Raw genomic sequence first — 144,179 nt, 5'->3', positions numbered from 1 at the left:
TTAAACCTATAAAATTTGTAAAATCATCTGGGATGGGGAATTCTTTTAATTCTACCAACCTAGAGTTTTATCAAAATAAAAGGGGATTCAAACCCACTGTTCCAAAGAAAGTAACTTCTGAAAAGTCTAAGATAGATATTCCTCAACCTGTGCATGAAAGTAAACCAAGTGTTTCACCACATAAGTCATTAGACACATGTTTATGCTTTAAATGTGGTGAACCAAGTCATGTTCGAAGAAATGTAAAGCAAAGGTTGATGATATCAAGTTGTCATCAAACCGAAAGACTGAATTGAATCAGAATATGAAAGAAAAACACATTGATGAGTGTATGATAATGTATTCAAATGTTAATCCGAAGAAAGTAGTTCGGTGTAACGCCCGCTAATTCCGGTTTCAAGAATTAAAGCTTGTAGATTATGTATAATTCTCGGGATTTATTCGACGTTTCTCGGGATCCTTCTTGTCACCCCGGTACGTTATAATCACTTAACTTTCTCCCCAAGTTGCTAAACACTTCATACTGAAGGGACTAGGGTGTAATATATTTTATATCATAATATATATAAAAAAAAACCTAACCCTAATGTTATTCAGCGCCGATCGCAACCAAGACCCCCCCCCTGCTCGAATTTCTTCTGTACAGCCAAGTTTGATTCGTAAAAACTTCAATTCAAGGTCGGTTTTATGATCCCCATGTCTTTTACACCTTAATTGATCATATTAACGCGCTTATTGTGCGTTAAATTCGAGTTTTGATGATAACAGTTTGCTCATATTATACCTTTCGTATACGTTTATTGTATGGTCTGTAACGCGATGATAATCCATTGTTTTTGATCGATTATTGATTCCATGATGTTCTCCTTTGAGTCCAGTTTCCAGAAAGGTATAATACGTAATTTTTGGACGAGATTTGAATAGTTTTTATGAATTTATAAAATCAAGTGTCAAAGCTGATGCGGGATGACGGATTCTGGTCTGTCTTCCCGACGTCATAACCTTTTTTAGACAGGTCCAAATTGGTTGGTTCCACTTCTGAAAGTTAGTATTTTGAGTTAGGAACCAAACCCAATTAGAATCGTTTAATTTGGTTCGGTAATGAATTTGATAAAAATAAAACCATTTTGTTGCACACTGAAATAGCTGCACGTACCTCGCTGTGTTGGAGGAATTTTTATAATTTTTTTGTCCAATAGAAAAATATAATAAAAATATTTTTATAAACCTAAGACATTTATTAAAGTCTAGTAAATATTTAATAATTTATTTCAAAAGTTATCCTATGTAATTAAATGTATCTTCGCATGCTAAAATCTACACGTTTTACTCGTTATTGATCGATAAGTTCGTTTGAGGCTTAACCGGTGGATGTTCAATTGTGTTCTTGTCGGGGCTGTTTGAAGTGAGCTTTTGCACCACAATATTCCTAGGTATTTCCCGTATATCATACTTAAAGATCATTTTCATAGGTGTTCGTTAAGTTGATCAACTAGTTGTAGTTTGATTGTTATGTTCGGTTGTCTAGAATTGTAGTTTGGCGCGTTAACGCGAGGGTTGAACTGACTAACGACCAATTCAGATCGGGGACACTTGGTTTGATGTACGGGCTGTTCAAAATTCATTTTTATAAGTTATGGGGCTGAATTGGTTGTCGGTTACTCCAACGGGTCGGTACAACGCGCAATTGTGTTTATTGAATAGTTGGTGCGTTGTACTTGCGGGTTACCGACCCATTTGACTCGTGTGGCGTCGTGTGGACTAGTTGGCTGTGATTTTATCATAATGGGTCCACACGGGGCTGAGTTGGATGTTAACGGCCTAAACGACTCCTAAACGCGCGTGTTAGTGTCACCTAGTGCTCCCGGGGACAAATTGGGAATTTTTTATTCCCGGGAGTACCTAAGGTACGTTTTGGTGAATGTGAGACCTCGGGGGCTGTTGTGATTAAGTTTGATGAGGTCGAGGGTTTAGGTAACTCGAACCATGTTAGAACGTCTCGTAGGATAAACGAGTCATCTTGATGTCATTAGTATTGATTGAATGTAAACCGACAGGCATTTGAGTTTTGGGATTTCTTAGGGGTTCTCTAGCTCGTGGTGAATCCGCATCTTGTGTCAGGTGAGTTCTTGATTCCCCGTTTAACTCTTTTTATGTTTTGGGCTAGCATGCACACCTAAACGATTTTGCTTAATGAAATGTTTTAAAATATTTTGCATAGGCTTGCTAGTATTGGTAGGCCTTGGAATGTTATAGAATGTGTGTATGTATTTATATATATATATATTTTGGAATGGCCAATATTTGGCGAATGTTGTAGTCGTCTCGGCCCTGAATGTTATTATTGAATGTTATATATATATATATATATATATATTTATAGATATAGGAATGTACGTATAGAGATGTTCATACGTAAGGATGATTATTTATTGAATGTGATGACCTAACTGATGTAATTCCGTTTACAGTTTTAAAACTGTTGGAATGATTATTAAGACTTTTGTTACTTATTTAAAACTTGAACTCACTCAGCTTAAGCTGACTTTGTGTGCATGTTTGTGTGAGTTTTAGGTTAAGAAGAGGATGCCTTATCGCTTGGATGTGCACGAAGCTACTTGGATGGTGAAGGGCATACGGGATTTGAAGATTTTATTATTAAACATTTATTTTTAAATTTTTTTTATTTAAAGATAATTATGTTAGTTTTGGGCAAAATTCCCGGGTTTTGGGAACTTATTTTGTTATTTACGTTTTCCGGCGAATTATACTCTGTGATGCTTATTTTAATGAAAAGAATTGTTTTTTAAGTTTAATTATTTTTACGAGTGTTTTGAATGATTACCAACTGTGGGGTTCCCGGGATTCGGGGCCTTACAAGTTGGTATCAGAGCCATGGTTCAAGGGATCCGAGCATCCCCGAATGCTTGGACTCGAATTATAAGAAATGAGACCAGTATGCCCACCGCGAGTAGCTGCACGCCAAGAGGTAACTTTAAATTATTAGTCATTACTTTAAATTTAAGGTTTCTAGTATGTGATTAATTGTTAAGTGTTAGATAGAATGCTAATGTGGTTAGGGGCAGGGGGTGCTTAGAACGGGCCGGTGAAGTAAACGACTAATAACACTTGATCAACGTTATTAGCAGTTTACCTTTACCTTTCATGTTTTAAATACCACTTGTGTCTGACTATGTTAGGGTTCCGTCTTTGTAGGGATAGGATTTGGCTAACTCTCGAGCCGTTTGCGTTAAAGTTTATCTTATTCCCTAAATTCTCCTATTCGTTTCCCATCCTCTCGAATGCTTTGCGCGTAATGGTTTAGCTGAGGCGTAGCATACTGTCACTCTGGCTTCCTTGGTACTTGACCGCTTAAATTCCTCGCTCCTTCAAGAATGTATGAGCAACTGTTTAGCTAAGTAGGAGCGTGATGTTATCCCAGATACCTTTCTACATGATAAATTACCGGCGTCAGTCTTATTTGATTCGGGGCGCCAGTAGAAGTTTTGTGTCTACCGCTTTCTGTTCCTCGTTGAATAAATCACCCGAGCGCGTAGTCGATGTGTTTGAGGTTGAGGTCGCCGTAGGAAAATCTGTTTCCGTGTCTAGGGCTACCGTCGGTGATGTTCCTATCGTTCGGGATTTCTCAGATGTAATTCCAGATGATTTGTCAGATGTGCCGCCAGACTGCGAGGTCGAGTTCTAGATAGATCTTATGCCGGGCGCAAAACCCGTTACTCGAGCCCTTATTGTCTAGCACCGAATGCGATAAAAGAACTTATGGCCCAGTTGGAAGACTTGCTCGACAAGGGCTTCATTTGACCGAGCATCTCACCTTGGGGTGCCCCGGTCCTGTTCGTTAAGAAGAAGGACAGTAGCATGCGAATGTGCATTGACTACCGTGAATTGAATAAGCTCACTATTAAGAATCGGTACCCTCTCTCAAGGATCGACGACTTATTTGATCAGCTCCAAGGAGCTAGTTGGTTCTCGAATATCGACCTTAGGTCCGGGTATCATCAGTTGAAGATTCGGGAAGAAGATATTCCTAAGACTGCCTTCCGCACTCGTTATGGGCACTACGAATTCCTCGTGATGTCTTTCGGTTTGACCAACGCACCGGCTGCGTTCATGGATCTTATGAACCGGGTGTGTAGACCGATGCTTGATCGCTCTGTTATTGTATTCATCGACGACATCCTTGTGTATTCCAAAAGCGAATCCGATCACGCCGGTCATCTCTCAGAAGTTTTGGAAGCTCTGCGAAAGAACAAGTTGTATGCAAAATTTTCTAAGTGTTCCTTCTGGTTGCGTGAGGTTCAGTTCTTGGGTCATGTTATTAACCCGAGTGGCATTTTGGTTGATCCTGCAAAGGTGGAAGCCGTGAATGATTGGGAGTCTCCTAAGTCTCCATCTGAAATCCGTAGCTTTCTGGGCTTGGCGTGGTATTACCGCCACTTTATTCCTGACTTTTCGAAAATTGCTTCTTCGCTGACCAAGTTGACTAAGAAGAGTGTTAAGTTCGTTTGGGGTACTGAGCAGGAGGAGGCTTTTCTCGAGTTGAAGAACAGGTTAATGCATGCCCTGATTTTAGCTCTACCTGATGGCACCGATGATCTGGTGGTTTATTCTGATGCCTCTTATCAGGGGCTTGGGTGTGTTTTGATGCAGCGAGGTCGAGTCATCGCTTATGCCTCACGGCAGTTGAAGCCTCATGAGGCGAATTATCCTACCCACGATTTGGAGCTGGCGGCAGTGGTGTTTGCGCTCAAGTTGTGGAGACATTATTTGTACGGTGTTCCTTGCGTTATCTATACCGATCATAAGAGCTTAAAATATTTCTTTGAGCAAAAGGAACTGAATATGCGACAGCGTCGATGGTTGGAGTTGCTTAAGGACTACGATCTGGAGATTATGTACCATCCGGGTAAGGCTAACGTGGTAGCCGACGTGTTAAGCCGGAAGGAGAGACGAAAACCTATTCATGTGAAATCCTATCAGCTTATTCTTAAACTCGATATTTTGAAACAAATAGCCAACGTTCAGAATGAGGCTTTGCAGGTGGAATGGATTATGTCAGAGCGTGTTTGGGGTCAGGAGAAATTGTTGGAAGACGTTGGTGACGGGGTGAAGTATAAGGATGGTCGTTTATGGGTACCGAAGTATGGGGGATTCAGAGATAAAATTTTTGATGAGGCACACAAGTCGCGCTGTTCTATTCACCCGGGCGCGACCAAGATGTACCAAGACCTGAAGAAGAATTATTGGTGGCCTGCGATGAAGTTTGAGGTGGCTCAGTATGTGAGTAAGTGTTTGACGTGTCTACAAGTTAAGATTGAGCATCAAAAGCCGTTCGGGAAGCTTCAACCTTTAGAAATACCTGAGTGGAAGTGGGAGCATCTTACTATGGATTTTGTGACTAAATTGCCTCGTACTCCTAAGGGTAGTTATGACACCATTTGGGTAATTGTTGATAGATTGACCAAGAGCGCTCATTTCTTGCCGATCCGAGACACTTTTAATTCCGAGCAGTTGGCCGATGTGTTTATTCGTGAGATCGTTTCTAGGCACGGGGTGCCGGTATCTATTGTTTCGGATAGGGATACGCGTTTTACCTCCAGATTTTGGAAAAAGTTTCACGAGGAGATAGGTACCAAACTCTTCATCAGTACTGCCTATCACCCACAGTCGGATGGTCAATCCGAGAGGACCATTCAGACTCTTGAAAATATGTTGTGGGCCTGTGTAATCGATTTTGGTGGTAGTTGGGATCATCACTTACCGTTGGTAGAGTTCTCGTACAATAACAGTTATCACGCCACGATTGGGATGCTACCGTTTGAGATGTTCTATGGTAGGAGGTGTATGACTCCAGTTTGTTGAGGTTCCATTGGACAAAAACAGTTGGGTAGTTTTGAGGTAGTTGAGGCTACGACTGAGAAGCTCGATAAAATTAAGGCGTTTATGAAGGCCGCTCAGGATCGTCAAAAGTCCTATGCGGACAAAAGGCGAAGGCCTATTGTGTTCGAGGCTGGGGATTGGGTTATGTTAAAAGTTTCTCCCTGGAAGGGCATTATTCGTTTTCATAAAAGGGGGAAGCTCAGTCCGAGGTTTATTGGTCCGTTCCGTATTTTGGCTCGAGTTGGTGAGGTAGCTTATAGGCTGGAATTGCCCGAGGAGCTCACGGGGATTCATCCTACGTTTCACGTGTTCCATCTGAGGAAATGCTTAGCGGAAGAAACCCATGTGCCTCCTGATGATATTGAGCTCGATAGTAAGCTGAACTACGTTGAGCAACCGATTGCTATTCTTGACCGTCAAGAGAGGCGTCTGAGGTGAAGGTGCAGTGGAGACACCGTAGGGGTTCCGAGGCTACTTGAGAGTCTGAAGACGAGATGACGAAGCACTACCCGCAGTTGTTCCTGTCGCATCGGGATTCAGTGACGAATCCCATTGTAAGGGGGGTGGACTTGTAACGCCCGCCAATTCCGATTTCAAGAATTAAAGCTTGTAGAGTATGTATAATTCTCGGGATTTATTCGACGTTTTTCGGGATCCTTCTCGTCACCCTGGTACGTTATAATCACTTAACTTTCTCCCCAAGTTGCTACACACTTCATACTGGAGGGACTAGGGTGTAATATATTTTATTTCATAATATATAAAAAAAAACCTAACCCTAATGTTATTTCTTCTGTCCAGCCAAGACCCCCCCCTGCTCGAATTTCTTCTGTCCAGCCAAGTTTGATCCGTAAAAACTTCAATTCAAGTTCGGTTTTATGATTCCCCATGTCTTTTACACCTTAATTGATCATATTAACGCGCTTATTGTCGTTAAGGTCGAGTTTTGATGATAACAGTTTGCTGACAGATTCGTATACGTTTATTGTAGGGTCTGTAACGTGATGATAATCCATTGTTTTTTATCATTCTTGATTCCATGATGTTCTGCTTTGAGTCTAGTTTCCAGAAAGGTATAATACATAATTTTTGGACGAGATTTGAATGGTTTTTATGAATTTATAAAATCGAGTGTCAAAGCTGATGCGGGATGACGGATTCTGGTCTGTCTTCCCGATGTCATAACCTTTTTTCGACAGGTCCAAATTGGTTGGTTCCACTTTTGAAAGTTAGTATTTTGAGTTAAAAACCAAACCCAATTGGAATCGTTTAATTTGGTTCGTTAATTAATTTGATAAAAATAAAACCATTTTGTTGCGCACTGAAATAGCTGCACGTACCTCGCTGTGTTGGAGGAATTTTTATAATTTTTTTGTCCAATAGAAAAATATAATAAAAATATTTTTATAAACCTAAGACATTTATTAAAGTCTGGTAAACATTTAATAATTTATTTCAAAGGTTATCCTATGTAATTAAATGTATCTTCGCATGCTGAAATCTACACGTTTTACTCGTTATTGATCGATAAGTTCGTTTTAGGCTTAACCGGTGGATGTTCAATTGTGTTCTTGTCGGGGCTGTTTGAAGTGAGCTTTTGCACCACAATCTTCCTAGGTATTTCCCATATATCATACTTAACGATCATGTTCATAGGTGTTCGTTAAGTTGATCAACTAGTTGTAGTTTGATTGTTATGTTCGGTTGTCTAGAATTGTAGTTTGGCGCGTTTAACGCGAGGGTTGATGTGACTAACGACCAATTTAGATCGGGGACACTTGGTTTGATGTACGGGCTGTTCAAAATTCAATTTTATAAGTTATGGGGCTGAATTGGTTGTCGGTTACTCCAACGGGTCGGTACAACGCGCAATTGTGTTTATTGAATAGTTGGTGCGTTGTACTTGCGGGTTACCGACCCATTTGACTCGTGTGGCGTCGTGTGGACTTGTTGGCTGTGATTTTATCATAATGGGTCCACACGGGGCTGATGTGACACCCGGTAAATTCCCAATCCCTTAAACCAAGTAATCAACCTAAATATTAGGTAATTATGTTATATGCGCCTTGCGCGAGCGCGCCATATTAGAAACAGCGCGTACATTTGTTATGTGCGCCCTGCGCGAGCGCGCTATGCTAGAATCAGCGCGTGCATTTGTTATGTGCGCCCTGCGCGAGCGCGCCATTTTAGAATCAGCGCGTGCATTTGTTATGTGCGCCCTGCGCGAGCGCACCATGTTAAGAACCAGCGTGGGCATATGTTATATGCGCCATGCGCGAATGTTTTGGCTTTATGTTTTCATGTACCTTAACGTTATGTTGTCTAATGGGTTGACCATCCCGCATGATGCTAAGGCGGGTGCATCCTAAATCGTTTATGCGCGTGCGGAAGGGAACTAACCTCCCCGCATGGCGGGAACATTGAGAGCTAGTTTGTCTGAAGCTCCAAGATGGAATTGACTTCAACATAACTGATCACTATGTTGAAATACCAAGACCACCTGGAGAATCTACAAATGAAACTCAATGTCCCTAACTGCGAGAAGGTTACGTGCCTACCCGCAGCAAAAGAAATGTCCTTCACGCAGAAAGCTATGCGCACAAAGTGATACGCACAGAACACTCAGTCTATCCTCCAGACGTAAGAAGATTACTCCCGCCCAAAAGAAAACAGTAGCGTGTTTCAGAGATTTTCCACTTTTTACTGTACACTGACAAATGTACCTGAAAAAGCACACTGTAACATGAAAAGTCAACTGTCAGCCACCCTATTCTCACCAACCCCAGACCTGCATGTCCTGACCAAATCAAATCAAAATCTTTTATCCACTACTCCACTTTTAAATAAATAATAATAATTCCCATACTTTATCATCATTACACCTAGATATGAAAAGATTACAATCCCCTAAAGCAAGGGATTGTGTTCCCTTGAGTTTGACTATAAATATGTAACCTAAGTTATCACCCAAACACACTTCAAACTTCTCTCTTAAGAACTGCAAACTTGCACTAATCATCTCCCAAGCATCCGATCCTGTTACTAGACCTTCAATTCAAAGGCCAACACCAAGAAAACCCGAATCTCGATTAATCCCTTAACAAGAACCACAGGTGAGTCTCACAGCCCCTATTTTCACTATTTTTAAACTGTTTTCGGGGCGAGGGACACGTACTTAAATAATGTTTTATCATGGTATACTTACAAGCTATGCAAGCGATTATGTGTTTAAGTTATGTTTCATGATGAGCAATGCGAACGGTTATCTATGGTTTTTCGATGTTAGTGCACCAGGTTCGAGTAAGTGATCACTTTACCATTGGAACTCTAAGGGTAGGGACTGCTGGTTTGATCCGCCCACTCGTAGGGGTCGCACCTCTTACACAGACGAGTGCCTAGTATGGTCATGGGGCAGTACTATGGGTTTGAGCCCGCTCGTAGAGGTCGCTCCTCTTACGCAGACGAGCGCCTTGTTTTCCGGCACAACGTCTGCGCGTAACCCGCGGGACGGTATTATTCGCTCGTAGTGGCAGCGCCACTTACACAGACGAGCACGGTTTTTCAGATGTGTCCGCGCGTAACCCGCGGGACGGTATTACTTGTTTCGCTCGTAGTGGCAGCGCCACTTACACAGACGAGCACAATTCCCAGAAATGTTCGCGCGTAAACCGCGGAACGATTTTTATCAGATTATGTTTTCAGAACTGTTTCACTAAGCATGTGTTTCAATGATGCTATTATGTTTATGACGCGATACGATTTATCAAGTTACTAAAACTTGTGAACTCACTCAGTTTATACTGATTCAAATGTTTTACGTGTCTTTCAGGAGATAACTAGGTAGCGCATGGAGTCACACTTAGAGCACCTCACGCTGAACATCTAAAACTAGCTTTTTGGAAGATTTTAGTTCTATCCCTTTGATGCGCATGGTTGTTCCCGCCGCGCAAGGGGATATGGCGTGGAAATCTTCAACAGTTTTTATACTTGGATGTTTTATGTAATTTTTAAACAATGTAATGTATTTGTATTAAACACTTTATGCGCAATGAAAATCTTTGAATGTTTGCAATGGCCCGTGCTTAATTATCAATCCCCACTCGCGCGCGCCCGGCTGTTTCCGCCGCTCAGGGCCGGGTGTGACAGATTGGTATCAGAGCACTGGTTATAGCGAACTAGGAAAAGAAGTTTTAACCTAGACTATAACCGTTGGGGAATCGCATGAAATATTTTTTCAAAGAAAATATTTTCAAAAGAAACTATACACACACTTAGGAACACGGGTCACACAGTGTCTAGTGAATAAAGATAAAGAACATTATGTGCTTAGAGTACATTCGCTAAGTTTAATATATTTTCATTCTCTTTTAATGCGAGAATGCCTCCAACCAGAGCCAAGGGAATTACCATGACACCCGAGGAACTCGCGGAAATAATCGCGCAGGCGATTGCGACACATGAGGCCAGCAAGGCCGAATCAAGTCAGGGTCGTCAGAACGAGACCCCAGAACCCGATTCAGGAGCCTTGGACAAAGGGTGCTCCTATAAGACATTTATGGCCTGTAGGCCTTGGCCATTCAAGGGTACCGAAGGGGCCATTGGGCTCTACAACTGGATTGACAAGATGGAGACAGTTCTCTCCATTAGCAGATGTAGTGAGAACCAGAAGGTTCTTTACGCGACATGCATGTTCCAAGAAGCAGCTTCGTCTTGGTGGAAACTTCAAGTGAAGACTTTGGGGCGAGAAGTTGCTCTTCACAAGACCTGGGAAGAACTGAAGGAAATGATGATGAGAAAGTTCTGCTCTCGCGCAGAAATCCAGAGTCTGCAGCAGGAATTCTGGAACCACACCATGGTAGGAACGGATATCGACGCCTACAACAACCGGTTCAACGAGCTTTGCCAGTTGGTACCCGACATGGCAAACACGGAGGAAAAGAAGATCGAGAGGTATATTTTTGGGTTACCTCCTGTCGTTAGGGTTCCGCTCAACGCCGCAGCGCCTCCAACCTTTGATGAGGCGGTAGCGCGGGCCATCACCCTTACAAGGGATACGGTCCGTGCGGGTATGTTGACTACGCGCGGAAACGAGCAGCGAACCTCTGACTCCAAGAGGAAATGGAACTCTCACCACCGAGGGTCCGACTCCAAGCAGCCACCGTTCAAGAAGCAGGAGAGCGCAAGGGTTTACGCGATCCAAGCCGCGGAGCCATCAAGGAAAGGATACAGTGGGCCTTACCCATGGTGCAACAAATGCAAGTTTCACCACGAGGGTGAATGCGCGAGCGTCACGTGCGCCAAATGTAACAGGCCAGGGCACAAGACGGTGAATTGCCGTGCTAAAGAAGCTGGAGCCAGTGACAACTGCTACGCATGCGGAAAGCCAGGGCATTTCAGTCGGGATTGCCCGCAAAGGGGAAACCAAGCTCGCGGGAGAGCTTTTGTGATCGGCGCGGGTGAAGCTAAAGAAGAGCCGAATGTGGTAACCGGTACGTTTTTGCTTAACGGCCATTTTGCATCTGTCTTATTTGATACTGGCGCTGACCTAAGTTTTATATCTGCTGAGTTTAAAAACTCCCTAGGCTTAGCAACCAGTAGGCTAGACACGCCTTATACTATAGAACTAGCCAATGGAAGGCAGTTATGCGCGAACGAAAGAACTGAACTATGTGTTATAGTCATGGGAGGTCACGGGTTCAATATTAACTTGTTGCCAATAGACTTGGGAAGTTTTGACATCGTGGTAGGTATGGATTGGTTAGTCGAGAACCGCGCGGAAGTTATTTGCCATGAGAAGCAGGTTCGGATCCCACTGTTGAACGAAGAAACCTTGGTAATTCAAGGGGAAAGAAGGGGAGTTGCGACAAAACTGATTTCGTGCCTAAAGGCGCGCAAGTGCCTAAGGAAAGGGTGCTACGCCTTCCTGGCGCATGTCGTAGAGAAGAAAGGAGATGAGCGAAGAATTGAAAACTTACCAGTAGTGCGCGAATTTCCAGAAGTTTTTCCTGAAGATTTGCCCGGATTGCCGCAGCCGCGACAAGTAGAATTTCGTATTGATTTAGTCCCAGGAGCTGCGCCAGTAGCTCGAGCGCCTTATCGACTAGCTCCATCTGAGATGCAAGAGCTATCCAATCAGTTACAGGAACTATTGGATAAGGGTTTCATACGCCCAAGCTTTTCACCTTGGGGAGCTCCAGTACTGTTTGTTAAGAAGAAGGATGGTTCCTTCCGGATGTGTATTGACTACAGGGAGCTGAACAAGCTGACAGTCAAGAATCGGTACCCCTTACCAAGGATTGACGACTTATTTGACCAGTTGCAGGGATCCAGTTATTATTCGAAGATAGATCTACGGTCAGGATACCACCAACTTAGGGTCCACGAGGAAGATGTGCCGAAAACAGCCTTCCGAACTAGATACGGCCATTATGAGTTCTTAGTGATGCCCTTCGGGCTAACTAATGCGCCGGCTGTATTCATGGATCTGATGAACCGCGTGTGCAAACCATACTTGGACAAGTTTGTGATTGTGTTTATAGATGATATTCTGATTTACTCTCGGACCAAGGCCGAGCATGAGCAACACCTGAGTTTGATTTTGGAATTGTTGAGGAAAGAAAAGTTGTATGCGAAGTTTTCCAAGTGCGAGTTTTGGCTTAGAGAAGTTCACTTTCTCGGTCACGTTGTAAACGAGAAAGGAATACACGTTGATCCTTCCAAAGTCAAGGCCATCGAAAACTGGGAAGCGCCAAAAACCCCAACTGAGGTGAGGCAATTCCTAGGACTAGCTGGCTACTATCGACGCTTCATTGAGAACTTCTCCAAGATAGCTCTACCTCTGACCGCGCTAACTCAGAAAGACAAGAAGTTTGTTTGGGGTGAAAATCAGGAAACAGCATTTCAAATGTTGAAACAGAAGTTATGTAGTGCGCCAATTTTGTCTTTGCCCGAGGGGACGGATGACATCGTCGTTTACTGCGACGCTTCACATCAGGGACTTGGATGTGTCCTTATGCAGCGAGACAAAGTCATAGCGTATGCCTCGCGCCAACTCAAGACCAATGAAAAGAACTATACAACGCATGATCTGGAACTTGGAGCGGTTGTCTTCGCGCTAAAGATTTGGCGCCATTACCTCTATGGTACAAAGTGTATAATTTTTACGGATCACAAGAGCCTTCAACATATATTTGATCAAAAGGATTTAAACATGAGGCAACGAAGATGGGTGGAGTTGTTGAATGATTATGATTGTGAAATTAAGTACCACCCTGGAAAGGCGAATGTGGTAGCAGACGCGCTAAGTAGGAAGGAGCGAATAAAAACGCTGCGAGTCAAGGCTCTAAGGTTGACCATTCACGCAGATCTCTCTACCCGCATCCGAGACGCTCAGCAAGAAGCCTTGAAACCAGAGTTTGTTAAAAACGAATCCCTTGGGGGTATGATTAAGAGTTTGGAACTTAAAGAGAACGGCAATTTATATTTTGCAAACCGCATATGGGTCCCTCTCAAGGGAGGACTGCGCGAGCAAGTATTAAACGAAGCTCACAAGACGCGGTATTCCGTACATCCTGGCGCAGACAAGATGTACCAAGATGTTAAAGCGCTGTATTGGTGGCCCAATCTTAAAGGCGCCATCGCAACGTATGTCAGTAAATGCCTGACGTGTTCGAAGGTGAAGGCTGAATACCAGAAACCATCAGGGTTGCTTCAGCAGCCAGAAATTCCCATGTGGAAGTGGGAACAAATATCTATGGACTTCATCACCAAATTGCCAAGGACACCGGGGGGTTACGACACGATCTGGGTTATTGTGGATCGGCTAACTAAGTCAGCGCACTTCCTGCCGATCAAGGAAACCGATAAGATGGAAAAGTTAGCCCGATTGTATATTCGAGAAGTAGTTTCAAAACATGGAGTCCCAGTGTCCATCATTTCTGATAGAGATAGTCGGTTCACCTCAAGGTTTTGGAGATCGTTACAAGGAGCTCTAGGTACTCGCCTTGATATGAGTACAGCTTATCATCCTCAAACGGATGGGCAAAGCGAGCGAACAATCCAGACATTGTAAGATATGCTACGCGCGTGCGCGATCGATTTCGGAGGTAGCTGGGATACTCATCTCCCATTGGTTGAATTTTCTTACAACAACAGTTATCACACAAGCCTCAAGGCTGCGCCGTTTGAAGCTTTGTATGGGCGCAAGTGTAGATCCCCACTGTGCTGGGCTGAAGTGGGTGACAAGCAAATGACTGGTCCAGAATTGATCCAAGAAACAACAGACAAGATTTTTCAGATACGGGATCGCCTTAAGACAGCGCGCGACAGACAGAAGAGCTACGCAGATGTGCGAAGGAAACCGTTGGAGTTTCAAGTAGGGGATAGAGTACTTTTGAAAGTCTCTCCATGGAAAGGAGTCCCCCGTTTCGGCAAGCGAGGAAAGTTGAATCCGCGCTACATTGGACCATTTGAGATCCTGGAAAGGATCGGTCCGGTTGCTTATAAACTCCGTTTACCCGCCGAACTCAGTGGAGTTCATGATACGTTTCATGTGTCCAACCTCAAAAAGTGTTTATCTGACGAAACGTTGATTTTGCCGTTGGAAGAGATTCACATCGACAAACAGCTGCACTTCGTAGAAGAACCTATAGCAGTAACCGATTGGAAAGAACAAAAGTTACGCAGAAGCAGAATCAAGTTAGTAAAGGTTCAATGGAACTCGAGGCGTGGGCCTGAATTCACTTGGGAAAGAGAAGACCAGATGCGCATGAAATACCCACACCTCTTTCAGAGCATGGCTTCTGCCAGCAACGTCTCCTAAATTTCGGGACGAAATTCTCTTGACAGGGGGAGAATGTGACACCCGGTAAATTCCCAATCCCTTAAACCAAGTAATCAACCTAAATATTAGGTAATTATGTTATATGCGCCTTGCGCGAGCGCGCCATATTAGAAACAGCGCGTACATTTGTTATGTGCGCCCTGCGCGAGCGCGCTATGCTAGAATCAGCGCGTGCATTTGTTATGTGCGCCCTGCGCGAGCGCGCCATGTTAGAATCAGCGCGTGCATTTGTTATGTGCGCCCTGCGCGAGCGCACCATGTTAAGAACCAGCGTGGGCATATGTTATATGCGCCATGCGCGAATGTTTTGGCTTTATGTTTTCATGTACCTTAACGTTATGTTGTCTAATGGGTTGACCATCCCGCATGATGCTAAGGCGGGTGCATCCTAAATCGTTTATGCGCGTGCGGAAGGGAACTAACCTCCCCGCATGGCGGGAACATTGAGAGCTAGTTTGTCTGAAGCTCCAAGATGGAATTGACTTCAACATAACTGATCACTATGTTGAAATACCAAGACCACCTGGAGAATCTACAAATGAAACTCAATGTCCCTAACTGCGAGAAGGTTACGTGCCTACCCGCAGCAAAAGAAATGTCCTTCACGCAGAAAGCTATGCGCACAAAGTGATACGCACAGAACACTCAGTCTATCCTCCAGACGTAAGAAGATTACTCCCGCCCAAAAGAAAACAGTAGCGTGTTTCAGAGATTTTCCACTTTTTACTGTACACTGACAAATGTACCTGAAAAAGCACACTGTAACATGAAAAGTCAACTGTCAGCCACCCTATTCTCACCAACCCCAGACCTGCATGTCCTGACCAAATCAAATCAAAATCTTTTATCCACTACTCCACTTTTAAATAAATAATAATAATTCCCATACTTTATCATCATTACACCTAGATATGAAAAGATTACAATCCCCTAAAGCAAGGGATTGTGTTCCCTTGAGTTTGACTATAAATATGTAACCTAAGTTATCACCCAAACACACTTCAAACTTCTCTCTTAAGAACTGCAAACTTGCACTAATCATCTCCCAAGCATCCGATCCTGTTACTAGACCTTCAATTCAAAGGCCAACACCAAGAAAACCCGAATCTCGATTAATCCCTTAACAAGAACCACAGGTGAGTCTCACAGCCCCTATTTTCACTGTTTTCACTATTTTTAAACTGTTTTCGGGGCGAGGGACACGTACTTAAATAATGTTTTATCATGGTATACTTACAAGCTATGCAAGCGATTATGTGTTTAAGTTATGTTTCATGATGAGCAATGCGAACGGTTATCTATGGTTTTTCGATGTTAGTGCACCAGGTTCGAGTAAGTGATCACTTTACCATTGGAACTCTAAGGGTAGGGACTGCTGGTTTGATCCGCCCGCTCGTAGGGGTCGCACCTCTTACACAGACGAGTGCCTAGTATGGTCATGGGGCAGTACTATGGGTTTGAGCCTGCTCGTAGAGGTCGCTCCTCTTACGCAGACGAGCGCCTTGTTTTCCGGCACAACGTCTGCGCGTAACCCGCGGGACGGTATTATTCGCTCGTAGTGGCAGCGCCACTTACACAGACGAGCACGGTTTTTCAGATGTGTCCGCGCGTAACCCGCGGGACGGTATTACTTGTTTCGCTCGTAGTGGCAGCGCCACTTACACAGACGAGCACAATTCCCAGAAATGTTCGCGCGTAAACCGCGGAACGATTTTTATCAGATTATGTTTTCAGAACTGTTTCACTAAGCATGTGTTTCAATGATGCTATTATGTTTATGACGCGATACGATTTATCAAGTTACTAAAACTTGTGAACTCACTCAGTTTATACTGATTCAAATGTTTTACGTGTCTTTCAGGAGATAACTAGGTAGCGCATGGAGTCACACTTAGAGCACCTCACGCTGAACATCTAAAACTAGCTTTTTGGAAGATTTTAGTTCTATCCCTTTGATGCGCATGGTTGTTCCCGCCGCGCAAGGGGATATGGCGTGGAAATCTTCAACAGTTTTTATACTTGGATGTTTTATGTAATTTTTAAACAATGTAATGTATTTGTATTAAACACTTTATGCGCAATGAAAATCTTTGAATGTTTGCAATGGCCCGTGCTTAATTATCAATCCCCACTCGCGCGCGCCCGGCTGTTTCCGCCGCTCAGGGCCGGGTGTGACAGCTGAGTTGGATGTTAACGGCCTAAACGACTCTTAAACGCGCGTGTTAGTGTCACCTAGTGCTCCCCGGGGGCAAATTGGGAATTTTTTATTCCCGGGAGTACCTAAGGGTCGTTTTGGTGAATGTGAGACCTCGGGGGCTGTTGTGATTTATTTTGATGAGGTCGAGGGTTTAGGTAACTCGAACCATGTTAGAACATCTTGTAGGATAAACGAGTCATCTTGATGTCATTAGTATTGATTGAATGTAAACCGACAGGTGTTTGAGTTTTGGGATTTCTTAGGGATTCTTTAGCTCGTGGTGAATCCGTGTCTTGTGTCAGGTGAGTTCTTGATGCCCCGTTTAACTCTTTTTAAGTTTTGGGCTAGCATGAAGACCTAAACAATTTTGCTTGATGAAATGTTTTAATCTATTTTGCATAGGCTTGCTAGTATTGGTAGGCCTTGGAAAGTTATAGAATGTGTGTATGTATATATATATATATATATATATATATATATATATATATATATATATATATATTTTAGAATGGCCAATATTTGGCGAATGTTGTAGTCGTTTCGACTACTGAATGTTGCGTATGCCTACTTTGTGTTTGCATGCGCTGAATGTTACATGTTTGGGTTGTACGTTTTCTCAGCCCTGAATGTTATTATTGAATGTTATATATATATATATATATATATATATATATATATATATATATTTATTTATATATATAGGAATGTACGTCTAAAGATGTTCATACGTAAGGATGATTATTTATTGAATGTGATGACCTAACTTATGTAATTCCGTTTACAGTTTTAAAACCGTTGGAATGATTATTAAGACTTTTGTTACTTATTTAAAACTTGAACTCACTCAGCTTAAGCTGACTTTGTGTGCATGTTAGTGTGAGTTTCAGGTTAAGAAGAGGATGCCTTATCGCTTGGACGTGCACGAAGCTACTTGAACGGTGAAGGGCATACGGGATTTGAAGATTTTATTATTAAACACTTATTTTTAAAATTTATTTTTATTTAAAGATAATTATGTTGGTTTTGGGCAAAATTCCTGGGTTTTGGGAACTTATTTTGTTATTTACGTTTTCCGCCGAATTGTACTCTGTGATGCTTATTTTAATGAAAAGAATTGTTTTTAATTTTAATTATTTTTACGAGTGTTTTGAATGATTACCAACTATGGGGTTCCCGGGGTTCGGGGCCTTACATTCGGGTTGAATCGTTTAATGTATCAAACAAATTTGTTGACCGTGTTTAACCAATTTGTAGGAACACTGATTCGGGAATCATACGTGACGGTTAGTTAAAGAAGAAAAACAAGAAACCGGTCAACTATTCTCAAGTACCGAATTCTAGTGTTAATTTATCTTTAGCTCTGAAAATATCAAAGGGAGAGCTCAAGAATGAGGCTTGGGCTGCCTTTTTGAACTGATATCTTTACCTTGTTGTGCAGAATTCATCTAGATCCATGTTAAGTTACAAGTGGATATTGGATAGTTGATGTTCTCGGCATATCACTGGCAACCTGGATCTTCTGAATAACGTCAAAGATATTCAAGGGGGGTTATGTGGCGTTTGCTGGTAACAACAGTGGGATGATTACTAAGGAGGGAGAAGTTTCAAACGGGAAAGTGACGTTTGAAAAGATTAATTATTGTTAAAAAGTTGATCATAATCTGTTTAGCGTATCACAGATATGTGATAAGAAGTTTACCACAATTTTCACAGATACGGAATGTGTTATCCTTCAACCGGGATACACGATTCCTGAAGACATGGTTGTCATGCGATCACCTAGATCAAATGATATTTATGTACTTGACATGAGTTGTAATGTAAATGTTTCGCCCTCGGATACTTGTTTCGTATAGAAAGCAACAGAAAAGGATTCTATTCTTTGGCATCGATGCATGGGACACATTCACATACGCAAGATGAATTTCCTCATTTCAAATGAGTTGGTGGATGGTGTTTCTCTTAAGAACTTCAAGATTAATGATCATTGCGTTGCATGCAAGAAAGGGAAACAAAAAAAGAAGTCACATCCGAGCAAGTCAATTAACTCGATTGATACACCACTAGAACGACTTCATATGGATCTCTTTGGTCCAGTGAATCGTGCTAGTATCGCAGGTGATCTGTACTTCTTGGTGGTTACTGATGATTTCTCACGATACTCATGGGTTCTATTTATAGGTTCAAAAGATCATACGCCTATCTTAATTCAGAACCTTATCACGAAAATCGAATCACATTACAAACTGAAAGTGGGACAAATACGTAGTGATAATGGAACTGAGTTTAAGAATAATGTATTGGATTTCTTCTGCATTCAAAAAGGAATTCATCGGGAATTCAGTGCGCCTTATGTTCCTCAACAAAAAGGCGTATCTGAAAGAAAGAATCGTACGTTAATTGAAGCTGCGAGAACGATGCTTGCTGAATCTAAGATACCCGTTCAATTCTGGAACGAAGTTGTGAATACAGCGTGTGACACCCTGAATCACGTGCTAACTGTAAAGAGATTCAAGAAGACTAGTTACGAGCTTCTGAACAATAGTAAGCCGAACTTAAAATATTTGGAACCTTTCAGGTGTCCGTGTACTGTATTGAAGAGAGATGCTGGAAAGTTTGATGAAGAAGCTTTTGAGGGTTACTTTTTGGATACAATTCTCCTAACAAGTGGATCTTCAATATCTCTTTAGGATGTGTGGAAGAATGGTATCACGTTGATTGCCAAAGTTATACTACTCCTCCAACTGGTACGGGTCCCGATTGGATGTTCGTCTACGACGGGTTATTTAATTCATTTACGTCCATGGTTGAAGAAGTTCTTGAAGATTTTATTAGATCATATCTGGAAGAACAATGACTTCCTATTCCAAGGTCTTCTTCGGTTGGTGTAGATGACTCTCCTAATGTATCGGAAACATCAAATGAAGTTTCTGAGTCTTCCGATGATGCTGATTTTGTTGATTCATCGTCAGTTCAATTAGATGAAACTCCAGAAACAAACGGCAGTGTAAGAAGCAGACGACGGTCTCAACTTCAACACCCGAAGCAGAGTATGTGGCGGCCTCGAGTTGCTGTTACAAGTTCTCAGGATCCAGCAACATTTGAGGGATTACGGTTTGAAGTTTCCTACCATTCCTATTTTTATTGACAATTCGGCCGCTATATCTATCACCAAAAATCCGATTCACCATTCGAAAATCAAACACATTGAAATATGTTATCACTTTATACTTGATTGCTTTGAAAAGAAATTAATTTTGATTAATAAAATTCACACGGATTTTCAAAAGGCTGACCTTTATACCAAAGCGTTTGATAAAACACGTTTTCAATATTTGTTGGGTATAAATGGTTTAAAAACTTTAAAAGATATTCAAAAGCTTGGTTAAATCATTTTATTTATTGTTTTAGTTCAATTTTTGTTGATTTTAGGGGGAGAAAATATAAAATCCAAAAATATTGTGTTTTCAGTTTATACAGAGAAAATTAAAAACTCCAAAAACATTCAAATATTAAAAAAAATTCAAAAACAATGAAAAAATGCTCCTCAAAATGAGTTTAGAAGCAAAAAGAGAAAATAATAGTACATTGATCATTTGCTCCTAAGTCCAGTAAAAAGTAAGTAATAAAAGACTGTATGCTTAATTGCATTGATGTATTGGTAGGTCTTTTAACAAACAAGTATGTTCTAGTAAGTGATATAAACCTAAATGTTGATGCATGTTTTGTACGTCTCGATCTTTATCAGGGTTATTAATGTAATCGATTAAAGTATAGGGGTTATAATGTATTTATGGAAAAAGGCCATTTGCTCTTTTGTAAGTTACATTCCTTACTCCGTAAAGAATGTAACACATTCGTTTAAGTGTAAGCTCATTCGTTAACCAAGTTTAACGAATGAGATAACGAATGAGGGCCATTCGCTATCATTTAATGTAATAACGAATAAGCATGTTTATTCGTTAAAGTAATTGTAACGAATGACCTATTTGTTAAGCTTATCTTAACGAATAGGGTCATCTCCTATATATACCCCCTGTAATGTATTACTTTATAACAGTTCTGATTATTTCCATCTATCCTCTCGTTACTCTGTCCGATTGCCATCTCAATATACACACTACACCTACTAACGTAACCATAGCCTAATCGTATAACGAATCAACATGAACATCAATGTAATCACTAGATCTAGATCCATATACGCTCTCACAAGTGGTATCAGGGCCTGAGATCTGATCTTAGGTGTTAATTCGTTGATTAACCAGTTATTTCATCAAGTATTGGATTCATAATATGAAGAATTTTTCAAATTGAAGTTTAATTGATTCTAATTGAAACAAAGATTCATGATTGGACTATTCTAAGTGTATAGATTCGTTATTAAGGTATTACGTGAATGAATTATGAAGGATTGAGATTGATTTGAGATTGAATTGAGGATTAATTGAACGATTGATTGTCTGGTATGATTTTGAAATGATCTTTTAACAAAGAAATACGGATTAGTAAGTGATATAAACATAAATTGCTAAATATTCAGGGAGATTAGTTCTATAAAAGCTCTCGATAAAGATGGCAGAAATGTAATAATCCGGTCATACTCAAGCCTTCTAATCGATTTGAAAACAATTTTAACAAAAGGGTCTAGTTGGTGGTTAACGCTTCAACGATGTATGGTCTTGTGGCCTTAAATCCTGTATTGATGGGATGCTTTAAGGTTCCGGATTTCATTGGGACTTTATGCGGTTTTACATATGGTATTCATTTCGATAAATATTAAAAATGCTTGTAAAAGCGAACCCGAAGTGTAATTGCTTAAGTCTTTAAACTTGATCGCAAAAAGTACTTCTTGTACAAAACGAATTACAGACTTGATCAAACAATGCTGTGAGTCATACATTGTCCCCTTGCTCGCGTCTTATTACCATTAAGAAACGGACCACAAGGGACACAATGTCTGTAAACCGACAAATAAAATCGTGCATACTCATCCATGGGAACGGACCTTAGGGTATTGCTTGATAACTGGGGTATGTCTTGTAGTGGGGATTACGGACTATGATTGCTTAAAATAATCACTTTTCATCAAATTGGTTCTAAGGTTTAAGTCAAGTTGGGGTGATTTGGAGAAAATCAAATTACGCTTGAATCAAGACCTGAAATAATTCTTTCTGATATCTGTGCCTAATTGAACAAATTAAGAGATATCACCGAAAATTCTGAAAAATTTGTTAGAAGATTTAAGTGGACAACAATACCAATAATCGACTTAACACCTGTCATAATAAAAGCTGAAAATAAAAATGTGATGGACGGAAATTTTGATCAATATGATTTCCTGCTCGACTCACAAAAATATGTACTGCTTTGATAAGTTTAGTTGTCTACTGTTTTACGTTGTTTGTTAATTGAAAGTTTTCAAAAATACAAAAAGGTTTTAAATTTTCTTTTTCAATTCTGCATTATTTTAGATTTACCAAGCTAGCAAATAATCCAAAACAAAAAGAAAAAGTTTAACTTCCAAAAGTTTTAAGTTAATCGTGCTTAACATAATTCACAACTGGTATCGGTTGAGTGTTAACGTAAAAAAATGTTTAATTTAAACTGTATCGATCGTTGATTGGTGATCTAATGTATTCATTAAAACATAATTGGTTTTAATTTTATTTAATTCATTAAAACCCTAATTGGTTTTAATATTATTTAATTCCTTAATGAGATCTTTATCTCATTCGTTAAGGATCTTTGGTAGTTCGTTAATTGGTTTAACGAATGTAAAGCCATTCGTTATTTAGAACATAACGAATAAGTTTGTTATTCGTTATCTTGATATTCGCTTCCGTTGTGCATAACGAATGGAAGTCATTCGCGTAAACCTTTAACGAATGCAATGATTTGAAAGTATCATTTCGTGAAGATTTTAACGAATGACTCCTATATTCGTTAAAAAGTTAACGAATAAGAGGAATTAATGTAAGATTCGTTAAAATTTAACGAATGGACAACTTATTTGTCTAAAAGGATGACGAATCAGGTTCTTAATTTAACGAATGAGACCATTCGTTAGTTCAAATTTGAACGAATGACCTCGTAATTCGTGAGATAATTGAGATTTATAATCCCAAGGACAAACAAATGGACTTACATTCGCTTGTTCCTATTTCTTCATCAACCCAACAGAACTTTAGGTATACGATTAGAGTCGATATACGTTATGGTTGATATGAATGATGTGAGAGAATGAATTGGCAGAGTGACGAGAGAGAATTGATAAACAAGCTTGAAAAGGCTTACATTAATGAATAATTTACAGCATATATATAGGGGGTGACCACATTCGTTAACATAACAGTTAAGGAATGTGTCATTCGTTACATTAACCACACGAATGAACTCTTCATTCGTTAATACATTTAACATATAACGAGTAGCCCTCATTCGTTAATCTGGGTTAACGAATGAGCTTACAGATTAGACGAATGTGTTACATTCGTTACGGGGTAACGAATGTAACATTACATTAGAGCGAATGGCCCATTTAGCCATATTTACATTAAGACCCCTAAACTTTAGATTAATTATATTAATGCCCTGATAAAGACTGAGACGTACAAAACGTGTATCAACAAACTCCCCCTCGTCTCGAGCTCTTTATCATACTTTAGCGTTGAAATATCTTTGTCTTCCAATCAACGCAGCTATGAATCTTGTATGCAAAGCACACACGAACAACCCTCTGAAACTCCACTGCAAGATCATAATCCTTTACATTAGCGAATCTGATCTGATTTGTGAATAACGCGTCGTTGTCAGACATAGATAGATTGACCAGCCACATCGAATCAAATACACGTAACGTCTTCGTGCGTGAACCCTGGCCATAAACAATAACCGCTTCACCTGTACGATTATCATAATACCAATAATTAAATGAGGTGAAGAGACTCTGAGGGAATATCTTCATCGGAGCCCTCTTCATCGTCTTTGGCGGCCTCACTATTAAAATTAACTTCCTCCATCCTGTGCGTGCATCTATCTCGTCAATATATTTGTGTTTCAGCACCTGAGGCTGGAAGAATTTGAAACCAAAGCGGGTTTCATGCAATAACTGCCTGTAGAACCAGCTAGCCAATTTATCGTCTCACGGTTAACAAATGGACGATTAGCTAAGGTTCATACATCCCATCGAGGCATAGATAAAATATCATGTGGGCGTCTGAAATAATATATACCGTGCTCCCACTTAACGATATATACCTTAAGATCTGAATCGTACTGCCAGGCCACCATATCACCTTTAACGTCTTTAGCAGGATTGTACTTCTTCATCTGGTATGCAAATTCCCGAGCTTTCTCAACTTTCACATTTTCTCGGTCATGATATCTGAAAGTCTCGATCATCTTATTCATCTTCTCAACGTTATATTCAAACATACCATCAAAAGCACGTTTCCGCTTCTTCTCTGTAGTGGACACATAGCTCGATTCAGCAGCTTTTAACTTATCTTTCTCCTCCTGTAATCGACGTTCTGTCGCATTGAAATGCTCAGTTATAAAGAACGGAATACCCGAGTCATTGTTATTATCTGTGTAAAACTCCGGATATTCTTCAGCAGTAACATCTTCTATTTCCACTTCTTCAAAATCAGGTACATTCCCGTGAGGAATACCTATATTAGTACGATCTTCCATTTCCACATCCACATTCTTACCCAATTCCTCAATCTCATCATCATTTAGATCCAGAAGCAAGGCAATTTGTTCTTTCCTTAACGAATGATCAACAAATTCACCTTCTTCGATCTCATCAGCATTCACCATACTGTATACAATCCCATTCATTCCTACAAACAGAAGCATGTTAGCCGGAATAATGTCTATTGGCTTGGCTCTCGTGTAATCTTTATATGGAACAATCTGTAGATTACTAGCTTCTGACCCACCACCAACACTCGCATTAGTCTTATTAACCGCTGACGGTGTGGAACTTCTGCTCAGTTGCTGATCTACCCCACCCTCTGCACCATCCTGATCGTCTTCATTATTCTTCAACTTCTTTAATTCATCTTCTTTGCATGTTAGTTGAAGAATAATCTCCTCCTGTTTGTCTAACCTCTCCCCCTGAGCAGCAACTAGGGCTCGAAGTTCCTTATTATCACGCTGAGCCGATAGAAGATGCCTCAGCAAATTTCGCTGTGCCAGCTCATTTGCAGCTCGATCTGCTTGCATTTGAGTGTGTTGTAAATGCAGCAGATTCATCATGAAATTCATCATGAAGAATAAATTTAGCAGTGTTCCAAAATTCTTGTATTATCTTCTGATAAACAACTGTACGGGTAGAAATGGCCTTGTAAATTCTGGAACAGATGAGAAAGCTAGTCATACCCCCAAAGATAGGAGTATCTTCAAAGTTCGGCTCTAAAAACGCACATATGTTGTGGCTTTTATTCCAAGTAAGTGCCATATCTGTTTAGAACAAACATACATTAGTCAATATCTGAATATAAACAAACTATTTAACACATGACAATCACATTCATTAAAACTGGAAACGAATGGGACATTCGTTATACATGAAAAGGTTCATTCGTTATGTTTAACGAATTATCCTTAATCGTTAACCTATTCGTTACAAGTAACGAATCAAATTTAACGAATCACTCTTAACGAATCAAGCAATCCATTCGTTACTTTAACGAATCATACAGTCATTCGTTAACTGTCTTAACGAATCAAGCTACATTCGTTATAAAGATAACGAATCATGCTTCATTCGTTATAAAACTAGCGAATCAGTTTAAAGTGTCTGTTTGACTAATCTGAGAGTCAAAATACAAACAATTTTGACTATTTATAGTCAAAATCGTCATGTTCATATCAGAAACTGTTAAAATTCCAAACAATCTGTACGATTAACCATTGAGTTTGTGTTCGGAAACTAAATGCATGTAATCATCCATCAATTTACCAATACAAAAGTAATCTGATATATGAATATTATCGATTTCTTTATTCAATTAAGGTTCAATTTTTTAATGAATCAGTTTGACACTTAAACCACTGATAAATCATCGTGAAACACATATGATGATTATCGTAGCTACCTGCTGAACACAAAGATAACAACCAATTAGGCTAATATGCAAGTAATGAATTCTGATGAAATTTTGGCAGAGTTTCGTTTAGAGAAGACAATAGAATAGGAATTAGGCAAATGAACCGTCATTCGTCTAACCTTGGGATTATATCCAATACTTTTACGCGAACCAAGGTCATTCGTTCAAAATTTGAACTAACGAATGGCCTCATTCGTTGACTGTTGAATCTCATTCGTTAAAATTTTTAATGAATCTTCTCTCATTCGTTAAATTGTTAACGAATAACTAAGTCATTCGTTAATCTTTAACGAATAATACATTAACCATTCCTATTCGTTAAATGTTTAAACGAATGTCTTCCATTCGTTATGCACAACGGAATCGAATGTCTTTATAACGAATGAGAAACTCATTCGTTATGTTAAAATAACGAAAGGCTTTACATTCGTTAAACTTTTTAACGAAACACCATATTCCTTAGCGAATGAGACAAAATTCTCATTTTAAGGAATTAAATAATCAATTAAATCCAAGTTAGGTTTTAATTGCATACATTAAAATACCCGATCACCGTGGATCGGTAATACTTAACTTAAACGGATTTTTACATTAAAACATCAATTGTTACCAATTGAAAATACGTTAAGCACGATTTAACTTAAACTTTTTCCGGGGTTTAACTCTTTTTCCTTTTCTCAATGATTAATTCGCTAGCTTGGCAAATCGAAACTAAAGCAAAAAAATAAAAAGAATATAAAATCTATTTGTATATTTTGAAAATTATCAAGTAACAAAGAACTAAACACAGTAAATGAAAAGCAGTACATATTTTTTGTGAGTTGAGCAGGGAATCATATTGACTAATAACGTCCTAGACTACACTTCAATTTTGACATTATTATGCACGTAATCCAAAGAAGATTGCAGATATAATTATCCACTTTAAACTTCAGACAGATTCGTCCGTAACTTTACGATACATTTTAAGGTTCAATTAAGCACAAATCTTATGTGGAACCCACCTGTCAGACATAGTTTCATATCTCTTATACATTGAATTTCACATGTTTTTTTTTTGTTCTTTTAATTTAATTAGCTGTGACTCATAAAAAAATAACGAAAAGAAAATAAAGCAGAAAATTAAAATTTTCCCTTAAGATCGGTATTACTACACGCGGATAAGGTTCCATTTTAACAAAAATAAAAAGATAAAAAATAAGCAGAAGTTGCATAAAATCTTAACTCTCAATTTGGATAATCCCGTATTATCGCGCGGAGAAAGTCCAAGATTTTATACGAAACACCAAGAAAATAAAGCAAAATATCCAAATCTTAACCCTCAGGTCGGATAATCTTATCGCGCAGGAGAGGATCCAAGATTTGAATAAAAATAAAGAAAAAATGAAGTTGAATTTCTTTGAAAAATTAAAGATAAAACAAAGCAGAATTTTCTTCAAAAATGAATGTATGCACACGCAGCAATCTTTAAAGCTTTTTGATACTTAATACAGATATTAACTATGCATCAAGATGTAACACCACTAGATTTGGCAAGCATTTAGGTTTATATCTTTTCAGCACTTATACGATCTGTTAAGCCTATCATACACATCATACAATTGATCTTACAACACTTTTTAGTCTACTTTATTCATGTGTTAGGTCCGCTAAGTCAATGTGCTATCATTTTCCCTTTTTGCATCAAAAACTCAATTTTGAGGAGCATTTTTCAATGTTTTTGTATTTTTCAATATTTGAATGTTTTTGGAGTTTATAGAGTTTTTCTTTACAAACTAAAACACAATATTTTTGTATTTTTTTATTTTCTCCCCCTAAAAACAGTAAAAATTGAAATAACAAAACAACAAAAATTAAAAAATGATCTAATCAAGATTTTGAATTTCTGTGAAAGATTTTAAACCGTTTATACCAAGCAAGTACTGAAAACGCGTTTTGTCAAAAGCTTTAGTATAAAGGTCAGCCTTTTGAAAATCCGTATGAATTTTATCAATTGATATTAATTTCTTTTCATAGCAATCACGTATAAAGTGATAACGAATTTCAATATGTTTGTTTTTGAATGTTGAACCGGATTTTTGGTGATAGAGATTGCAGCAGAATTATCAATAAAAATAGGAGTAGTAAGAAACTTCAAACCGTAATCCCGCAAGTGTTGCTAGATCCAGAGAACCTGTGAACAGCAACTCGAGGCTGCCACATACTCCGCTTTGGCTGTTGAAGTTGAGACCGTTGTCTGCTTCTTACACTGCCAAGAAACAAGCCGGTTTCCCAAGAATTGACATCCCGCCGTTGTCGATTTGAAATTGATCTTGCAACCTCCATAGTCCGAGTCAGTAAATTCGGTGAGATCAAACTTATCGTCTTTGGGGTACCATAACCCGATGTCTGGAGTTCCCCTCAGATAATGTAAGATACGCCTTACTGCTACCAGGTGAGTCACTCAGGGACTCGATTGATACCTAGCGCATAAACAGACAGCAAACATAATGTCCGGTCGAGAAGCAGTCAAAGACATGAGTGATCCAATCATAGCTCGATATAGGGTCGGATCTACGGTATCCTCTAATTCATCCGGTGATAAATTGTGACCCACGGGAAGAGGAGTAGAGGGAATTTTGCCATCGGATATCTTGAATCGGCTCAAGACATCGTTCACATATTTTGTCTGATGGATAAAGATCCCGGCGTCAGACTGGTGAACTTGCAAACCCAGTGTCACACCCCGTTAAGCGAATTGCGGAAGCGTAAAACGGAAATGCAACAGATACAACTGGTATGAAATACATTGTTCATAAAGAAACATTACTAACTAATTTACAATATATTACATCGTTCTAACATCTTTTACAAACTAGGTGATACAATTAAACCTGTTCTTCAATCACTTTACTTCTAACTCAAATGCCCACGACATCAATCACCAATCAGACACGTAACGCACAGGAAATTACTTCTCATATCTGATTACTTGAAAAGCATGTTAAAATAGGTCAACTACGAATAGTTAGTGAGTTTCATAAGTTTAACGAAATCAGTTCTGCGTACCACACAGTCATAGTTTGTATGTACGCGCGTATGTAAAATATGTATTTACGTTTGTATAAATATGTGCAGCCATATCCTTGTGTGTGCATATGCACACATGTATATTTATAATATAAATTCGAAATTTCGGTAAAATCGTGATTGTTTGTTCGTACTACCTGTTTCCAATTTCCGTGTTTAACCAACCACTGTGGACCCCCTTCCTCCCACAACGGTTTCACATAAACTCAAACATTATATAGTGTACACGCAAATAATTAGTATATTCTACACATAGTATTTCCTACGGCTAATCACATAGCATGTATATAGACACATATACACATATAGTATTTATCACGTATCACCAAAAACTGTGGCTCCCCATCATCCCACAATACGCATAATCACATTATTTAGTTAACATTCCTGCCATAATCAAGTTAGTTCGTTTAATAAGTTGCAGCAGAACTAGGCTCATAGGCCATACTCAACTTTAGTTTAGTAAGTTGCAGCAGAACTTGGCTCATAGGCCATACTCAACTTTAGTTTATAAGTTGCAGCAGAACTTGGCTCATAGGCCATACTCAACTTTAGTTTATAAGTTGCAGCAGAACATGGATCATAGGCCATACTCAACTTTAGTTTAACTTGGCTCATAGGCCATACTCAACTTTAGTTTATAAGTTGCAGCAGAACTTGGCTCATAGGCCATACTCAACTTTAGTTTATAAGTTGCAGCAGAATTTGGCTCATAGGTCATACTCAACTTTAGTTTAGTAAGTTGCAGCAGAACTTGGCTCATAGGCCATACTCAACTTTAGTTTAGTACTATTGTGGCCCCCCTTTCCGCCCACAATAGCCCCATGGTCATTACAGACCACGTTATTTCCTCAACCTGTTGTGTTTAGCATTATATAGCATATTTGTATAAACAGGTTGTCACGTATGATTTCATTATGTTTTGGCATTCGTAGTGTTTCCATTTAATATATCAATCACGATAATAATCACCTTTCCTCAGTACGTAGTTTATCATTATGTTTGTAGGAAATTTTCATATATGAAGGTTCAGGTATTTTTCTTTATGAACCGTTTTCAGATAGATAATGCATATGAACATGCTTTTCACCAGAAAAGTTTGTAAACAGTTTGAAAAAAGGGGTCATGAAACTCACAGTTTTGTAGGCACTCAGTGCGAGGTCAGCTCGGGGTTCGTTTCCCTTGCTATCACTTAGTCCCTATAGTCCATATTATAATAATATTAATATTTTAATATTATTATAATCTCAGTACTAAACTGGGCTATATAACTAATCTGGGTATAGCTGGAACACCCAGAAAGTGGCAATAGGCTTAGGTTGTGATGTTGTTCAATGTATAATACTTAAAACCGAACTTGGCTCAGATTCCCGTTTTCCCAGCTGGGCCAAGTTGTTCGTTTACACGTTCAGAAAATAGTTATGGGGAAACAAGCTTGGGTAAATGTATTGGTTAATAAAATGATTAAGTTATAAAGAAGGATCACATACTGGGGTCCCGGATTAGCCACGGGCCCGTTTCTGTTTATTCAGTTTGATTTGAGAAGAAACGCGCACAATCCACCCGGATTGTCCAGGTTTTTCATAGAAAAGTTCGTTTTTACTTAATTAATCTGAAAATATGATTTTTGATCACTCTTGGTGTTTTGATATTCCCGCAGGTTCGTTAGTCGCGAACTTACCGGTTTTTATAAAAACTGAATTTGCTTAATCTTCAAATTAGTATAATTAATTAACCGTTAATCATCAAATTATGAAAATTTAGCTGCTTATCAATTAAAATATGTATATTTTTATAAAAATATTTCTGGAATTATTTATTGATATATTAATTTATAAAAATTCATTTTATCAGCTATATTTCGTCTGAAAATCGTTCGTTTATCCCAAACAATTTCCAAAAATTTCACCAAAATTCCTGAATACTCAAATCATGTCCCAAAACAATCTATATCAATTCCAGAATGTAAAAAGCTTGTTTAATATTCTTTTCGGCCCAAATTCGGCTATAAAAATTCGCACGAACGCATATGTACAAAACACCTTTAGACTTCTCCAAATGATCTCAAAATTAATATGTGATCAAAATACATCAAATTTGAGTTCCCAGAAAAATTTCATAATTTTTGAAGTATTTTAGATATTTTTCCCAAATAAACGTCCTAATTTGGTAATAAATTCGCCAAATATTCTCGGATGGTCAAAAAATTACTAAATTTGAACAGGGACTTATTGACATGGTCCCTGATGTCCCTGAAAAATTTCAAGTCCTAAAAATATGCACATCACAACCTTAACATAAATAGCCCGTAAGCGAGTGTTTCGGTATTACCTTAGCGGGTTTGGCTCGTTTCCGACTTTTTAATCAAGTTTTCAGGTTCTTGTGCTTCTAAGAGAGCTAGGAAAAAGTCCTATATCACAAACCAAGCAATTTTTCATCAACATAACAGCCCTTAACTTAGGGTTTCGGCTAGTGCACAAAAACGAACTTTTGAACCGTAAAAACGCCGTTTCAACCCTTTCATCCGTGTTTATGGCCAAAAAAACTATCAAAACAGGTTCCTTACCGTGTTTATGATCAAAAAATGTTTATGAACCATTTTTAGGATTTTTACACGGTTAGGAATGATTTTTAGTAACCAAGACATGTTTTTATGGTATTAAACGACTTTAAAGAAGTACAAAAGCTACTTATTTTAGCTCCTTACCTTAGGGTTTGAAGGTTTTCTGGCTGGAGCAGAACTTATGTCCAGAATTCTCATGAAAAAGATATCACAAAATATCTTAGAACTTGTTTAAATATGAAAAGGGTTTAAGGGGGGAAAAGTCTTCTTTGGCGGGCTGGGCTTGTTGGGCCCCTTTTTGGGCCCATTTGGCCCAATTTTCTCGATTTACGTGTCCGAACATGAAATGCCGAGTCTAAATTTATTTCGGGTTTGGTTTTTGGCGTGAAAAATATAACGGGTACGACAAACAGTGCGAAAACGAGTGTTTTTCGGCTATTTTTGTGTAAATTTATAAAAACATACCATACGTTTGTAAAAATCGAAAATATTTTCACGGATCGCTTAAAACATTTCAAATAAGTGTTTGGTAAGTCTTTTTCGGCTTAGCGGATGATACAATGCTTGGTTTGTAACTGTCTTTCGCGTTTAAGTCCATAGCGGGAAGTTAAACGAGCATGTTTTCGTTTAACTAGTTTGCTATCATACTAAGGCCTTAATATCAGTATGTTGGCTTATAATAGACATATATCTCGTATAGATGGCCCCTCGGGATATCTGGGTCATAACCAGACCCTTTCGGTTAATCGTTTGTTCGTTACGCAATAAGCGGTTAATCGCTTATTCGCTATATAAATACTAAGGTGTACTTGGTTTTGTCACGGATGTCACACCCAGAAAGAAACTCATTTCTCCCATCGAACTCATTTCGAATTTTGTCTGCATCATTTTCTCTAATTCTTTGCATAAACTATCGGTTGTCGAACCAAAAACAATATCATCCACGTAAATTTGGACGAGGAGCAGATCATCACCCATATTCTTGTAAAATAACGTACAATCCACAGTTCCCCTCGTGAATCCACTTTCAATCAGATGGTCAGCCAACGTGCTGTACCAGGCGCTCGGGGCCTGATGCAAACCATACAGAGCTTTGTTTAAACGGTAAACACGCTCAGGAAAGTCTGGATCCTCGAAGCCAGGAGGTTGTTTTACGTACACTTCTTCATGAATTGCTCCATTCAAGAATGCCGATTTCACATTCATTTGATAAATTTTTGAAGTTTTTGTAGGCTGCATAGGCAAGAAAGATTCGTATAGCCTCCATTCGTGCCACCGGAATCTATGCCTTCCTGTTGATTGTAACCAAGAACGACCAATCGTGCCTTATTTCGCACGATAACCCAACGATCGTCCTTCTTGCACTTAAAAACCCATTTTGTAGGAATCGCCTTTTTAACACAATCGAGTTTGTCAATTAAGTCCCATACACCCAGTCTTACAAACTGTTGCAGCTCCTCCTGCATAGCCTCAACCCATGATGGTTCCGTGAGTGCCATTGTGACACTTGTTGGTTCTATCTGTGATAGAAAGCAGGTGTATTGTGCGATACTAAGGATACCCGAAGAGTGCAAATCCGCATAAGCACAAACAATCGAATCCTCAGTAGGAGATACATTATGATCAGATTGATCATCACATATGTTAGCCAATTGGTGCCTTGTGCGAACCCCGTCGTTCACATTACCAATTATCTGATTATGTGGATGTTGCGAATGAATCTGTAAAGTAGAATTCGCAGGAACAGATACATTATCACCCAAATTGGTGATATTCTCCGCCGTAGTGTCTAAAGAGACAGATGATGAATCATCACTGATTAGGATAGGCTCGGTAGTTTCTTAAGCTTCATCTATCATTACAGATGATAAATCAACAAAATCAGTATCATCGGAGAATTCAGAAACATCGTTTGACGTTTCAGATACATTAGGAGAGTCACTTGCATCAACCGAAGAAAACCTTGAACTTGGGAGACATTGGTCCTCCAAATACGATCTAACAAGATCTTTAGGTATGTCATTAACTGTTGATGTAAATGAGTTAAATAATCGATCGTCGTCGAACATCCAATCAGGACCTGTACCAGTTGGTGGAGTCGTATAACTTTGTCAATCAACGTGATACCATTCTTCCACGCAACCAGAAGAAAGATTGAAAATCCGCTTCTTCGGAGAGTTATAACCCAAGAAATAACCCTCAAAAGCTTTCTCATCGAACTTTCCAACGTCTTTCTTCAACACGGTACATGGACACCCAAATGGTTCCAAATACTTTAAGTTCGGCTTACAATTATGTAGAAGCTCGTAACAAGTCTTCTTGAGCTTCTTTACCGTTAGTACGCGATTCAATGTGTAGCAGGCGGTATTCACAGCTTCATTCCAGAATTGAACAGGTAGCTTTGAATCAGCCAACATTGTACGTGCAGCTTCAATCAGTACACGGTTCTTTCGTTCAGACACCCCATTCTGTTGAGGAACATAAGGTGCACTGAATTCCCGATGAATTCCTTTCTGTATACAGAAGAAATCCAATACATTATTCCTGAACTCAGTTCCATTGTCACTACGAATTCATCTCACTTTCAGTTTGTAAAGTGATTCGATCTTTGTAATAAGGTTCTGAATTAGCACAGGAGTTTGATCTTTCGATCCCATAAATAATACCCACGAGTAACGAGAGAAATCATCCTTCACAATTAAACAATAAAAATCTCCAGCAATGCTAGCACGGTTCACTGGACCAAAGAGAACCATATGAAGTCGTTCCAGAGGAGTAACGATATCGTTTAGTGATTTGGTTGGGTGTGATTTCTTCTTTTGTTTCCCCTTCTTGCATACGATGCAATGATCATTAAATTTGAAGTTCTTGAGGGACACACCATTCACTAAATCATTTTTCATCAAAAAGTTTATTTTTCTTAAGTGAATATGTCCTATGCGTCTATGCCAAAGAATAGAATCTTTCTCCGTTGCTTTAGACACGAAGCAAGTAGATGAAGGCGAAACTTTGACATTCTAACTCATGACAACCAAGTCTTCTGGAATTGTGTATCCCGGTTGAAGAATAACACATGTTGGTGAATATGGTGGTGAACATCTTATCGCAAATCTGTGAAACACTCAACAGATTGTGATCCACCTTTTCACAATAATTAACCTTTTCAAACGTTTTTCTACCGTTTGAAACTTCCCCTTCTTTTGTAATCATTCCTCCTTGATTACCAGCAAACGCCACATAACCCCCTTGAATATCTTTAATGTTGTTCAGAAGGTCTAGATTGCCGATTATATGCCGAGAACATCCGCTATCCAATATCCATTTTTGACTTGATACGGACCTAGATGTACACTGCACAAACAAGTAAAATGATTAGTCCAAAGAGGCAGCCAAGCCTCAGTCTTGGGCTCTCCCTTTAACACACGTATTTGGTACTTGAGAATAAGTGGTAGTTTTCTTAGTTTTCTTCTTAAGATAACCATCACGGATTCTTTCCGAATCTATGTTTAAACAGATGGGTTGAGCACGATCAACACATGTGTTTAATACTTTAAGAGCATCAACCCGAATTACTTTCCTCGGATTGATGTTTGGATACATTATCATGGAATCACCAACTTGATTTTCCTTTGTGTTTGAAAAAGATTTAGTCTTGCAAGTTGAATAATCTTTGATATTTTTGATCTTTGCCTTGCATCGTCTTGAAACATGACCCGGTTCACCACACTTGACACACAGTCGAGAGTCTAAACTTTGTTGTGATGATATACCGGTCGGTAGTAATATCAAAGTTTTAAGATCAACAGATTTAGGTATTCCACAAGTGGCCTTCTTTGATGACTCATGTTTTAAACCCTTCTTTGTTTTGTAAAATTCAAGATTTGTCAAATTCGATGAATTTTCCACACCTGACGATTTTATGAATTTTATAGGTTTGAAAACATTTGTTTTTTGTTTTTGAATATTACTGGTTTTTGATTGAAAGAATTTCTTTTCAAGTTCAGTCATTTCAGTAGTTTCATCTTGAAATACACTTTCAATCAATTCTGGTTTAAGAAGATTCAATGGAACTTTTTTGTCTGAAAACACTTTTGAGAGACCTTTTAATTTAAATACTTTTCCAGTTGATGTTTTCAGTGGAGGATTAATGAATTGCATTAATTCCTCATCAGACACTGAAGGCTTGCCTGTGGAAGTTACATTAACATGTTCCTTTGGAATTACTTTAGGAATATCCTTAGGAACACGTGAATTGTTTGAAGAAACACTTGAGGATTTTGCACCATAAACAGCTTTTTCAAAATCATCTGGTTCACACAGAATGTGATTGTCAATTGGAATGTCCTTATTTTTAACAATCACATCTGTTTCAATTAGCTCCTCAATTGAACCGTTTATTTCATTTTTGGTAAACACCATTTTGCTTTCAATATTAACTGGTTCACTAGTCAGTTCAAATGAATCAAAATTTTCAGGTTTATCAGTAGACATATTCAAAGAATTTTCTGTCTTAGGAATGCTATTGTAATCCTGATTAAATGGAGGAGGAATTTCGACGTATCCCAAACCTGCTTTTCCGTTCTTTTTATGTGAATGATTAACCTCGATTATTTCATTCAACAAGAAAGAAGAATCTCTGAATTTACTAAGTTTATGATTTAATTCCATTTTTTCTTGTTCGAGATTGGAAATGCAAGTTCGAAGACGAAGAATCTCCTTTAAATGTTGATCCACTTCAATAATTTTACAATGGACCTTAGCTTTAAGATCATGATTATTATCTGATAATTTCTGAATTTTCAGATTTGCTTGCGCAAGCAATTTTGTCTTTTGCTTATAGCATTCCTTGATAGTAAAGTAATCATTAGTAAATGTATTGTTTTGTGTTAATGCTGTTTCAAGTTTGGCTTTTAACACAGCACACTCAGAACACTTCACCATTATTGATGCAGGATCATTTACATTAATTTGAGGTGTAGGACATACCTCATCAATCTTAGCCATGCAAGCATAAGATTCAGTTTTCTCAGGAGTTGATTCTGGTTGAGATAACAGAGATTGATCACTGTCAGTTTCCGAGTCAGATGAATCACTACTCTCCAACACATTATCGCTACTGGCATCCTCAAAATTCTCCACAGGCTCAACAATAGCAACGTTTGTCTGGTTTCCCAATAAGCGCCGAGACCAATCAACTCCATCATTTACCAATAAAGCTTGAGTAATAGGAGATTTGTCTTGATCACCAGAGCCAGCAGTGTTACTTTTATCTCCTCCAGATGAAGACTTTGTAGAAGCACGGTCAGAATTGCGTGAGCCAGAATAATCTTTCTTCGGCTTGTCACGCTCTTTGGCAAAAAATCCAAATTCACTGCAATTATAACACTTGACTTTTAACTTATCAAACCCAACCCTATTGTTCAACGTGGGAAGATCTTTTCCCGTTTGTTGCATGAATCTTTTAACCTTTCTAAAAATCATGGCCATGTTCCACTTCAAATCCATAAGCTCAAGATCATCTGTGTCGATTTGATCGTAGTCCTCATCTGTTAGATCACTCGTAGCAATCTTACATCCCACCAGTTGTTCATATGAAGTCATGAACGCACATACAAAAGCGAACTGTTGTTCAACTTCTTGTAAATTGACCTTAGGTTAGGTTGAAGTATGAGCATTTGAGTTGCCAGTTGCACCACTCGCCATGAAACATACATTATGAGGACTGTTTACGTTAGGATCCTCTTGGGATTGAGCAAAGAATGCATTAATAGGCATTGAACTTGTCGCATTATTTGCTGGTAATGCACCACCATAAAGTAACGGGTTTTGAGTTGACGACTGCCGATGTTGATTTTCTTTCAAAGTAGATTGACATTTAAGATCGAATTCCCTTTCTTCGATCTTGTTAGTGAATTCTACAGCAGTTAGTTCAGGTTTCTGAAAGAATCCATTCTCTTTAGGCACAAACAGGAACGTTGAATAGTCTGTAGGTAAAGCATTCTTCAAAGTATCAATCTTGTCCTGTTCTGTTGGCTCAAGATCAACAGAAGACATTTCAACAATCAAGTGGCTAAAACAGTTGATCATTTCTTCTACAGTTTCATTTTTCATAAGAATAAAGTTTCTGAATTGGAATTTCCCCAAAGTCTTCTTGCTTTCGAGAGTATTGCCCAAACTTCTGGTTTTCAAGGTAGTAAACAGTGAAGCACAGACTTTGATCGTACTATATTGATGAAAAATATGTTCCGGTAAAGCCATAGTGAGAGTAGAATAAGCTTTCATCTCACTTTCAAAGTCCTTCAACTCATGTGTCTCATACTCTTTAAACGGTTTCGGAGTCCAACTCGTGTTGTCATTACCAATCAGTGGTGCAGCATAAACATCATCAAGGAAACGAACACTGCTAGGATGCACAGATCCTAGATGTGCACGGAATCTTGGTTCCCAACGGGCAAAGTCCGATAGTTTCAACAGCTTGGGACATTTATTATGACTGCCTATCTCGTTATCCATCGTCAGCATTTATTGCAATAAGACATTCGCTACTGACTCATTCATGTGAACAAGTAAACCTTGTTAAATCTCTGAAGTTTATCAGTTGGTTTATGTATTGGGACATTTATTATGATTGCCTATCTCGTTATCCATCGTCAGCATTTATTGCAATAAGACATTCGCTACTGACTCATTCATGTGAACAAGTAAACCTTGTTAAATCTCTGAAGTTTATCAGTTGGTTTATGTATTGGGACATTTATTATGACTGCCTATCTCGTTATCCATCGTCAGCATTTATTGCAATAAGACATTCTGTGATGCTAATGCATAATAAGATGAATTCTAAGCAGCCATCATAAACCAACTGATAAACTTCAGAGATTTAACAAGGTTTACTTGTTCACACGAATGAGTCAGTAGCGAATGAACAAGTAACGAATGGGTTTAAATGAATCTCTTCACATTCGTTAACAGATTAACGAATGAACGAATAGGTTTTAACGAATATAATATTCGTTAAAACTAAGATACTTTAACGAATGGTATATTCGTTAAAAGTTGATTACTTTAGCGAATGTCTAAGATATTCGAATGAAAGTTAACAAATATGACTTCTCAACGAATGTTCATTCGTACACTGTTCACACGAATAGGAGGTTTTAACGTATAAGCTCATTCGTTAACAGGCTTAACGAATGAAGATCACCATAACGAATGAAGGGAATTAACGAATATGGCTTAACGAATCAGGCTTTAACGAATGAAAGTTGAACGAATAAGGTTGAACGAATAAGATAGCATGACGAATGAGTGTAACGAATCAGTCTTCATCCTAACGAATAAGACTTCATCTTAACGAATCAGTCTTCAACGATTCAAACTTCCAATTTCAACTTCAAACTCGTCCGAATCTTACTGAAACTACTTAAAAACATATTCCAAAACCATCCAACACCAAATCCGAACCTATCTAGCCATGTCCGAATTCACAAACATTCTTCAATCAAGTTCAATTTAACAAATAACCAGACTCTGATTTTGAACTTCAATTTAAATCACAAAAATCAATCAATTCATGTTCAAAATTGTTCAATTGATTACGATTAAAACTTGATTATGTATCGTAGATCAGATCCAAAGCTCTGATACCACTTGAAAGAGCTTTGAGTTAAGACTAACAGGATCTAGATCTTATGATTACAACGATACATGATGTTTAGGTATACGATTAGAGTCGATATACGTTATGGTTGATATGAATGATGTGAGAGAATGAATTGGCAGAGTGATGAGAGAGAATTGATAAACAAGCTTGAAAAGGCTTACATTAATGAATAATTTACAGCATATATATAGGGGGTGACCACATTCGTTAACATAACAGTTAAGGAATGTGTCATTCGTTACATTAACCACACGAATGAACTCTTCATTCATTAATACATTTAAAATATAACGAGTAGCCCTCATTCGTTATCTCATTCGTTAATCTGGGTTAACGAATGATCTTACAGATTAGACGAATGTGTTAAATTCGTTACGGGGTAACGAATGTAACATTACATTAGAGCGAATGGCCCATTTAGCCATATTTACAATAAGAGCCCTAAACTTTAGATTAATTACATTAATACCCTGATAAAGACTGAGACGTACAAAACGTGTATCAACAATCTTATACCTGCTCATTGTCACAATTGATTAACCAATTTCTGTTCTACAGGTATTGGCGATGACCATGATATAATTTGTATGGATTTTCATTGGATGTTTAAGGGTTTACTGGTTTAGTTGATTATTGCATATTAACCGAATAGTTAAGTTCTATTAAACTTTATAATCGAATCAATTTTAGAACAGATGATCCGTGTTTAGTGTATTAAACCGATTATCTATCATCATTGTTATGGTTAATTGTTGAAGGATATAGAATATCAAACGTTCCGAAGATATTCATCGTCGTTTTTCACTTTAATAAGTCAAAATTAAGTGTAAACTTGACTTTTGTTAGTCAAAGTGGGTAATGAAGTCAGATTCGTTACTGATATAACGAATGATGGTCCGATTCGTTAATTTGTTAACGAATGACTATATAATTCGTTGAAAGTTGTAACGAATAAGAATAACGAATCTTAGTCAATTCGTTAAAGTATTAAGAATAAAATTCGTTAGTTTAACGAATGACTTAATGTATGTGATTCGTTATTGATATAACGTTTATTATTCATTAAATCCCGTGTATATTTTATCTATTATTTTATTAGTTTTGGTCGGTTTCTTGTAAGATTTGTATACTACTAACATATTGTTATGTCCTAAGTTTCGGTTTATAATTTCGGTGAAAAGAGGGCGAAAAAGGAGCAAAAACAAGCCGAACCGGAGAACCGATGCGACAGAAAACGAACCGGACCGAACCACGAATGAACCGGACCAGCAAAGTGGACCAGCCCCCACCCCCCTTTTGGCCGGTGCGCCACGCGACGGAGGAAGAGCCCGCCGCGCGGCGCGGCGGGTGTGGTCGCGGTGCATGCTTCCAGAATCTTCCTGTTTAACCTATTTTTGGACCTCCTGTTGCCTATATAAAGACCCCTAAACTCACCATTAATCATACCTTGAAGACCATACGAATTTGGTGAGTTCCGAGGCGAGTTTCTGACAGCTTTGGAGTCGAGGAATCAACAGGCGAAGTGCTTAATATTCAAGGACGAAGACTCCGGGTTTTATCGCCTTTATTCTTCCGTTCTTATTTATTGTCGCCATGATTTCGTCTATTATTGTTTTGTTTGTTTTTGAGATGCTAGGCTAAACGTTATAGACTGCCAAGGCTTATGATGAACCTACTTTGACGTTTTGTTTTGATTTGGGATTTATTTGTGTTACGGTTTTTATGGTTTAGTAAAAGGTTTACTTATATTAAATTGATGTGTATGGATATTTAGGATTGTTTGATTAATTGTTATTATTCCATAGTTGCCTTGGTTATTGTTTGTCATTATGATAGGTTGCTATTAGGCCATCTACTTTTGTGTTTATGATTATTTTATGATTGATTTCTAATAAGATCATAGGAATAATAACTATTAATTAAATAAACCTAAGTGTGCTGCTAACCTAAATAGTTGTAAGGTGCTAGGTTATCGTTAGATCTTTATCATTTGATCTTGCTAGATTTAGTTCTTCATAAGGAGTCCGTCTAGGTTTGATTATTTGTCTATTGAATCAATTTGATATATTAATCTGCCTTTGATTTCCGCACTGTAAGGTAGGATTTCGTATAAAGGAACTAAATTATAAACAATTAGGTGACCGTAAGCGAACTTGATTTTTAATATTGGTGTGCGTTAAAACTTGTTAGAAATCCATAGGTTTCTTGAGAAGGGTCAGGGGTTGTTGGTGCATAATGCCAGTAGTTCATAGTCTAGTGTCTGTAATCGAGTCTGTAATGTTTAATTATGTTTTGTATGTTTAAGGGAAGTTACTGACAAGTTCGCTTAACAGGCGAACTTGTTAGTCAAGCGAAGTTATGGACAACTTCGCCTGAACATGCCAGGCGAAGTTGTCGTGTATTTATATACCTAGCTTACGGCTTAGTGAAGTTCCAGTTAGTTGTTTGTGTTAGTTTGTTCGAGTTGTAACGAGGGCAGTAACGTGTGTCTGTAATAGTGATATCGTATCACGTGTTTGAGTTATTATATAACGTGTGTTCGTTTCGTGTGTTCGTGTGATTCGTGTTCAATACTCGTAACGATCTACGTAGGGATTCCGCACCTGAGTTAATCGAAATATCTCGTGCGATCCATCCAGGGAACCTACAATTGGTATCAGAGCTTTTGCTCGATTGTGTGGTTCGGGATATTCACGCGGGTGTAGAAATCGTCCCGTTTCGACTATTCGCGGGACGTGTTTTCTGTGTTTTTGAGTCAATCTTACCTCCTACCATCGTAATCAAGCCTTTGCACCGTCAAAAACCTCGTAAAATCCAGATTTCAGATCTGCAAAAACGTCCGTGTTCATCAGGCGAAGTTGCCGTCAGGATACGTAGGGTTTCGGCGAAGATATAAGGTTAAGCGAAGTTATCCACAACTTCGCCTACCTTCTCAAGTTCGCCTAACTCAGCGAAGTTCTCTACAACTCCGCCTACCTCCTAAGTTCGCTTACCTTAAGCGAAGTTAATCATCTGCGAAGTTCTTCAGCGAAGTTAATCAGCGGCGAACTTAAGGATTAAGCGAAGTTATCCGTAACTTCGCCTACAGTACTTTTCAGAAAATTTTTTGATTTTTTTTCGGGTTTCTTACTTTTCGGGAAAGATGTCGTCGATTAACATCTCTGAGTTAGTGAAGATGGAGGTTGAAGCAGGGTCAGCTACTAAGGCCCCAAGATTGCTGAAGGGAACCGATTTCGTTGCATGGAAGGATCGGTTCATACAATACGTCAGGATGCTAAGATGTGGGTATGCATCCAGGATGGTTATATTCCACCAGTTATGGAGTATGAAGGTCGTGATCAAATCAAAAAATATAGCAAAATGGAAGAAGAAGAGAAAAAGATGTATGAGGCCGAGAGCAAGGCTCATGCTGCTATTACTATGGCTCTTCCACAAGAGATCCTTCATACGTTTAGAAAGTATACGTCAGCAAGAGAGCTTTGGGAAGCTCTTGAGAACAGATTTGAAGGGAATGTAGGAATCCGTGCTTCAAAGATAAAATTGCTCAAAACCCAGTTCTCAGTCTTCAAGTATTTGAAGAATGAATCTTTAGATGATATTATCACTCGATATTACCATCTGATGACTGAATTGAGCAACTATTCAATTTCCTACCGAGAAGAAGAAATAGTTGAGAAGCTTCTAGATGCTCTCCCACCAAAATGGGAGATGTACACTGTGCTGATGAGGGAAGACAAAGATTTTCCCACATATGATCTAGAAACGGCAGTCAACAAGCTCAGAACCTTTGAGCTTAACATGGTCAGAAAAGAGACACCTATGGATCAGGTTCAAGATCCAGGTATGTATGGAGCTAAAGTCAACACTAGCTCAGGATCGAAGACTGAATCTGCTGCCTACTACTCGAAGGGAGAGTCGGGCGCAAACTCATCACATGAGGGTCATGTGTCAGTCAACACAAATGGTGATGTTTGCTATGTAGCAGGTGGATCGAGTGGTTCTCAACCCCAGGTAAGCAAGAGTAGTTACTCTCCAAGTATTCCCAGCAACAACTACTCCAAGATGCCTATGAGTGTCAAGTCTGCTGAAGAGCAGTTTGGTCTCTATGCTTCTTTTATTGCTTCCTATGAGAACTACATTCAAGGGAAGACTGTTGATCCAGCTGTGTTGGATGAAGACTATGACCAGATTGATGCTGATGATCTGGAGGAAATGGATTTGCAATGGCAGATGGCTATGATCGTAAGAAGAGTGAAGCGGTTTATGAGAAAGACCGGAAGAAAGTTTGTCGGTGGAAAGCCAGGGTTTGACAAGATGAAGGTGAGATGCTACAACTGTCAGCAAAACGGCCACTTTGCAAAGGAATGCATGAATGAGCGTGTGGAACGAAGTCAGGGCAGGTCTACACAGCAAAGTGGGGGTTCTAAAGATTATAGTGCAATGATTTCCAGAGGAGATGGAGAATACAACTGGAACTTGCATTCTGAAGAAACTTTTGAGCAGGCAAATTTGGCGAAGGTTGAAACTGAAGAAAGTGAGAAGGTTACCGGAGAAGAAAAAGCTTTTATGGCAGATGTTAAAGACCAGCTCTCCGAGGTATGTTCTAAACCTACATGTTCTAAATGTGAAAACTTGTCTGAGCAATTAGCAACTATAACCGATCAGTATGTTAGGTTGGATGCTGAATTTAAAACCCTAAAAGAAGATCATCATTTTACAAAAGCAAGAGAAATTAGCTATAAAGTCAAAATAAAAGCCTGTGAAAAAGATGTTAAAAGTCTAAAAACAAAACTTGCTGAAAAAAATTGAAGTGATTGATTTAAGCTATGAAGTTTTGGAAGAAAAAACCAAACTAATTGCTGATAGAGAAAAACAGATTGCTGATCACCAGGTAAAAGTGGTGGAACTGAATAGAAAACTAGAGCAGTTCAGAAATTCCTCTGCTATTCTTGATCACCTTGTTAGTGATCAAGCTTCCTCTGCTAAGAGAGGAGGAATCGGTTATCATGAGGTTCCACCACCTTATAATCACAATTACACTTTTAACCCTAGTGTTCAGAAATCTGTTGACTTTGAGGTTGCTCAGACAGTACCAGTTAAAGTAACTTGTAAAGAACCAAATGTTAGTGGTGGCGAAACAAGTTCGCCTGTTTCAAGTGTTAAAATTTCTGATCCAAGTCCAGTCTCATCGGATTCGGATAAGTCATCCGATTCTGGTAAGGCAAAAGAGGAGGTGGTATTACCCAATGGTGGAGAGAAAGATAAGACGAATAAAAAGAGTACTCCACTAAACCCGTACGTCCCACCATATGTGAGACGAACGGGTGGTAATAAAGCCTCGACATCTAAAACACCGGTTGATAAAAAGGTTGAGCATAGGTGTTGTTTTAGGTGTAATCAATTAGGGCACCTAGTTGCAGATGGCCCTCTGAAGCAGCGATTCAGAGGTGTAAGGCCTACTAAAACTGAGAATAAGCCTAATAGTAATTATCATACTGCTAAAAATGAAAACCATTCAAAATTCAAAAATGTGACTAATTCAGGTTTTCATAGAAACAAATCTCAGTTCTACACTGCTAATAACCAAACCACAAGCTATAATTCTTTCAATTCACAAAGGTTTGGAAGGCCTTACAATCAATCTTCAAGGAGATATCCTAATAGGACTTACAGGAATTATCCAGAGACTAACTTTGGAAAGCCAAAGTTTGGGATGTATAGATCCAAGACCAATTGGTCTTGGGTCCCTAAATTCTAATCTTTTGCTTTATTGTGCAGGAACAGTTGAACAGGGCTGCCAACAATCTTTGGGTTGTGGATAGCGGCTGTTCCCGGCACATGACGGGTAACAAATACTTGTTACACGATTTGAAACCTGTTCAAGGAGGGAGAGTGAGCTTTGCAGGTGAAAGTGGAGGAAAGATTACAGGAATGGGAACGGTGTCGAACGGAAAGATGATATTGGAGAAAGTTAACTTTGTGGAAGAATTGAAGCACAATCTGCTGAGTGTGTCGCAGATCTGTGATAAGGAGTACACCGTTCATTTTACAAAGAATGAGGCGATTGTGTTGCAACCTGGTTTTCAGATACCAGAGGAGTGGATTGTGATGAAGGCTCCATGTGAAAGAAATACGTATATTATGGATATGAGGTCGACTGAAATGGCCACGGAAGAATCATGCCTTATGACAAAAGCGAGCGAATCGGAGTCCGAATTGTGGCATAGGAGAATGGGGCACATTCATCTTCGGAAGATGAACCACATTGTCAAGAATGGACTTGTGCTGGGCGTTCCCTTGAAGAGTTTCAATTTTGAAGATAAATGTATAGCGTGCAAGAAGGGAAAGCAGCACAAGAAATCCCATCTCACCAAGAAAGTCAATTCAATTGCCAGTACCCTAGAATTGCTTCACATGGATCTCTTCGGTCCCGTGAATGCAAAAAGTCTAGGAGGTACTTCTTACTGCTTGGTGATCACTGATGATTACTCACGATATTCGTGGGTATATTTCCTGAAATCAAAAGATGAAACGGCTCAGATGTTGAAGAATTTGATTACCAAAGTTGAGAACGTTATGGGTAAAAGGGTTAAGTTCATCAGGAGTGACAATGGAACGGAGTTCAAGAATTTTGAGATGGAGATCTTCTGCCTTCAGAAAGGGATCGAACACCAATACAGCGCTCCGTATACACCGCAACAGAATGGAGTGGCTGAAAGGAAGAACAGAACGTTAATTGAAGGAGCCAGAACAATGATGGCTGATTCGAAGCTTCCTGTGGTGTTTTGGGCTGAAGCTGTTGCTACAGCCTGTTATGTTCTGAATAGAGTCTTAACTGTTAAAAGACTTGGTAAAACGTGTTATGAGCTTATGTATGGGAGAAAGCCCAAGTTGAGTGGTCTTGAACCATTCGGGTCCCCTTGTTCGATTTTAAAGACAAATTCTAAATTTGGTGAAGTAGCCGATGAAGGAATCTTAGTCGGTTATGTTGTTGGGACTCCCACCAGATGTGTCTTTAATACATCGACCAGCAAGGTTGAGGTGGTGTGTAACACCGATATCACAAGTTACCAACCGCTAAAACGAAGCAACGGACCTGCTGAGTTTTTCGACTATGTTAAACTTTTTTAAGTCTTTTAACATACCGTATTTGGATATTGCTGAAGAAGAAGAGAGAGTTGCTACGAAGATGATCCTTGATGAGGAAGAAAACATATTGCAAAGACAGCTGATCGATAAATGTCAACCTTCCTCATCAAATGCTATCGATACCCCTGCTGCCTCGACTGAAGACGAATTTTTCAATCCATTTCACTCTCAGCATGAAACAACCATTGACGAGCTCTCTTCTAACTTGGAAGACAATTTGCATGTCGGTTCTGTTCCGACCACGAGAATTCATAAAGATCACCCTTTGGAGAATGTGATTGGTGATGTGTCCTCCGGTGTACAAACAAGACGTAGCTTGAATGAGCACACCTGTGTTTACACAAGCATCAAGGAGACAGGCATAATCAACGAATGCTTGTACACCTGCTTTATCAGCCAGATTGAACCGAAGAATTATCAAATGGCTCTCAAGGACAGCTCGTGGGTCGAAGCTATGCAAGAAGAGTTGGCTCAATTCAAGAAAATGGAAGTTTGGACTTTGGTTGAAAAACCGAAGCATGTGCATGCGATAGGCACAAAATGGGTGTTTAAGTGCAAGAGAGATGAGAAAGGGATTATCATAAGAAACAAGGCGAGGCTAGTCGTTAAAGGTTTTAATCAACAAGAGGGGATTGATTATAATGAAGTGTTCGCTCCTGTGGCAAGGTTGGAAGCCATTAGATTGTTTTTGGCGTTTGCTGCTTATAAGAAGATGAAGGTATTTCAGTTGGATGTGAAAAGTGCGTTTCTGAATGGGAAAGTTGATGAGGTAGTGTATGTTGAGCAACCTCCGGGTTTTCCTGACCCAGACTTTCCAGACCACGTGTACAAGTTAAGCAAGGCGTTGTATGGACTTCATCAGGCACCTCGTGCCTGGTACTCAACTTTATCAGATTACTTGCTTGAAAATGGGTTTGAAAGAGGGACGATTGATAGCACGTTGTTCTTCAAGAGAGAAGGAAGCGACTTCCTGCTGGTGCAAGTCTACGTGGATGACATTATTTTTGCTGCATCAAAAGTCTCCATGTGTCAGGAGTTTGAGTCTGTCATGAAGAAAAGGTTTGAAATGAGTGCTATGGGTGAACTAACTTTCTTTTTAGGATTGCAGGTTGATCAGAAGAAGGATGGGATGTTCATTCATCAGACCAAGTATGTCCATGATGTGCTCAAACGCTTCAAGATGGAGGACAGCACTCCATTCGACACTCCAATCTGCGTCAATCACAAATTGGGTGCTGAGTCAGACGGTGATGCAGATGTGGACCCAACTCAATATCGGGCTATTATAGGTTCTTTAATGTACTTAACTGCTTCTAGGCCTGATATAATGTTTGCTGTTTGTCTTTGTGCACGCTTTCAGGCAAACCCAAAAGAATCTCATCTGAAGGGTGTGAAGAGGATACTGAGGTATCTCAAGGGCAAGCCGAAGCTGGGGTTGTGGTACCCGAGAGGAGGAGACTTAGAGCTAGTCGCTTACACAGATTCTGATTATGGAGGGTGCAATCAGAGTCGGAAGTCAACAACTGGAGGATGTCAGTTTCTTGGTGCCAGATTGGTGTCGTGGCAATGCAAGAAGCAGACTTCAGTCGCAATTTCAACCTGTGAAGCAGAATACATGGCAGCATCCAACTGCTGCTCCCAGGTTCTTTGGATTCAACAACAGTTGCGCGACTATGGTCTGAATTTCTTATTTACTCCTATTTGCATTGATAACACAGCTGCTATCTCAGTAACTAACAATCCCGTGAAGCACAGTAAAACTAAACATATTGACATACGTCATCATTTTATACGGGATTGTGCTGAGAAGAAACTGATTGTGCTTGAAAAGGTGGATACGCTTGATAATTTCGCTGATCTTTATACTAAAACGTTTGACAAAACAAGATTTCAAAACCTTATTGAGTTGAATGGGATGATCAATCCCGAGTAACCATGCTTTTTATGTTTATTAAAAAAAAAAGGTCGCTATCGCTTAGAATTATGTCGGTTGCCTCAGTTTGAAGGACATGTCTTAGGATATGTTTGGTCCTCATTTTCTATTTGTAGAATTTGAGGATAGCCATTAACCAGATGACTGAAAGTGACCGGGGCGGTTTATGATGAGTTTTCATTCTTTCGCTTAAAATTAGTCGAACATACTTAGTTAGAAGGACACATACTAGTATGTGGTCGGTCCAGCTGATCCATTGGATCTTCGGGATAGCCGTTTACCTGAAGACTTTGTTTTGGTCGGGGCGATTAATGTTAAAATTTTTTAAAGGGAAATGAAATTATTTTTCAAGTCTACTACTTCGTAAGAAGTTCGTTTGCTATGTTTAACAGAAAATTGATCCAACTATGGAAAATGATAGATATACTGCTTTTGTGTGCTTAACTAGTGAAGTTATTAGGCTTAAAAGGCTTTAGAACAGTCATTGTATGTCATGGTAGCTTTTTATGGTGCGTAAAAATAGATGTGATACAAACTAAATCTCCTCGATTTTACGTGGAAACTCCTTACGAGTTTTGCATGTCTTCATATATATCTTTCCGAATGATAGGCAGAAAAGCGATTACCCAGTCATACACGAGCCCGTAAGTGTTCTGATTCCCGCAAAGATAGTGTGTGAAGAAACTGCAGTGATCCAGATTCGGGACTTGCAGTTGTTTACTACTCTGAAGTCTATGTAAATGTTTATCATAAAAAAAAAAAAAAAATTAGGAGTTATTGAAACATTCTATAGCTGAAAATGTCAAGACTTCTCAATCATGGAGTAAGAAAGAGAACGGGAATCACATGAAGAGTACTTACAAACTTAATCAGACACTATGGGTCGAAGTCAATTCGGGGTGACTTGGGAAAAGCCAAATACGCTTTGAGAATAGATAGGAGGCATCATAATCTCGGAGTTGTTGCCCACTTAAATTTTGTGGCATAATTGAACCTAACTCGTATCACAGAGATGATGAAAACCATTTTAAGTTATTTACCTGCCTACAACCTGTTTCTTTATGTCATAATACAGCTAAACACGGATCTATGTGACAGTCACGTAATTAGTATGATTCCTGTTCGGATCTTTTCTAAAACGTAGTAGTCCCTTGTAAAGACTGAAATTTGATCCCTTAAACTTTAATTGTTAAAAGTTTTCTTTTTATGTAGTTGTATGCTTTTATATCCGGTTACTTGGACTTGATCGTGTCATTTAATTCTTAGAGGGAAGTTTTAAAAATTAATTGAAAAATGTTCAAATTATAAGGTTTGATTTTGTAAATATAGGCGAAGTTGTTAAACAGGCGAACTTGTGAATAACTTCGCCTGTGTAACTCCGCCCCTATATAAAGAATACTTAAGGTCATTCGTTCAGTATTTTCAAACTCAGCGAACTTATCCTCCGTATTTATCGGCGAACTTATCCAGTTTTCCGGCGAACTTGTCGTTTATTCCGATTCCTTGTTCTTTTTCTCAGTTTCCGTTACGATTCAAGGTTCGTGGTGTCATTATATCGTATAATCATTGTTCTCCGATGTTAATCAGAGGTCTATTCGACCCGGTTATGGACCTCGGACCTTCGGACCGTTCAATCGGCTTTTTCATACTTGTTTTACGTGGTTCTAATCAGTTTGATCGTCTAAACAACCTAAAAATCATGTGTTTCGGATCTCTCAATCGTCAAACTAACCATGAAACATCAGATTTTTGAATTTGAATCTGCTTACTGTTGTCGATTCAGATTCAGGCGAACTTAGGGTTTGGGCGAAGTTATCCGTAACTTCGCCTGAGGCTTAACTTCGCCTGAGGCGATGTTGTGGTGAGGTGAAGTTAACATTAACTTCGCCTGGACCTTTTAACTTGTTAGTTATCAGACGAACTTAAAGATGAAGCGAAGTTGTTCCCAACTTCGCCCCAACTTAAACTTCGCCTATACAGATTTTATCACAACTTCGCTCATGGTAACAAGCGAACTTGTGCTATGCCTTAACGTTTATCTAACTTTGTTCGTTTGTTGCAGATATGGCTGCAGTAGCAGGTGCTGGAGGTGCTGGAGGAGATGACGGAGTTAATCAGAGGCAATTCTTCCCGGGTCACAATATGTTTATCACCTTAGACCCGGAAGCGAACGGAGTTGAAGATTACCGCGAGATAATCACTTTCCTCCTTCGCTCGAGGATATTCCATGCAATCACTACGACTCTGCCGATTTCCTTACCCAATATTGAGGATTTTTGGCAGACAGTGGAATACGATTGCCGCGTTGAGCCCCCGGTTATGCGAGCAACCGTCAACAATCAAGAAGTTCAGTTCTCTTCTGAACAAATACGGGTGACTTTACGTTTTGGAGAGGAGACTAGGGATGACCCTACAGAGTTTGTTGCTCCGTTCCGCGATGGAGCATTTCTAAGAATGAGCTATTCTGGTCCATTGGGCGATACACAACGGAGGAAGGGTTTCCTACTTGATCAGTGGCGCTTCCTCATGCACGTAATGATTGTCTGCATGTCTGGGAGGAAGGCGGGCACTGATGGTATGGGTGCGACCATGCAGTCAGCAATGACTGCTCTGACTTATAACAAACGTTATAGCTTTAGTCAGATGGTCTTTTACGAGATCGATAGACAGAGAAGAGCGATGGCCCGTGAGAGGTTCATCATGTATCCAAGATTCATTCAGATGATCTTGAATCATGTTGCTCCCACGTTGCCTCAACGACGTCCAATACGATACGTGGAGAGTGTGAGCAAACGTATCTTCGCTCAATGCCGAACATCCAGTGCGAGGAGCAAGCCTGAACTGCGTCCAAGGCATACTCCACTCTTTGGGTACTTGATAAACCCGGGGTATGTGCCAGCTCGTGGGGATGAGTTCAGAGACCCGGCACCACAACAGGCAGGAGCATCTCAAGCTATACCTGCTGCTCCTGTTGTGTCACTGGAGGAGGAAGTGGACCTTGATGCAGAATTCGGAGGTCAAGGATTCTTCGATATGGATCGGGTGGATCCAGAGGAGAACGTTCAGATCCCAGTTGACCGTGTCTCGACTGTGCGTGTTACTAGAGCAGCTACGACGGTGGCTGACTCAGATCTTGATGATGTTATGGATGAGGCGAGAAGGATGTTAGTGACTCAAGAGAGGACGTTTGGAAAGAGAAAGAGGACAGCTGATGATAGTGAGTCAGAAGAAGAAGAGGATATTCACAAGTTGATTAGACGTTCAAGACGGGAAAGGACAGGTGCAGGTATGGGAGCTGGAGAGACTTCAAGAGTTGTACGTTTCGCTCCGCCCGCACTGTCAGGTATGTCGATTGTTCCTACATCACTACAGGTCACAAGTTTAAGCGCCGCGGATGTTCCCGTGGTGGCTACATCATCAGCTTTCGGCATTCCATCTACTACTTTCCAGAGGACGACTCCGGAGATTGTGTCTTTACCACCTCCAACGCTTACTCCTTCGGAGGAGGTTGCACAATTTGTAGAGTCCACAGTCGTTGCAACTGCAGGGTTGTCGGTCACGATACCACCTGCGGTTACGTCCACAGCTGCTTCTGATGTCCCGGTTTCATTCGAAATCCCTGCTGAGTATACTCAAGACACATCTCACATGAGGTTTGATTTCGATGCAACCCTCTCAGACTCGGAGAGAATAGCTGCACTTGAGCGGGTCGTGGCAGAACAATCAAGGGTGAATCTTGTCCAGACCCAGGCTATTCAACGCCTAGTAGCAGAAAATCAACTACAGTCGTCCCTCCTGGTTGAACATGGGAGAATTATAGATGCTATGAAGGAGTTCTTGGCATCTCAGAGGGAGACAGGCTGTAAAGGCGACTAGTTAAGGACAAAGAAGAGAAATGATAGAGACGATGATCCCAATGCATCGAAAGGTGCAGGTGGTGAGTTGCCAAGAACTACTCAAGCTCTTGGGACTTCCACAGCTCAGGGGGAGTCTGCAGGTGCGGCTGGCAGTTCTGGTGGTGATGAAGTGGTGATGGTTGATGATGAAGAAATGGGAGATGATGTGATTGATGCTTTGAATGAATTAGATGATGATATGTTTAGTGATGATGTGTTGTTTGATGATGATGTATTGCCAGTCGAAGAGATTGAAAAGATTGGTGCTCAGATTGTGATTGAAGAAGATGTTGAAGAAGGTGAAATAGAAGAAGAGAATGTGGAACATGACATTCCAGGTGTGGAGAAAGCAGATATGGGTAATGAGACAGTAATCGATGAGACTGAATGGGAAGAGCAGCCTAGGTGGAAGGAAGGCTATGCTCAGTGGTTCGTCAAAACGAAGAAACCGGCGGTCCCTACAATGTTTAAGAAGAGTTACAATATTAAAGGCTATGCTGAAGCGAAGAAAGGGATTATTTGCTGGATCTATGATGAGCAGTTGAAGCTCTTTGTGATTAAACGGTATTACGGCGTTCAGTATTTTAAAAGAATGTTAAGGTCGTTGAATACACTGCCGGAATGTGAAGTGAAAGACTTAGCCAGATTGGGGTTAATCAATCGGAGTGACGATAATATGGCTAGATTGTTGAAGACAAGGATAGAGGTTTGAGAGCTGATGGAAAACCTTGGATGGTCATGAAGTATAAACCGATCTGGTGTTTGAAAGAAGTACCGATAAAGCTTATGCCCAAGGATGTGCTTAAAGACCTAAAGTAGTGGTTTGTGGATTGTGAGACAGCAGAGGCAGTGATGGAAGACGAGGATGAACAAGAGCTCCTAAGAGTTTACGATCCGATGCATTTGGTAAACTTATCGCAAGCTGATCTGCAGGTGCTAAATGAGAAGAAAATCTTTTATATTCCTGCTTGGAAGGACGAAGCGAGGAAGTATCAAAGAGTTGTGTCAGTTTGTGTTAGAGAAGGAGTGCATGCGTGAAGATACAAGGTTGAAGATTACAAGACAAGTGCTTAAAGATCAAGATATGAAGCTACTGCCAAGGGGGAGTCTGTTGGTGTATAATGCCAGTAGTTCATAGTCTAGTGTCTGTAATCGAGTCTGTAATGTTTAATTATGTTTTGTATGTTTAAGCGAAGTTACTGACAAGTTCGCTTAACAGGCGAACTTGTTAGTCAAGCGAAGTTATGGACAACTTCGCCTGAACATGCCAGGCGAAGTTGTCGTGTATTTATATACCTAGCTTACGGCTTAGTGAAGTTCTAGTTAGTTGTTTGTGTTAGTTTGTTCGAGTTGTAACGAGGGCAGTAACGTGTGTCTGTAATAGTGATATCTTATCACGTGTTTGAGTTATTATATAACGTGTGTTCGTTTCGTGTGTTCGTGTGATTCGTGTTCTATACTCGTAACGATCTACGCAGGGATTCCGCACCTGAGTTGATCGAGATATCTCGTGCGATCCATCCAGGGAACCTACAGGGGTCCTATTTGGTTTTTTCTTTTAAGTGTCTATTTTACGATCCCAGTCCATAACTAAATATTTTCCCGAGTCAATTCATTACCGATATTTAGGGGAGTCTAGCCTAGATAGTTTTCTCATCATCATCTTATTTTCATAACAACCTTTGTTTTCTTTTAATTTACTTGTTTTCTTAATTAGTTTTAATTATAGTATTAATTTAATATTTTAAATAAAAACCCCCTTAAACCAATATAAATAATAAGTCATGTTTTGTGGTCGAGTCTAATAAGCTAGTAAACGTAATTTAAAGAGACTCGTGGGTTCGATATCCGGACTTACTTCGCTGTACTAGAGTCGACCGGTTCACTTGCCGGTTAGTAGTATAGTTAAGTTTAAGAGTATAGAATATATTACTTACTGTCTAGATTAGTGTGTTTTTATATAACTACTTATAGCACATCAATTTTTTGGCACCGTTGCCGGAGACACTTGGCGATTGCGTTATTAGCTTTGATTAGATTTGTCTGCTACATACGTGCTCCTTGTTCTGTTTACGTTTTGTTTGAGTCGTAGGAGTCTAATTAATTTTAGTTTAATTTTAAGTCTAGTTTATTTTATTTATTACTAATTTTATTTTCGTATTTACATAGAGTCTACTCAGTTGGTCTGGTGTGCTTTGCAGGTTTATGCCACATCTTCGTTCTTAAGGACCACTTCCGTTAAAGTCAGAAGTTAGTTCACCAACCACCATAGATTCTCCACCGAAGTCATCACCACACAGTTCACCGCAGTCGAGCCCCAGAACCATTCCCAATATTCAAATGGCGGACAACCGAACCGTTTAGGACGTTCAATTTGCAAGGTGCCAATGAAGATGCCATTTTCCTCCATTTATTCCCGTTTTCACTTACTGGTTGTGCCGCCACTTGGCTCGATTCACAACCTGCTGGAGCATTCACTACATGGCAGGCGTTGCTTACCTCTTTCTTGAAGAAATATTTCCCGCCTGCCAAAGCATCTCGTCTCCGTGATCAGATTCATTCTTTCCATATGGAGCTGGACGAGCCGTACTATCAAGCTTGGGAGCGTTTTCAAGGTTTACTGGCTCGTTGTTCACAGCATAATCTTACTCCGTGGGCCCTGGTCGAGATGTTTTACAATGGGCTGACATATGAGACACAAGCTTGTTTCGACACTGCTGCTGGAGGTGACTTAATGGATAAGAAAAATGTAGTAGAGTGTAATGAGTTGTTTGAAAGTTTTGCCCAGTCCGAGTTTGCTAAAAAGCCACATAGCGGGAATTCAAATCCCGTCACTAGTACACCCTCATCCGTCCGAGGTGTGCACCAGGTTAATCTGGATACTAGTGTGGCTGCTGCCTTAGAGAGTCTAGCCAGTGAGATTAAAAACCTTAAGGCTAAGATAGATAAGTGCGAGTTGTGTAGAGGAGGGATTGGGACTTCCGGTTGTCCATTGATGAGTCAGGAGCAGGTAGAGTTCAAAGGAGGGCAGAATAGGGTTCCTAATGCATTTAATGGTAATAATAATTCAAACTGGAACAACTATAAGAATAATAATTATAACTCTAAATGGCGTTCTTCCGGTACACCCCCTAATTTTCAATCAAATTCAAATCTTAATCAGGGGCAGGATCAGTTGTTTAGTGGGGATCAAAGTAGTCATGGTGGGAGTAATGGACAGGACTTGAGTAGTGGTATTGGTAGGTTAGAGGAGATGATGAAGCTAATCCTAGTTAGAGATCAGGAAACTTAGAAAAAAATTGCCGATCATGATTTGCTTTTAAGGAATCACCAGTCCGCACTCTTAGATCTTCATAGAACCATAGGTGATATAGCCCGACGTTTAGATGAGAGACCCCCAGGTCAGTTTTCAGGTTCTACTCAGCAGAATCCGGCCGCTCAACTAAATGCCATTTCTACTCGTAGTGGTAGGGTTTTGGGTCCGGAAAGAGAGATTGAGGTAGAGGAGAGTGATAAGTTAGTGGATGAGGAGATAGTGATGGAAACTCCTGGGAGGGTGCAACCTAGGTTAGACCCAGCAAGTACTGCACCTACCAGTGAGCCCATAGCTAGAGGAAGTGAGGAAAAGAAACCGAGAGATGTTAGGCCTTCACCGCTTATAGATCATGCTCGTATCCGGTATCCAACCCGTGCTAAGAATCAGAAATTTCGTAGAGAGTACGGGAACTTCCAAGATATGTTTAGGCAGCTTAGGATTAATCTTTCATTTATCGAGGTCCTACAGCATATGCCGAAATATGCTAAGTTCTTGAAAGATATTCTTAAGAGAAAGGAAAGTCTGGAGGAGCTTTCGACAGTTCCACTAAACGGAGAGTGTTCGGCAGTTGTTCTTAATAAGGTTCCTGAAAAGTTACCCGATCCCGGTGTTTTTACTGTTCCATGGTTGTTTGGTAGGGATACCTCATGTCAAGCTTTAGCAGACCTAGGAGCTAGCATAAACTTAATGCCGTATTCATTGTTTGAGAAGCTAGGCCTAGGAGAACTTACACATACCCGCATGACCTTGTCTTTAGCTGACCGTTCGGTGAAGTACCCTAGGGGAATCATAGAAAACTTGCTTGTGAAAGTCAATAATTTGGTTTTCCCCGTAGATTTTGTGGTTTTAGATATGGAGGCCGACGAGAGAGTTCCTATTATTTTAGGACGTCCATTCTTGCGTACTGCTAGGGCACTCGTTGATGTATTTGATGTTAAGATCACTCTTAGAGCCAGTGATGATAGTGTCACTTATGTTGCTAAATCCATGAGACACCTGAGTGGTCAAGACGGTCTCATTGATCCATGTCATCCCGTTTATGCGATTGAGTTTTTTATTCCGAGCATGAATCCACGTCCTGAGCACCCCCGTTCCGTCAGAGTTTGTTTGGATGAGGAGAGAGAGGTCACGAGTTCTCGAGAGGCGAAGGAGTTTGATAGAGAGAAAGGCGGTGGAAAGTGGAAGTTTGTGGAGTTTGGAGGAGTTGGAGACAAGAGGAATATGATTGAAGATGACTTGTCGTATCATGATGCAGTTTCTTGGAGAACCATGGAGTTTGACCGTGGTCGAGGAATCTCCACTTGGGCAGCTTATTAGATCACACATGAGAGTGTCTTGAGTGAAAACTTAAGTGTAGAGTTTGTATAATTATTCCATTTTTGAGTCTTTTTGCGTCACTAACATAGATTTTTGTAGTTCTTCTTTGTTTTTGTTTTTAAATTTTGTAGGTTTTGAGCTAGAAAATTGAGCCTCATGGAAGTTTAATGCAAAATTCAAGTGTGGGGATGGAGCAGCAGGAGCCGTATACTTTTATTTATCTATTTGCTGCTATTATTTATGTTATATGTTGTTTTTGGTGGGTTGGTCCGGTTGCATACTTTGAATGCTTAATATCTATCGAGGTTGATAATATGAGTTTTAGATATTGTTTGTGTTGTTGCCGCTTCTGCTCGTGTACAAGAGAAAACGTTGATACTGGTTATGGAGCACGTTCGGAGATGGAGGACATTTATGTATGAAGACTTTGGCATCATATCGTCATTTGCATATTACCAGCTAAGTCTTTTTCATTATATATCTTGCTTATTTTTATTTTAATTTTAATTTTTGTTTATTCTAGGTTTTTAGGTTTTTTGTATTTCGATTTTATTTTTATTTTTCGTCTTTATCCTTGCATTGAGGACAATTCTAAATTTAAGTGTGGGGATAGGACACTTGAGTCGTAGTTAAATTTTATATATAAAAAAATAATTAGAACAAGTTTTGAAAAATGTCCCTTGATTTTGTTTCTTTTTGCACTTTAATGGAGATGAGTATACTTATTGGGAATTGGTTTTTCAAACTACTAATAAAATATGAGATAATATTAAGAAAATGCGTACTTAACTTGGGATGTGTCGTTAGGCCCAACTAGTATTGAAAGGTTTTCCATTGCATATTCTTAATAAACCTAATTAAATCTTAGATTTTGTGGGTTCTCATCCTAAGGGGGACAGTGAAGCTGAAATTCGATTAGGTATAGGGAGTATTACCATAAGCTGATTACCCTAAGGTGGTGAGAATTGAATGCACTTTAAAATTAGCATGCCACTCCGTTTTATGAAAATAAATAAAGAGTGGTGGCGCCTCGCAAATGTCCAATTTTATACGAGCTTTAGTCTTTAGTTATATATTTTTAGGCAAAAGATGCCTAAGTGCACAATATAAAAAAAATAATAATAATAAATAAATAAATAAAAGAAAAAGTGAGAAAAGTTATGTAACGAAAAATGCCAAAGAAGCATTCTCAAAAATAGAAAAAGAGGCCAAAGTGCACATACTAGACAAGACTAAGAGTTTACGTGTTACCAAAGGGATGGCGACTCTGAGGATACACTATTGGGGCTTGAAAGTTTCTAGTCAATAAATATTTTCTTAGGGCATATATAGTACAAGTCCAACAATATTTAGGGCATGCTCCTACGACCTCACTTGTTATCTTATGGTGATATGTTGAACCAGTTTGCTTCAACTCGATTATTTTTAATTGTTTTTACTATGCTTGAGATGGGGTAGGTGGATCTTAACTCCAAAGGTGTGAGACCCATAGGTTTTTAATTTCACATAAACTTAAATGCTTAATGTGCGTGGGGGCTTGATAGGCTGGTGGCTGGGTTTAAGTGGACAACAATATCGGCAATCGCGGTTTTTACATTTATCTGAGCTTTAAGATAACCTTATATGTTTTTAAAACCGTATTTATCCGATTATGATCCCATTGCAATGAGACTTTTCAGGGACGAAAAAAGGTTAATGTTGGGATATTTGATATAACGTTTATTATTCATTAAATCCCGTGTATATTTTATCTATTATTTTATTAGTTTTGGTCGGTTTCTCGTAAGATTTGTATACTACTAACATATTGTTATGTCCTAGGTTTCGGGATTTAATTTCGGTGAAAAGAGGGCGAAAAAGGAGCAAAAACAAGCCGAACCGGAGAACCGACGTGTCAGGAAATGAACCGTACCGAACCAGGAATGAACCGGACCAGCAAAGTGGACCAGCCCCCCCCCCCCTTTTGGCCGGTCCGCCGCGCGACGGGGGAGGAGGAACCCGACGCGCAGCGCGGCGGGTGTGGTGGCGGTGCATGCTTCCAGAATCTTCCGGTTTAACAGTCTTAACCTATTTTTGGACCCCCTTTTGCCTATATAAAGACCCCTAAACTAACCATTAATCATACCTTGAAGACCAGACGAATTTGGGAAGTTCCGAGGCGTCCGAGGCGAGTTTCTGACAGCTTTGGAGTCGAGGAATCAACAGGCGAAGTGCTTAATATTCAAGGACGAAGACTCCGGGTTTTATCGCCTTTATTCTTCCGTTCATATTTATTGTCGCCGTGATTTCGTCTATTATAGTTTTGTTTGTTTTTGAGATTCTAGGCTAAACGTTATAGACTTGATGCGTATGGATATTTAGGATTGGTGCGTATGGATATTTGAGATTCTACTTTGACGTTTTGTTTTGATTTGGGATTTATTTGCGTTACGGTTTTTATGGTTTAGTAAAAGGTTTACTTATATTAAATTGATGCGTATGGATATTTAGGATTGTTTGATTAATTGTTATTATTCCATAGTTGCCTTGGTTATTGTTTGTCATTATGATAGGTTGCTATTAGGTCATCTACTTTGTGTTTATGATTATTTTATGATTGATTTCGAATAAGATCATAGGAATAATAATTTTTAATTAAATAAACCTAAGTGTGCTGCTAACTTAAATAGCTGTAAGGTGCTAGGTTATCGATAGATCTTAATTATTTGATCTTGCTAGATTTAGTTCTTCGTAAGGAGTCCGTCTAGGTTTGACTATTTGTCTATTGAATCAATTTGATATATTAATCTGCCTTTGATTTCCGCGCTGTAAGGTAGGTATAAAGGAACTAAATTATAAACAATTAGGTGACCGTAAGTGAACTTGATTTTTAATATTGGTGTGTGTTAAAACTTATTAGAAATCCATAGGTTTCTTGAGAAGGGTCAGGGGTCCTATTTGGTTATTTTTTTTAAGTGTCTATTTTACGATCCCAGTCCATAACTATATATTTTTCCGAGTCAATTCATTACTGAAATTTAGGGGAGTCTAGCCTAGGTAGTTTTCTCATCATCATCTTATTTTCATAACAACCTTTGTTTTCTTTTAATTTACTTGTTTTCTTAAATAGTTTTAATTATAGTATTAATTTAATATTTTAAATAAAAACCCCCTTAAACAAATATAAATAATAAGTCGTGTTTTGTAGTCGAGTCTAATTAGGTAGTAAACGTAATTTAAAGAGTCTCGTGGGTTCGATATCCAGACTTACTTAGCTGTACTAGAGTCGACCGGTTCACTTGCCGGTTAGTATTTTAGTTAACTTTAAGAGTCTAGAATATACTACTAAGTGTCTAGATTAGCGTGTTTTTATATAACTACTTTTAGCACATCGGTTATTAATAACGAATATGAGATATATCATGTATAATGAATATCTCATTCGTTTAAATCTTTTTAACTAATAAGATGGACATTTGTTAAATCATCATTATAGTCCTGAACAATTTACTAATGTTTTTGTTTGTTCTAACAGTAATGGCAGACGAGAATGTTCAAAACCCTGTTCCTGAGCAAAATCCCGAGGCTAACCCTGATCAACCGCCTCAAGCTGAACATGAACAAGCTCCAGTTTTATTATCATGGAACAAGAGCCACAATATATGTGCTTATCTAGAGTCGAAGTTTGAAGACTCACCGATATTCGGGGGCATGATCAGTTTCTTGATGCGTTCCAGAATATAAAAGGCTATCTCTACTCATGCTGTCGTTTATCAGAGTATTATACATGCCTTTTGGGATACAACTAAGTTTATCGAGGCCGAGAATCAGATAGAGGTAGTGATTCAAGATAAACGAGTAGTGATTTATGTTGGGGTGATTCGAGATTCATTGGGCTTTCGTGATACCATAGATGATAGATGTGAGTTTGATTGGTGGACGCAAAGGTGGTTTTGACGAGTGTAGAGTTATGTTACAATCCGCGTTTGTTGCCTTGGTGTTAAATAAACCATTCAATTTCTCTGAATTGGTTTATTATCACTTGAAGGAAAATCTCACGAGTCGTCACAAGTTTCTTATGTATCCGAGATTTCTACAGATGATGATCAATTATCTACAGCCTGATTTGTTTAAAGATCAAGATGATGTTATGAAGCTTGAGCACATGAATGACGAGACGATGAGAGGTTTAAGATCTTACCGAGGTCAGAGTCTGGAAGAACGACCGAGGTTTAAATGTTTGATTGGTCACCTTGTGAATATTGATTATGTTGCACCACCTAATGATCGTTGGGCTCATGATGATTCCGACTCTGAACGTGATGGTGGTGAGTGATGGTGGTGATGGTGGTCCAGGACCACAAGATGAGTTAACTTATGAGCAAAAACTTAAACGTAAAGGTAAAGAACCGATGGTGGAGAAGTGTGACATTTGAGCCAAAACGAGGTAGACCTCAGCTCGTATTTACCGTTTAAGCAAATACGCACGTTTTGTCATAACAAACGAACGATTAACCGTACGGGTCAGGTTATGACCCAGATATCCCGGGGGGGCCATCTATAAGTGATATACGTTTAATATGAGCCAAAACATTAGTTATATGGCCTTAGTTCGATAGCAAACAAGTTAAACGAAAACATGCTCGTTTAACTACCTGCTATAGATTTAAACGCGAAAGATAGTCATAAACCAAGCATTGTATCATCCGTTAAGCCGAAAAGACTTACCAAACACTTGTTTGAAATGTTTTAAGCGATCCGTGAAAATATTTTCGATTTTTACAAACGTTTACTATGTTTTTATGATTTTACACAAAACTAGCCGAAAAACGAGTGATTTCACACTGTTTAACGCACCTGATAAGTTTTTCGTGCCAAAAACCGAACACGAACTAAATTTGATATGGGCTTTTCGTTTTTGGGCTGGAATACTTTTTTAAATGGGCCAAATTAGCCCATTAACAGCCCAAATGTTGGGTCGGCCGCCAATATGGAAAAAGCCCCCCCATGTTTATATTTTTTTTATATAAATAAGATATGAGATATTTTACAACAGAAACTCTGGATTATTTCCTTCTTCAGCACAGAACTTCAAAGAAACCCTAGGTATGATTTCATAAAAACTCGGTTTTGATTCGTTTATACTCGTTTAATAGCATAAAAACATGTCTTGGCTAGTAAAAATCATTGTTGACGGTGTAAAACTCTCAAAACTCATCCAAAAAGATACTTTGATGTTAATAACAGTTTCAAACCAGAAACATAAATTTTTTGGCCATAAACACGGATTAAGGGGTTGAAACGGCGTTTTTACGGTTAAATAGTTCGTTTTTGTGCCGTAGCCGAAACCCTAATTCAAGGGCTGTGATTTTGATGATATATTGTTTGGTTTGTGTTATAGGACTTGTATTTAGCGTAAGTAAGAGCTCAAGAGTTGGAAAAGTTGATTAGGAAGGCGGAAACGCACCAAAACCGCAAAGGTAATGCCGAAATACGCATATACGGGCTGTTTAGGTTACGGTTATGATGTCCATGTTGTTAAGCCTTGAAACTTTTCAGGGACATCATAGATCATGTAATTAGGCCCCTGTTCAAATTTGGTAATTTTTCGGCCATCCGAGAATATTTGGCGAATTTATTACCGAATCGGGCCGTTAAATTGGGAAAAATATCTAAAATACTTCAAAAATTATGAAATTTTTATGGGAACTCTGATTTGATGTATTTTGATCACATATGAATTTTGGGATCATTTGGAGAATTTTAAAGTTGTTTTGTTTATATGCGTTCGTGTGAATTTTTACAGCCGAATTTGGGCCGAAAAGAATATTGCACGAGCTTTTTACATTCTGGAATTGATACAGGTTGTTTTGGGACATGATTTAAGTATTCAGAAATTTTTGTGGAATTTTTGGAAATTGTTTGGGGTAAACGGACGATTTTCAGGCGAAATATAGCTGATAAAATGAATTTTTATAAATTAATAAATCAGTAAATAAATTCCAAAAATATTTTTATAAAAATATACATATTTTAATTGATAAGTGGTTAAATTTTCATAATTTAATGATTAATGGTTAATTAATTATGCTAATCTGAATATTAAACAAATTCAGTTTTTATAACAACCGGCAAGTTCGCGACTATTGAACCTGCGGGAAAATCAAAACACCAAGAGTGATTAAAAATCATATGTTTGGACTAATTAAGTGAAAATGAACTTTTCTATGAGAAACCTGGACAATCCGGGTGGATTGTGCGCGTTTCTTCTCAAATCAAACTGAACAAACGGAAACGGGCCCCGTGGCTAATCCGGGACCCCAGTATGTGATCTTTCTTTATAACTTAATCATGTTATTAACCAATACATTTACCCAAGCTTATTTTCCCATAACTGCTTTCTGAACGCGTAAACGAGCAACTTGGCCCAGCTGGGAAAACGGGAGTCTGAGCCAAGTTCGGTTTTAAGTATTAGACATTGAACAACATCACAACCTAAGCCTATTGCCACTTTATGGGCGTTCCAGCTACACCCAGATTAGTTATACAGCCCAGTTTAGTATTGAGATTATAATAATATTAAAATATTAATATTATTATAATATTGATTATAGGAACTACTGATAGCGGACTGAACAAACCACGAGTTGATACAGCACTGAATATCTACTAAACCGTGAGTCTCATGACCCCACTTTTAAACTGTTTTACGAACTTTTGGGGTGAAAAGCATGTTTGATTACATATACATACCTGAAACATGTACTGATGTGAATTATCTAAGTGCTAACACACGAAAGTCCCCACGATCACAGTGATTAACTTCGAGCCGGTGGCTTGTGAATAGTACAATTGGTTTGACAAACCCAAATGGAATCGGCCTGGTTGCCGTGTCATATAGCGCCGTTTGCACATGACCATATTTATACAAACAGGCTATGTAGTGTTAGACATAGCTACCGGGGCATGTTGTGGGCGGAAGGGGAGCCAAAGTGGTTGATTGAGCATGGGAAATGGATGCACACAGCACATACAGTCAAAGCTTCACTGTAGCTTAGCATAATTACATCATTTACATACATACATACTTATTTCATGATTACAAGCGTTAACTTGTGAATACTCATTATTGTTTTCTTGAAACTCGTGAAACTCACCAACTCTAGTAGTTGACCCGTTTTAAACTGCTTTTCAGGTGTACCTAAATCGAAGTAATTTGGTGATTTGTTACTTGCCTAAAGTGTGTGGTCGATGCTATGTGAATAGAAGCAAGGGTGTTAGTAGTAAGAACGTTTAGTTAATGAATTAGTTTTGTTTGTACCTCCTAGACTGTAAAACAATGATAGAACAAAGAAATGTAATTTATTGTAAATTAGTTTGTAATGTTTCTTTATAAACAATGTGTTGATACTAGAGGTGTCTGTTACATTCCCGTTTTACGCTTCCGCATTGTGCTAGTCGGGGTGTGACAAGAAGGGAGAAAAACCAAAGAAGCAAAGGGTGCGACGTGGTTCTAGTATTGAGATTCCTAGTCAACCTTTTGAGAGATCGACTCCACCGGTATCTATTTCTGCTCTTATCCTACTTCTCCATTGCCTTAAAGTATTCCGAGATCTCCTACTCTTGTTTTTACTCGATATCCAACTCCTATTCAGATGCCTATTTCTCCAGTGCCTCCATCTATGACTTTGATTACTACTGCAAGACCGGATCCTTAATTTGGAGATGTATTGCAGACAGTGTTGGCTCGTATGCCTACACCACAGCCAACTACTCCAGTGACTCCAGTTACACCTACTCAGTTGCCACGACCTGAGCATTCGTTTATGACATTTACTCGTCCCGATGGTCCCTTGCAACTAGTTCATCCAAATTTCTTTGGTATGTCTCCTCAAACTCAATGGTTCCACATGATGAATCTGTTGCATCTTCAACAGACACAGATGCAAGCTGACAGAGCTGCCCATGAGCTAGCACAACGGAATTTGTTACGACATATTCAGTATATTCAGCGAGAGAATAAGGAACTGAAAGCCCTTGTTGCTGCTCAAGGGGAAAGGATTGATAGAGCTGATGAGATAATTCTTCAACTCACGTGTAAGGATGATGAGTTGAAAAGAGTGAGGAATGATGAAGAAGATTCGGATGCGGGAGGTGTGGGTGATCAGCAACTGGGCGGTGGTACATCGTCGGCTGGTAATGTTGAGAGTACACCAGTAGCAGGTAATCAAGTTGGTGATACAAGTATGGGTGGTGGTAGTGAAGGAGAAGGTAATCAATTGCAGATTGTGCTGTACAAGGATTACACAAGTGCGAAACCGATTGACGTTGTACCAACATGTATGATTTTATTTGTGGGAATGGATGGTATTATTGATAGTATGGTGAACGCGGATGAGATCGAAGAAGGCGAGTTTGTGGATCATTCGTTGACTAAGGAACAAACAGCCTTGCTTCTAGATCTAAATGAAGAGGAAGTTGAGGAATTGAGTAAGAGTGTGGATGTGGATGTTGAGATTGAGGAAAGTACGAATACAGGCATTCCACGCGGGAATGTGCCTGAATTTGATGAAGTGGAAGTTGAGGATGTTACTGCTGAGGAGTACCATGAGTTTTACACTGACAACAACAACAACAATGACTCAGGTATTCTGTTTTTCACTACAGAGCATTTTGATGCAGCAGAACGTCGTTTACGAGAAGAGATCGAGAAGTGGAATAAAGCTGCGAAGACAAGTCACCTGTCTTCTAGAGAAAGAAACAGAAGCGTGCTTTGGAGGGTACGTTTGAGCATGATATGAATAAAATGAACAAGATGATCGAGGCCTTTCGATATCATGAAAAGGAGGAAGTAAAATTGGCCAAGGCTCGAGCATCGGCATACCAAATGAAGAAGTACAAGACTATCAAAGATGTTAAAGGTGATTTAGTGGCATGGCAGTTTGATTCTGATCTTAAAGTATATATCGTGAAGTGGGAACATGGTATTTATTACTTCAAGCGCCCACACGATATCTTATCTATGCCAAGGTGAGATGTTAGAACACTAGCCAACAGACCGTTCGTGAATCGATGAAAAGATCAGTGGGATGAGTGGTTCTATGCTCATTTATTGCATGAAACAAGTTATGGTTTCAAATTCTTCAAGCCGCAGGTGCCGACTCACAAGTATATAGATGAGATTGATCCGCGCACTGGCTGGAGAAAGATGATCCTACAGGTGAAGCCGCCAAAGACGATGAAGAGGGCACCGATGAGGCATTCCCTCAGAGTTTATTCATGTCGTTCAACTACTGGTATTATGATAATCAAATGAGTGAAGCGGTTATTGTATTTGGTTCCGGTTCAAACACGAAGACTATTCTTGTGATTGATCCAATGTGGCTTGTTAACTTATCTGAGTCTGACAATGATGCTTTATTTACTAGTCAGATCAGATTTGCTAAAGTAAGCGACTACGAACTTGCTATGCAGTTTCAGAAGGTTGTTCGTGTCTGTTATGCATACAAGATTCATAGTTGTGTGGACTGGAAGACAAAGATGTTCCAGCGTTGAAGAATAAAGAGCTCGAGACGAGGGGGAGTTTGTTGATACATGTTTAGTACGCTCGGTCTTTATTTTGTCTATTAATGTAATAGTTTTATTTTATAGGGGGTTTAATGTAAATAGTCACATTCGCCTTTATTGTAAGGCACATTTGTTACCCCGTAACGAATGCGTCACATTCGTATTAATGTAAGTCTCATTCGTTAACTCTGCTTAATGAATGGAACATAACGAATGAAGGCTATTCGCTATGTGTAATGTAACACGAATGAGATGTTTCATTCGTTAGTTTTTAATGTAATGAATGGCCCATTCGTTAAGGCTATCTTAACGAATGAGGTCATCCCCTATATATACCCCTATAATCTATTTCTAATGTAACAGTTCTGATCATTCCCTTTCCATTCTAGCATAATCGTATAACTAATCGACGAATAACTCGAAGTAATCGTAAGATCTAGATCCATAAGGCTCAATCAAATCTGGACATCTATCATAGATGGAAACTATGTTGCTTCTACTGTTGCAAACAATAGTGCCACAGTTGAGCTGAAAATGAAGAAAAGAGATGACAAAGCACTATCTATGCTGAAGCTAGGTCTGTTTTGGGAAATATTGACGACTGTTAATCATCATAAGACTGCAAAGGATATGTATGATGCAATTATTGATATGTTTGAAGGTAATACAGAATTGAGAGACATTAAGAAGGCTAGACTGAAGCAACAGCTGGATAGATTGAAGTTCAAAGATGGTGAAAGATTAAAACCAGTTTTGCAAAGGTTCATGGTGATTGTGAATGATATAAGAACAACTGACCTGCAAATCTCTGATTTTGAGCTAAACAAGAAGCCTCTATCATCTTTGTCTGCTGAATGGTATACAACTAGCAAATTCATCAAGGAAAAGGCCAATTTCCCCAACTTTAAGTTGGATGATGTAATAGCATTCCTTAAGGCTGCAGAACATGAAATGATCGAAAACCATTTTCAAGTGAACAATGCTCTTGTAGCTCCAATGGGAAATCTCTCAATCATGAATCAGCAGCCAATCATTGAAGAGCCATCTGAGACAAGTTCAACATGTGGTGGACAGCCAAGATTCAATGTTCAGTTGATAGAAGATGATGTAGCCTCAACAGCAAGTGGACAGTCCACATTTGTGCAGAACAATACAACTCAAGGAATTGATTACCACACATCGTTCTCTATGTTTACTGAGTCATATCATGCATTTGTGGCCAAGAACCAGATCAAAACAAGCATTGTGCAGGAAGACCTTGAGCAAATTGATGCTGATGACTTGGAAGATATGGACATCAAATGGCAGGCTGCCATTTTAGCGTGAGAAGCAAGAGGTTATACAACAGAATAGGAAGATCAAGCTTCAATGGACCAAATGAGAGAATAGGTTTTGACAAATCAACAACCTGGACATTTCGCAAGAGAATGCAACATGACCAAGCAAGCAGGAAACCAAGTAAATCAAAATCCGTTTTACGAGAATCAGAACTAAAACTTCCAGCATCAGAGAAATCAGATCACCAATCAAAACCCCTATCAAAACCAAAATAGACACCTGCAACAACCCTTTCAGCCTTAAAGGAACAACCAACTGCATATTCAAAACAATCAGAACAGAGTCAATCAAAATGTTGGGAATCAAGTTAGAGACCAAGAGAATGTTGCAGTCACATGGGTACCTCAAGACGGGGAGTTTGACTGGAGTAATCATGCAGCTGAGATAGAAAAAGCAAATGCTGCTTTCATGGCCAAGGTGCAAGACGAAGCAGAATCTTCAAGTGCACAGGTACATTCTGATATTTCAATTTCTGATCTTCTTATTACAATTGATGAACTCAATCAGGAAGTTGGAAAATGGAAGACTTAATGTGGTAGAAAGGAAGCATTTCTGAATGTGTATGAAACTAGTGAAGCAACCTATGAGAATCAAATTAAGGGACTGGAAGATTTTATGCATGCATACAGAACTCAAGCAAGAATGACAGTTGAGATTGAGGGACTGAAAAAGATGTATACTGAAGAGAAACTTAAAAATGCTGAACTAAAAATTCAAATGGGATTTCCTAAAAAACCTTGTGTCTACTGGAAACATAGTGGGATTTGTGGCCAAAATGACAGATGAAGAGAAATACAAAAAGGTGCTACCACATTTTTGTGACAGTTATCTAGTAAGAGCAGACAAAGAAAAGTAGGAATGAGTATTTGAAACAATTTAAGAATGTGTTTGAAGAAAAAGCTGAATTTATAAAACAATATGAAGATGTGATTGTTGATGAAAATGGAAAGTTTGTAATGAAGTAAAATGAGAACCCAGAAGTAAAAAGGGATGAAAAGAAGGATAGTGAGAAGAAGAAATGGAGTGAATACTCTAGTGAGGAGAGTACTTGCAGCTGTGGCAATACCAAATCATCTAATGGTAAGAAGAAAAAGAAGGGATCAACCAATAAGAAAGATGAAAAGATTCCTATATTGCCAAAGATGACTCCCAAGATGAAGAAACATTATGAATAAATAAGAAAAGAACATGTAGTATTTGACATTTGTGCAAGACCACAGTAAGAAATCAAGAAAAGGAATGAAGTGCCAAAGAAATCTTCATATGATCAGTCCCATCCACCAATCTATCCAGTTTTTTATAATCATGAACTGTTTGATATTGGGGATGTGGATTATGTACCATTGAAAAGATTTACTGCTGATGTAGAAGGAAACTGTTCGAAACCACCATCTAAGTTGAAACCAATTGTGTTTGTTAAAGAGAAATATCATCTGGTACCTGATGTGAACAAGCCAATCTAAATGGACTTCAGCAACTCTTTATGTCCAAAGACATCCCTAGGCTTTGATTTCCCCAAACCACGTGACAAAATTAAAGACAAACAATTGCTTGAGGATATGGGGAGCTATGCCAAGGTATGGTGCAAGAAGTGTGATGCTTATGGTCATCGCACTGATTCTTGCTGGTTTGAAGAAGAAGAGTTTGTGTTCCCTGATGTGGTTTGTGGTTTTAACATGAAAGGATACAAGCAGATGTATCAAAGATATTTGAATGAAGAGAAGAACAGCTCAAGTGATGAAAAGAAAAGATCAGGTTTGGAAATGAGACTAAAAAAAGGTTCTGAAAATCAAGGATGATACAAAAGGATCAAGCAAACCAGTAAAGAACAAAAGGTCAAATGACAAAGGAAAATCCAAAATGAGACCTGGTGTTCTTAATGGGGATGAAAAGTTCTTGATGAAGAAAGGGTATGAACCAAGAGGGTTTCAGTGGAAGAAAAAAAAGGAGTTAAGTGAATGGAAAGACAATGTGATTGAACAAAATGAAAACCTTATCTTGTCACAAGTTGTGAAAGTTGGGTCAGACTCAGACTCAGAAGAAGAATGTGAAGTTGTCTATGAAGATCCACTTCCAGTTCCAACTCCTGATGAATCTTCACTTGAATCTGATTTGCAAACTAATGTAGTTTGTGACTCATAATCCAACTGATTCTCTTTTGTGTATATGTGCAGGAACAGTCCTTGAACAGCAATGACTTATGGTACATGGACAGTGGATGTTCCAGGCATATGACCTGTGAAAAGGGAGCTCTTGTCAATTATTAAGGTCCAGTTGCCTTTAGGAGTGATGAAAATGAAGGGAAGATTGTCAGAAGAGGCACACTCACCAATGGCAAGGTATCATTTGAGAATGTGTTGCATGTTGAAGTACTACAATACAATCTGCTCAGCATTTCTCAAGTTTGTGACAAAGGGTACAAAGTAGCTTTCAATGATGAACACTGCCTAACCTTAAAGCCTGAATTTGTGATTCCAACTAAAATAATCATGATGATGGTTCCAAGAAATGGCAACCTCTATGAACTGAGAATGAATACTGCTACATCTAGAGGTGGTTCTGCTTTGTTTCCAAAGCCACTGAAAATGAGACTAAACGGTGGCATAGGAAGATATGTCATGTCAACTTGAAAAATATGAACAATCTAGTGAAAGGTGAACATGTTGTTGGCCTTCCCACAAGAGAATTTAAGATTGAAGAAAAATGCATATCTTGCCTTAAAGGGAAACAACATAAATCCTCACATAAGAGCAAATTGATAAATACCATTGATGAGGTCTTGGAACTACTACACATGGATCTGTTTGATTCAGTGAGTGTTCCAAGTATTGGAAAGAAGAGATACTGTCTAGTGATCACAGATGATTTCTCAAGATTTACTTGGGTATACTTTATGGGCAGTAAGGATGAGACCCCCTAGTTGATTAGAACCTATGTGCTGAAAATGGAAAATCAACTTGAAAGGAAAGTGAAAGTCATTAGAAGTGACAATGGGACATAATTCAAGAATGGAATAATGGAAGAATTCTGCACTTCTAAGGGGATCTTTCAGCAATATAGTGCACCTAAACCTCCCGAGCAAAATGGTGTTGCAGAAAGAAGAAACAGAACACTAATTGAAGTTGCAAGGACCATGATTGCTGATGAAAATCTACCAATCACTTTCTGGGCAGAAGTAATCAACACTGCATGCTATGTGCAGAACAGGATTCTACTAAACAAGGCTCAAAATAAGACCCCATATGAGGTTATCTTCAAAAGAAAACTTTATGTGAAGTTCTTAAAGCCTTTTAGATGCAGATGCTCACTGCTGAATACAAAGGACTATCTAAACAAATTCCAGTCAAAATCTCTGGAATGTTTCTTTGTGGGATACTCATCTCATTCAAAGGCTTACAAAGTCTATGTGAAGGAGCACATAGTAGTCATTGAGTCTTCAGACATAATATTCAATGAAAACCACTTCAATAATGTTGAAGGTCCTAAATGGCTATTTGACTTGGAGAAGATGATCAAGTCATTCAAGATTTATAATGAAGACATGAATGACAGCATGTACAAAACAAGCTTTGAAGATAAAGGAAAACAAAAACAAGTTGATCTGGACAAGCTATGGTCATCTGTTGCTCCTGAACAGAATGGATTTAACTTTGAGAGATGCAACCAAGGCGTAGCTGAAGTGGAGATGAATGGACAAGAAGCTGCAGTTGAAGTTTCTAATGAATATGATCAAGTCATTCAAGATTTATAATGAAGACATGGATGACAGCATGTACAGAACAAGCTTTGAAGATAATGGAAAACAAAAACAAGTAGATAATTTGTTAAATGTACATTTGAATGTTAAAAGCATATACTGTGTTCAGGACACGTGATGTGAAAGTAATGTGGTCTAGTTATAGATAAAATGAATTGATTGATTAGAATATTATGTGTAAGATGGTCCAGTTATAAATACAATGGTAAGATGGTCCAGTTATGGATACAAAGAATAACATGATCCAATTATGGATACAAAAGATAATATGGTCCAGTTACGGATACAAAAGATAATGTGATCCAGTTATAGATACTATGGTAAGATGGTCCAGTTATGGATACAATGAATAGGTAGTCCAATTAGGGATACTAAGTACAATATCTATTAATTACGTGCGTATATGTAGTATGATTGCATGGCATGATAATTTTTGAATGCGTAGATATACGTTGTGTGAATGTATGGTACAGCTATGGATACTAGTAGCATGGATAAATGTTAGTTGATAGAACATAAAGAAGATAGGGAGCAAGCCCTACCAATACTTGTGTAGAATAACTATATGAATATAGATGTGAACTAATGTTATACAGAGAAGAATGGGTAAATGTTCATGCGTAGAGCCTTCAGGCCTCATGCATGCGCAACAAATTAGGATGGCAAATCCCTCTAACTTGATATGGCTTGGTTATGAGTAAGAATAGGAGGCTCTGCTGTGAGCAAGTGTGTATGAGACTAGTTATAGATTTGTTGATAGGCCAGTATAGAAACCGGTAAAGAACGAATGTCAAGTGTCGTGTTGTGTATGAATGTGTGAAGAATGCGATTTATTTATAAACCGAAATCTTATGAAAGAAAAAAACATAGAACTCACTCAGCGTGCAGCTGACTTTTAGTATGCATGCTGGTATTGCTGATGACATGGCAAGCTTGGGGTGTGTGCGAGGCTATCCATATTGAAGATTTAGCTAAAGAGAGAAGTATTTTTGTAAAGTATAAATTCCGCTGTAAACTGTGTTGGCTTCGGATATAACGAACTATGTTTATGAGTAAATCCAACACTGAATGTAGGGCACCCTGGCTCGGGGCGGGGCCTTACATGAGGACCAACTTTTAGTGATCTTAAAAGAGCAGTATCTATCAGCTTGATAAAGATTTTGAATCTCCATTTAAAATCATTGAAGTTCCTTTCTAAGGTCACGAACTTTGGAGGCTTAGTGGGTGTTCCCGTCTCATTCTCAAGTAAAAGACAACTCTTCAACAGCTTAGCATCACTGTCTATGGTACAAATCATTTTGTGGCTGCATGTATTCTTCAAAATAGGAAAATAATTACAAGTCCAAATTAATGGATCGCATGGGAATGCGACTGGAAAATTTTTTTCAAACAAATCGCATAAGAATGCAATGCGATTGGTTTCAGAATGAAACAAATAGCATGAGCATGCAATGCAATTTATTTGAAAATGCGATGCGATTAGAATTTCTGAATATGCGATGCGATTTCTGTTTTTGGATGCGATCCAATTCAAATCTTGTGCTATGCGAATGAAATTTTCTAGCAAGTTAATCTTTCTTGGAACTTGTGTTATACAACTTTTCACCAATTTTTTTTCAGTTTTAGGTAGCAAGTATAGTTCTTAACACTTCTTGAATGCTATTACAACACTTTGAACACAACTTTTCAACCTGTGAAGCATACAAGTTCACACACAAACCCGTAAACACAAGATTTTGACAAAGAACCCGAAAGCACACTTTATCTTTGCAAAACCCGTAAACACACTTGATATTTCAAGAACAAACTTTAAAACTCACAAACTATACCAAAATCATGATCCAAGAACCTTAACTAGTAGAGCCGAAAGCTCTTATACCAGTTGTAGGTCCTCTAGATGGATCTCACAACTTTATTCAGATCAATCCATGATGTTGGTTAGCGGAAACAAGTGGAGATGGTGCGCTCCAATGAGACGAACGCATGGATAGATTATCTGCATAAGACGGAGTTCGTTTGCTATGGTTTCAAGGTGCTCGACTGCTAGGGCGCAAAACCCGGCGAATTGAAAGGCTGTTTAGGATTCTGGTATCTGTGGAGGCTGGCAGCCAGCGACAGTAATTTTCCAAGGTCCGGCATGTCGATACACATTTGTGGATATGTTGATCGCATGAATCGGTGTTCGTATGGCCAAGTTATGACCATGTCAGTTTCTACTCATGCCAAAACCCTAGAATGTTAAGTTTATAGGTTCAGATCCCCCCTTATCAAAGGTATGACTCCGTGGAACGATTTATTTATTGATTGGTATGATTTTGGGTTATGGGAAAATTGTCGGGAAAGATGTTTGAGGATGTTTTTCGGTAACATTATTTATAGGTTGTTTATACTGTAAATACGCTATTGAGCCTAGGACCTAGTCGCAATACCGATACGTTAAGATCGGGATCAATCAATACGTTAAAGGAATACTTTATTGATGGAGGATGAATACATTAATGGTGAGGAGAAAATCCGGCAGCATAACTTTACAATGAATAAATATGGCACGGATGTCTAGGTAATTCTTTATGGAAGACCTATTTATAGGCAGGTCTCATTCGTAATACTGTATTAAGGAATGAGGCCTCTCATTTGTTAGAACAGTACTAATGAATGAGTCTTCCCCATAGCAAATGACCCGCCATTCGCTAAACACCCTTAGCGAATGGGTAAACCTTAACAAATAACCCTAGTCTTAAATGAAGGAGGCCTCATTCACTAAACATGCTAAGTGATGACATTCGTCTGATTTCACCATCCACATTCGTTACCCTAGAACGAATGGGTCTCATTCGTTAAATCCCATAACGAATGACTTATACGTTAAACCACATTCATTATAACCATTAACGAATGCCCACAATAGTTAAAACCCTTATTCATATGAACAGTTAGCGAATATGATCTCATTCGTTGTTCCTCATTCGCTATAAAACTGACGAATGTCACAGAAAAAATAACGAATGAGTATTGATAACGAATGAGCCTATGACGAACAAGCATGTAGCGAATGGCCCACATTCGTTGAAACTTTAATGAAAGAGCTCATTCGCTAAACTTCATTAACGAATCAGTTTAAATTAACGAATGAGCCATTAGAGCGGTTGCCGTGGCCGGAAAACCGATTTTTGCCGAAAAAAAAGCGGTTACAGTCGTCGGAAAATGCAATTCAAGCTCCATTAATGACGGATTCTTCAAATCTTCATCAAATCACCACCAGATTATACTCGAGAGCTTGGATTTTGATCAGGAACATGAATATATCATCGGATTCATCACTTATCCACTGAATCGTTCAAAATCATATCAAACTATAATTTAAACATCCATGGCAGATACGTCAATTCACCATATTTAGCCATCTAAACTGTACTGGAAGCTTCGGTTTCATCTTATAAAGTCAAATCAAGCTTCAATTTCATCAATTATCCATTGAATCATGCTCAATTTGATCAAGCATTTACTGTAAACATGAAGAACACGGATGAACGTACCACGAGCAACTTCCTGCTCTAATACCATTTGTGAATACGCTATTGAGCCTAGGATCTAGTCTCAATACCAATATGTTAAGATCGTGATCAATCAATACGTTAAAGGATTAATTATTGATGGAGGATGAATACACTAATGGCGAGGAGAAAATCCAGCTGCATAACTTTACAATGAATAAATATGGCACAAATGTCTAGGTAATTCTCTATGGAAGACCTATTTATAGGCAGGTTTCATTCGTTATACTGTATTAACGAATGAGGCCTCTCATTCTTTAGAACAGTACTAACGAATGAGTCTTCCCCATAGTGAATGCCCCCCCATTCGCTAAACACCCTTAGCGAATGGGTACACCTTAACGAATAGCCCGAGTCTTTAACGAATGAGGCCTCATTCGCTAAACATACTTAGCAAATGAGCCTTATACATTAAGTGTAAAGACTAAACTACCCCTATCCTATTCGAATAGTGTAGACACCAAATCTGTGCACTAACATATATGCGAATAGTGTAGACAACATATCGTCGGTTGTACGGATTGTGAACCTTGTGATATTCGGGAGTTAAGGCATTTAATTTTGATAGCTCCTAAGGTATGTCCTATCGTCATGCTTGAATTTCATAGTCATTATATTTGATTTTGTTGGTCAATTGCGTATAGTTTGAAATTGGGGTTTCGGTTTGTCTAGACGTGGGAATTTTGTTATTTGTGTGTTGTATAACCAAATTGATAAACTATTCGGTTCCTAAATTCTTATAATGACTTATTGTATTATTTTTTGAATTATTCTTGGTTCGGGGTTGAATTGGTTGATAATCAAGCTATTGGGTTTCTAACACGCGAATTAAACATCTTTGAATTGAACTGGTTAAGTTGTGTAGTCCATTGCTCACCGATTGTAACTGGTTGAAGGGTGAATATAAGAAAGTGGTATAAGGGCTGTTGCAAAGGAGTTGGATTGATAAAGGGCTTCGAGTCGGTTTAATCTTTTTAGAATGTTCCTTTAAGGTTTTGGTTCGGTTAAGTTTAGGGATTTTGCGATTCGCATGTTGTGTGATGAAGTTGACAACCAATTCAGTTCATGAACCCTTATGAGTGCCTATTGTATTATAGTATATTACTTTTTCATGATTCGAGGCTGAATTGGTTAACGATCACACAACTGAGTTTTTAACGCGTTAATTTGGTATCCTTGAATTGAATCAGGTGTAGTTTTGCACCCCATTGCTTCCCAATCGAATGAGTTGATGAACTATAATAGTAATGATGTAATCGGGGGCTTCTTATTAAGTAATTTGAATGAGGATGGGTATTGGAGGGGTTTAACTCTTGTTAAAACACTTATTGTAAACAAACAACCCGTTATGGTGTTCTTGAACTGTAAGTGGTTAATTAAAGTTGGAAAATGGGTCGGGTTGATATTAAATGGTTAAAGCAAGTCTTAGAGCACTTAAAATGGTTTCTAGGAACCCTTAGGCCATTAAAAGAAAAGTGGGTCGCTGGTTGTACGGGTTAGAACTGTACTAACTTCTGTTAGGAGTTGTTGGCCCATTTGACCATTTGAAGTTTCATAAGTCTAGTTAGTGGTATATTTACATATATTGTCACTAAGTTCCAGTTCTTTGATTGATTGTGTGTTTCCTGATGGTCACTTAGCTTATTGATAGACTGGATTTGAATGCAAGTGAGTTACATGATGCCCCTTTTTAGGTATTTTTATGTTTTGGGCTAGCATGCGCACCTTATTACGCTATTACCCATTTGAACTGTTTGGGTGATTTTGCATAGATTTTACTATATTTGCGTAATTTGTACTTATATATATATATAGAGAGAGAGAGAGAGAGAGATGTGTGTGTATATATATATATATATTGTCTATGCTTGAGGATTTTATTTAGTTGATGTTTGACTAAATTGAATGTGCGTGTGGCCACTGATGTGAATGTTTTGTTAAGCTGTGACCGGGTCAAACAGAGAATCAAAATTCCTTATTCCCTTTTTTTGCGAGTTAAAGTGAGGAGTCTCTTAACAGTTTAATTGTCATTGGGGCAAGAGGATATATTACTTAAGTTCTTGACTTCGTGTTTAGTGACTTAAGGTGAGGAGGCCCGCCTTACATGCTTGACTAAGGAAAAGATTATTTTTACTTACTTTTATGAAAGTTATATGTTTATTAAATTAATTGACTGCTGATAAATATTATTTATGAAAACATGAACTCATTCAGTCTAAGCTGACTTTATGTGTATGTTAGATTGATCGCACGTTAGATGGATACTTGGATGCGCTCAAGGCTACCCGGCATTTGAGGAGGGCATTTCTAGTTGAAAACCTTAGCTATTTATTTAAATAGAGTTATGGCATTTTTATATTGGCTATTAATTAAAGATTATCACATTTTTTTACTGAAAGAATTTTATGGCTCGCTGTTTATTTATATTTAATTTAAATCTTTCTGCTGCATAGATTTGAGTTTTGAATTATACAAAAGTACAATTCATTTCCAACTTAATTATTTTCAATTTAGATGCTTCTTGCGTTTTGGGAATAAAAACTTCCGCTGTTTGTATTTTGAGGTTAAATAAACGTGCCAATTATTTTTTTTTTATTTTTTTTGTAATTTTATGGTATGATATTCCAACTGTTGGATTGCCGGATTTCAGGGTCTTACATCTTGGAATCGTGAGGTCACTATCAGATTAAACTATTTAAGGGTACACTTGTAACACCCCGCCTTAAGTGGAAATGCCTGAGTGTGATGTACAGATTGTTCAAAACACATGTGACACTATTATGTGATAATAATATCATTAAATTATTCAAAATTCAAGTGCACAAGTTCAAAACAAAGAAATAGCATTTAATAAAAGAAAATTCAACAACTTGTCCAATTATTTTGAAAACCTAAGTCTAGTGTCTTCATCGAACTTCATCCTCTAATAATCATACCTGTAGCATGTATATAAAATAAAGTCAACTAACAAGTAGTTGGTGAAAATCACACAAGTTTGATATGTACGTAAAGAAAATCATGCAATTCTATGAACAAGTGTAAAAAGCAAGTAAGGTTCTTTCGAGTTGGTAACAACCAGCTTACTTAGATAATCACATGCAAAGTCCTTTCCAGTTGGTAACAACCAACGTTCTCGAATCAGGGGTCCCTTTCCACTCATAACACAATCGTCCTGAGTGCAAAGGGGGGCATATGATCATACTTATCAAAGCTACCACTTGAAATTGAAATTGAAATTGAAGCAAGTAAACACACAAGTCCATAATACGAATTGCAGTTTGAAAATGAATAACTATGTAAATGCTTTAAATAGGATATACATGCTACCCCCAAAATGTAAAAGCTTTTAAAAAGGGGTTGCGAGAAACTCACCTTGAAATTGAAGAAAACATGCAATAAAAGTCAAAAACACGATAACGAGACCAAAGCCACCGAACTTCACGAACTATAATTAAAAAAAAAACAAAATCTAACTAATTGGATTTTAAAAGTTAAATAATTTTGGTTAAAGGAATATTGTATTATTTTGATGTACTTTTGTGAGATTTTAAAGTATTTTATATTATAATATTATTTTTAAGTTTTAATGGAATTTAACGTTTTATATTATTAATATTATTTAATTTGTAACTTAACACAAATGTGAGAATTATGATACTTTAGGAACATCGAGTTTAACGGTTAAATTTTATCTCGAAATGATTTATTTTAGCGTATTATAAGTATTAACGATATAGAATTATAAAGTTAACGGAATGGAATTAATAAATAATATTAGCGGGCTTAACGAAACTTAACGAATATGAAAAAGTTGGTTTTTGGATGAAAATAGATAAATTTAATTTAGGAAAAGTTTTTTTTAGTTTAAAATAATTTTATTTAGTTTGTAATAATTTTTAATAATTTAATTTGATTTATATTAATGAAAGAAAAGGTTTAAAAAAATGAAAAAAATTAGTGTCCAGACCCGGGTTCGAACCCGGGTCTCTAGGACCATAGACAAGTGACTTAAGCACTAGACCAGGTTGTTATTTGGTTTAAGAATGAAAAATGTAATACATATATTATAAAACAAGTTCATCTTCTTCCTCATTGAAACCCTAGCTTCTAATTCATTTAATCTATTCCTTGTTTGCTTAATATATATTAGGGGTTTTGTTAATCGGGTAAAAATGATATGAACGTTTTTTGATTTCCGTCCTATTTATAGGTTAATTGCAACGTTTTTTGTAACACCCGTTAATTTCCGTTATAAATTGAAGCTTTCTAGAGTTTGTACATTTATCGGGTTTGATCCGGCATTCTTCGGGGACCTCCTTGTCATTTTCGTAAGTCTAATTATCTAACCTTTCATCCAAGTTATCACCATTTGCAAAGTTGAAGGACTAGAATGTAAATTAATTATTATAACATAAACTAAAAGAAAGAACCCTAACCCTCTCATAAATTCTGATCGGCAGCCATAGGAGGGTCTCCTCCTCGATTTTCATTCAGGTTCCAGCCATTCTCTGGCCTCCCGAGTCTAATTCAAGGTCGGTTCTATCATAATGGAACTCTTTTTCACCATTAAACCCTTAGTTGAACATGCTAGGGTTGAGTTTTCATTATAACAGTTTCTGAAAGATTCGTACTCGTTTATTGTTTGGTCTGTAACTCGATGATAAGTCATTGTTTTTGATCGATTCTTGTTTTCATGATGTTATAATTTGAGTCTAGTTTCCAGAAAGGTATAATTTGTAACTTTTGGACGAGATTTGAATGGTTTTTATGATTTTATAAAATTGTGTATCAAAGCTGATGCGGGGTGACGGATTCTGGTCTGTCTTCCCGACATCATAACTCCTTTTTGAAAGGTCTAAATTGGTTGGTTCCACTTCTGGAACTTCATATTTTGAGTTAGGATTGCAACCCAATTGGAATCGTTTAATTTGGTTTTGTAATGATTTTTAAAAAAATAAAACCATTTTTCTGCGCACTGAAATAGCTTCACGTACCTTTCTGAATTGGAGGAATTTTTATGATTTTTATGTGCACTAGAAAAATATAATAAAAATGTCCTTATAAAATAAGACATATATTAAACTCTAGTAAAAATTTCATAATTTATTTCTATGGTTTTCCTATTTAATAAAATACATCTTGCATTTTAAAATCTGCATGTTATACTCGTTATTGATCAATACGTTCGTTTTAGGCTTAACCGGTAGCTGTCAAATTATGTTCTTGTCGGGGCTGTTTAAAGTGAGGTTTTGCTCCTTCGTCTTCCTAGGTATGTCATACGTGTTATGCTTTAGTATCGTGAGCTATGAAGCTCGTTTGATTGATCAATTGTCTATAGATTGAAAAACTAGGATTTCGGTTGTCTAGTTTGTTGATTATTGCGTTTTGCGCGTTGTTTGAGGGGATTAAAAACCAATTCAGATTGTGTAGCCTCGGTGCGTTATACGGGCTATGAAAAAAACTTAATTTGTATGTTAATGGGGCTGAATTGGTTGTCGGTTCCTCAAACGGGTCGGTACAACGCGAATTCGCGTTTAATCGGTATTTTGTGTGTTGTACAAGTGAATTGCCGACCCATCAACTCATGTAGTTTCGTGTTGACTTGTTGGCTGTAATTAAACTTAATTTGGTCCACACGGGGCTGAGTTGGTTGCTAAGTGCATAAACGACTCGTTAACGCGCGTATTCGATACAATTAACAACTTTCGGGTGTAGTTTGGAAATCCTTTGTCCCCGGAATTAACTAAGGGTGGTGTTGGTAAATACATGTCGTTGGGGGCTGATGTAATTGAATTTGGTAAGGTCGAGGCTTTAGGTCAACCAAATCATGTTAGAACGCCTCGTAGAATAAACGAGTCAGTAAGGTTTAGTTATTAATCTTTGTGTGCAATCCGACAGGCTTGTGATTTGTGGATTGGCATACACACTCAATTACGTGACTCGTTGGTATTTGTGTGACTCGTGTCAGGTGAGTTCATGATGCCCTTTTTAACTCTTTTACGTTTTGGGCTGGCATACACACTCAATTACAATTTTACCTGATTTTACTCTTTAAAACAATTTGAAGGATATTGTATATAGCCTTTTTATTATTTGTGCATTTATGAAACCAGGTGTGGATTATATTCTATGCCTTACGATATTTTAGACTCGTTTGGTTATAAATTCCTTAAGGTTATATATATTGTTTATGGTCTAGACTCGAGGATGTTATTAGGCTTGGTGTTAATTGAATACGAGTAGACCTAGTTACTTTAGTTCATATTTTGGATTGACTTGTATATATTACCTTATAGCCTACGATTGTTGATATTATTTAGTTCCTTGTGACTAAGATTTATGTGAGTAGGCCTATTGATGTTTGTGTGCATGGTGATTATGGCTGGGTCAAATATATTATTCGGGTTTTTAAATCTCATGGTGGAGAGCCCCGTGTGGCGTAATCATCATTTAGGCGGGTCAAATATATTACTTGGATCCTTGACTTTGAGTCTCGTGATTCGTGATGGAGAGGCCCGTCGTTTGCTAAACTGTAATCGGGTCAAAAATATTACTCGGGTTATACTCGTGGTGGAGAGGCCCGTATCACGTGTTTAGGGTTGTAAGCCGTGACCGAGTCAAATATATTACTCGGGTTTTACTCGTGGTGGAGAGGCTCGTGTCACGTGCTTATGTCTTACCTTGTCCGGGTCAAATATATCACTCGAGTCTTGACTCGTGGTGGAGAGGCCCGTGTATGCGTGTTCGACCGATGATAAATTGTTTGGTATTTGTTTATTTAATTGCTTATTATTTCCTATAATGTTTTATATCTAGAGCTTTTGAAATGAATTATGAATGTTGTTTATGAAAACTTGAACTCACTCAGCTCTAGCTAACTTTATGTGTATGTTAGTTTGGGATTCAGGTTAAGGAGCAGATGTTACTGCTTGGACGTGCTGGATGCTACTCGGAGGGTTAAAAGCATTTCTAGATGAGAACTTTAAAATAAAACAAACATTTCACTTTATATTTGGTTTTGGGATTTTAAATACTTAACTTTTTCCACTGTTTATCGTTTGGTACTTCTTCCTGGTTTTGGGAATTTTAGACGCTTATTAATTTCCGCTGTTTATTTACTCTGAACTTGTTTTAAATAAAACGAATTGCTTTAGTTTTAAATTTTTGTGTAATTTTGGATATGATTACCAACTGTAGGATTCCCGGGATTCGGGGTCTTACAAATTGGTATCAGAATGAAAAAGAAAAACTTTAAATCCTTGAGTTTTGTTAGTTGAACAAAATGAAATACAAAAAGAACGAACGACAAACGTAAATCATCGTGACTATTATATTACTGATGAATAACAAATAAGAATTCATTGAACGACGAAAGAGTCGGTTTATCAAATACAAATTCAAATACCAATAAAAATGACGATGTCACATATAATATATATATATATATATATATATATATATATATATATATATATATATATATATATATATATATATATATATATATATAGGGGTGGGATCAAGAGAGAACTCATTTTAAAAAGAGAACTAGAGAACTCCACTAAAACCATTGATTTTACTTGATCAATAGCTAAAAAAAAAGAAGGGAAGAAAAAGAAAAATGTGGGTTTTTAATGAAGAAGGGTAAATTTGGAAGATGAACAAAAATACAATTAGTCTTTTTTTCTCAGCTTATTCACTCACCGTATGTGCCTACCAACAAACCTAGGGTTTTTTACATTCTTCCAATTGACTGTCTATTTCATCCAATCGACTACGAATTCAAGCAGAAAAATGAAGAACACCATCAGGTAAACAATCATATTAGTTAATTTTACACATTATAAAACATCATTTAGGCGTATTACACTAAAATCGTGTTCAACCGTCTCTGTTTTTTGTGTTTTCTGTTTAATCGAAGAGCATAGATATTTGTTCGTTGTATAAGCTTGTGTTAAGGAAATTAGGGTTTACTGGAATCAAGTGGCGAGTTAGAAGCAGAATTAGATGGAGATTTTGGTTCGTTTGTTAATTTTTTGGTGAGTTTTCATGTAGATCTTACTTGATGCGGTGATTTATTTGCGTTATATGATGTTTATATATTTGAAATATGGCTTTTATGATAGGTTTGATTGATTAGATTGGTGACTGAACCAATTTATGTGGATTATTGGCTTTAAATTGATAATTAGTATTTGTGTTATGGTTTTTATGATTGTTTTGGTACTCATGTGGATTTATTAACTGTATTTTGGGATGGAATCGTTAATCAGTTTCATTTCTTTTGTATATCAACTGTTATGAAAATGGCGAGGAGTATGAGTCTGGCCGCATGCAGTACGTGTGAGCAAGGAACGAATATTAGCTAATTCAGAAACGTTATTACAATCATCTATTTTGTCTAAACATGGCACGAAGTCAAGCATACATCAAAAGAAAAATAACAGGTAAGCATTTGTAATGTTTAATCTAACAAATTATGTCATCGTTTTGGTTTATTATGCACACAATTGAGCATAAATAGAGCTATCATAGTGGTTCAGGTTGCATATACGCAATACATATGTATTACATATATGCAATACATGCGTATTACATGTATGCAATACAAATATATTACATGTATATGCATTATTAATATATATGTAATACATAGGTATTACACGTATACACGGTACAAATGTATTACATATATGCAATACATATGTATTACGTATATGCATTATTGATGCATTGCATGTATGCATTACTGATGTATTAGACTTATACGCCACGTTTACACGGTTCTAGTTTATTACATATATGTAATACATATGTTTTACATATATGCATTACTGATATATTGTGTATAGAAATTTACAGTCGACTTTAATTTTAACTAGATGGTAAAGAGCATAGAGCAGAGAAGGTATCAAGAAGAAAGAAAACATGATGCTAGTAAAAATCATGAGTTACAAAAGCCAAAAGCGAGAGAATGCATATTTTAGAATACGTTGTCAAAGAAACAACGAGATGTTATTCGAAGCTTAAGATTTGGAATTGTTAGTGTCAACACAATATGAATATTTTACTACTTTAATATAGTGGTATTAACTATCGTATGAATGCATGTGTGCAATATTTTACGCGTATTAATTGTGAATGTTGTAGCACATATTTTGAATTAAACATGAATGTTATGTTCATTAAGAAGGCACTACAATAATTATACTTAGCGGTGTCGGATTGGATCATAAAGGCTTCTATTTTAAAGGTCATATTGGATTGGGCGAATCCCATGTTTGTAGTAGTGGCTATAGAGAATATGCAGTAACGAATTTAATAAGGTTCTAACTTCCAAGTCAAACGAATTGTAGAATGTGACATAAACCTAGGAAATAGTTAAGTTTTTTTACACAAGATTACAAAGATGGTTTACATAATTAAAAAACAAAAACAACTTGAATGACCACATAAGATGGTTTACATAATTAAAAAACAAAAAACAACTTGAATGACCACATGCATCACTGTTTTCAGAAAACATTTGAACCAAACTTGAACTTGCGCTTCCCTTTGCACTCCACCTCTATATCATCTTATATGAATGACACTTTCTTGCTGCAATATACAATTATGACAATAATGTTATACTTAGATGAAAAAAATGTGTAATATATATGTTTAAAATGATGGGTAATGTAATGTTGATGTCGATGCAGTATGTTACACATGTGCATTAGCTGTAAGGCCCCATTCCCGGAACCCTACTTTGGCGTTGGATTTACTCATAAGCACAGTTCTAAAATCAGAGTTAATTAAAACTTTTCGCGGAATACTTAACACTTCATTCATTACATCACAAAACATTAAATCTTTTCTTAAAAAAAGTTAACTTGTCGTAAAACATAACATAATAATTCATAACATTCTTTTCCAAGATGCCAATATTCCGATCCCTGCCACGTGCCATCCTTAAGCTAGCTCCCTCAATCTATTTACCTGCGTGCATACTAAAAGCCAGCTACGCGAGTGAGTTCTAGTTAATCATTTAACATACACTACATTCGCAATCGTACCCATACGTGTCTGAAGACACGTACTAATACTTTACTTACTATCATTTCTTTCATACGTACATACCTACAGACATTCAATCGATCTCTCATACTTTCTTTCATAATTCCCTATGGTATATCATAGGCTATTCTATCTCTACCATCCTAGAAGTTACTAGGGTCTGGTCCCTTCTGTCTCAGATATTATTATGGTCTGATCCCTTCTGTCTCAGATATTATTAGGGTCTGCTCCCTTCTTTCTTAGATATTATTAGGGTCTGGTCCCTTTGTCTCGAATAACCATACCTGTCTCGTCACTCTATCATACATTCATTTTCATACATGCATACTATACATATCTTCTAGTCAAGTTCATACATATATATATACATATTCATTCGTATAAACATTTCATAATAACATTCAATACTTAGTCATACATATATCATACACATATCATACCCTTACCACTTTAAGGTAAGTGTATTAACAACTATCACATAGGAGTATGCACACAACATAATAGATAAAGGGGCTAGAAACTCACCCGGGTCCTGTTTCTCTCTGAGTTAAGTGCAATACCTTTCCTTAGTTGTGCATGGCTAACTGTGTAACAATTATAAGTATTAATCAACTACTTCTAAGTCGTACTTGTAGATTAACGAAACCCTCAACTAACGGGGGTCCGGGGGCAGCGCCCCTGGTAGCGGGGTCTAGGGGCGGCAGCCCCTAGCAGGGTCCCCCTGGCTGGGGTTGAGAAAATGGATTTCATGAAATTTCATCAGAAAATGGATTTCATGAAATTTCGCATGGCCATTTCGCTTGGAAATTCGCATGAGAATTTCGGTTCGCATGCGATTTTGCTTCGCATGATAATTTCGCTTCGCATGGCTGTGCGATGCGAAACGTTGATTTCGCTTCGCATGGCCATTTCGCTTCGCGTGGCTGTGCGATGCAAACCGTTGATTTTGCTTAGCATGGCCATTTCGCTTCGTGTGGCTGTGCGATGCGAAACATTTGTTTCGCGTCGCATGGCCATTTCGCTTCGCATGGCTGTGCGATGCGAAATAGGGGTTTCGCATGGCTGTGTGATGCGAAATCTTTTATGCGAATGGAAATCTTCTTTTCTTCATTTTTACTATTTAAAGGCCATATTCCTCCGATACTTTTCCTTAGGACCCGATTCTACTCTTTTTATGGTTTTGGGTCGTACCAACTTTGTATACCCGTGTTTATGAGGTTCGAACATCACCTTTTTGTCATGCAACACACCCGTGAGGTTATAACTCACCAACTTTATGTTTTTCCTACATCTTACCGACCATAAAACTTAACATTTTTAAGCAAAACTCACATTTTTCTTCGGGTTGGGTTCGGAACTAAACAGTACGTAGATCTGGACGTCTTCTTGTTGTTTGAGACACTTGAACACCAAGGTCTTCCTTACTTTTATCCCAGACTTGGATTCGGGTTTGAGAGAAAATGTGTGTGTTCTTGAGTGTGTGTGTGTGGTGGAAGGAAAGAAATGGTGAAAAGGGTGGAGGGGTTGGGTTTATATAGGGGGTTATGGGCCCCACAGCCCACTCACAATTCCAAATCTAGATATTTTCCAAACATTCATCCACACAATCAACTTAACAGCACACACGTAACAATAAATTCTCTTTTATTTATAAATCTTAAAATACGGATGTTACATTAGCTGATTAGCATTTATTAGAAAACTAATAATAAACAATTAGCAGCAGCATAATAATATAGTTGTAATATGACACCATAGCTTACATGTAGTTTGTGCAATCATAAATAGGTTAATGACATACATTATATTACATATATGCAATACTTAACATTATATTGCATATGTGTATCATAAAATAAGCTTTTACCTTGTTTACCAAAATCACCAGATTGCAATAGTATACTGTTAGAATTACCATATATTGAACCAATAACACCAGATGAACTCAGTTAAGCCTTTCGATTAAACAAATTATGTTTATTCAACTAGTAGAAACTGTTTATAACGCCTAATTTTTGAATTACAAAGTTAATGTTGATTGTATAACTTTTAGACGAAGTAACACCTAATTGATTTAACAGTGAAATGACTATAAAATAGTTTAAAAGGACAAACAAATAAGGAAGGTAACGATCGAATTATAAGTACTTGAAATCAACATGTTGAATGATTTAAATAATTGATTATTAGGGTTCGAATTAACTGATTTGTCACGAACTGCTATTTGCATATATAGTTGAAATTGAATTCAAAAAAATATATTGAAATGATATATGCATTAGATGTAGGCATAATTTCATATAATTCCATTTGTGATATACTGATATAAGCATAAATATGAATATAAGCACTATAATAGCCAAAACTATTATTAATTTAACTGCATACGAATCAAATCTCCATTATTATATCGATCAAGGTGCCATTTATCATAAATGATTAGATCTAAACCTAAATTAGATCAAAAGTGATCATTCCGGTGTATAACATAACCTAATTGTGGCAATTGAACACTTGTACCAAAAATCATAAATCAGTCAAGTCAAATTCTGAATCCAAGAAAGCCTAACTTGAAATCAAATTAGGTTTTTACTCAATTGGTTTTTACTCGTTTAGGCACTCTAGTCAAACAAATTGGGTTTTTACTCAATTAGTACAAGTTTATGGCCTAGAATCGGTTGGGCACTGTGATAACCCAAATTAGGACTTGTCTAATTTCCAAAGGAAGCAATACCTAATCAATTGCATAGTAACACAATTGTAAATTAGTAAAAACCACGAAAAAGTAATAGCCCGACCATATATACATGATATTGACATGTTAAATGAATGAAATAATAGATGATTTTGGATCAGAACTAACCAGTTTGTAATGATTTACGATTTGTAGTTGTTAATTTCTCATTAATAGAGTTTTGTGTTGAGATCATTGCACAGGGGAAGTCGGCGATGAGTTCTTCGGAGATGAAGGCGACGCAGGCAAAGAGTTTTATGTTGGGAGGTAATTTATAAATATAACCCTACAATTAGGAGTTCTTTAGTTTCTTCTCTAAAAAGTAGTTCTCACTTGATCCTTCCCATATATATATATATATATATATATATAGGGTTGAGTTCAATGAATAAATCAAATTAAAGTGAGAAATTAGAGAAATCCTTTGAACCAATAAGATTTTTTCCTTTTATTTTTATAATAAAATTAATTATAGGGGCATATTAGTAATCCTAACATTATTCTTAAATATGGTAAATATTAATGTTATTAAAACAATATGATATCATTTATTTCTTAAACTTTATGTATTTAAAAATGTCCAGAAAATTCATTGATTCTTCCATCCCATTTAAAATCATTTGCGTTCAAATTTTTTAGATCACCACGTTTGTGTCACTCTCAACTCACAGATTTCATATAAACAAACAATCAAATCACTGAATCATTTACCTATAATCATTTAGTGTTTATCCTCAAGTTAGATTTGACTCCCCTGACTTTAAAATAAGCTATTTTAACATCCCAAATCAACTTGCATCCGTATTTTGCTTTTCTTTGAATAAGGGGTTCTTATTTTTTATTTGAAGATGTTCTAAAATCATTGACAATGGAATTTTATGCTATCATCATATGTTTGTTTTTAGTATAATGATTTTATATGTGGTGAATGAAGACCGTTGAATTGTACTCCTACACAGATTATATACAACATAAAATTCAAACCATACAAAATCATATACACCATCAACATTCAACAAAACATTACTTTTCATCCTTTTTTACCAAACAAAAAAAAATCCCAAAACAATCAACTAAATCTGCATTATCTTGAAAAGCATATCTATTATTTATTCTCCTTTAAACCAATAACCTTCAATATATCATCTCCTTCCATGTTTATGTTTGCAAATAAGATCTTCATCGCATATTTTTTACTTAAGCTCAATTGTTGTTAATCCTACTTCGTTGAGTCCTTTGCAAAACCGCAACCCAATTTTCTTATCGCTACTCCGTATAAGTCTCAATAGTTTGATCATACTTAGTTGAGTCTTCTGAAAAGACTACAATCACATTTTTATATACAGCTAAACATAATCTGAATTACCTACACAATTTATATCGTGAACCTACACACTCCTACACATAATACATAATACATATTACCTGTTTAGTTGAGTCTTCTCAATAGTTGTTGATCCTACATTCCTACTTAATTAAGTCTTCTGCAAAAACCTCAATCACAATTTTTTTATATACAACTAAACATTATCCCAATTACATATACAAGTTATATCTTGAACTTACACACTCCTACACAAAATACACATTACCTACACTGTTACACTATAAACTTACATATCCTATATATAATCAGGAAAGAAATGATAATATCAAGACAAATGTTACTTAAAAATACCAGTAAATTACAAAATTATATAAACCATATTACATAAAGAAAGTATGAAAATAATATGAAAATTTACCTACACAGGATAAGCTATAAATATACACAGAAAGAATTGTACCTACACTGAAAGATCGTTTAATACATTTAATACAAATTTGTGAGTTAATTACATGTATTTAACAAACAATTCAATTTCACCTAGCTTAAATGAATCACATAAGAACCAATTGTAGGCATGTACACAAACATTAAAATTAAGAAATAAAAAAGCATAGAATATCTTAAACACTACTATAAATTAATAAACATAAAAAGAAATACACTAAATTGACTAATACTACACAACCTACACTTAGAACAGGTTCCTTCTACAATCCAAGCTCACAACATCAGCAGGGATCTCGACTTTAAAATTCTGATTGCATGCATTAAACCAAAAACCTAAATCATCCTACATCATTGAAATCACAACGACAAACAATCGGAAAACCCTAACCTCTGCACGCCGCCGTCGCTTATAAGCCAAACACACAGCAGATCTTCAATAACCGATTTTGATTTTCTAGGCCATAAGTGAAGGAGAATCTTTTCGGATTTTCAAAATATTTCTTTCCCCCAACTAATACTATTTCCAGCAATACGCCGCTTGATTGTAGTGTTGGTAGATATAATCAGATCTTCGGAGGAATGACTGGCAATGGCGATGATATGGAAGATCTTCTGAATATATTGGTAAATGAAAAGTCAAGTGACGGGTTTAAATAGAAATAGGAAGTTGATAAATAACTAATCTAGATTCATATTTTAATTGTATGAACCAAAAGACTTTACTACCCTTTTCTTTAATTTAAACCTCATAAAAATCCAAAATTAATTAACAAAAGTCTAGATTTAATGTAGGCCTTTGACCAAAATATCTAATGGCCAGGATTCAGTTCTCCAATTTCTCACTTTAATTTCATTTCTTCACTGAACCGTCCCCTATATATATATAGGGGAGAGTTATCCTAAAAACAAATACTTTCCTATGAATAATAGAAATAAATCATAGCCATTGGATCATTTTAATTAATGGTTGAGATTTAAAATTACCAAAAACTGACATAGTTTCCTAGAATTACTCTTTCACCATTATAACCGACATAGTTTATAGAATTATTCTTTTACCATAGGTTTTAATGCAAAATGTCAAAATCTATTGGTTTTTACCATTCTTAGAAAGTTTTTTATTCTTATTTGAATCCTTATATATATATATATATATATATATATATATATATATATATATATATATATATATATATATATACAGGAGACGTTTAAAATGGAAACTCAATTTAGTTAAAGAAACTTTACAAACTCAACACTTGGTCCTCAAGATGTCACATCTCCTTATTTCACTTTTTGCTAGATAAGGGCATTAAGGTCTTTATGCTATTACATGTATCAACCCTTCACCTCTCTTTCTTATAAGTACTTGTTGTCAGATCTCTCTCTTTGTCTCTCTCTCTCTCAAATATTTATTAATTTTTCTTTTTGTCAAGTGTAAAACATAAGAGTTTTGAGGTACTTACATTTTGCTTTTGATTCCTTTTTGATAACCTATTTCTTTTATCTTCTCCCCTTCTAGCTTTCTACATACTTTTTTAATCCTGAGCAAAGAAATTGACGTATTTCATCAACGATTTTTTGAGTATTTTTATTGATGCTTTATTTTTTAATATTTTAGTGGTAGAATTATAATTTTTGCTACTTTGTTTATTTTACAATAGACAAACTCCATTTTATTTCGTAAGATTTTTATATTACTATACTATTATATACTATTAGATATTACCTTATTAACCATTAGTTTCTGAATATTAATTTTTAAGTTTCTTTAAAAAAATCTTCATATCATTGTAACTTTCGATTGGTACACTATTTTAGCTAAGAAACAAAATTAGATGTATAATAAAATCATGCACAGAACAAATAAAATAAAAAATGACAATATTATCAATAATTTGAGAAGAAATACTTTTATAATTAGAAAGTCTTATTAGACGTATGTAACATAGAACCATTGTTATTATTAGTTTTTAAAAAGAGTTACACATAAGCATATTTTTATATTTATAAAAATATGTAACAAATAATATTTTTAACAAGTTTACATATTTTAAATACGTAAAACTATTCTTAACTAAATATAGTTATATTTATAAACTTATTTTAAAAGTATGTAACAAATTTTTAACCAAGTTTACATATAAGTATATTTTTATATTTGTAATTTTTTTTAAATATGTAACAAGTTTTTGAAAAAATTTACATATTTTTAAATATGTGAAAGTATATAATTGTAAAAAATAATTTACACATAAACATATTTTTTATGTAAATATGTAACGTATTAATATGTAACATATTTATAAACAAGGCAACAAATTTTTGAATATGTAAAAGTATTTTTTACATTGAAAAATATATTTATATTTGTAAATTAAAAATATGTAACAAATTTCTAAATATGTATATAAGCATATTTTTATATTTGAAAGTTTTTTAAAAAATGTGCACATATTTTTAAATGTGTGGATGCAATTTTTAACTTTAAAGAATATGTTCATATTATATAAGCATATTTTTAAAACCTTTTTTCTCAAGATTATAATTTACAAATTCATGAAATCCATAAGCACATTTCACCATAATGCACCTACAAACAAATTCAACCTAAAATCGGTAAAATTACAATAACCTTAACCTAAACGCTAATCAAACCTTTATTATCCAATAAAAAAACCTAAACTGAATTCTTTAATTCCAAATTAAAAGACGTGAGAAATCTAACACATAAGCACATTGAAATAGATATTAAATTTTGATTTATTTTTAATCTTTATATGTGATAGTTCCACAGAAACATATAAACACAAATCTAACATAAAAAAACACATTTCTTATATTAAAAATATGTAAATTTAGATGGTAACTTAATAAAAATATTTTTTTTAACTTATAAAATATGTAAATTTTATAAAATATATAAATTAAAATAATTTTTCAAACTTTAAAATTGTAAATTACAACTTTACATATTTTTTCTACTAAATAATATTTGAAAATTTTACTTATGTAACGTATTGTAAATAATAGCTCTTAAAACTATTTTACAAAATAAATATGAAAGAAACTTAAGGTGTTAAAACGAAAATAAATGTAAAATTAATTCTATATGAGATGACTTTGGATTTTTGTTTAGTTTTCTCATGATTTTTTGTCTGGATTTTTTATTTCTTGATAAAGTGTATTATTTGAGAAAAAATATTATAAATAAATCTAAAATAAAACAAGTATGTATTTGACAAATGAATGTGACTTAAGTAAGCCGTAAGCCCAAGGTTCCATGTACGTTAAGAGAGAAAGAGTATGTTGTCAAATGAAAGAGAATGAAGAGAGAGTAGGGGTGTTCATCGAATCGAATAATGAATTTTCAAGTTAAATCGAATCGAATAATCAGATTAATTATTTTTTTCGCCAGTATTTGTATTCGATTAAAAGTTGAACTAATCGATTCGTATTCGTATTATATGCCCAATTCGAAATTCGATTCGAATTCGTATTTGAAACTCAAATTCGAATCGAATTCAAATAAGTTATATTTAATTCGAATAAATACGATCTAATTCAAGTTTACCTATGCCAAAAATTCGAAAACCATAATCATAATTGCAAAACAAACATATAAATTTAAAGTATCTACAATACCACATGATAATAGATTCAAATTCAAAACTAAAGTACAAATAGTCTAAAATTCAAAATATTCAAAACGAGAAATAAATAACAAACATATTAGTATGGGTTAAGAAACAATAATGTTGCCTATTGGGTTTAATTAATTTGTAATGGATATTTATATTTATGAATTTGACACAAATAAAAATAAATAATTGTATATATATACACACACACGTATATATATATGTATATATAATATATGTATGTGTAATTTGAATTCGAATTTCGAATCGAATCGAATAATAAATCATAAATTCGTATTCGATTAATATACTCGAATATGAATCGAATTCGAATCTTAATAATCGAATTCGAATCGAATTGAATTTCGAATGTTTCTAATGCGAATCAAATTCTGAACACCCCTAAAAGAGAGTGTAAATTATTGTGTCTAAAATACCCTTTTATTGTACTTATTCTTCGTTTTTTGTTTCCCTTCTCTCCTAACACTAAACTTTCAATCTTGTCCATAGCTTATCTCAATCAATGGCTAGGAAAAGGTTTTTAAAGTTTTCTCAAGTGGGGATGGTTTTTAATATAATCATATATATATATATATATATATATATATGTGTGTGTGTGTGTGTGTGTGTGTGTGTATAAGGGTGGGTTAAAATAAAAATAGATAGTTTTCTAGGAAGACTAGGAATAAATCTGTGACATTCGTGACAAAACCGAATACACCTTAGTACTTACAAATCGATTAAGCGTGTAACTGCTTATTGCGTAGCAAACAAACGAATAACCAAACGTGTCTAATTATGACCCAGATGTCTTGGGGGAGGGGGGCATCTATAAGGGGTTTGCGATTAATATAAGCCAGTATATAGATATTAAGGCCTTAGTATGATAGCAAATCAGTTAAACGAAATCATGCTCGTTTAACTACCTGCTATAAACTTAAACACTAAAGATGGTTCCAAAACAAGCATTATATCATCCGTTAAGCCGAAAAAGACTTACAAAATATTTATTTGGGATGTTTTAAGCCATCCATGAAAATATTTTTGATTTTTACAAACAAATGGTATGTTTTTCTAACTTTACACAAAAATGAGCAAGAAACGCTCGTTTTCGCGCTGTTTGTTGTACCCGATAGATTTTTCGTGCCAAGAACTAAACCCCAAATACACTTGGACTTAGTATTTCACTTTCGGGCATGCAAAACGAGACTAATGAGCCAAAATTGGGCCCAAAGGGAGCCTAAAATGTCCAGCCCGCCAAGTTGGACTTACACCCCCTCTAAGTTTTCTTTCTTTTATATAATATATACATTTTTCATTCCTTTCTCACAAATGCTGGAAACCTGTTCTGCCCTTCATCAAAAATCCAAGAAACATGAGGTAACCATGCTTAAATCAATCATCTAAACCTTGTTTAATCTTGTTTAATTACAAATAAACATAGTTTGATTACCAAAAATCATTCTTAACCATGAAAAAATCATAAAAATGGTCCAAAAACATGTTTTGATCATACACATGGTTAGGAATCATAATCTTAATCTTTTTTTGCCATAAACACGGATTAGAGGGTTTAAACGACATTTTTATGGTTCAAAAGTTCGGTTTAGAACCCTAACCGAAACCCTAACTTTCATGGCTGGTCTCTTAATGCTACATGCTTGTTCTTGTTTTTGACAATCTCATCAGGTTCAGACTACTCCTCAATAGAACCATCCATTTCACTTTTGGTAAACACAGATTTACTTGTAATGTGAATTGGTTCTTTAGTTGTTTTAATTTGTTCAACATTATCAGATTCAACTGTATGCATTTCTGGACATTGTTTCACATCGGGAATGCTACAGTAATCTCCTTTAAAAGGAGGAGGAATCTCGACGTACCCTAAACCTGCTTTCCCATTTTTCTTGTGAGAGTGGTTTACTTCAATGATCTCATTTTAAAGAAACGAGGAATCTTGAAATCTTCCAAGTTTGTTTTTCAGTTCTAAAACCTCATTTTCCAGGTTAGAAATGAAGGTTCGGAGTCGGAGAATCTCCTTGAAATGTTGCTCAACCATAATTATCTTACATTGAACCTCAGCTTTGAGATCATGATTGCTTTCAGACAGATTTTGAATTTTGAATGTAGATTGTTCCAGTAATTTGGATTTCTGTCAATAACATTCATTGATCATAAAGTGATCTTTTGTGAGAGTAGTGTTCTGATTTAAGGCTGATTCAAGTTTAGTTTTGAGTTCAGCACATTCAGTACACTCAATCACACCAGCTGGGAGTTCAGATACATTAACTTGAAGTTTAGGACATACCTCTTCTATCTTAGCCATGCAAGAATAAGATTCAACGTGATAAGGAATTGATTTATCAGATTCGATATGCACAGACGAACACTTATCAGAATCAGTTTTAGAGTCAGAAGAGTCGCTTTCTTCAGATAAATTATCACTGCTTACATCTTCAAATTTCTCAGTTGGTTCGACAACAGCCAGATTTGCTTGATTTCCCAATAAGCGTTGAGACCAGTCTACACCTTCATTTGTGACAAGAGCTTGATTGTTGGTCAACTTAGATTTATCACTTTCTGATGAACTCTTCTTACTTTGATCACTTTCTGATGCATTCTTTCCCGGGGTTCTCTCGGCATTGTGTGGCCCTGAATACTCCTTTCTTGGTTTATCACATTCTTTGGCAAAATGGCCAAAGTCCCCGCAATTATAACACTTGACCTTCAGTTTATCAAACCCAACTCACTTGTTAAGAGAAGGAAGATCTTTCCCCGTTCTTTGAATAAATGAAAGAGGATGCCATGCTGATATATACAACAATTAGGATCTCTAGATATTACAGCTTGTATCTCAAAGTGCGGAATCCACTGAGAGTGGACAAAACAAGTAAACATTAAGCATATTCTTCATTGATAACTTCAAAGATTACAAGATATGACTTTGTAGCAACTTTCTCTCTCTACTCTCTCACTCTAACATTCACCAAAAAAGTCTGCATAATAACGCATAAGTCCCCTATTTATAGGAAACAACATGAAAGACCCCAAGCCAGTATAAGTTATACGACGCATATGTTATGCTATATGTTATGCGCCGCATAACATATGCTGTCTTGTGGACTTATGTGTTAAATCCAACTACTAAACATACATTTGACAATTCTAGCCCTATACAATCATATATAATAGATCTAAGACCCTAGCAATAGACATTACGTTCTAACAGACTCCCCCTTCGATGTTGCTAGTTCTTTGATCTTCTATCTTCATTCTTTCAGCTCAAACAGTTTTTCTTTCTTAAAAGTAACCTCTTTTTCATGAACTCCTACGGTGTAGTCTTGGAAGCACTCAGGTTACAAGGAGTCATATAAGAAGGATATGATCAGATTATCCCTTGTATCTGATCCGTGATAGTTTCAATCATTATATGTTTATGAAAAACATGATATTTGAAAGTAACGACTTATGAAAGTTTGATATTTGAAAGTAACGATTTTGACTCTTAAGCATTTCCGTCAGATTCTCATCTTCATCATCTTCCTAGTCTTCCTTCATTATCCTAGTTTAACCTGTAAACATCACACCAAATAAATCCGTGTAAGAACAAAAGAAATATTAAACACTCCTTGACAAGATCCATCAAAAATTTACAATCAACTATTCAACATCATCGATTTTATTTTCAATCATCTTACATGAAGTAATTTAATACCAAGTAATGTTCAATATCATCAAGAGACTATTTTTGTTATGATTTAATGATTTCCGAACACATGTACTTATATCCAGAAATAGAAATATCTTTTTACTGTGAAACACTTTAGCCCTCGTGACTAAACTGTCACCCTTGTCTCAGCATTTATGACACATTTTGTCATTATGCAAATGGATAAGAACAATATCAAACACGACGGATATAAGATCATATACGGCGTCTATCCCAAATATATACCCTACTTATGCGGCGTATAAGTGTAAGACTTAAATGGCGCATAACTTATGCGGCGTATAAGTCTCAATACTTCTACGTTGCATAAGTATTGCCATATACAACATCTGTTTTCATGTCCAATTCACACCAATTCAATGTCACAAGTACAACTTAATGTCCTTGTACATTAGAGGAATAACTTAAATAAGGCTCAACTTTTGAAAAATTTCTATTTTAAACAAGTCCAAATCAATGACCTTGTTGAAAACAGATACACATTTTGATTTTTTTGATTTTGAATTGAAGAAACTTTAGAAGATTTGTTGATTCATGAAAACACCCAAAGATATAGTTCACCCGCCCATCAAGTGTCGAAAAGTAAATCAGAAAAGAAAATCTTTTTGGTTTTTCAAAAGAAACAAATAACAAATGTAATTCAAAAAATATTTACAAACTTGAAATCAATACAAATATCACATATTTTTGTGAGTTTGAGTAGGGAATCATATTGACCAAATTGCCATTCCATCACAGTTTTATTTTCAGCGCTTATTATGACTGGTGTTAAGTCAGTCATTGGTATTGTTGTCCACCTAAACCTTTCAAAACAAATGATTTAGGAATTTACGTGATACTATTAATTTGGTTCAATTAAGCACAAGATTTCCGGATTTATCAGCTCTAATCTTGATTCAGATATAATTTGATTTTTTATACAGTCGCCCCAACTTGACTTAAACCTTAGAATCAGAAGCTAAAAATACTTTTATTTTAAGCATATCAGCAAATAATCCCCACTACAAGACATACCCCCGTTATAAAGCAATACCCTAAGATTCCTTCCCATGGATGAGTATGCATGATTTCATCTGTCGGCTAGCAAACGTTGTGTCTCTTGTGGTCCGTTTCTTAATGGTAATAAGACGCGAGCTAGGGGACAACGTGTGTCTAATAGCGGATTTTGATCAAGTCAGTAATGAATTTAGTACATAAGTACTTGTGCGATTAAGTTTAATGACTTATAAAGCAGCATAATCTGCGGGTTTGCTTTTTAAAGCTTTGTTTAAATATTCATCGAAATGAATACCCAGATGATAAACCGTATAAAGACCCTATGGATCCTGGAACCTTAAAGCATCCCATCAATATAGGATTTAAGGCCATAAGACCATACATCGTTGAAGCGTTAACCACTTACTAATAGCTATGTTTTAACAAATTTAACCAATCATTCTGATTAAAAGGCTTGAGTATGACTAGCTATTTACATTTCTGCCATCATTATCAAGACTTTTGCTAGAAACTAACACCCCATCAATTTGGCAATTTAGTTTATATCACTTACAATCCCTTACTTGTTTGTTTTAAAGGCCTACTAAAGCACCAATACATTTAAGCACTCAGCCTTTTATGCCTACTTTTTACTAGATTTAGAACCAGATGATCAATGTACTATCATCTTCCCTTTTTTCCTCAAAAACTCATTTTCTAAGGAGCAACCTTTTTTAATGTTTTTGTCATTTTTGAATTTTTACTATTTTTGGCTTTTTATAATTTTTCAATGTTTTTGATTTTTCATGAAATTTTCTCACTCTAAAAAATCAAAAACTGTATGAGAAATTATGTACAAAAGAAAATTTGACTCTGATGTTCAGGATCATAAGGTATCCAACACACCTGTAATCTCGTTAACCCCCTTTTAAACACCGCCCAAAACTTTTAAACCATTAAGTTTTAATAAGTATTAAAATCTTGACTTATCAAAAGCTTTGGTGAAAAGATCTGCTTTTTGTTCATCGGTGTGAATTTTGTCTAAAGTAATCAACTTCTTTTCGTAGCAATCACGAATGAAGTGATACCGTATCTTAATATGCTTAGTTTTCGAGTGGTTTACCGGATTCTAAGTAATGGAAATAGCTATATTATTATCTACAAAGATAGGGGTAGTAAGAAAATTCAAACCGTAGTCCCGCATCTTTTGTTGTATCCAATGAACTTGAGAGCAGCAACTGGAAGCAGCTACATATTCAGCTTCACAAGTAGACAACGAAACCGTGGTTTGTTTCTTACATTGCCAGGTGACAAGACGCTTGCCGAAGAACTGACACCCTGCCGTTGTAGATTTGGCATTCAACTTACAGCTTCCATAGTCTGAATCGGAATATGCTTTCAACACAAACTCATCGTCTTTAGGATACCAGAGACCGACCCCCAGACATCTCTTGAGATAACGTAGAATTCTTTTAACGATAATAAGATGTGAGACCCTTGGATTCGATTGATATCGGGTGCACAAACACGTAGCATACATGATGTCTGGCCGAGAAGTAGTAAGATATCTTAATGAACCTATCATGGATCAGTATAAAGTTTGGTCAACCTTCTCCCCGTTAGGATCAGGACCGATACCATGATTCAATGGTAGAGCAGTACTGATAGCCGATGCATCAGTCATGTTGAACTTTGCCAATACGTCATTGACATACTTGGTCTGATGGATGAAGATACCATCTGACAACTGTTCTACTTGAAGTCCAAGAAAAAATTTCATCTCCCCCATTGCACTCATTTCAAATTTCTTCTTCATTACTTCTTCAAACTGCTTGCATAGAACATCGTTTGTCGACCCAAAGATGATATCATCGACATATATCTGCACAATCAGTAGATGTCCATCAACAAATTTGGTGAAGAGTGTAGAGTCGACGGTTCCTCTGATAAACCCGTTGTCCAAAAGATGTTGGGACAACGTCTCATACCAGGCTCTCGGGGCCTGATGGAGACCGTAAAGAGCTTTATCAAGTAGATACACTTTGTCTTTGTGGATCGGATCGAAAAACCCCGATGGTTGTCCCACATAGACTTCTTCACTGATTTTTCAGTTAAGAAATACAGACTTGACATCTAACTGGTAAACTTTGAAACCTTTCCAAGAAGCAAAAGCTAGAAAGATCCGAATTGGCTCTAGCCTTGCGACTGGTGCATACACTTCGTTGTATTCGATACCTTCCCTCTGGTTAAAACCCAATACAACAAGTCTTGCTTTGTTTCTAACAATGATTCCATTCTCATCTCGTTTACACTTAAACACCCATTTGGTGTTAATCTGCTTCTTATCCTCAGGCAAATCAAGCAATTTCCAGACCCCGAGCTTCTCAAATTGCAATAGTTCCTCTTGCATAGCATTGACCCAGCTTTCCTCAGTTAGGGCTTCCTTGTACATTTTAGGTTCGATCTATGAAATAAAACACTTGAATGACAATTGATTTAGTAAAGGAGACATCTTTGAGTAGAAACACTAGAGATTTTGATCGATTTGACGTCTTGTTTGAACTCCAGTATTCAAATCTCCTATGATGTTATCCTCAGGATGATAGGATAAAGTTCTTGGCACCACTTCTGTAGGAACTGACACTTCAGATTGAAGATTATTCACATTCTCTTCAGTAGAAATAGATGGAGAAATAACTTCGATAATCTCTTTACTAGATTCACTATTATCATAAAAAACAGGAGTAGTCTCTGGCATGTCATCAGATTGAACATGATCTGATACATCTCAAGGAACGGACATAGGAACTTCAGGTTTGGTACACAACCTTCTGATAACTGTTGATTATATAACATCGTCAAAGTTTCATCAGAAAAAATTTCCTCAGGGAGTTTGAAACTCTCCCACGGGTTTTCGTAATCAAACAACCTAGAATTCCCTGGTCGTTGAACAGTATGATTATATCTTTGACAATCAACATTTTGGATTTGAACAATTTTGTGGAGGCTAGGAATGTATACACGTCTCAGTGGACTAGCATACCCCACAAAGAATCCTTCCACAGCTTTGGGACCAAACATCCCACTTGGTTCAAGAACAGTGCATGTTGATCCAAACGGTTCAAGCCACTTCAAATTTGGTTTTCGACGATTAAAAAAAGTTTTGAAAAATGTTCTTTGAAATTGTTTTCTTTTGCGTTTAAATGGGAGATGAGGATACTTATCAAGAATCGTTTTTTCAAACTACAAATAATAAGGGATAATTAAAGAACACGCACTTAATTTGGGATGTGTCGGTAGGCCCAGCTGATAGTGAAAGTCTTTTGAGAATGTAATAAATATACCTATAATTAAATCATTAAGTCCTGTGGGTTCTCATTTTAAGAAAATAGAAAAACTGAAACGTCTAAGGTAATGAATAAGCACCAGTGTAGGTTAAAACCTTGTAAATATTAAAATTTGATTTCATCTACATAAGTAATGAGCATATATATATAATAAAATTGAAAAAGATCTAACAATTTAATGTGTCTCCCTCCGGGATAGTGATTTGGAGATGACATCTATGGATGAGAATCGATAAAAATAATAAATAAAAGCCAACAACCAATGTGTTTTCTTTCGAGTTGGCAGCTTGACTGATAGGCCTCTAGGTGATGATTAAAAGAACGTTCATAAGTAATGACCAACAGCTTACATGCGTCTCACTGGGCTAGCAACCGCGGTAAGAACATCCATGGTGAGGTCTATATAATGTTGAAATATGAAATAGCTCAAATAATTCAAGTATTTATTTATGAAGTTAAATTTTAATAGTTACAAGTTTTTAGGGTGCACTGGTAGAATAAATTTAGGGTTTTCTCTTTGCTTTAACATGCCTGAAACAAATTAGGTGGATTTGTGATTCTAAGAGTGAAACCCTTAGACTGAGTGTTAACTTGAACTTAATGCTTAACATGATTAGAGGCCTGGTCTGTCAGCGGTTGGGCTTAAGTGGACAACAGTATCGGCAATCACGGTTTTTTTGTTCTCTGTAATTAATTAAGATAACCCATATGTTTTTAAGACCGTATTTTCCCGATTTTGATCCCATTGCAATGAGATTTTTTCAAGGACGAAAAAAAAAAGATAAGAATGGAAATATTTGATGTGGGCTAAATTAGACATGAAAATAGTTTTCCTACACTTTTAAAATGGATTTTGGTCACTTTTTGTTAAATATTGTAACAAAGTTATTTATATAAAGATTTTTGAGCTTTAAGGAGTTAATGAGTGCAAAATTGTGTAACTAAGCAATTTATGTTTAAACTGATTAAAATTTTGTTATGATCTACATTTATATTTTAGTGTTTACATATTTCACGTGTTGTGTAGGTGAATTTGAATGACACACACTTTTACTTTCAAAGCTTAAAATCATTATAAAAAGAAAAAGTGAAAAGAAAGCAAGATATGGAAGAAACAAAACTTCTCGTGTGGAAGTAAGAAGAAGATTCTCCATTGATCTTTAGCAAAAGTTTGGGCTTACGAATGAATAGCCTACCACGTAACTTAACATAATGCAGTTTGGGCTTTAGGTTTAATTTGAAGGGGAGTCGGCTATAGATGAATATAAAAAGGAATATTATTGATTTTTTAGCAGAGGCAGAATTTTAGAGTGACGGAAGCTTTTGGACAGCAGAGTTCAACAAGAAGGCCGTCCCAGTATATTTAGAGAGGAGAGAAGAATACCTTGGTTCAACCAAATAGCGTCCAGGTTCAACACCTACTCATCCAAACATCCTTATTATTTGGTTTGAATTTATTATTTTCATCATGAATTTATTATTTGAACCTATTTACTTTCTTTTGTTATGGAGTATGGTTGTTGGCTAAACCCTTAGACCGCCTAGGCTTATGATGAACCTACTTTGATGTTTTGATTTGACTTGGGTTTTATTTACGTTATGGTTTTTATGGTTTAGTAAAAGATTTAAGTATATTGAATTGATGCATATGGATGCTTAGGATTGTTTGATGAGTTTTATTCCATAGTTCCCTTGATTATTGTTTGTCATATTATAGGTTATTATTAGATCAATTACTTTGTGTTATTGATTATTTTATGATTGATGTCATGAAAAGATCATAGTAATAATATTGTCAAATAAATCTAAGTGTGCTGCTAACCAAATATCTGTAAAGTGCTAGGTTATTAATAGATCTTTATTATTTAATCTTGCTAGATTTAGTTCTTCGTAAGGAGTCCGTCTAGGTTGATTATTTATTATTGTATATTAAATCAATTAAATATTTTGAATTGCCTTTGATTTCCACGCTGTAAGGTAGGATTTCGTATAAAGAAACTAAATCATAAATAATTAGGTGACCGTAAAGGAACTTGATTTTTAATACTGGTGTGCGTTAAAACTTGTTAGAAAGCCAAGGGTCCTGTTCGGGTTTCTTTTAAGTGTCTATTTTCTGATCCCAGTCGATAACTAAATATTTTCCCGGGTTAAGTCATAACTGAAATTTAGGGGATTCTAGCATGGGTAGTTTTCTTATCATCATCTTATTTAAATCAAACTTTTGCTTTTGTTTAAATTATTTATTTTCTTAATTAGTTTTTAATTTAGTATTAAATTAGTATTTTAAATAAAAAAAACCCCAAACAAATATAAATTAATAAGTCGTGTTTGTAGTCGAGTATAATTAGCTAATAAACGTAATTTAGAGAGTCTCGTGCGTTCGATATCCAGACTTACTTAGCTTTACTAGAGTCGATCGGTTCACTTGCCGGTTAGTAGTTTAGTCGAGTTTAGAGAGTCTAGAGTATTACTTAGTGCTTAATTTTAGTTAAATTAGTTAATAATTATTAAACTACTTCAAGCACATCATTCATCTCAGCTCGCTCGACATCAGCATTAGCACAAAACCGCTTCATAACCATCTCTCTCAGATCTTCCCACCTCATGGCCTTAATCTCCTTAGGGTTTTTCTCTGCTCCACCGTTTCCCACCAAAACATGGCCTCCTCAACAAACGACTGAGTAGCAAAAGCTAATGCTTGGTTGGGACGACACTCGCTGATTCAGATAACTTTGTCCGTAGCAGTTATCCATTGAAGACTAGCGATTGCGTCACCCGTACCAGTCAGCTTTGGTGGGTTACAACCGTTAAACATTCTGTAAGTACACCCAACATGATCCTCTTCTCTCATAACAACTCTCACAGACCTGACTTCGCTTGAGTTACCCTCCTCAGTCTCACCATCCTTCTCAGTCTTTTCCTCAATTTGATCAGTAGTTTTTGTGTTACTCTCACTCGACTTCCATGTACTCTTACTCCTACTACATGTGGACCTTTCGAGTTGCACGTCTTCATTGCATTTGCCATAGCTTGGACAATCTCAGCCTGAATAGCATGATCTAGCTGATACCCCTCGTTGACCTTACCTAGTTGCCCTTCACTAATGATGGTAGCTAGTTCTTCCGAAGGTATCGGGGCAATACGTGGTCTACCACAACGTCCCGTATGACCTCCCAATCCAATAACCTTTCTTGTGCCGGCCATTTGAATTCTATAAGAAAACACAAACGTCATCACTCTAGGAATTACTTAGTACAATACTTGAAAGGTAAAAAGTTAACGGCAGTGGCCAGTTGTAATTAAATAATCATGTTACTCCCCTTGTACTTCATTCTCCCTTCGTGATCACATTTGTGCCAAATTCTACAACTCACTTGCATTAATCATGCTTACAAACAATCACATATACTTAACTCCAGCGATCAAGCTAGCATTCACAGTAATTTATATCAGTCATCCATTTTAACTCATGAATTTTGTCATATACGTTAACACATACTTTCATTTATACTATAAACATTCACACATATACTTGTCTCTAGTGATTAAGCTAGAATTCACAACAATTTATATCAAATCATATATTCTAACCCATGAACTTAGTCATGTAATTTAACACATACTTTCTTTCATAGTATTTCATGCATTCTAACATTCACATAAGTTATTTTCTCTACTAGTCATAAGCTCGCTTGGGTGGCATACGGCTATCCATACTATCGTCCTTCCTCGGTCCCATTTTCTATTTGAGTCTAAGCATACAAGGATTCTTAAATCTCTCAAACTTTGCTTTGATATCAATTTGTAAGGCCCCGAGCCCGGGTGCCCTACATTTACTGTTGGATTTACTCATAAACATAGTTTGTTACAGCCGAAGCCTAAACAATTTGCAGCGGAATTTAAACTTCACAAAAATACTTCTATCTCTAGCTAAATCTTGATGTGTGTCTAAGGCGGGGCCTCTACCGGGGTCACTGGAAAACTCCCCCACATGAGTCATGATCGTATCAATGAAGCATAGGGAGTCATCAGTCGATTTGGGATGCTTAGGTGCCTGGCAAACGTCAAGCGTGACGTTCTCATCCCCGACTCGAAGGATCAGTTTGCCATTGCGAACGTCAATCAACGCATGTGCGGTGGCAAGAAAAGGTCTACCCAGAATGAGTGGAACATTATCATCCTCATTCATGTCAAGAATAACGAAGTCCATCGGGAAAATGAACTTACCAATGCGAATGAGCATGTTCTCAACAATCCCGCGCGGATACTTCACGGAACGATCAGCAAGCTAGATACTCATCCTTGTAGGTCTCGGTTCGCCTAAACTTAGCTTGCGATACACAGAATACGGCATGAGATTAATACTGGCACCAAGATCAGCCAGCGCATGAACCAACGTATCATCACTCAAGGTGCAGGGAATTGTGAAACTCACTGGATCGGCCCTCTTCTCTGGTAACTTCCTCTGTAAGATAGCAGAACAACTAGCACTCAAAGGGTGGGAAGCTACCTCAGCTAACTTCTCCTTATTCGAAAGAATATCCTTAAGGAACTTCGCGTGTTTAGGCTTCTGAGTGAGTGCCTCAAGGAATGGGATATTAAGGTAAAGCTGCTTCAAAAGATCAAGGAATTGGGAGTTCTGCTCCTCATCTCTATCTCTACGGACTCTCCCGGGGTATGGCAATTGAGGTTTGTAGACTCTCGGTAGCTCGCTCGGTGACTGCTGTCTCTCGGCCTGTGCTGAACTCCCTGGGCTGCTCCTCTGATGCACCTGGGCCGGCGGAGACTCCATCTGAATCTCCTCATCCACCGGCTCCTCTCCATCGACTACAGGCTCCTCGACTACTCCTCCTCTAGATCTCTGCTGAATCACAGGCTCATCTCGTGCCCCTGCACCGCTCCTCGTCGTCACAGCCTTCACGAATACTCTCGAGTTCTGCTCAGTATTACTCGGTAGCGTACCCTGTGGCCTCTCATTTAATCGATTGGCTATCTCTCCCATCTGCCGCTCGAGATTCTGAATCGACGCTGCATGATTCCTTATGAACTGCCCGTGCTCTCGAAACTTCTCCTGCGTCTCTTTGTATCGGGAATCCTCACGCGTCATAAGCTGCGACAACATCTGTGTTTGTTGCGCCATCATCTCCTCTAAAGTGGGCTTCTTCTCCCCACTGTTCGCTCCTTCTCCCGCATCCTGGAATAAACTCTGACGCTGCTTAAAACCGGACTGGCTGCCGCTCATCCAGTTGGAGTTTTGATTGCCCCTCCATCCCGAATTATAAGAATTGGAAGAATTTGGATTTCGGTTCGGATTTCCTATGAAGTCTACGGCCTCCTCCTGCAAACTGACTGGGCACTGAACGGTATCATGCCCACCTCTACAAATCTCGCACAACTTGCTCTTCATCTGCAAGTCCTTCACCATCTTCGCCAACGCCTCGACCTGTGCCGTCAGTACGGTGGTGGTGTCCACCGAATGCATGCCTCGTGAGATGGAATCGACGGTCTTACCTCCTCTGGCGGGTGGTCTCTGGTATCCACTCATAGCTAACCCGTTAAATAAAGCGATAAACTCATCAGGGTCCTTAGTCGTCAACATATTTCCTCCCGCCGCCGTGTCGTGCCTACTCTGCGTCGCATACGTCACTCCATTATAAAATTTCTCGACAACCGCCCAATCTTGCTAGCCGTGGTTCGGGCACAATGCTAATAGATTCTTAAATCGCTCCCATGTCTTGTAGAAACTCTCGGTGTCCTCCATCTGAAAAGAATGAATTTGATTACGTAGACGAGCGGCCTTAGCCGGAGGATCATACTTCTCAAGAAACTGGGTCTGCATGGCAGCCCAAGTAGCTATAGAGCCCTGTGGGAGGGACTCGAGCCACAGACTCGCTTGATCAGTAAGTGAAAACGGAAAGACGCGGAGCTTAATGGCATCTTCGGAAACGCCCGCAAGATGGAAAGTGTCGCAGATACGCACGATGCGAGTGAGATGAGAGTGCGGGTTCTCGTGAAGCAACCCGTGAAACTGAGCAGAATGAGCAATGGTATTTAGAATGTTCGACGGGATCTGCTAGTTCGTAGCAACTCCAATGGCGGGTGGTGCAATGCTGGATCTCGCGCCAGCATTGGCCAGTCAGGCCCGGTCCGCAACTGTCCTCCTCGGTGGTGGAATGTCGCTCATGATCCTATCCCTATCATCGGAGTCAACGGATGAAGAAGTGGACGAGGGTGAAACGGGACGACGTCTCACACGAAACTCTCTCTCTGGCTCAGGAAATACTTCAGTGTCGGGTGGTCCACGAGATCGAGTCCGTCGCATAAAAACTATAATTAGAAATAAGATTATCTAAACTATTCTAACAAATAAGTAAAATAAAACAAAAATAATTACAAGTAGCACAAAAGATAAGTCCTAACTCGGATTGCTCTCAAAACGCCTAAAACCGTGTCCCCGGCAACGGCGCCAAAAACTTGATGTGTGTCTAACAACCCTATAATAATGACCCTCACAACTAAGCTTTAATATTAAAACGAAAATCCTAAAACCACACACAACCGGCAAGTGTACCGATCGCAAGTAGTATAGACCTAGGAAGTCCGAGTATCGAACACATGGACACGTGAGACGCTAACGATTACTAACCCTAGACAAGACCTACCTTAGAATAATATTTAATTGATTTTTGATTTCTTTGAACTTAACTGAACTAACTCGACTGACCGACAAAAGTTAGCTAAAATAGAAAACTTAACGACAAACTAACTGTGTTAACTTACGATGGAGAAAAACGTCTACCTAGGTCTGAATCAAATTGTAGGCCTAACAAGCTAATGGATTGAATGATATCAAGACACTGGTTTCTAAAGATGACACGACTAAGGATCGCTCGGGCTCACTGGATTACCTCTCGGTCTCACTCAACAAGCCTAAACTACTCAAAATCGGCTAAAACGACCAAACCGGGAAACAATTGCTAACGTGTTCTAATGATGGTTCACTTCTCGGTCTCACCAACACTCGACCCTAATGGCAATGAATACTACACAACCAAGGATAGAGGAACAATTCAACTTAAACTAAAATAGATCAACTAGTCGTTCAAAACACCTAAACCTGACAAGAAACAAACTCGCTCTCGCGCAATCCTTATTCTAGCATGCAAAGGCAATTAGACAACCCTAACTTCTTATCACCTCTCGGTCTCAAAGAAGGTGTCTAACCGCTGTACTTAATCCAATAAATCATGCAACAAAACCCTACGGTTGTACCTACCGCAAACAAACCCTAAACACAAAGTCTAGAATCAAACAATGCACCGATCAATCAACACAAAACTAATTAACCTACACACGGGGTTTATGCAATAATTCACCAAAATTTCCAGCCCTTAAACACAACCTATTTCATGTCTAAATCAAACTTTACAGTAACAATAGTCCATCAATCAAACAATCCATAAAACTCGTCAAACACTAACAATTAACATCATCTCTAGGTAGAACTAACAAGTTTAGCCGAGCATCATTATTGGACAGCAGCTAACACTCAATAAAATCATCATAAAACTCACACCAACCATCTTAACAATCGTCCAACAATCAATTCTAATCATAAACAATTCAATCTCTTAAGTAATTGCAAAACAATTCAACAATTAAGCAAGAACCTAAAAGTGTATGAACAATGAAAAAGAGGTAAGGATATGAGATGTTCCGGGGCTGCTCTCGGCTATAAAAAACAGTGGTGAATGATCCCGAGGCTTGGTTCTTGTGTCTTCTTCCTTCCATAGCCGCCACAACCTTCAAATCCTAGCCGAAAAAAGATTTCTTCTTGGTTCCCCCTTGCTGTCGGGCCGATCGCAGCTACTGCTGTAGTTAGGTTTTTTTAATTTTTTTATGTTATAATATAATGTAAGATTTGGGCCTCCATGATGCATACGGGCCGGGCCTTGATTTGTTTCTTGAAATCCTATGCGTAAAAGGCCCTTAACATGCTCGAAAAGCTCGGTTTCTTCTTCCTTGTAACACATAACCTACAATATGAATAAACTTACGTAAAACCTATATAACACGAGTTAAAACACATAAAATATAATATATTATGTAGATAAAAGGTGCAGAAAATACGTGTGTTTTACAACACCTCACTAGACCACATTACTTTCACATCACGTGTCCTGAACACAGTATACGCTTTTAACATTCAAATGTACATTTAACAAATTATCTACGCTAATAGCATCTGTAACCGGTCCATATTATCTTTTGTATCTTTAATTGGACCATTTATCGCTTATTACACCTTTTTTCGTTACATTGTATCTATAACTAGACCACGTTGTTGTAACAGCACGTGCCCCGAACACAATATTGGCTTTTAGTCCTTTATTATGCTCGTTCCTGTGCTTTCCTTTCCATAGCACTCTATCGTTTCCATAAGTAGAGCATCTGTCTATCGCGTACGTGTCTGCATTCCACTCACGAGTATTCGTGATGTGGACAGGTATAAAGTGCTACGACCCCCCTGATGCCCACATCATGACTTACTCATGTTCTTAATGCATTCTTAACATTAGTAGTTATATAAATTTATTACTAATCTACACAATTAATTTCTCTTTTAAATCATAACGCATTCGTCTTTTATCTTCTTTCTCGAGTATGCATACAGCCCCAAAACATTTAAAGGAAAAGGGGGCTAGAATTTACCTGAAGTCGGTTTCTTTCTGAGTTAACTGTAATACCCTTCCTTAGCTATGCATGGCTAACTGTGTAATAATTATAAGTATCAAATAACTAGTTCTAACTATCTCGTACTTCTAGGTTATTGAAACCCTCAGCGAACGGGACCCGTGGGCAGTTGTAATAATTACTTAGTTACGTCTGACTCAACTCGATTCTAGTTGAGTCAGACGTAATAATTACTAACAAGACTCAAATCAATTCCATAATGAACCATTCGAGTCGAATGGGCAATTCGATTCGAATAGAGCATTCGAGTCTAATGGCAAATTCGAGTCAAATGGGCCCTTCGAGTCGAATGGAACCCATTCGGCTCGTTCGGTTCAGGCTCGGCCTAATTTCGGTCCTATTTTGCCACTTTTCACGTTTCGTTACATCCATTTTAACGTTAGAGAAAGTTTCGGGTTATAACATCTCCATTTCCTTGCTCGATACGGACCGAACATCACTTGTTCATACCGTCTAACCCAAACAACTTTCTTACTAAAAAGTTTTACACTTTTCTTGCTTAACAAGACCCGATTCATCTAAATCTTTGAATCCTACAATACTCCAACATCAAAACCTAAATCTTTTAATCTAAGACATACCTTTCTAGATCTTGGTTAGGTTTTGGGTCTTGAACCTCTTGCAAATCTAGACGGGTTTTTCTTTGTTGCTTGAATGAGAATCAACTACTAAACTTGAATGTTGAATGGAATAAAGAAGAAGAAGAAGAGGTTTGTGTATGTACAGGAGGTATGTATGTGTTCGGAGTATGAAGATGGTGAAATGAAAATGTCTATGGTTTTAGGGATTGAATACCCCAAGCCCATGGACCTTAGGTGTTGGGTCGGATTTTTGATAAGGAAGATTGAAATCTTCTCAACCTCCTCAGGAAATTAGCTAAGTATGGACTTCGAGCAAGATTGGAAGATCGAGCATGATTTACTACCTCGAGCAAGGTCTTCAGAACCACTGACGGTTAATTCTTCTAAGTTTTAAAGCTTCGAGCAAGCTACACTTCAACGAGCAAGAGTATTCTTCTATCGAGCATGGATTGCCAATCGAGCAAACAGCTTGATCATACAAGTTTTAACCAAGTGTTACGAGCACAGGATGTTCGAGCACATGAGGATAAGCATGGATGTAATAAGAAGATGTCATATGTTCAAAGCAAGGACTTCGAGCATGGTTCAGTTCCCCGAGCAAGATTTACATCCGAGCATGCTAAAGATTATTCAATAAGTCTTTTAGACAAGATTGAAGACATCAAGAAGAATGAACTTGCTTGATGGACTAGTTCGAGCAAAGCATGGATTAGTCAAGAGGAATAAAGCTTGCTGGAGGAGAATATCTTCACTGAAGATATTCTAAGTAAAGTATGCTCGAAGACACTCATCGACCATAGCTAGCATAGTGAGTCTGCTCGAGCAAGATACTTATCATGCTCAAAGACTCTTACACTTGTATTTGTTTTTGTATTTCATTATGTAATATTCAGGGATTCTAGAAGGAATGTCAGGGTCTATAAATAGGATCCTAGGTTTCCATTTAGGGATGGATAACAACGCGACAAACGGATTACGAGAAAACATTCCAAAATAATATTCTTGTGTGTTTCCTCGTACCGCCGCCGCCGTCACGAAACCCTAGACATTCCTTTTGCTGTTTCATTAAATGATGCATTTATTACAGTAAATCTTTGTCTTTGTATTTGCTCGCACTGAATATTTATTTTTGTTTTGTTTGTTATCATTTCACACCTTCGTTCCCATCCGTTGGATATCCTGATTTCGCTAGGATATCCAATAGGCCTTTGGGTTATTGAGTCTGTGTGTTATTGTCAACCTTTCTAAGGTGTGCACCTAACTCTCGGTCCTGACAAGTGGTATTAGAGCTTTGGAAGCTCGCTGAATGCCACGGGACTGAAGGTTTGTGATAAAGCTTGAAGCTTTACTCTGTTTGTCTGCATCAAAGTTCAGATCTGCTGAAATGGAAGACCAGGAAGTTTCTACGAACAAGATTCCAAGGCTTTTTGGACAAGAGAACTTTATTAAATGGAAGGTGCTCTTCGAAGCTGCTATAAACTACAATGACTCGGAACTCTGGACATCTATTACAGATGGAAACTATGTTGCGTCCACTGCTGCAAACAACAGTGCCACTGTAGAGCTGAAAATGAAGAAAAGAGATGACAAAGCACTATCTATGCTGAAGTTAGGTCTGTCTTGGGAAATATTGACAACTGTCAACCATCACAAAACTGCAAAGGATATGTATGATGCAGTTGTTGATATGTTTGAGGGCAATACAGAACTGAGATACATTAAGAAGGATAGACTGAAGCAACAGCTAGATAGATTCAAGTTCAAAGACAGTGAACAATTAAAATCAGTTTTGCAAAGGTTCATGGTGATTGTTAATTATATAAGAACAACTAACCTGCAAATCTCTGATTTTGAGCTAAATAAGAAGCTTTTGTCATCTTTATCTGGTGAATGGTATACGGCAAGCAAGTTTATCAAGGAAATGGCAAGTTTTCCTAACTTTAAGTTGGATGATGTGATCGCTTTCCTCAAAGCTGCAGAACATGAAATGATTGAGAATCACATGATTAGAGAGGATAAGCCTAGTTTTCCAGTGACAAATGCTCTTGTAGCACCAATGGTAACCTCTCTATCAAGAATCAGCAATCACCAATCATTGAAGAGCCAGCTGAAACAAGCTCGGTATGTGGAGGAAGTCAGTCAAGGTTCAATGTGCAAATGATAGAAGATGACACAACCTCATCAGCAAGTGGACTCCCTCCTTACACACCAAGCAATGCAAGCCATGAAGCAGACTATCAAGCTCTATTTTCTATGTTCACTGATCATGCATTTGTTGCCAAAAACCTGATTAACATAAGCATTGTGCAAGAAAACCTTGAGCAGATTGATGCTGATGACTTAGAAGATATGGATATTAAATGGCAAGCTGCCATGTTAGCTGTGAGAAGCAAGAGGCTGTATAACCGGACAGGAAGATCAAGTTTTTCTGGACCCAATGAACGAATTGGGTTTGACAAAGCAAAGGCAATTTGCTACAACTGTCAGCAACCTGGTCACTTTGCCAGAGAATGCAATCAACCCAAGCTAGTGGGAAACCAGGTTAATCAAAGTTAGTTCTACCAGAATCACAACCAAAACTTCCAACATCAGAGAAATCAATTAGCCAATCAAAATCCCTACCAACAACAGAACAGACCACAGTAACAACCTTTCCAAGCTCAAAGAAATAACCAACTACATATTCATAATAACCAGAACAGAGTCAATCATAATAATGTGAATCAAGTTAGAGATCAAGAGAATGTTACAATTACAAGGGTACCTCAAGATGGAGAGTTTGATTGGAGTAATCATGCCGCAGAGATTGAAAAACAAATGTAGCTTTCATGGCCAAGGTGCGGGACAAAGCAGAATCTTCAAATGCACAGGTACATTTCGATATCTCTATTTCTGATCTTCTCCAAACTATTGATGAACATAATCAAGAGGTTGGAAAGTGGAAGTCAGAATGTGGTAGAAAGGAAGCCTTTCTAAATGTGTATGAAACCAGTGAGGCAACCTATGAAAACCAGATTAAGGGATCAGAAGAAGATTGTATGCAAGCATACAGAACTCAACCAAAAATGACAGTTGAGATTGAGGGACTGATGAAGATGTATGCAGATGAGAAAATTAAGAATACTGAACTGATAATTCAAATGGATTTCCTGAAGAACCTAGTGTCTACTGGAAACATAGTTGGATTTGTAGACAAAATGACAGATGAAAAGAAGTACAAGAAGGTACCACCATTTTTTTGTGATAGTTATCCACTAAGAATAGACAAGGAAAGCAGGAATGAGTATTTGAAACAGTTTAAGAATGTGTTTGAAGATAGAACTGAGTTTGTAAAGAGGTATAAAGATGTAACTGTTGATGATAAGGGAGAGTTTGGTGTGAAGCAAAATGATAAATCAGAGGAGAAGAAGGTTGTAGAGAAAGATGAATCAAAGAAGAAATGGAGTGAATACTCTAGTGACGGAAGTACTTGCAGCTGTAGGAGTACAAAATCATCAAAAGGAAAGAAGAAAAAGAAGGGATCAAGCAAGAAGAAAGATGAAAAGATTCCACTATTGCCAAAGATGACTCCCAAGATGAGGAAGCATTATGAACAGATGAAAAGAGAGCATGTGATATTTGACATTTGTGCTAGACCTCAATCAGAAGTCAAGAAAAAGAATAATATACCTCAAAAATCTTCATATGATCAACCGCACCCACCAATTTATCCAGTTTTCTCCAATCATGAACTGTTTGATATTGGAGATGTGGATTATGTGCCAATGAGGAGATATTCAAAGGAAAAAGAAGGAAGCTCTTCAAGAACTCCACCCAAGCGGAAGAAAATTGTGTTTGTAAAAGAAAAGTATCCACAGACACTTGACATCACCAAGCCCATCATGATGGATTTCTCCAATTCCTTGTGTCCAAAAACCTCTTTAGGTTTTGACTTCCCAAAGCCAATTGACGGAATCAAAGACATGAAACTGCTTTAAGACATGGGGAGCTTTGCCAAAGTCAGGTGCAAGAAGTGTGATGCCTACGGACATCATACTGATTCTTGTTGGATTGTTGAGGACACATTTGAAATTACTGATGTGGTGAGTGGTTTTGATATGAAGAGTTATAAAGAAATGTATGAAAAATACTTGAATAGAAACAGAAGCCCATCTGATAGTGAGGATCAAAAGCTGATTCTACAAAAGAGGCTCAAGACAATTTTGAAGATTAAAGAGAATGATCAAGTGTCAAACAAGGCTGTGAAGAACAAAAGGTCAAAAGATAAGGGAAAATCCAAGATTAGACCTGGTGTTCTAAATGGTGATGAAAAGTTCTTAATGAAACAAGGTTTTGAACCAAAAGGGTTTCAGTGGAAGACTAAGAAGGAGTTAAATGAATGGAAAGACTGTGTGATTGATCAGATTGAGAATAACATTAAGTCACCAGTTGTGTAAGTTGGAACAGACTCGGACTCAGAAGAAGAATGTGAAGTAGTCTCTGAAGATCCATGACCAATTCCACTTCCAACTCCTGATGAATCTCCAAATGAATCTGATTTGCAAAGTAATACAGTTTGTGACTCAGAATCTAACTGATTCTCTTATATGTGTTTGTGCAGGAACAGTCCATGAATTGCAATGATGTATGGTATATGGAAAGTGGTTGTTCCCGACACATGACCTGTGACAAGGAAGCACTTGTCAATTATGAAAGAAAGTATGAAGGTCCAGTTGCTTTTGGGAGTGATGAAAATAGAGGGAAGATTGTTGGAAGAGGCACACTCGCCAATGGCAAAGTATCCTTTGAGAATGTATTGCATGTTGAAGGACTACAATATAATCTACTTAGCATTTCTCAAGTTTGTGACAAAGGGTACAAAGTGGCTTTCAATGATGAACACTGCCTAATCCTAAAGCCTGAATTTGTGATTCCAATTGAGATGATCATGATGATGGCTCCAAGAAATGGCAACCTCTATGAGCTTAGAATGAATACTGCTACATCCAGGGGTGGTTCATGTTTTGTTTCAAAGGCCACTGAAAATGAGATGAAATTGAGGCATAGGAAGATGTGTCGTGTCAATTTGAAGAATATGAACAAGCTAGTGTTGTTGGCCTTCCCACTAGAGAATTTAAGCTTGAAGAAAAATGCACATCTTGCCTAAAGGGAAAACAACACATATCCTCTCACAAAAACAAATTGATAAATACCATTGATGAGGTCCTGGAACTGAATCACATAGATCTTTTTGGTCTAGTGAGTGTTCCAAGTATTGGAAAGAAACGATACTGCCTAGTGATCACAGATGACTACTCAAGATTTACTTAGGTTTACTTCATGAGTAGCAAGGATGAAACACCGGAGTTGATCAAGACCCATGTGCTAAAAATGGAAAATCAACTTGAAAGGAAAGTTAAGATCATTAGAAGTGATAATAGGACAGAATTCAAGAATGGTCAAATGGAAGAATTTTGCACTCCTAAGGGGATTTTTCAATAGTACAGTGCTCTAAGAACTCCTGAGCAGAATGGTGTTGTAGAGAGAAGAAACAGGATTTTGATTGAAGCTGCAAGAACCATGATTGCTGATGCAAATCTGCCAGTCACCTCCTGGGCAGAAGCAATCAACACTGCTTGCTATATACAGAACAGGGTTCTACTAATCAAGGCTCAAAATAAGACTCCATATGAGGTTATCTTCAAAAGAAAACCTTATGTGAAGTTTTTAAAGTCTTTTGGATGCAGATGCTCATTTTGAATACAAAGGACTATCTAAATAAATTCCAGTCAAAATCACTGGAATGTTTCTTTGTGGACTACTCATCTCATTCAAAGGCTTACAGAGTCTATGTGAAGGAGCACCTGGCAGTCATTGAATCTTCTGACATGATCTTCAATAAAATCCATTTCAATAATGTTGAAGGACCCAAATGGCTTTTTGATTTGGAGAAGATGATCAAATCCTTCAAAATATACAATGTAGACATGGATGACAGCATGAACAGAACAAGTGTTGATGACAAAGGAAAACATAATCAACTTGATCTGGACAAACTGTGGTCATCTGTTACTCTTGAACCAAATGGATTTACCTTTCAAAGATGCAGTCAAGGAGCAGCTGAAGTTGAGATGAATGGACAAGAAGCTGTAGTTGAAGTTTCTAATGAAGGACCAAGTGATCTGGAGAGTGAACCTATCCAAAGTCAGCAACCAGTCCAACCTGAAATGACAAATGAATTTGAAGACAGGTTTCAATCTTTGTTTGACTCTCTCCAAATTGTATTAAATCTTCTAAAACTGCTCAAACTCAAATGGACACTAAAATTGAAGGAAGATCTGAGATTGAGGCTAATGACATGAACATGACAAATCTTGAGACAGAAGTATCAGCACAACAAATTGTGCAGAATACTTCTGTTGAATGAAATCATCCTGCAGAGAACATCATAGGAGACTTGCATGAGAGAGTGACAAGAAGTTCATCTGAAAAGTTAAACATCTGTCTATATGCTTGCTTTCTATCCCAAGTTGAACCAAAGAACATCAATCAAGCTTTAAAAGACAACAGCTGGGCAGAAGATATGCAGGAAGAGTTAGCTCAATTCAGAGACTTACATGTATGGGACTTGGTTGACAAGCCCAGAGGCAAGTATGCTATTGGAACCAAATGGGTGTTCAGAAACAAGAAGGATGAGAGAGGAATTGTAATTAAAAACAAAGCAAGACTGGTGGCTCTAGGGTGCTTACAAGAAGAAGGGGTGGACTTTGAAGAAGTATTTGCTCCAGTTTCAAGACTAGAAGCCATCAGAATCTTTCTAGCATATGCAGCATCTATGAAAATAAAAGTCTATCAGTTAGATATGAAATCTGCATTTTTGAATGGAAAGATAGATGAGGAGGTGTATGTGACTCAACCTCCCGGATTTGAAGATCCAATCCATCCTAACAAGGTGTACAAACTCAGCAAGGCTTTGTCTGGACTACATCAAGCTCCTAGAGCATGGTATGATGAGTTATCAAACCACTTGTTAGACAATGGTTTCTGCAGAGTAGCCATTGACAAGACCCTGTTCTACAAAAGATGGAACAAGGATCTGCTGTTGTTGCAAGTCTATGTAGATGACCTCATTTTTGGCTCTACCAATGAACAAACGTGCAAAGAATTTAAGCAAGTAGTGAAGTCTAATTACAAGATGAGTTCAATGGGAGAAATGAACTTCTTCCTTGGACTTCAAGTGCAGCAAAAGGCAAATGGGATCATTATCAATCAATCACAATTGTCCAAGCGATTCTTAACAAGTTCAAGTGCCAGGACTACAAGACAGTGTCTACACCAATGGACACACATGAAAAGATGGTACCTGATGAGAAGGGGGAGCCGGTGGACCAGCATGAATATAGGGCCAAGATAGGACTACTGATGTATCTTACAGCTTCTAGACCAGATATTATGTTTGCTGTGTGTGTCTGTGCAAGATTCCAAGCTAACCCCAAGGTCTCACACATGCTAGCAGTAAAAAGAATTTTCAGATATCACAAAGGGAAACCAGATTTGGGGATTTGGTATCCAAAGAACTCTTCTTTTGATTTGATGGCCTACACAGACAGTGACTATGATGGTTGCAACATGAGTAGAAAATCAACCTCAGGAGGCTGCCAGTTTTTAAGGAATAGGTTGGTGTCATGGCAATGCAAGAAGCAGACTATAGTGTCCATCTCAACTGCTGAGGCTGAATACATTGCTGCATCTGCTTGCTGTGCACAAGTTCTATGAATTCAGAATCAACTGCTGGATTATGGTCTGAATTTCTTACTTACTCTAATTTTAATTGATAATACTACTGCTATGTTCATTGTTAAGAATCCAGTCCAACATTCTAAGACTAAGCACATTGAGATTAGACATCACTTTATCAGGGATTGTAGTGAAAAAGGTCTAATAGAAATGAAACGGGGTCAATACATTTGATAATCTGGCTGATTTATTCACCAAACCGTTAGATAAAACTAGGTTTCACTTTATGTTAAAATGCCTAGGTATGATAAATGCTGATGAAATTTGATTGATGATGTATGTTTGTGTGAGGTGCTTACTGATTATCTATGTTTCTCACTATGAATGTTTGCATGATTTATTGTCTTGCTTGACTGATTATTCTGATTGCATGAATCATGTTTGTGACTGTTTCTGTATGAGTAATTATTATGAACTGAATGCTTTTGTTTACAGTGCTTAGATTTGTGCATACATGATATATTTTTGCAGTCTAAGTATTTCGAGCATGAATCTGTGCTTGATGCTGTGTATGTTGCTCCTCGAGCATAGACAGTGCTACCTGAAGATTTTCTAAGTACTTCGAGCACAGATAACATGTCTCAGTTGCTCGAGCATGGAAACATCCTTTGGAAACCTTTCCAAGTATTTCGAGCATGATTCCATGTCTAATGGTATGTTTATTTCTCTTCAAGCACAAGCAAAGCACACTTGAGAACTTTCAAGTAATTCGAGCACAAAGGAAATGTTTTGCTATACGAGCATGGACATGTCCTGGAAAGCTTTCTAAGTATTTCTAGCACAAGTCTGCTATTCGAGCACAGCATTTAATGTCATAAACTTTCATGAAGTCTCTCGAACACACACTCCAAAATGATAGATCTTAAGGTTGCTCAATAGATTTCCGAGTATGCTCGAAGGATTTCGGAGCATGCTCGACAGACTTATGTGCTTATCTGAATGATTTATGCTGTCTGAATGAATGTATTTGATATTGTTGAAGTGTGTGCTTATCAAATGTGCTTAAATGACAACACTGTTTTTAGAATCAATGTTTAAAATGAACTTTCAGAAGAAATGGTTTTGAAACTGTAAACTGTTTTCTCTAAGCAACACTGTTTTTGGTGATCTCATAAGAGACATGATAAGATTATTCAGTTATAAGCTTTATAGAAGCTTAAAGGTTTTCGGATAGAAATTGTATCCAACCTTATGGGAAATGATAGTATATTGTTTAACTTCCTAACCCATGGAATATAGGCTTAAAGGATATCTGTTCAGTAAATTGACATTTTGCTTTGAGTATCTTTTCATGAGTGTAATGACATACGTGATACAAATATCATAATCATGCTAAGTATGATATGGTGACTCATTTGAAGACCAAGGTATGTTTCCTTACACATCTCTCCTAATGATAGGCAGAAAGGCAATTATCCAATCATACACAAGCCTGTTGGTGTTTTGGTCACACAAAAATATTTACAAAGTATCTGAGCAGATATAAGAGTATAGCTATACAAAAGCTTATCAAAAAAAAAGAAAGAGAAACGAAAAATATAGAAAAAGAAAATTGCTTCAAAGTAGTATATTAAATAATAATATATCATGACTTTAGGGGCACTAAGGGAACTACAGGGGTGGGGCATCCAAATAAGTCCTAAACACCCTGAATGTAAGGCATGTAAGTCCAGATGACATGTAAGTCCAACGTTCAACCTTATACTCTGATATCTATATAGATTTTCAATCAAACTGCTCATAAAAACAAATTTTAAACAAGGCATCAGGGGGTTGAAGTCAAATTGGGGTGATTGGAGAAACCTAAATAAGCTTTGAGAAGAGATAAGGAACAATTTGAAGTCCAGAATGTAACCATTCTTCACTTAAGCTTTAATTGAACTTTAAAGTATATCACAAATGTTATGATAATCATGCTAAGTGTAATTACCTAATGTCAACCTGACTTAAATCGTAATAAGGCTTACTATGAAATGGTGTGAAAGTTTTTAAACGATCTGGTCCCATGTTGAGATCTTTCTATGAAAATGTTTTCGAAAGAATATTTAACTGAAATTTGATCTCTTATTTCACCTTAAACTAATTGCTTAGGTCAGCTCAATGTTCCGAATTGATTATCTTTTATGCAAAATTGCAATTTGAGCAAAGCATATGTGTGAAAATGTCCAGACTGATTGGCATAAGATGTGTTGATTTCACAATCTGAACTGTAAACCATTTAAGTGTTTCGAGCAAAGAAACTTTGCTTGTTTGATTACATTGCTTCGAGTATGCTATATGAACTGTAAGATTTATCTATGTATTTCGAGCATGCGTGTCATTTTCGAGCATCCTGATGAACTGAAAAATGTTGTTAAGAGTTTCAAGCATGCACCTTACTTTCGAGCACCTGCTAGGTCATGACAGTTGATGTTATGTGTTTCGAGCATGATTGCATGTTAAGTGGTTAGACCTAAGTTTTCGAGCACAAAGAACTGAATGATAGGAGACATTTAAGTGTTTCAAGCAAGGTTGTGCCCTAGACACTATAGACTGTGAGTTCAAGCTTAGGAACTAGATGAACATATTTTCTAAGTGATTCGAGCATACCAGTGTGCTAGACTCTTAAGTTTTAGTGTTCGAGTACAGACAAAGAAAGGATAAAATCTGCTAGGGCTTTCGAGCATGAAGGCACTTCGAACACATTGATGTGTAGAAATCTAAGTAGGTCGAGCAGAGGTCACAACACTGCTAAGAAGAGTGGCATCTCGAGCATATGTTTTGTCATGAAAGATTTCTAAGTAATGTCGAGCATAATGGATAGTCGAGTAGGGTTCAGCACTGAGTGTGTCTCAAGTATACATGTCTAAGTAAATTTTACTAAGTACTGTCGAGTACACTTCATGTCGAGCATAATCCTATACTCGAGTAAGTGAAGTAACTTCAATTTACCTTTTAAGACGTCGACCACAAGGGTATTCGAGCAACCCATCTTGAGTATAATGGTTCTCGAGCATATTAACCATACAAGTACATCGAGCAAGAATTAGACTATGTACTCGAGTACAGTGGGAGCCAGTTGTTATTTTGGCTGTATGCTCGAGCAAGGGAGGTACAATTAATTTGAATTAAATGACAACTGTCATGCGCTAGACAACAAAATCGTACTGTACCAACCAAGCGTTAGGTATAAAAAGGAGACTTAGAAACTTTTTCACACATTTCATTTCCCACTCTTAACCTAAATTGCAAAAACCCTCTTGCTCGTCCATCCCCAGCCTGCTCGAATACTCAATTCCTGCTCGAATATACTTTGAAATTAGCCATTAGCTCTATTTCGACTTCGGTAAGACATCGTTATTCGATTATCGTCTCCCGTCGATTTCGGAATTAGGGTTTCTAATTTACTAATGGTTTACTTGTTTTTGCAGGCACGCATATTACTATGGAACAGGTTACTGAAGATGCTACTCTTCTCTAACTATTCTCGCTTATTATTTCTGCTTCTACGTGTACTGACGATTCTTTTCTTTTTGCAGAACTAATGGCCATGAAATTTGAAAAGAGACATAATATGTGTGCCCAGTTGGAGGTTAATGACGATAACAGGGAGGTGGAACTTATGATAAACTTACTGAACAACTCCAACCTGAGGGTTGCCCTGACTGAGAGTCCCACACTTTACAGGAACCATATTTCAGACTTTTGGGGCTCGGCTACATATGTGGATGACGTTAACGGGTAGAGGATTGAGGCCTCTGTCCTAAATCATGATATTGAAATTACAGAAGTGTCAATAAGAGCAGCATTGAACCCGAATGATAATTTTGAAGCTCAACCATCTTACTCAACTCCGAGACTATTGACAGTCTTTCAGGAAACTATGGGTTACCAAGGGGGTGTTAAGGAAGGACAGTTTCAAAAGGGCAGCTTCCTACTAATCTACAGATTCCTAATCCATCATGTCATTCAGTCCTTATCACCTAGGAGAGGGACTTGGACACTTTTGAGCAAGGAGCTTGCTACCTTGACAGCCGCTATTCTCTATCAACAACCATTTAATGTATCAAGACTCATCTTTAATGGTTTGGTATCAAATGCTGAGAAAGATGTGAATCAAAGGTTCTTGATGTATCCAAGGTTCCTGCAGATTTTGATAAATTGGTCATTGCCGGACCTTCAACATACAGGAGAAGTTTTGAGATTACAAGACCCAAATATTTGTCAACGAATGAAGGATGCAAAAAGTAAATTTATTGACAATGCTGATTGGGATATTCTCTCATGGCTACTTGTTCCAGCCTTAGGGGCTATTGATGTACCACTCACTCCGGGTAATAGTGATGATGAAGATAATGGAAGTGAAAATGATGACAATGATGGTGATGATGATCAAGGTGATGGAGGTGATGGTGCTGGTGATGACCCTGTGAATGTACAAATCGCTCGTGAAGAAGAGGTGGTAGAGCATTTAGGTGGCAATGCTTAGGTGAATGAACCAGTGTTTGACCCGGTTGGCAATGAGATGTCTGTATTTACTGGTGCAGGATCTGATATTCAAACTCAAAATCAAGAGAGAAATCAAGGACCAGAGGTTGAGGTGACTAATCCAGTTGATGAACCGGTTGAGGGTCCTAGCAACATAGCAACAGAACACATTGATGATGATGATGTTATAGCTGGTATAGTTTCAAGTGTGACTGACACTATAAACAAGATCACTCCTCCTGATTCATCAAACCCTGCAGTAGCCAATATGGACACTAAGTCAGTTGATTATGAACCTGTCAATGATGACTTACCTTCATCCCCCGACACCACTGATCCGATACACTCATAACCTGAACAAGATCAAGACACACATATTCCAACACTACCTACATCCCCATTACATGAACCAATCATTTCCTCACCACTTGTCTCCCCACAAGCCCAAACTGCTTAAGGTACAAGTATACTCATACCACCAACCTCACCTCTACATGTAACCATATCAACTGAACCCATTCAACCTACCCAACCCATCCTACAAGATCCTGAAGCTTATAAACTACCTTCACCTGAAACCTCTTCCCCGGAACCATTCTCTGAACCTGAACCCAAACCTACTCAAGAAACACCACCGTCCAGCCCAAATGTCTATAACTTGATTTATGAGAATGCTGCCCTGGAATTGGAAAACATCATGTTAAAATAGAAAATGCTTTCCTGGAAATCCGAAACAAGGCTCTCGAAAATTCATTGCAAGAGGCATTATTGAGAATTCAAACCCTAGAGGGGCACTATGAGTTTGAGAAGACCTTAGATACACCAAAACAGGGGGAGAATCTAGAAGAAGATGAAGGCCTAAAACTGATTGTAAACTTATATGCCAGTTCAGATGAGGAAAATGATGATGAAATTGCTGGAACATCTAATGTACCTGAAATGATAAATCCAGAAGTCACTGAAGGAGATGTTCAAGTTGAGGGGGATTCAGGTGAGAAAGAGACTGAACTTGAAGAAGAAACCCCTGAACAGATTGCTTAAAGAAAATTAAAAGGCAAAGGGGTGGCTCTGACTGAGGATGATCTCCAACCAATAGCAACTCATAAAGAAAAATCTGGAGATGTAATACTACTGAAGGACAATGTGATTGATCCGGATATGGCTGAAGTAGAATCGGTCAAAACAGCCATAAGACTCATTAATGAAGATTTGAATTCACTGAATCAAGAAAGACAGAGGGTGATAGTAGAGGAAGATGAAGAGGAAATTGACCAGGAAGTACTTGAAGCACTGATGGATATGAAGAAGAAGAAGGAGGCAGAAGAAAGATTAAGAAAGGAAGCAGATGATGCTATTAGGGCTACACTAGAGGCATTAAAAGCAACACAAACTGATGAAAAAACTCCAAGTGCACAAAGAAATGATGAACATGAGCCCATACTATCTGAGACAGTGATAACTGAACTTGAAACTGAAGAACCTGACATAGAAACACCAAAGGAACAGGAGCTTGGTTTGGGCCTGGTAAATCAAAAAGAAGAAGAGGATGAAACAATTGAAATTTCTGCAATTCAATGGTAAAGCTAGTCATAATGAAAGATCTTATAGACATCCTGAACAAACCAGAAGGGCATCATCCTGAGATAGTAGAAGCTGCTAGAAAGGCATAGAAAGACTTTATCAACTTAACCAGAAATTCAGAACCAAGAGTAGAAGAGCTAGTGGAAACAACTGAGCCTGCCATTAATGAAGTTACTGAAGAGAATGATGATATTCCTATGAAAGAACCAGTGGTTGAAGAGATCATTAATGAAGAACCTGTGAAACAAACAGATGAACCTATAATTACAGAAACTGATGGCAATGAAGTGCAAAAGACCGAGAATGAAGAACCGATTATCACTCAGCCTACAGAACCTGAAACTGAAACAGGAAACTCCCTAAAACAAAAATAAACAGCTGAACTTGTTACACCCAAGCCCAAAAGACAAAAATCAGTAAAGGTGAAAGTGTACAAGAGAAGGGTGGCAAAATCTGTGGATGTGTGTAACATCCAACTTTTGTTAAATAGTAAATAACAGAAAGTTTTATGATTATCTATGTGTCGTTAAATTAGTCGTGTGATAAGTGTGGATTGTGAATGAGATTTGGACTTGGGAATGGGTTATGGGCCATAGGGCCCATGAAACCCCTATAAATACCCAACCACTTCCCCATTTTCTTTCTTTTCCTTTCCAAGTATAAACACACAAACACACTAGAACACACACTTTCTCTCTAGCACCCACATCCGAATCCAAGCAAAAGAAAGGAAGAACCTCATGTGTGAACGTCATCAACATCAAGAATCACATCCAGATCCTCGATTTGTTTTAGATCTGGACCGAACCCGAGAGCATAAGGTGAGTTGGTTAAAAAGGTTAAGTCTTGAGGTCGGTTTCGACATGCAACTTGTTATACTAGTAGATCGGGTCGTAGGAAGTTAGAAAAAACGTAAACTTGGTGAGTTATAACCTCACGGGGGTGTTATAGAACAAAAGGGTGATGTTTGGACTAAGTAAAACACGGGTATACAAAGTTGGTACAACCCAAAACCCATAAAAAGGTTCAAATGGGTTTTAAGGAAGGGTCTCAGGATAAGATGGCTGTAAAATGACAAAATAAGGTAATCGGGTCTTAATTGCATGAAAAAAAAGCTTCACGTCACATGCCATGCGAAATCCAAGAATTTTACATCGCACGCCATGCGAAGCTAAATGGCCATGCGAAGTGAAATAGTCATGCGAAGCGAAATGGCCATGCGAAGCGAAATGGTCATGCGAAGCGAAATGGCCATGCAAATCGAAATGGTCATCCAAAGAGAAATGACCATGCAAAGCACAATGGCCATGCAAAGCGAAATGGTCATGCGAAGAGAAATTCCATGCGATTCATTTCTGATGCATTTTTGATAAAGGACTGTTAATGAAAATAAAATTTTTTCGAGCTGACCTGGCAGCTCAACACCAGCCAGGGGCTCTGCCCTTTCGACCCTGCTAGGGGCTGCCGCCCCTAAACCCCGCTACCATGGTCGCTGCCCCCAGACCCCCGTCAGTTGAGGGTTTCATTAACTTAGATGTAGGAAGTAGTAATAATGGATAATTGACACGCTTAATGTATTGTACAGTTAGCCGTGCACAACTAAGGAAGGACATTACCATTAACGGCGATAGAAACCGACTCCAGGTGAGTTTTAGCCCCCCTTTATCTGTTATGTTTTCGGGGCTGTGTGCATACTCCCATGTGGTAGGTAATACACTTACTGGATTGGTAAGTGTATGATACGTGTATGATTGTGAATTGAATGCATTATTACATAATGAATGTATGAACGAGTATGTATATACTCATAACTAAAAGATATGTAAAAGATGCACGTACGATAAATGTATGGTTATTCGAGGCAAAAGGGACCAGACCCCATAATATCTGAGATGATAGGGACCAGACCCTCACAATATCTGAGATGATAGGGTCCAGACCCTCATAATATCTAAGATGTTAGGGACCAGACCCATATGAGAGAAGTAATAACAGGTAAGGTATGAATACGTATCTTCGGACACGTATGAGTAAGATTATGAATGTAATGTATGTTAATCGATTATCTAGAACTCACTCTGCGTAGCTGACTTTTAGTATGCATGCAGGCAAATACATTGAGGCAGCTGGCTTGAGGAGGGACACATGGCATTAGCTAAAGAGACTGGCATCTATGAAGAAGTGTCATAACTATTTTATATTAATGTTTATCAAAAGACAACTTGTATGTTAAGATTTGATTTGATGTTTTGTAATGTAACGCATGAAGTTTAATTATTCCGCGAAAGTTTTAATTTACTCTGATTTTAGAACTGTGTTTATAAGTAAATCCAACACCGAAGTAGGGTTACCGGGAACGGGGCCTTACAAGTTGGTATCAGAGCATAAGTTTGAGAGAGATAAGCACCTTATACGCTTAGACTCGAACAGAAAATGGGACTTAAAGGAGAGAAGAAAGAGGATGCCGGTCCAAGAATGCCATGTGTCTCCCAAGAAAACTTAGAAAGTCATCATATTATGTAAGTTGATCATGATCTTGTGTATAGTAAAGAATGAGTAAGAAAGCTAACTTAATAACTAGATATAGAATTGCTTGTTTATGTGTGAAGATGTGAAACGTGTGCTCAACCAACTATTATATGTAGAAACTAGCACAAGTGGACTCACAAAGGGAAGTGTGTAGGACACAGAGAGTACTGTGATCAGCTAATCACAACTGGCCACTGTTATTACCTGTTAGCCTTACTATTGCGGTAGTAAACAATTCCTGAAGTGATAACGTTTGTGTTTTCTAATAGAGTACAAATGGCTGGTGTTAAGAAGACTTCTGGACAAGGAAGTCGCACGAGTTGCCGTGGTAGACCACGTGTTACCCAAGTACCCCCCGAGGAACCAACCCACGAGTCTTAGGAAGAGAGAAGCATGACAGTGCGGGATGAAGGGCAGCAGCTCGAACCTGCTATCCAAGCTGCCATCACTCAGGCAGTAGCTGCTGCGCTGCAAAATCACCAACAAGAAAAGTCAACCGCAAGCCGTACCGGAACTGGTGAGGAGATGGGGGAAGGTAGTAAGAAGGATGAAGAAACTAAAGTAGAGGAATCAAGTGAAGATCGGTCTGCGAAGGTCAATGCTGGTAAGAGGGGCCGAGGTGGGTGCAGCTACAAGTTGTTCAAAGGTTGCGACCCACCAAAGTTTTCTGGTACAGGGGATGCAATTGCTACTCTCTAATGGATAACCGCAATGGACAGGGTTATCCAAATTAGCGAGTGCCGCTCCAACCAAGCAGTGGGTTTTGCTACCCAGTCATTTGGGGAAGAACCTATGTTTTGGTGGGAGACAGTAGAGTAAAGGAAGACTGCTGCTGAGATCAAAGCTTTGAAGTGGGAAGATTTGAAGGAGATGGTTATGAAGAAGTTTTGTGCAGATGCTGAAGTTGAGAGGGCGGAGATGAAGTTCCTGAATTTGAAGGCGAGGAAAATGACCACCACGAGTACACCACTAAGTTCAATCGTACGTCAAAACTTGTCCCTGACATGGTAAACACTGAGGTAAAAAGGGTCAAGTGCTACCTGAGGGGACTACCACAAAATATCCGTACCTTTATCCAGGCTAGTAAACCTGCTACTTTTGATTCTGCTGTCGAACTTGCAGAAATGGTTTATGATGACCTGGCTGCGAATGTGGTGGTGGAAGAGCAGAGAGAGAAGAAGTGGGTTACTCCTGCTAACTGACCTGGTACTCAAATGTGGAATCCCAGGGATAAGAAGCAGAAAGTGTGGGAGAAAAAGCTGTGCAAGACTTGTGGAAAAATGCACGGTGGTGAGTGGGGTAAGGGTAGTGATGTATGTAACAAGTGTGAGAAGAACCACGGAGGGGAATGTAGGCAAGGGTCGAATGCCTGTTATAAATGTGGAAAAGTGGGTCATTACGCTAATGAATGTAACGCGAAACCTGCCTGTTAAAAATGTGGAAAGACGGGTCATATGGCAAGGGAGTGCACGGAAGGTGAAGTAGGGGGAAGCGGTAAGAAGGATGCTGAACAGGCTGGGCCAAGGACCAGAGCCTACATGTTGACACAAGAACAAGCCAAACAAATCCCAGATGTCGTGACAGGTACATTTCTAGTAAACAGTATTTCCACTTCCGTATTGTTTGACTCAAGTGCAACCAGGAGTTTTGGAGCTACCCAGTTTTGTAAGACAGCTAAGATGAAATGTTGTCGTGTGCCTGAAACTTTTATGGTAGAAACCGCTAATGAGACCTCAGTTAAAATTATGAGATTGGTTAAGAACTGTAAGATAGAAATGGAAGGACACGAATTCCCTGCTACCCTGTATGTTCTAACCCTAGGGGGACTCAATGTAGTATTGGGGATGGATTGGCTGTCTGAATTCGAAGCACAGATAGTGTGCAGGAGTAGGTTGGTAAGACTGAAGTCTTTAGATGGTGGTACCATAACTGTTTATGGTGATAGAGAAAGTACAGAGCTTAACGTCATTTTGATGATAAAAGCCGAAGGATTGTTAAGGCGAGGGTGCAGTGCCTACCTGGCGTATGTTGTCAAAGCTACGGCCGAGACGAAGGAAGTGAAAGACGTTCATATAGTGTGTGACTACCCAGAAGTATTCCCTGAGGACCTTCCGGGGTTACCACCGGAACGAGAGGTAGAATTCCAGATAGAATTGATACCAGGAGCACAGCTCGTTGCGAAAGCACCTTACCGTTTTGCGCCGTCTGAGATGAAGAAATTGATGTCCCAACTGCAAGAACTCCTCAACAAAGGTTTTATAAGGCCGAGTGTCTCCCCGTGGGGTGCACCGGTGTTGTTCGTTAAAAAGAAAGATGGAAGCATGAGAATGTGTATTGACTACAGGGAATTGAATAAGCTTACTGTGAAGAATAGATATCCGTTTCAATGGATCGATGATTTGTTTGATCAGTTACTTCTCGCGAATAGATCTCAGATCAGGTTATCATCAGCTGAAGGTGAAAACGGCAGACATCCCTAAGACAGTTTTTCGGACGCGGTATGGAAACTACGAGTTCCTCGTGATGTCGTTTGGCCTCACTAATGCTCCTGCAGCATTCATGGATATGATGAATAGGGTATGTCGGCCAATGTTGGATAAGTCGGTTATCGTTTTCATAGACGATATCTTAATTTATTCAAAGAGCGAGTCTGACCACGCCGAGCATCTGAGAGGGGTATTTGAAGTGTTGAAAAAGGAGAAGTTGTATGCAAAGTTCTCGAAATGTGCATTTTGGTTACGAGAGGTATAGTTTCTAGGTCACATAATCAATCCCGAGGGGATTACTGTGGACCCAGCTAAGGTTGAAGCGACAAAGAATTGGAAAACCCCACGAAACCCAACTGAAATACGCAGTTTCTTAGGGTTAGCTGGCTATTATAGGACATTCATTCCGGGCTTCTCTAAGATTGCCGCACCATTGACAGGTATGACCAGAAAGACTGTGGTGTTCGATTGGGGTAGGTTCAAGGAAGAGGCGTATGAAGAATTGAAGAAAAGACTCACTCAGGCTCCAATCCTTGTTCTACCCGATGGATAAGAAGATTTGGTAGTTTGCACTGATGCTTCATATCAGGGTTAGGTTGCGTGTTGATGCAACGAGGAAAGGTCATAGCTTATGCGACTAGGCAATTGAAAGTTCACGGATGTACATACCAGATGCATGGCCTAGAGTTGGCAGCTGTGGTGCATGCTCTCAAGATTTGGAAGCACTACTTGTATGGTACCAAGTGTACTATATATAGATCATAAGAGTTTAAAATACTTCTTCGAGTAGAAAGAGCTGAACATGAGGCAGAGAAGGTGGTTAGAACTGATAAAGGATTATGACTGTGATATCAAGTATTACCCGGAAAGGCTAATGTGGTTGCTAACGCCTTGAGCCTGAAGAACGCAGAAGTTATCGCGACAATGAAGTCTTATAAGCTGATAATCAACTCAGATTTCTTTGAAGATATCAGCAAGGTCCAGTCAGAAGTGTTGGTAGATGAAGGGTTGATGAAGAAAGAAAGGTTTCTGGGGCAGCAGAACGAGTTGATAGACAATATTCATGGCGTAAAGACCAGATTCGATCGGGTGTGGAATTCTCGTCATGGGAATCTTAGAGATCGGGTCCTAGACGAGGCCCATAAGTCTCGGTACTCGATTCATCCAGGATCTACCAAGATGTATCAAGGCTTGAAGAAGGACTGCCGGTGGCCGGGTATGAAGAATGAAGTAGTAGATTACATCAGTAAGTGTTTAACCTGCTTACAAGTTAAGGCCGAACACCAGAAACCGTATGGAAAGATGCAGCCGTTGGAGATACCGGAATGGAAATGTGAACACTAAGCTACCGCGTACAGCTAGAAATCATGATACCATATGGGTGATTGTGGACCGTTTGACAAAGAGTGCTCACTTTCTGCCCATACGAGAGGCTATCTCGTCAGAAACGTTGGCAAACGTGTCCGTCAAGGAAGTGGCTACAAAGCATGGGGTGCCGTTATCGATTGTGTCAGACAGGGATACTCGCTTTAGTTCAAGATTCTGGAAGAAGTTCCACAAAGCCATGGGAACAAGACTGAACATCAGCACGGCATATCATCCTCAAACAGATGGGCAGTCTGAAAGGACTATCCAAACCCTTGAGGATATGCTACGTGCTTGTGTGTTAGACTTTGGAGGAAGTTGGGATGATCATTTGCACTTGGCAGAATTCTCTTACAACAACAGTTATCATTCAAGTATTGGCATGCCTCCTTTTGAGATGTTATATGGAAGACGTTGTAGAACTCCCGTATGTTGGGGGGGAAATTGGTCAGAAAGAAATTGGAAGTTTGGAAGTGGTGCAAGAAACCTCTTCGAAGTTTGATCAGATCAACGCCAGAATGAAAGCTGCTCAGGATCTTCAGAAGTCATATGCGGATAAGCGGAGACGGCCCATTGAGTTTGATGATGGAGACCACATGATGCTTAAAATCTCGCCTTGGAAGAGAATTATACGTTTTAGAAAGAGCGGAAAGTTGAGTCCAAGGTACATAGGACCGTTTAAGATCGTGGCCCGTGTGGGTGAAGTGGCTTACAAGCTTGATCTACCTAAATAATTGGAAGGAATCCACTCTACCTTCCATGTTTCCCATCTAAGGAAATGTCCAGCTGATGATACATCTCACGTGCCTATTCTAGACATTGAGGTAGACAAGCAGCTGAATTATGTTGAACAGCCTATTGAGATAGTCGACCACAAGGAAAAGTAGCTTCGACGCAAGGTTATTCCCCTAGTGAAGGTGATATGGAAGCATCGTAAAGGATCAGACGCTACTTGGGAAGTCGAAGAAGAGATGCGCAAGTTTTACCCTGATTTGTTTAAGTAATAGTTAGGTTTCGGGGACGAAACCTCTTTTAAGGAAGGTAGACCTGTAACATCCAACTTTTGTTAAATAGTAAATAACAGAAAGTTTTATGATTATCTGTGTGTCGTTAAATTAGTCGTGTGATAAGTGTGGATTGTGAATGAGATTTGGGCTTGGGAATGGGTTATGGGCCATAGGGCCCATGAAACCCCAATAAATGCCCAACCACTTCCCCGTTTTCTTTCTTTTCCTTTCCAAGTAAACACACACACACAATAGAACACACACTTTCTCTCTAGCACCCACATCCGAATCCAAGCAAAAGGAAGGAAGAACCTCGTGTTTGAACGTCATCAACACCAAGAATCACGTCCAGATCCACGAGTTGTTTCAGATCTGGACCGAACCCGAGAGCATAAGGTGAGTTGGTTAAAAAGGTTAAGTCTTGAGGTCGGATTCGACATGCAACTTGTTATACTAGTAGATCGGGTTGCAGGAAGTTAGAAAAAACATAAACTTGGTGAGCTATAACCTCATGGGTGTGTTATAGAACAAAAAGGTGATGTTTGGACTAAGTAAAACACGAGTATACAAAGTTGGAACAACCCGAAACCCATAAAAAGGGTTCCGACGGGTTTTAAGGAAGGGTCTCGGGATAAGATGACTCTAAAATGACAAAATAAGGTAATCGGGTCTTAATTGCATGAAAAAAAGAGCTTCGCGTCGCATGCCATGCGAAATCCAAGAATTTCGCATCGCAAGCCATGCGAAGCGAAATGGCCATGCGAAGCGAAACGGTCATACGAAGCAAGCGAAATGGTCATGCGAAGCGAAATTCCATGTGAATTTCCATGAGAAATTCCACGCGATTCATTTTCTGATTGCGTTTTTTATAAAGGACTATTAATAAAAATAAAATTCTTCTGAGCTGACCTGGCAGCTCAACCCCAGCCAGGGGCTCTGCCCCTTGGACCCTGCTAGGGGCTCCTGCTCGGGGCTGCCGCCCCTAGACCCCGTTACCAGGGGTGCTGCCCCCTGACCCCCGTTAGTTGAGGGTTTCATTAACTTAGATATAGGAAGTAGTAGTAATGGATAATTGACACGCGTAATGTATTTTACAGTTAGCCGTGCACAACTAAGGAAGGGCATTACTACTAACGACGAGAGGAACCGACTCCAAGTGAGTTCTAGCCCCCCTTTATCTGTTATGTTTTCGGGGCTGTGTGCGTACTCCCATGTGGTAGGTAATACACTTACTGGATTGGTAAGTGTATGATACGTGTATGATTGTGAATTGAATGCATTATTACATAATGAATGTATGAACGAGTATGTATATATTTATAACTAGAAGATATGTAAAACATGCGCGTACGATAAATGTATGGTTATTTGAGACAGAATGGACCAGACCCTCATAATATCTGAGATGATAGGGACCAGACCCTCACAATATCAGAGATGATAGGGGCCAGACCCTCATAATATCTGAGATGTTAGAGACCAGACCCATATAATATTTGTGATGTTAGGGACCAGACCCTTATAATATCTGTGATGTTTAAGATATAATAGCTTATGGTATACCATAGTTTTTTATGAAAGAAAGTATGTAAGTACGTATGCGTGTATCTAAAGTATGTATGAGAGAAGTAATAACAGGTAAGGTATGAATACGTATCTTCGGACACGTACGAGTAAGAATATGAATGTAATGTATGTTAACTGATTATCTAGAACTCACTCAGCGTAGCTGACTTTTAGTATGCACGCAAGCAAATAGATTGAGGCAGCTGGCATGAGGAGGGACACATGGCATGAGCTAAAGAGACTGGCATCTATGAAGAAGTGTCATGACTATTTTATGTTAATGTTTATCAAAAGACAACTTGTATGTTAAGATATGATTTAATGTTTTGTAATGTAATGCATGAAGTTTAATTATTCCACGAAAGTTTTAATTATCTCTGATTTTAGAACTGTGTTTATGAGTAACTCCAACACCAAAGTAGGGTTACAGGGAACGGGGCCTTACAATGTGGAAGGAGATTAATCAGTAAATGTTGAAGAACCAATGATCGCAGCACTTCACAACATTGATGAACCTGTTAACATTGATGATGAAGAAGAAGGAAGTATGAGAGATGATGAGAAAGAGATTGAAGACAAAGCTAATCTGCTAAGCCTGGGATATGATCAGAAGTATATGGATAGAATGACAAAAGAAAGCATCAGAGATGAGGCAGAAGGATGGAGAAGCCGAAAAACATAAAGAGAATTTATGTTGAAGGCTAGCCACAGACCAACATACCTGAACCTTCAATCTTTTAGAAATTTTGATCAACTATACAAGAAGGCCTTGGTGGTTGATGTGGCAAACTATGTTGAAAGCATGAGCAAGAAGAAAGAAAAGGAAAAGGCAGAAGCTGAGAAACTCAAAAAGAAGAGACAAGAATAAGAGGCTAGAGATGAAACTGCCTATGAAGTTCTGAGGGCCAAACACAAAGACATTAAATTTCTTCAATTGCACGGCTACAAATACAACCAACTGGTCAATTTATCTTTTGAAGACTTGAAAAGAAAAATACAAATGGTAAAGGACTCCTATAAAGACAAGAAATCCTCTAAGGAAATTATCAGAGAGAAGGAGTTGAGACTAAAAATGGAGAAGGAGAGAGAGGAAGCAAGAAAGAAAGAAGAGGAAGTTAAAAAGTGGTTTGAAGACCCATAAAGGGTACAAACATTGAAGGGGATTGTAATGGAGAAATGAATGACAGAAGAACAATTTCAAAACATGCCTCATGAACAATTGATTGATATATACAATAGAGAGAAAAAATTGTATTTGGAAACCCAAAGAAGATTGCAAGAGGCCAAGCAGAGAGCAGAGGAAGAAGTCAGAGCAGAGATGATGAGTGCTCTTCATAAAAAGAGGGCAAAAATGTCAAGGTTGCTGGTACAAACAGATGAGACCATAAGACAATGGTATGAAGAAGCTGGGCTACATCAGTCAAAGAAGAATGCACAAGAAAGCTCTAGCAGAACCCCAAGGTCTGAGATTGTGAGGCCAGAGCCAACAAGACATTTAAATCTGCCCACACATCTCACCTTCGATAAGAGATCAAAGACCTTAAGCATTGTCACTGAAGATAAAGAAGAAACTCTTATCATCTTCAGATATGATTTGAGAAATTTCTCTAAAGAGTAATTGAAAAAGATGTCTACATTGGAACTACATGACAATCAGAATAGAAGCCAACTGGCTGGTCAACAAAGAAATGATCTCTCCAGATTTATTAAAGAACAATTAGAAAAGGGATTCCCATTCCTGAAGAAGAGGAGAAGCGAGATACGCAGCCAGGCTGATAAGGAGAAAAGAGACAAAACAATAAAAGAAGTGCATACTTTAGAACTATCCCTCTTTGAAACCAAGAAAAGAAAAACTCAAGCTATCAGCTCACACGGTAAAAGAAAGACTTCAAAGGAGTGCTTAGCAATGAGGCAGGAGATGCTGGAGCCCAACTCTGTTGTACAACAAAATGGAAGGATAGCCCATCTCACATATAACAAAAACAATGGATCAGTATCCCTCAGAAACGCCTCTGGTGGAACTATAGCTGTGGTTATGTATGATGATGATCTTCAACTCATATATATCCAAGACCTTCAAGACATAATGGATGTAGAGTTCCCAATAAATTCAGAAGATGGAATTGAGCTGGATATGTTCAAGCAGAGGGCTGCCTTTGTCAGACTGAATAAAGAAAAAGCTTTAACAAGGAGCCGAATGAGGAGATAGCAGAATGAAGCTAAAAGATTATCTTTTTTATTTCTGCTTATCTTTATTTTTGTTTTTGTATTTTGATATGTAAAATATGATATGTAATGCCCAAGAGGCAGAATTCCTATTTATGTAATGAAATGACAGGTTCTTAAATGATTTATCTTTGATAACTGATACACGTGTAACTCTATGCAGAAGTGTTTTGGTGCATCTGAGCTTGTTCCAATCTAAGGGGAGATTGTTGGGTCGAATTTTTGATAAGGAAGATTGGAATCTTCTCAACCTCCTCAGGAAATTAGCTAAGTATGGACTTCGAGCAAGCTTGGACGATCGAGCATGATTTACTACCTCGAGCAAGGTCTTCAGAACCACTGACGGTTAATTCTTTTAAGTGTTAAAGCCTCAAGCAAGCTACACTTCAACAAGCAAGAGTATTCTTCTATCGAGCATGGTTTGCCAATCGAACAAACAGCTTGATCATACAAGTTTTTTAACCAAGTGTTACGAGCACAGGATGTTCGAGCACATGGGGACAAGCATGGATGCAATAAGAAGATGTAATGTGTTCAAAGCAAGGACTTCAAGCATGGTTCAGTTCCCCGAGCAAGATTTACATCCGAGCATGCTAAAGATTGTTCAATAAGTCTTTTAGAGAAGACTGAAGACATCAAGAAGAATGAGCTTGCTCAATGGACTAGTTCGAGCAAAGCATGGATTAGTCAAGAGGAATGAAGCTTGATGGAGGAAAATATTTTCACTGAAGATATTCTAAGTAAAGTATGCTCGAAGACACTCATCGAGCATACCTAGCATAATGAGTCTGCTCGAGCAAGATACTTATCGTGCTCGAAGACTCTTACACTTGTATTTGTTTTTGTATTTCATTATGTGATATTCAGGGATTCTAGAAGGAATGTCAGGGTCTATAAATAGGGTCCTAGATTTCCATTTAGGGATTGATAAAAACGCGACAAACGGATTACGAGAAAACATTCCAAAAGACCTGTGTGTTTCCTCATACGGCCGCCGCCGTCACAAAACCCTAGACATTCCATTTATTGTTTCATTGAATGATGCATTTATAATGAAAAGAAAAGAAAAGGAAAGTTTAAAAGAGGTCTGTCTTAGAATTTTTAACTTCTAATTTATTTCTTCCTTTATTTTGATTCAAGCCTTGGACTTTCTATGTTTGTAGTCATACAAGATCTGATTGTTAAGGCCCTGAATCTTCTGCTTTATTTTATTTTCTTTCTTTTGTTCAAGCTTGGACTTTCTCTGTTTGTAGTCATACAAGACCTGATTGTTAAGGCCCTGAACTTCTAGTTTATTTTAATATTTCTAGATAGAGTCAAGTGTACAAAATAAAGTGTCCAAAGTGTCAATAAACGTACTGTGATCAAATAAGAAAGGTTTAAGTAAAGTTGAGGTGACATGTGAAAGCAAATTAAGTCTAAGGTATGATGGAGTCTGTAATTTGGTCAGATTAATTAGATTAAATGGGAACCACACAAGAATTGTGCCTAATACATACCTTAACATATCACGCTAATATCAAAATACTTGTTAAGTTTAAAGTGGACAAATTATATCTACAATCGACTTTGGTTTCTTGGCATAATAATGTGCAAATAGAAGTGTGATCTAGAATGTTAACAGATAATGTGATTTCATGTCGTGATCTTTCTCACTAAAATAATTAGTAAACTTTTAAGTAAATATTTTTATATATAATATTAATTTTATCTTTACTCCTATCTTTTATTTTTTATTCACTTTTTTTTTATTTTATGTTTCAACTTCAAAATATTATGTATATATTTTCGTAATTTTAAAATATATGAATATTCCAAAAAGATTTTAAGTTTTTATTTTGTTCGTATATATTTTATTAAACCTTGTTTTATCAAAATCATGTATTTTGTTGTCAAGGTCGTTCATGCGAAGTTTTTTGAAACCTAGGACTTAAACAATCACTTACAAGTTGAGGGACTGAAATTGAGAGGGTCTGTGAACGAATTCTTCTTTGACCCTCGAGAGGGTCTGTGAAAGAATCTTATTCGTTCTAAGTTTTGGGCAATTGTACATGGACAGGTAGATTAAGATCAATTCTGCTTGGATGCAGAAACTAAACTTGCAGATGCTAAAGTGCTTAAAAAAACCGAGAACGTGAAAGTTGGTGGTTGAATAAAAAAATGAACTAATTGTGTCTAAAGACAAGGAAAGAAACCAGTCAACGCAAGAAAGTCAACAAAAGAAAATTAGATGTCGAGCCTTCCACATCTGATGTTTCTAAAATTTGTTGTTGTCGATCCTTCCCAGAAAACAATATTAAAATTCAAGTCTACAAAATTGGAAAATAAAGAATTTTTCAAGATCCAATCTCATTCAAGTTATTAGATCAAGATAAGTACTAAATTTCAAGAAATAAAAACGTAGCAAAGAACTTGACGAAGGTTCCTTTACATACTCAATCCTAGAAGGAGATTGTAGGGCCAATATTCTATATTATTATTAGGATTGTGCATGCCTTTCTAGTTTGCTTTTAGTCTTGTTATTAGGATTGTGTGTGTAAACTTTGGAGAAATAGGGACCCTATAAAATGGTCACTTTACCCATTTCTCCAAACAACTTAGAAAACTACACTCTTGGAAATAAAAGTTCTTTCCTATCTTAATCTTTTCTCTCTTTTATATAAACAAAACTAAGATCCGAGTGTTATTGGTAATTTCCGCTAACCAACAACACGAATTGATCCGAGTAAAGTTGTGAGATCCATCTAGAGGATCTAAAGAGGGGTGTGTGGACAAGTAGTTTCAAACAATATTTCTTCACTAGCATAAAAAATTTGCATTTGGTTTGTGACAAATTCCCTTCATTATGACATCTAATTCTTTTAATATTCTTGCCAAATTGATTCTCATCATTTCATGAAATTCGACAAGAAAAATTCCTGCCTCATTCTTATGTAAACCCAAACGACCCTAGTATAGTCGTCAAAAATTGTCAAGAAATAACTTGCACGAGAGAGAGAGAGAGATAGCATGCGATATTGGCCCCATATATCATAACGAATTAATTCAAAACAATCACGAGTTTTAGGAAAAGGTGATCTTTTGTGTTTTTCCCTAATTCAAGAATCACAAAAATCATCTTCATTTTTCAAGGAATCCTTCAAAAACTTACATGTTGAAGTTTTGAATCGAAAGTGTGACCTAGTCGTGTGTGCCAAGCATTCGCACTTGTCATCATAGCCCACCCGTCTCCTTTTATCATCTTTATTCGATAAAGGCCTCGTTCACATATTCTAGATCTGATTAATAGTCTTGAAAGAAAATCTTGCATGATGCAAAAATCAGGGAAAATATTACATATTTGAGATCTTTTGACAAACGGCTCGCTGGGAGAAAGTTACATGTAAACTTGGGAACATGTAAGACTCCCTTGATTTCAGTTCCATTAGGTAGGGCCTCACTCCCTTTCCCTTCAACATGTATCAATTCACCATTGGGTATGGTGACAAGTAGTTCATCAAAGCATATCATTTTACCCTCTAGCCAATTGATTTTGTGTGTTATATACTCGGTTGCTCCCGAGTCTATAATCCACTCGTCTTCTGGATCTACTCTTCGTTCCATATACCTACCCCTGAATTGGTTTCAATGGAAAAGTGCCTCAAGAATTGTTGATAATTCTTTGCTTAGCCCTGGAATCAGTTTCTTGCTTTTCAGCAGCTATGCTGATAATCGACGGCGGAGTTTTTCCTAGGGTTTCTTGGTCAAGCGGCTATGAACCCACTTTGATACCATATAGAAAATGAAAGTATTCAAGAAGATTTTTCTTAACTGATAAATTCTTTGATGATTACATCGAATATATATATATATATATATATTTATATATATAACGGTTCAGTGGAGAAATGAAATTAGAGTGAGAAATTGGAGAAATGAATCCTGGTCATTAGATATTTTGATCCAATGCCTACATCAATTCTGGCAGGTTGGTAATTAATTATGCTTTATTAAGAGTTTTTTTAATGAAAAGCGTACAATAGTAATCTTGTGATACAATCAAAATAGGAAACTAAGCTAGTTGTTTGGAAACTTGCTTGTTATAATCAAATCCTCATTGACTTTCCATCTTCCAAATCTGCACAAGATTCGTAATATCAATTATGTTTACCCATTTATCGCGCGATATTTTCCAAATTAAGAGATAATCCATCAAATCCACAAAAGTATTCATGTGATTCTTACAAATCGTGTCAGTTTGTGGAAAGATATCATCTGTGTGAAGGTGTGTAGGTCAGTGTAGGCTAAATTAAAAAGTCTGGTGACTTGTGTTTTCCAACCATGTATGCTACGGATGTTACCATGTGGAGGTCAATGTAGGGTAATGTATGTGGTTAGTAAGTTATTGTGTAGTGTAGTGTAGGGTATGCGTATGTAAAGTGTGTGGTATAAAAGTATAATGACATGTTTCTCTACCAAGTATTGTATAAATAAGAACTCGTGTAGGTAAATGTTGGGGGAATATATGAAACTATTGCGATACAAAATTGCAATTGATATTCTATAAATAACCTGATCATGTCTTTGTTGTGTTGTCGAATCATGGCATGTTACGCAAAGTAAAAATAGGGCATAATCGACTCAGTAATCGGTCATGATTTAAGTTTTAAATTAACAAAAATATAGGATATAAAATAATTGTTATTATAATCTGAAAATTCAAAAAACCATTAATACTTACTATATAAAAGAAATTATGAAGTTTACTAATATGCCCATGCATTTAATTAAATGAGAAAAGAAAAAGAAAAAATCTGATTGGTTCAAAGGATTTCTTCAACTTCTCACACTAATATGATTTCTCTATTGAACTCAACCCTATATATATATATATATATATATATAATATGATTTCTCTATTGAACTCAACCCTATATATATATATATATATATATATATATAATATGATTTCTCTATTGAACTCAACCCTATATATATATATATATATATATATATATATATATATATATAACAAAGTATAAAATAAAAACCCACTTGAGTTGTGAAAACCCTATGTAACATCGTTTTTTTTGTTACATGTAATATATGTTGTTACACTTAATACAAAACATCAAAAACATAAAAAAATGTTTTACGATTTTTTTTTTTACATTTTTTTACTAATTTTTATATATGTTTCAGGAGAGAGAAAATGTAAATTAATTTTTATATTTTTTTATTAACTTTAATTGTGAACCATAAGTTTTAATATTTAATTAAAAACATGTGGTTAAAAATGTGATTCTAAAGATTTCATAAGTCAAGTGAGTTTTTATTCTAACATAACCCTCTACATATATATATATATATATATATATATATATATATATATATATATGAAAAACAAAACCCAGAGAAAGAGAAAACTCCGAAAATAAACAACTTTTTTTTGAAACATGAAAATAAACAACTAGTAAATATGGAAAATATATTATGAAAATAAACAAAATTCCATTAGAAAATAATATATATGATACCGCATTGCCGGCGTGTTCCAAATTGGAACCCAACAATAGTCGTAGTCGGAGCACGAACGCTGGACAACATCATCGTCTTACGTATGATACATCCGTAGACAACCAAAAGTCGCAGATCTCCGTCATTTTGTTGTCGCCTAGGGTTACAAAATGGAGCCCAACAATAGTGACAACAGTCGTCAGTTGATATGAAGATTTATTGGCACGAAGGTGCTTCGTGTTGTGAAGATGGAACTGTGATGCATTAATGTCTGATGCTAACAATTAGGGTTTCAGTAACCTTAACTGAATGAAGTTGGCTATGGTCTTGAAAGGTTACAGGTTCCATCAAGCAAAATGTTGCAAAATTAGGCCAAAAAATGAAAACAACCATCACAAATTCGAATAATAACAAAATAGAAAATGATTGGTTTTGTGTTGATGTTAGTTAATTCTTGCTAGATAACTAGGTTCCTTAGTTTGTCGAATTTAATCGACCACTTCAAGCTAACTTTCACGGCTTCAAAGTAAAAATAGTTAGGTTTCTTTTTTGTAGTTTATGTCAAAACGAATGAAGATGCAGCTGTAAGTGCAACTCAACTGAACCTTTTTTCACTTGTTCTATATTTGGTTGCATGTTTTGTTGTTAAAAAAACTGTAGCTTTTTTCTTGTTCTATTAAGTGTTAATTTATTTATGCAGTTGTTTCTAACCTTTCTAAGAGCATTATATAGTTAAGAGGAATGAGCGCTACGAATTGTCAAAGAACCTGGTGTCCAGGTTTCGATAATGTTTCATTTATTATTGAATTTGATTTTTCTCTGACAACTTGCATTGGTTAACCTATTTTAAAGTTTTTTTTAATCGTCAAGTATACAGTGTGGATAGCTTTGAATTGGTATTAGTTGTTGGGCCCAAGCCTTGTGATTGTGCAAATAGCTTTGAATCGAGAAGGAAGGAAGACGTTGAGTCATGCCAGGAAATCAAGAGCTCGAAGTGGGCCATTTTTGCAAAGCAGTTTGGGCGATGCGGGATAAACCGGAAGCTGGGTTATGATTCCAAACTGTGCACTAACCTAGAACCCACAAAGTGTGTTGGTCGATTAAAACATCAAACGGTGGTCATCGATATCGAAATCCGAAAGAAGTGTTTCAGGCAGGATTCCCGCATCTAATCCTTTTCAATGGCGAGGCGACCACTTGAAATGCCTATCCTCTCCGGATCACACTAACCACTTTCTCCCCATGTCTCCCTAAGTATATATATTTGTAAAGTTTTGCCTTGGAACCTTTATAATGAGTTCCGTACTTGCTACATCTTATCAGAATGACTAGACACTATTCAACTCTACAACAAGATCCGGGCGTAGTACACATTTCTAGTTCAGTGTGCATTGACTTTGAAAAAGTTTAACGTTGTGAAGTGGAAGTCTTCAATGTGTTTCAAATAAAAACTAAATCCTTTAAAATGTAATTATATGTGTTACACGTATCATAGATGATTACGAAAATAAGAACAGGGAATGCCGGAATGACAATTTTAAAATAATATTTAAAAGAAATAAGGAACAACTCTATCAAGGATTCACTAGACTATGTGTACTTGTGTAGTGGAGAGGTGGGAGTCGCCACCTCACTGCAACATTAGATTTTGCAGAATGTTAAAACACCATTACATGGTGGGCGTCAAGGGCTAGGCCCCTTTGGGTGTGAGTGTGTTAACGGCGTTTAAAGAGATGAAATTAGACTGCAGCATGGTCTTGGCCAATTAAAATGAACCAGGTGGAGTAGAGGTGTGGTGGCTAACGCCCCCACTACTCTTAACCTTCTACGATTACCGAATACCACCGACGCCATCACTTCTACGATTAGACACAATTAACAAAGAATGACGGCTTTTACATTCCTATCCATCTGGAAAGGTGACTGAAAATTATTATTAATATTATGCATGTGACATGGGGGAATATGCACATGATCGTTGGCCCATTAATTATTTAAAGCACATTAAGGGGAAAAAAAAAGCACCAGATATAGAATACATACATGATTTTAGTGCAACTGCATTATGCATTGATGCTCACTATCTAACAGAGGTGGGTAAATAAACCGGTTAATCGAGCTGGCCCGAAAATCAAACCAAAACCAAACCGGTTTGAAACCGATTATGTAGAAACCGGTTTTGGAACTGATTGAAACCATAGGTTTGGATCCGATTTGTAATTTTCTCCACCAACAAACCGGTTAACCAGACCGAAACCGGCCAAAACCGGGCAAAAACCGATCAAACCCCAATCCGAAACCGATCGTAACCTGGTCAAGAAACCGGTTTCAACACGAACCGAAACCGATCATAAACCGGTTTTGACTTTTGTTGACCAAACCGAACCAGTTTCAACCCTAACCTGTTTTGAGTTTTAAACCGGTTTGTACACCTATTTCTCATTTAACTCAAAACAATTACCATCTAATTAATTTTGCAACTAGTTTTTAGGCCTTCTGTTTTGCAGCAGGACCATTAAACCGTAGCAAAAAAACTAATGTGAAAATGTTCAATCACGTACGTGAATTGTAGCGTGTTGACTCAAAAAAATCTGAAACGTAAAGCATTGCATTATCTTAGAAAAGAATTGTTGGAAATTTTTTGGACTAATAATAATTATTAGTATGTGTTAGGGATAAATTAATTATTAATGAGTCCAAAAGAGTATAGATGAATGCGATATCGATACTCTAAAGTGTAGTTGAGAACTTGAACATTGGTAAAAAGGGAAATGGGTTTGCCCCCATATTAGTAGAACGCTTGAGAGCAATCTCAGTATTTTTGGTGGTTGGACCGGGCTTAGGGACACATGTCAGTTCGTATAACAAGTCATCATGACATGTGTCATCACCATAGAAATGTCGTGATAAGTGTCGTCAGTA

The sequence above is a fragment of the Bidens hawaiensis genome, unplaced genomic scaffold, assembly GCF_021521415.1.
Source record: "Bidens hawaiensis isolate Kalapana, Puna unplaced genomic scaffold, B.hawaiensis_p1.1 tig00001299_1, whole genome shotgun sequence".
In the NCBI taxonomy this organism is placed as follows: Eukaryota; Viridiplantae; Streptophyta; class Magnoliopsida; order Asterales; family Asteraceae; genus Bidens; species Bidens hawaiensis.
The sequence above is the reverse complement of the archived record's forward strand: the minus strand, read 5'-3'. Positions refer to the sequence as shown.